The 144,179-nt window shown below is 40.0% G+C and overlaps 1 protein-coding gene across 2 annotated transcripts; it reads right to left on the bottom strand.

Moving 5' to 3' along the window:
- Window positions 1-31,955: 31,955 nt before the first annotated feature.
- ZFAT (zinc finger and AT-hook domain containing) lies at window positions 31,956-119,862 on the bottom strand. Of its 2 annotated transcripts, XM_080339912.1 has the most exons (16): window positions 119,585-119,862; window positions 109,701-109,871; window positions 101,518-101,778; window positions 94,691-94,864; window positions 84,344-84,494; window positions 82,599-84,067; window positions 81,500-81,732; window positions 73,059-73,146; window positions 67,643-67,792; window positions 64,899-65,072; window positions 59,545-59,633; window positions 56,903-57,041; window positions 50,860-50,978; window positions 48,950-49,076; window positions 46,730-46,860; window positions 31,956-33,234 (listed from the first exon to the last, which is right to left on the bottom strand). In XM_080339912.1, exons 1-16 carry the CDS (start codon window positions 119,601-119,603, stop codon window positions 32,995-32,997), a joined length of 3,735 nt encoding a protein of 1,244 aa, XP_080196038.1. In that variant the 5' UTR covers window positions 119,604-119,862; the 3' UTR covers window positions 31,956-32,994. The 2 variants fall into 2 exon arrangements, with proteins under 2 accessions (XP_080196038.1, XP_080196039.1); XM_080339913.1 differs by lacking the exons at window positions 101,518-101,778; window positions 109,701-109,871; window positions 119,585-119,862 and adding an exon at window positions 86,361-86,419 and having other exon boundaries at window positions 94,691-94,747.
- Between the last annotated feature and the right edge of the window lie 24,317 nt (window positions 119,863-144,179).

The following is a 144,179-nucleotide window of genomic DNA, read 5'->3' as shown; positions in this document are numbered from 1 at the left end:
TGCAGGCACCACACAGACTGTGGCAGCGTGTTGTGGTCTTTATCTATCTGCCCAAGTTGTCATGGAGATATCAGCAAACTACTACTGGGAAGGTTCCCTGGCCCCTGATGGCACCTCAAGCTGGACCTGGGATAAACTGCAGAAGGTGGAACTGGTCAGAAAATGTACAAGAAAGTCTTCAAACAAAGTAAGTTGGGGCGGTCACATCCCTCTGCGCTTCCATGCAGTGAGAGACCGAGGAGCTCAGATCCCACCTCTCCATCTGATCTCCCTCACCTGCTCCAATGTAATAACTTTCATGTCCCACATTTTTGTTAAGGAATGTCCAAAAGGCAATGAAACTTTCTGACCTTTACACAGGTTTGGTGGGTTTTTTTTTTTTGGAAATGCTTTCTTTTGAACCATTTTGGTACCAAGCTCTGTTTCTCTACCAGGCATGCAGCACAGAAGGGGACTCCACAGTCTTCACATTCCCTGAATTGGGGCATACACCTATCACAGATGTATTCTAGTATCATTTTTGCTTATGAAATAAACTAAGCTCTTTAGATTTCCTCTAGTAAAATAAACCGCTGGGTTATCATTTTCTCCACCTGTTTCAGTTCATGTTTGTTTTTCTCAGGCACAGGAAACAAGAATTCCCATGTTGTTCCAGATAAAGTCTCATGGCAGCCTTTTATTTCCTTATCTCCATTAAAAGTGCCTTGCCTGGTAATCCTAATCTTGGAAGTACATTTGAATTGATAGTCAGGTATGCCTCCTCTATTTTATATCATGATCTTCCACACTGCAGCTAAAATTCCTGTTCTGAAGGCCTGTATGACTTGCATTTCATTCTGATACATTTTAGGCCACTTCCACTCTTTGGTAATCTAACTCTTCCTAAATTACATCCTTAGCCTGCTTTGAGATGAAAGTGCTGCTTAATTTTTCTAATAAGTAATTTTCGCTGTTTACCCCTGCTTTTCCTGTAGAGGTTGTTAATGCATGCTTTTAAATATTGGTTTCCAAAGCCAGAGGTCTTTTTTTCCCCTGTGATAATTTAACCCTCATCACAACCTATTGAAAATTTTCTTTGAGATTCATCCCTATTCAGTTCACAGTTCTTTACTAATATGCAGTTTATTAATCTTAAGTAATAATTTCTTACATGTCATGAGAAAAATATGTTGTTGACTAATTCAGAGAATATCATATCTTATCAAAAAATACTTCAGATTATTCTGAGGAACATGTTTTTTACAAAATCTTGTAGAATACTAATTCATTTCTCTGTATATCTACATTCTCCTTTAAAAATTCTTCTGAAGTCTTTAGATATAACTGGCATCAAACTAATTGGGTTTTAATTATCCAGTTAGGGTTTTTTTTTCACCCACTTTGATAAATCTAGTGCAGTCACCTGATTTGACAAGATCTCTGATGAGATCAAGGGATATGCAGAGAAACTGTGCAGAAGAAAATTACTTAACACAATACCACAGGTCAGCTATTTTTCTTTAGTCCCCTGAAATCCTTGGGGTTGATTAACACAGGCTTGTGATCTCAGAGTCAGAAATATCCTATCCTGTCCTTAAAGCCACCTTTTTCACAAGATTTGGCACTTCAGGACAGTATGATTTAAAAGGCCATGTATCTCATGTCCCTGCCAGATTACTGATTAGATGTGGTGCTGATTTTGCTGTTGCCAGTAAATGTAAACCACTATCAATCTCTGTTTATATTAAAACATCAAGCTGTAAACTGTGAAGGCTGACAAGTCAGATTCACAATCATCTCTGATTTAGCTGCAAGAGCTGAAGGGTTTATCCTCCAGGCTGGTAACCTCTTCAGCCACTGCAGGTAAATCCAATGTGAATCAGAGTCTGAATTGCCCTTGTTTTCCCAATTATCCAGCTATCAATGCACAAAGAGTCGTAACAGCCATGCTGCAAATCTCTGCCCTCTACTCCAGAGGTGTGAGTCTTATCAAGAAAGACACAATTCAAAATATTGAGGGTATATTTCAGGCATTCCTACTGTCTCATCAAGCAGTGACCATATATTATTATTAATATAAGAATTTTATCAGAATATTGTATTCCAAGGCCTAGGAAAGAAATATGCTGGGAAATAGATCCCCACTGTTCATATCCTAGGGAAAATTCTGACTGTCACTGCAGTTAATGTTTCACTGGCAGCTACATCAACTACAGGCTGAGAGATGCAGGAGCTGTTGCTCTACAATTACACTGCACCTTGCGGAATAAGCCTCAGCAGGAGCAGAGAGCTTTGTGCCGGCTGCTGAGTGATGGGGTTAACTCACATCTGAGCACAGACAAGATCTTGACTTGCAGGAGGCTTTTGAAAATGGTTTGGGCTGAGAGGGAATAAGGGTCTATTGCAGTAGCTGGGATTTGAAACGGCAGGTGCCACAGGGTAGCTGACAGGCATGGAGAAAAAGGACGTGGCAGGACATGCTGGCTGCCCACAGTGACAAATAAATGTTCTTGGGCCTTGAAGTCAAGTGGCACACATTAGCCCATATCTACACTAATAATAAACCATGGTACTCCCCAAAACAATGTGGCTGCACACAAACCACTCTGGGGAATGATCCCAGGACCATTCCAGATGTTGAATTGTATCCAGGGACTGTCCAAGTTGGAACAGGACAAATTCTTGAGAGGGAACAGTCTGGGATTTTACCAGCACGTGGAGTCACATTTCTGTGCCCAGGAGTTTGCTGGAAATTACAGAGGCAGCCTTGGTGCACAAATGGATGCAGAATGAGCACCTCACTGGTAGAGAGAGCTCTGTGGTAGGGCTCGTCAGCACCCAGACCTCATGATCATAGGATCACAGAACAGTTTGAGTTGAAAGGGACCTTCAAAGCTCATCCAGTCCAACCCCTTCAATGAGCAGGGACACCTTCACCCAGATCAGGTTGCTCAGAGCCCCATCCAGCTTGCTCTGGGATGTCTCCAGGGATGAGACATCCACCACCTCTCTGGGTAACCTGGGCCAGGTGAAGTCACTGCTCTGGGAGCCTGAGGTCTGCAAAGTGTGTCCTGTATCAGGTTGTACATTCACACCCACCCACTCTGCATCTCACTCAAAATGTGCTGTTTATCCACTGAGCTTCCTCACCTTTGTATTAGTTTGGTCTGCTTAATAAATTCCTCCTTAGAAAAACAAAATGCAATATTTCATCATTCATGCATCACATGGGACTTTTGAAAACAGCCTTTCAGGCAGAGATTTTTGATTTCACCTGATTAGAGAAGCTTTTAAATAGGCATCAGCAGGACCTCTGCCATACACCGTCCTTGTATACCCAAAAGCAACCTCTGTGGAATGTAATGGAATAAAAGGAGGATCACCTACATGATTCTCCAGCGCAAGGGATTTTTACAAAAGGCAAAAATAGATGCAAAAAACATGCATGCAGATATATAACAAATATTTTTTTGGCTGACAGTAAAAATAAACAATTTCATCTTTCAAGTGACTAATTACTTCTTGTTTGGCAGAGTTGATTACATTTCTTTTTGCAGCTAGAAAAATATGTACTGCAGTCCACTGATACAAAAACAATTAAAATAAATTGGTTTTGCTGATGCAATTCCAGACATGAACTAATTATCCTTTATGAAATCACGTCTGTAAAATGATAATTGATTTGAATGAGTACAATATGTCACAGGTACATGAATGAGTGCAGCACCTATTTTACCTCCATAGGATATACTTATGGTCTTTAAAAACTTGGTTCTTAATAATGCCTGGTTTACTATTTGCTTTTTTCAACTTTATACAGAATCACAGAATCGACTGGGTTGGAAAAGACCTCGGAGATCATCAAGTCCAACCCTTGGTCCAACTCCAGTCCATTGACTAGATCATGGCACTAAATGCCATGTCCAATCTCAGTTTAAAAACCTCCAGGGATGATGAGTCCACCACCTCCCTGGGCAGCCATTCCAATGCCTGACCACTCTCTCCATAAAGAATTTCTTTCGAATATCCAGCCTACATTTCACCTGGCAGAGTTTAAGCCCATGCCCCCTTGTCCTATTGCTAACTTCAATACATATACACATACATATGCATTAATGGATACGTTTTCTTCATGGATATATACTTAGATATAAAAATTTTTTGCTTCAGAAAACTAACAAATTATCTTAGAGCACTGCAGAGCAGTCACAGTTTACTTAAATTCCACAGAGGTTTCTAAACCTTTTGTTAAATTTCGTTGCTTCCGCAGGCTGTCTCAAAGAGTTCACACAACAAGAAGTGACCCTTTTTTTCTTTTATTTTAATTTTTTTTTTCTAATATTAAGTCAAGTAGTAGAAATTTTTCCTATTTCTTTTGCCCAATGGATGCTCCGCTTAGCATAGGATTCTGCACAGTGGCACATTTCCTGCTGGCCTTTGCAAATGCTTTCACATGCAGATGTGCGATCTACATTGACATCCAAAGGTCTGAGGTAAATTGGAATAACGCCAGACAATGGCTATAAGTCACATAGAAGAGTTTCAAGGTGTGACATGGGAAGAACCGCCACAGAAATTTACGGCATGTGGTGTAGAGAACAACCGCCTGACAGAAACAGTGATAAACAATATTTAGAGAATGTGTTAAAATAATGTCAGCAAGAGTGGAAATTTAAGTATGCCATTTGGAAGTGAGCAGTGACATTTAATTGTCAGGTCAATTAGCTAGTGGAATAAATTGTATAGGGCAGTAATAACTTGGAACAGTGAGGAGGAAGGCTGCTTTGTATCTGCCCATCATGAGTGACTGAGGGGCACTGCTGGATCTGTGAGAAAGGCAAAAGTGTTCCTAAGGCATATGAAATGATATTTTTCCAGTATATTCAGTGAAATACAAATGTCACTGTATCTCTCTGCATCTTGGTGTCCCTCACCTGCAGTACTCTGGGCTGATGAGATCCTACATTGAAGAAGCCACAGTGGGCATGGTGAAGAAAAGGACAGTAATGCAGCCGGGCTGCTGTGCAAAAAGAAGCCGGGCACACAGGGCTTGCTCAACCTGTCACAACAAAAGGAAGAAAGACTTTTATTGATACTCACTTCCTTTCCTACATTTTTTCAATTCCAGAGGGAGAGAACTATGCTAATGTAGGACAAATAAATTAGTTGTGAATACATTTAGGGGGAAACCAGGGGCAAGCTTCCAGCTCTCTGAGCACTGAAATCCCAGATCACGTCCAGTCAACATCAATAACAAGAACAAAGTTTTGAGAAAGATCCTGATCAGCAGATTGCAGGGCTAAAGAACTGTGTGCATCTGTAGCAGCAGCAGGCAGAGTCTGATGATCCTTCTGGTCTAGTACTCCAGGTAAAGTAAAATAGTGCAGCCTGATCTTCCAAAAAAAGTGACCCATGACTCGAGGAATTATCCTTTTTTTTTGTGACTGAACTGAAAAATACACATGAATTAAGCATTTATTTAACTGTTGGACTGAATTAACGCTTTAACAAGTACTGCAGACTAAGGCATTTAATTAACAAGAGCTAATTTTCATAAGGCAATATAGCATTGTTAATAGAAAAAAAAAATGTAAAGCAAACTGGAAAAAAAAAAGCATAAACCAAATTATTTTAAAATTAAAATAATAACATAAATGCTGCAGTACTACTTATTTTCTTCATAGCAAAATGCTGTTGGTGGCTTCTCCTTGCTAACAGGGAACGAGATTTTACATCAACCGAATGTGAAACTTAAAAATGGACAGAGTATATCATGTTCTGTGTGTTTATTCTGGTTGAAGGTTGCATTGATTTTGTGTTATTCCCTGCTTTTAAGTGTATACTATTAAGGACGTGTGCCATTTCTATGCTGTCAAAATGCTGTGCTCTTAACACAGAGGAAGGAGGTTTTGACCAGTAACTTAGCATCAGTCTTCTGAAGGTCCATCAATATCTACTTTTGGTGGAACTGGTATCATCTGTTCCTTCTACCATAAATAGTGACAAAAAGAAAGGGAAAAGTTTGGATGTAATTAAAAAGGAAAGTCATTCTTTCCATTCTCAAAGCAAAAATTTCAGTAACCTAAGAAGTTATTAATGGAGCCAGTGTGGTCATGATCAAAAGAGAAGCTTGAAAGAAGTAAAGATTTTCAATACCATGCTGTTCGCATGGCCTCAGGCATACAGCCAACATAGCTATTTCTTACAAGTAAGTGCAAAGCCAGGTTAAAACAATTAATTTTTTATGGAGAATACGCTTTCAATTTTGGAGATATAACAAAAACCAGTTTGCATTTGGCATTACTTAGCAGGTGGGAGCAGAGAACTTGGTTTGGTTTAATTATTGGAACTACTTAGGTATTCTTTTAAAATGAAGTCATTTGAGTCAATTCTAAACAGCTACATGCCGATAAACTTCAACACTTAATTTCCATGCTTTACTTGAAAAATTTGATTTATAAGTGCCCCACAGCACTGTGTTGTCTACTGAGTGTACTGGATTGGAAATGCAAATTATCTTAAAGCTGCCATTTTTCAGCAGAGAAGCCCTAGAAGAGATTAGATAGGGATGGAAAGAATTGCTGGAAACTTTGTATTTAAACAGCAAATTAAGCAAATGAAAGGAGCAAAATGAAGGAGTCAAATTTAAAGTCAGTTGCTGAGGCGAGTGGCTCCAGTGCTGGTACCATTGCCAGCGCAAGGCGCCAGCATGGTGCACAAAGGGGTTTCCTGAACTGGGGACACTTCAGGGGACCATAAAGACCAGGTAGGATCTGGCAGCTCCTGACACAGCAGCTGAGGAGACCTGGGCACTAGTAGGAGTAAGCATGGCCAAGCCCTTACGTATAAAATAATCCCCTGGGGAGCCCTGTGAACAGGCTGCAAGGCAGCAGTTTGCATGGCAGGTTGTATGGAAGGGTGTGCAGAAGGACACCTGTACCGGGTTTGCATGGCAAGGTTTTTGGTGGCTTCTGTGAGAAGACACCAGAAGCTTTCCTCAAGTCCAATGAAGTCAGTTCCCACCAGCTGCGTGGTGGACCTGCCGCTGGCCAAGGCTGAGCCCATCAGCAATGATGATGGTGCCCCCGTGATAACATATTTAAGGAGGAGGCAAAAAAAAACCTGCCGCACAGCAGCAACCAAAAGGAAGATGTAAGAATATGTGAGAGAAACAGCTCTGCAGGCACCCAGGTCAATGAAGAAGGAGGGCAGGAGGTGCTCCAGGTGCCAGAGCAGAGACTCCCCTGCAGCACGTGGTTCAGACCTTGGTGAGGCCGGCTGTCTCCTGCACCCATGGAGGTCCATGGTGGATCAGGGATCCACCTGCAGACCACGGAGGACCCCATGCTGGAGCAGGTGGATGTGCCTGAAGGAGGTTGTGACCCTGTGGTGGTCCTAGCAGGACCTGTGACCCCACGTGGGACACACACTGGAGCAGTTTGTGAAGAGCTGCAGCCCATGGGAAGGACTCATGTTGAAGCAGCTTGTGGAGGAGTGTCTGCTTTGGGAGGGACCCCACACTGGAGCAGGGGAAGAGTGTGAGGAGGAAAGAGTGACAGAGACAATGTGTGTTGAACTGGTGGCAACCCCCATTCCCCGTTGCCCTGTGCCACTTCAGGGGAAGGAGGCAGAGAATTTGGGAGGGAAGTTGAGCCTAGGAATAAGGGAGTTGTGGGAGGAAGGTGTTTTAAGATTTAGCTTTTATTTCTCATTATCCTACTCTGATTTGATTGGTTATAAATTAATTTCCCTGTTTTACCCATGACTGTAACTGGTAAGCAATCCCCCTGTCCTCTAAGCCCATGAGTCTTTCATTATATTTCCTCTTCCCTGTCCATCTGAGGAGTGACAATGATAAAGTGGCTTGATGGGTACCTGACATCCAGCCAAAGTTAACCCAGCACATCCATAAACCTGGACAAATTTTTTGCCGCCAACCCAAGTCCGTGGTCCTGCTGAGGGAAGCAAGATGCAATGTACCAACAGCTGAAGATGACAGCAGACACATCTTTCCTCCTCATGCAGACCTCATAAGACCTCAGCTGGAGACCAGTTTGGATAACATAGGAAATATATAAGTCATATGGAAGATGGACAAAGAATGCTGGACTTTTAATTTCAGCATGACCAGTTCAGGTGAGAATACTGCCTGTAAGAATAGCGAAGCCCATATCGCTTAGAGTTGTCTACAAGCAGGTTAGATCATCATCTGCCAGGATGACTTGGCTAAAGCTGATCTTGTCTTTGGTGAGTCAAAATTCACTAAAATGCTTATAAGATTCCCAGTCACTGACAGATTGCAGCAAAGACAGAAGCCAACTGCCTGCAACAGCTTTCACAGAAAATGATGATACAAAAACAATCATCAAAAGAGCCAGGACAGACTCATCCTGATGGGAAACATTCCTAATTACATCTGGTTTCAGACCTACGTGAGGCAGGCTGCTTCCTTTGCCAAAAGCATTTGAGAGCTGTAGTAAACAAAAGCAGAAACCTCCAAAGTTTAAACCATGCAATATACGAAACCATATTTTATGTACATCAAGCACTTCTCAAAATCAATGACAATCATCTAAAGCAGACAAAAGATCATTCTAAAACTTGCTAACAATTGCAGTGGGTTTATTAGCTCTTCTGAGCACAGTGATATGGAAATAATATTTGACACGGTATAATAAATTCTATCAATTTCATTACTGAAGAAATGCATTATTTAAGGTCTGATTTCTAAATACAAAAGAACACTATGTAGACAAAAGATGTGGGCCAGCAAAAAATATATAGAAGCAAATCTAGCTTTATGTCTAGGACTGGACAGGCCTGTCAGAAAATGCAGTAAATGCTAGGACAGCAGATCTTAATCCCAGTGAAGAACAGTCCTTTCTTTAAAGACTGTTTTACACATTTAAAAAACAGAAATCCACTTCTGTCTCTTCTTAAAGTTTGTATATCAGAAGGAGAAATGTTCAGTGTCAGCCTCAAGTGAAGTTATGGGTGCAGCTCTATTCGTAAAATGGAATTATTGAGGTAGGCATCATGTAGGCTGTTTTTAGCATAGCAAGTTCATGATTTCCATCTTATGATGCAATTACAGACTCATCAGGCATCAAGTTGTGAAAATTACTTTCTAGCTTTTTATTTAAAAATAACAAAAAAGCTTGTAGAGGTTAGACAGATTATTAAGTGTTATTAAGACGTGCCTGTGAAATGGACTGAAGTGTCCTGTCTGATATCAGACGCTGAAAGGGTCTGTACAGCAGGGACCAGGACCCAGTAATCTTCCCACTCCACAAAGGTCTCCTGCTGTTTGCTTTCCCTTGTGGTTCAGCAGCTTTAGTTGGGAACCAAGTGATTTTACAGAATATGCCACATCCAGGTGATGAAGATACAAGTTTGGGTCCTCTCATTCCAGGGAAGGAGTTGAATGGAGATCTCCCAGACCCTGGACGTGTTATGCAAAAAATATTCAACATGAAATGTTGACTGATCTCAAAAGAGATAATACGACATAGGTATCATCTCTACAAGAAGACTAAGTGCTCTTACCAACAAGAGTAACATGCAATGTTGCAACAAGCTCTTGTATTTCTTTTGTTTGCCTCCAGGGTGCTCCCAGTGTGAAGAACACCCCTCATCTTCTACCAGAACATTTTTCATCCCCCACCCTCAAGCCTCCCACTATAGATAGGAAAATAAAAATAGGTAATTAATGAGACTGGATATGGAACAGAGAGTCAAAGGAGAGGTATGCCAGTCCAGGTACAAACACCTCTTGATTTACCCTAAGGAAATATCTGCTTTCAAATTAGGGATGCTACAGCCATGTGACCATAAGTGGTTTTTACCTGATTTGCCCAACGCAACATAGGAAGAGTGTGGCAGAGCAAGGACCAGCACAGCAGAGTAAAGACCCTCCAAAAAAATCTGTGTTAAGCTAGGTCCTTCTTAATTTTGCTCACAGGTTATGTTCACGTTAGTATTCTGCTGCAGCCAGACAAAGCCAGACACAACACAGAGGTTACCGAGCTGCAGGACATAAACCTTTTTAGCAATGCCAGGCAGCAAGTTAGGATAAGTCAAAGTTCCTCCACTGCTCTCACCCTCCCAGCAGAGAGGAACGGTGGAAATACCAAACAAGACACATAAGTGCTAAAAAGTGAGATCTTTAAAGCATCGGTATACTTTTAGTAATCCCAGGTGTTATTAATAGCATCAATATGGACATTTATTTTCCCCACATTGAAACTAGTCTTAATCCCCTGTTGATTGAAGCTGAAGTGCAGGACATGCTGCAGTTTATGTGATTGATTCATGTACCTTGAGGGAATCAAGTCATCTGTAAACCAAATTTTTTCTTCCCTTACAGGTCCCTGTTAGATAAATATCTCTGTAAGCAAAATATCCTTTTTTAAATTAAGGGCAAGAGGTCAAATACACTGCTGGCGAAAGCAGGTGGAACTTCAGTGAAGTCTGAATGGAAAATTTGACCCGATAAACACATTTCCTTAAGTTATGAGAAGGTAACTTGGATTCAAGAAAAATAACTTTTATTAAGACTGAGAAGTTACGTGATTCCCTACAGAAAATACACTTGGCAGAACACAGAAAGTTATATTCACCTACTTTTATGCATTCAGAATGCACTTTCTTTCCAAAATGGCAGGTTATGGCAAGAGCCCAATCTAGTGTCCAATTCAAACAGCTGGGATGTGCTCTGTTTTTCAGAAGGTGCCAAGCATTCCCCCTGCTAAAACTACTAGTCTTCACTCAGCCGTAAAATGAGAAGCTTGAATATCCCAGTCATTTTGTGAAAGGAAGAATGGAAACCTGTTCAGAAACGGCAGATAAATCACCTGAGGAATAAAGCCAGAAGGAGAGGACAGTGCCGGGTGCCCGTGGTGTGTCGGCTTGTGATCGACGTCTCCTTAAGCATTCTCTTTAAAAGCCTCATGTCAGAGTTTCTCCATTTGATTGACAAACAGAGATCTTGCTACATTCAGCCCAGTAGGGGAAAGTCTGATAACTTAGAAGGATGAAATGCAAAAGCGGTTCTGGTTCATTTGAAATAGCAGCAGCCATGACTAGGTAATGGGAAACAAAGTTCTTTCAGATATTGTCATTGCTGTGAAATCTCAATGATGCTGTCTCAGGCGGCAACAATAACATTTAATTTTTCTTCTACATTTGTCATACAGGGACTAAGTGCCTTGGGGAGGGAAATAAACAACACCTCACAGCATTCATACATATACATATTTATTTATATGCTGAATGACAAGGCTAAGGAATTGAGGACATAATACAGGTGAGCTTTCCAATCTACAGCACTCAAAGCCAAGAGCTGAGTAATTCACTAATGTAAAGTTTTGACCTGGTTTGTGTTAAGATCTGATTGATAATTTCTGATTGAAGTGCAAGGGAGCGACTGTTGCCCACCCTGAGAGCAGCCAGCAGCCTGCCCAGTCCCAAGGTTGGACACCACCTCGGGCTGCTGCAGCGTGCTGTCTCTGCAAGCTGCACATGAATGTTGTTGTGAGTAAAGATTTCTTATTATAGGCTTTTCCCCCCAGCCCCTTTCCTTCTTTATATATTGTTGATGGCAGAGGTGAAGAGATTCAAGACTCCCCTGTGCACAGTATCTTCCCAACAGGGCAAGTTGTAGGGAAATTATTATTGTAAGACACCTCTATAAACAAGGCGAATGAATCACTCCTTCATCTTCCCCACAGAGAATGAATTTTACTTATTACACCGTCACAAAGCCCAGTTGTTAAATTTAGCTACAGAGAAGATGGTCTCTCTTTTGAGTCATACCGATGTCCCGGCCACCCGGTAAGCGAGTAGAGGGGGGTGAGGCGGCATTGGGAAAACTCCCCATGTTTCCAAAGCCACGCTGAGCTGTCAGGATGAGCCTCGATATTTAAAGTCCCTTCTTGTCTTTCTAAATAAGTTTTCATTTCCATACATCCCTGTGCAGCCGCATCTCAGCTGGATGTAATAGTGCCAACATTTTGAAAGGAAAATTGCTTTCCATTTCTCACAGTATTATATGCATAAAGAATCCCTTACAAGCTGAAGATGCGACTGCTCAGCCTGTGCACAGCAGAGGTTACTGAGGCTCCAGAAAACGGGTGGGCTGAGCTTTTCTCTGCTTTTCCAGCCTTAAACAGGCCAGATCCATGATCCTTTATGTCATGACCAGGGTCTCAGGACTACACTGACATGCAGCAGGACTGGGAGAAGAAGGATGATAGTTCTGGTCGCCTTCTCCAGGCTGAAGAGGACTCATTTAATTTTAAAAATACATGAGAAAAAAAAAAACGCTATCTGAAAACTGAGTGTAATGAAACTAAACTGAAAAAATGCAAGTGTCAGTTTTTTCCATAGTTGGCTGCAGTGTATGTTCATTTCTGCTTGTTTGTCAGTCAGAATCAAGCAAAGAAAGGTTTATTATCTACTACCAAGAATGGTTTATCATCTCTGTTTAAAAGGCTATGAAAGAGCTTTTGGAGGAGCACAGGGCTCTATTTATGTTACAAGTAGCATCGCAGTAGCAGGAGACATATTTCTATTCACTTCTTGTGGGAGGGGAAGATTTCATTTTTCCTTTTAAAACGTGTTTGTACATAATGCTGTCAGAAGGTTCCAGACAACTCCGTAAGCACAAATCCCTTGTTCATCTGTCCATAAAACATCCCGGGCAGTGCCCCATGCCCAAGAGACCGCTCCTCTTCCACCTCCTGGTGGTGGGACGGCCGAGGGGCATCATCTCCTCCGCACAGAGAGCCCATGCTGCCACTAAACTCCGTGTGTCTTGCTCCCTTCATCTCACCCTGTGAGATAAATAGGGGGTGATTGCTTCAAATGAAGAGAGAGGAGATTCAGGACAGACATGAGGAAGAAATATTTTTAAAGTCAGGGTGGTGAAACACTGTCCCAGGTTGGCCAAAGAGGTGGTAGATGCCCCATCCCTGGAGACATCCCAGGCCAGGCTGGACGGAGCTCTGAGCAACCTGATTTGGGTGAAGATGTCCCTGCTCATGGCAGAGGGTTGGACTGGATGAGATTTGAAGGTCCCTTCCAAACCAAACTATCCAATGATTCTATGATGTTATGACACAGCTGCTGCCAGCTCCTCTTTTGTTAATGCAGATATTTGTAACACCTTTAGCCTTTTTCAGATTTATCACAGCCTTTTCTTAAACCTGTGTGAAGTTTATCCTTCCCACTCCTTCAGGGACAGTATTCAGAGCCCAGTAAAATGACTCCTCAGCATGACTATCAAGTATGAAATTAATAACAAAACATCGCATCCAGGGATTCACTGCGATCTCTGATAGTGCCGCTGATGCCCTTTTCTGGGTTTTGACGTTTTTTTTACACTCTGGATAGGCTCAGCTGCCTTTCTGTGGATGTACAGGACAATAGAATCATAGAATCATCTTCACTCAGATCAGGTTGCTCAGAGCCCTGTTCATCCTGGCCTGGGATGTCTCCAGGGATGGATCTTCTACGTGGGCAACATGTTCCAGTATTTTAATATCCTATTTCCCTGAAAGTAAGACAGGGTCTTATATTAATTTTTGCCCCAAGACTTATTACCTTTTAACATGTATAGCTGCTTGGGCACTATTTAAATTGACTTTTTTAGTGAACTGTAACTGGGGCTTATTTTGGAGTAGGACTTATATTTCAAGCATCCTCAAATATTTTAAGGTCATGCTAAGGCTTATTTTTAGGGTAGGTCTTATTTTCAGAGAAACAAGGTAGTTAAGAGGAGATGGAGTAAGTAAATTATTTTGTAAGCTGAGAATTAGAGAGGGTCAGGAACAAATAAAATGCTTGACAGAAAGCCAGCATGAACTGGAAGACAGACACATAGAGCATTTCTCTCTACCCAGGAGAGCACAAAACTGTTCACATCCCAAAAAAAGTCCCCACAGTGTCCTACAAACCTCACTAATGGAAATGAGGACTCAGAACTCCATTGCTGGCAGCACGGCTACAAATCTTCTCTAGCATTACAGGTTCACCTCAGACACACGGGAGGTGAAAAAAGGGGCTAATTTTAACCCATCATGAATGTTTTCAGGCTGTCAGGCCCAAGCTGGGTGCCTTTGTGAGGGTGTAAGAGAAAGAAGAGACCTAAGAGCACTTGAGAAAAAATTGAAGACTAAGCACATCGCTAATTCAAATAAATCCTACAGCTGGGATTTGGAAGAGCACCGGGCCAAAGTAATAGGTTATAAATCCTCGATTCCTTTAAAAAAAACCTATGCCAATCGTCTCAATTTTGTTATTTATTGCCTGTCTACACAGCTGCCTTTTAGTTTGAGTACTCAAGGAGAAATTTATCGGGACAACAGACGAGCAGTGATTAAACTTGAATTAATACTTTAACCCCACAATCTCCTATACTTTATGAAGAGAAAAAATGGTGTTTCGCTTAAAATTTAACAATGGAGCAGACCTGATCTTGCAAGTTTGCACATGGTGCCCAACTTTAATAAAGAAATAAATAAGAGGGAACTTACGCTGTGGGAAGTGGATGAAGGGGAGAGAACTTTTATCATTTACATTCAAGATTTTACACAGAAGGTTTTGTAAAGAGAGAAAGAGATCCAAAACATTTACTAGGGAAAAACCATGCAGAATATGATCAGAACCCAGGCTGTGTCACTCCAACCTCTCTTGCTTATTAAAAGGAAATAGAATCGGCCAACCCAGAATGCTCCATCTTCTGATTCAAATGAGAGAAGAGGAGGGGAGGGAATTGTTATCACTGTATTTGCAGCATAGCTTGCTGACTTTTTCTTTCTTTTTTTCTTCTTTTTTTTTTTTTGGTAACTCAATTTACAAGTGCTCCATTAATAATTCATGCTGCTTCTAAATGGCAGGGCAGCCGCTGTTTCTTTGTCGCATCTCACAATGGCTGAGTGACAATGCTGGCTCTGACTCCAGGCCACTATCTCTGACTATCTGCCAGGAGAGACGTATTGCCGTCCGTCCTTTGTCATTCAATCTCTGACACGGCTGTGACAAATGCTGGCATGCCCTGTCATTCCCTTCACCCTCCGATAACAGAAATCTGCCAGTTTTCAATGTGCGGTCGTGCCCTGTTGTCCCCCAAAGAAGCAGCTGTGTGCCGATGACGCCTGGTGACGTGCGGGTCCTTCTGCTGGTGGCTTTTCCTCCGGTTATGTATTTGAGTTGACTGTGCTTCAAAAGGCATGGACTTTAAATGCTGCTTTGGGACCAGCACCCAGCTAAAGCTTGTTTGATAATGGTGTCTCCAGGGCCGGAGAGGAAAAATGGCTCTTTTTTTTTCGGACAAAGTGATAGGAAACAATGGCAGTTTTTAGGACAGATAACAGAAAAACACAGATGGAAAGAACTATGTTTCCCATCAGTGCTAAAGAGCTTTTGGGCATGAGCTGGCAGGGTGTGCTGTAACCTTCACCACTGCTGGAGGTTTCCCAAAACCTGTGCAGGACACCCTATTTTTAGCATTTCAGTACTTAAAAGGAGCCTGTAAGAAAAATGGGAAGAGACTTTTTAGCAGGGTCTGTTATGACAGGACAAGGGGTGATGGTTTTAAACTAAAGGAGGGGAGATTCAGTCTGGACATGAGGAAGAAATTTTTTACAATGAGGGTGGTGAAACACTGATCCAGGTTGCCCAGAGAGGTGGTAGATGCCCCATCCCTGGAGACACCCCAGGCCAGGCTGGACGGGGCTCTGAGCAACCTGATCTGGGTGAAGATGTCCCTGGTAATTGCAGGAGGGTTGGATTAGATGAACTTTGAAGGTCCCTTCCAACCCAAACTATTCTATGATGCTACAAGGGCAGAGCGTGCAAGACATGCGACATACCTTCCTTCTGTCCTGAAGCATCACAAACTGCCTTCCAGAGGTTCATAAAGAAAACAGTCCTGCTTCTTTTCTCAGGTGCTTAGAAGTGGTGGGTTTGTTTTTGACAGAAAGCACAGTTTTTTGGAGCTCCGTCTGACTCTGACAGCAACTTGCCACCCCCTTTCCTCCCTGCAACAGGGGAGCACGTGCTTGATGCATTCAGATAAAATTGCTCTAGTCACTTAATGTGCAATATCCATTAAAGGGTAGCTGAACACCTGTTTGAGCTGCTGATTCCAGGAAGGGGTTGGGAGCCTTAATGAGTTTCCTAATTTCCAACATTTTGATCTTCCCAGATAAATGGGTGCAGGCAAGTGCAAAACAAGGATTAAGTCATTGTAGATGCCAATACCAGCCCATTGAATCCACCCTGCCCTTGGAGCAGGCTGCAGTGCCTTAATGGGGCACATCCAGCATTCAACCCTCACGACATGTTGCTACTACAAACACAGGGGACATGATGTTACAAGGACATTATTTTTCCCATGGAGACGCTGAACGCTGCTTCCTTTACCCTCAGCTGCAGCAGCACTGTTACCAATTACGATCCCTAAAGGAGAACAGCTGGCACTTGTTCAGCCAGAGCACTCTCTCCAAAGCCTGCTGAAGCCAATGGAAAAGGGATCTCCCTCCTTTCATTGGAATTTGGATCAGACTCAGAGACCTCGTGGTTTAGAAAACAGGCTTTGGTGTGGTGTTGTGTTTTGCTGTTTTCATTCCTTTGTTACTTCTCCATCTCACGTTTGTGACCAGAAACCATTTTTTCCAATCTATACACCCTGTGTATAGTGACAGGAGGTTGGGACAGCATTACCCCCCCTGTTTTTGTAAAATAAGAAACATTAATTAAAAAGCTGCACAGCAAGGCTGGCACTATTAGAAACTAGAAAGGGAGAAAGAATGAGGCAGAACAGCAAACAGGGGCAGACTTCTGATGTCCTGTGCACATGTTGTTTTTCCCCATTAGAGCGCTTTCACGGCTGTTCCGCACACTTCTCGAAGCTCAATTCGTCTTGCACACAGATCTTACTGAAAGATAATAAGCAACTCCTAGCTAAAGAGTCAATTAACATGTAATCTTTGACATTTTGAATCATCAGCGGCTGCCAGATGGCTTTCTCCTTTAAACAGAATGAAACCTATTGCTTGAGTGTTTGAAAAATTGATTTCATGTTACAGTTTTCCATATTCATCTAGACTGCACTGTCTTCCAGTCTCATGGTGGGAAAGTGAACTGAGTTTTGCTTTTGAAATTATCAACAAACCTCTTTTTTATTTTTAGGGAGTAACAAACTGATCAAACAGTGACTGTGTTGAGAGATCAGAATTTATTTTCCTATTCATCTTGTCCATTTGGGGCCAAGTTTTCACACCATGAGGCTCTGACCAGGCATTGGTGCCTGAATGGCTGCAGCAGCTGCTGGCACGACCCTCCATGAAGGGTTCCCTCTCTTGTGGCTCCTGAAGCAAGTGCTGAATCCACTGCACAATGGTAATACGATCTGAGATGACCCTGTAATATCAAAATGCAAACCAGAAGTTCAGCAGCTGCTTCACAAGGCAAAAACTACAGAGAGACTTTGAAGTAGCTGAGGATTATCATCTCTACATCCTTCCCAAATTGCCAAGACACAAGGTGCTTTATTTCCTGCACAATAAGAGCCTGAGCAGTTTTGGCAGAACACATTACAGATAAGGTGTTTTACTGGACAATGCAAGTACCTGAGAATTCAACTTGCAAACTGGTTGAACTGGGACTGTAATTTCTCAGGTGCATAGGAAGCACCTGCTGTGAAGGACCCCAACTGAGTTTTCAATTGCTGCAGCTACAGAAATATTTAATAATGGTAAGTAAATGGTTATCACTGCTCTGTAATTTTATTATGTATAATAAAATGGTGTATCTTAGTTAATTATAAGCACATATCAAAATACAGCAGTTGCAATAAGCTCCATCTTGCTCACCTTTCTGCGTTACTGCTGGATCCCCACCAGTCTCAATGTGGCTGAGATTCCACATGAGTTCAAACAGTTGTAATTATCTGTCCTTCAAAGATCAACAAGGAAGCAGGATTATATAAGGGGATTAAACATACACAGAAGAATAACATACTGAATAATGTGAGTGCACTAATCTCTGAATCAACTCCGAAGGTGGAAAAGTTGTGAAATTGCCCTGTCTTCGAGAGCTGCATAATTTCTAAGTCTTGTTTAGCTATGTAGACTGGTTGCAATAAACTATCACCTGTATCAGGAAGAAAAGCTACAAGAATGTTGTAATGATAACTGTAGTTATTCTGGGTCACTTGATAGAAACAGTCCCAGCTCTGCAAGTTGTTCAGTTCATCTGAATGTCATAAAAATGTGTATGTATATATATATATATATATATATATATATATATATATATGTTTGACATTAAGTGATGTCTTTTTGCTGTCTTCTTTTAACACTTCTGAAAACCAGGCAAGATAATAGCAACACTCTCATGAAAGAGTGATTACCGTCATTGTGCTAATGATGGTCACAGAAGAAAGGCTCAGGTTCAATGAGCTCTGAATGGGAAATGAATTTTGCGGAAGAGGTGAAGAATAAATGGGAGAATCTAAAACCCTAATCCATGAGGAAGTGATTTACTGCAATTTTCTGTGGACTATATAATCTTAGGGTGGAATGGAATTCAAGCCTTTTAAGAGAGGTCTCTGCCACCATAACATGTTTCCTGCATCACCAGCACAAAGTAGATCTCCCCACCGTCACACGCTGCCCCCTGGTCAGCTGAAATGGCTCACACCTCAGGTTCACTACATGGTCAATTAAATCAAGCTGATAAAGCAGATGAATTCAGCCAAAGGACAAATTAAGCAGCACAGAATGTATCGTTGCCAAGGCAAAAATGTAACGCGTGGAGTCTGCAGATGCAGAGAAGCTGCTGTACTTGCAGAGAGCATCGTGCTGGCCAAAGCACGGTAAAGATACCAGAAATTAATGGCAATGTCATCTATGTTCTGACAAGAAAGCCATGGCATGAAATGCATGACTCAAATGTTGTGATGGATAAAAGTAAAAATGCCTTATTTAAATGGTGATCCAGCAGGGAAGGGTTTACCATCTTTTATGAAGAATAGATCAATGCAAGAAGGTTCCCAATGAGAGAAGGAATTAATTGCAGTCAGTGTTGCGTATATGAGCCGAAAGGTCACCAAGGGTCTGGAGCAGGAGCTGAACAGATTGAAGTTTCTATTACACAGTGTTAGATGGAAATGGAGAATAATTACTTTTGCAAGCTTGCAAAGGATTAAACTGACTTAAATGAGATGAATCTTGATGCATCCCACTGCATCAACTGTGTGAAAATAATTAATATGTAGATTAGGAAAAAAAAATAGTTTACTTTGCATTAAGGCAACAATTTCCTTTCAAAATTTCAGTGACATGTCAGGTCTTAGCATAGAGAGATAGTGTGGAAGAGGTCTTCCAATGCTCTAAGTTCTTAATGAACAAATAAATTAATTTTCAAGGCCTCTTTTTAATGCTAAACAACTTCATTTGGAGTTTAGAACTGAAGTTCTAGCTTTGCACTACAATTTTTAAAAGTATTACGGAAAACAATGTTCAAATTACTTACAAATATACATCATGAAGTTGGGCTAGAAGTACTTCCTTTGGTTTGTATTTGTGCTTTGCAGCAATGTAGAGACCACAGAAAGCATTAAACACCTTAAATGGTCAAGCTAATTATTCCCAAATATTCATATTGCAGCAGCACTCACAAGTACATCACACACTGGGTCTGTCACTCAGACATAAAACTGCATAGGCAGAGCTGGGTGGCTGTAAGAGGGTCCATCAGCAGTCCCAGACAAGGCAAGGTGGTGACCCAGGGCCAGGGTTCACCCAGAAAACACAGTGAAGAACAGCAGGAGACCAGGCAGGATGCACGGCTGCAGGTCAAGCTACAGCATCGGTCTGAGGTCCATCCAGGAGACAGAGGCAGGACTGAAGACAAGTTACCTACAACTGGGTCCAAGGGTCTTTTAGGAGACAAGGCCAGACATGCCTATAAAATATCCACAACATTTTTGGTGTTGATACCAGCTTCCAAAATATGTCTGTTAGAATCACAGAATGTCCTGAGTTGGAAGGGACCTACAAGGATCATCGAGTCCAAATCCTGTCCCTGCATATGACAACCCCACAGTTCACACTGTGTGTCTGAGGATGTTGTTCAGTCTCTTCTTGAACACCATCAGGCTTGGGGCAGGGACACCTCCCTGGGGAGCCTGTTCCAGTGTCCACCACCCTCTGGGTGAAGAACCTTTTCCTAATGTCCAACCTAAACCTCCCCTGGCACATCTTCCTGCCATTCCCTCAGGTTCTGTTGTTGGTCACTAAAGAGAAGAGTTTGGCACCTGCCCCTCTTCCTGCCCTTGTTAGGAAGCTGCAACCACAATGAGGTCTCCTCTTAGTCTCCTCCTCTCCAGGCTGTGACTTTAGTGACTTTAGCCGCTCCTCATACAACTTCCCCGCCAAACCCTTCACCAAATTCATAACCTCTTCTGTATACTCTCCAGTTGGTTTTCTGTTTTTATTTGTTGGTTTTCTGTTTTGCAGATTATTCAGCACACTGTTATGCAAGTCACATTGTAGGCAAGTACTCAATACCTGTATTAAAACTTCCTGATATTCAAAAACATCAGAAGGCACGTAGAGCACTTCTCACCTCTGATGACCAGCTCTGACAGCTAGCTCTCTGATCTTCAAGATCATCATCCTATGAATTTCCTTCTGAAGATTACTAAAAGTTCATCTTCAATCAAAAAAGACATTACATCCTTACTTAAGTTGTAGTGACCTGTCACTAACTAAAGAATGATACAGTTTAAACCGCTACTATTTTTGATCTTACAAATGATGAAGGGTGGCAAGAATGACCCAGAAGGATTATGACACTATTTGCAGTCAGCAGACAACCTTATTACAGACAGCTTTACAAGTTTTGTGCAACTGAATGTAAGAGTGAGTTAGATCTAGAGAGAAATGTTTTATTATTAGTTGTGCATTTCTGCCTACAACAATACAGAAACAAAAATCACTGCAAGGGCACTCAGCTCAAAACACATCACAGCACGCTAGGATCTTTGTGGGCTGTTACCGGTGTGGAGAGCTGCTGCAATGATCTCTTTTATGCAAATAAAACTTGGCCTTTGGATCCCAAGAAACAAGCAGTGCAGCTCCTCAGCAAGTCCTGAGCAACTCTACTGCATCTATTTTTACAGCAGCTTTGTCTCTTATTCTAGATATTGCGAGAGCCCCCTGGCCACTGTGTGTCAGGAGCACAATTACCACCCAGCTCCACCTCAGCCCCGTGCAGCTGGATGCTCGGTGGCGATGAGCTCCCAAACTCATTTGCATTAAAGAATTAGTTCTGTTGTTTGTGTGCTGATACTTTGTCACCTCTATATACACATAGCTAATTTGGTTTTTAACCACGCTAGCTGTTCCTCTCCATCTCAAAAACCTCCTGAGAAGTGGTATGATCCTATCGGTTCCCATTTCCATGATACATGCCTCTAATACATGTAATTACTACATGCAGAATTGCCAGCTCACATAGGCTCAGTTATTGGTTTCTAAATCAGGTATTCAACTAGTCCTTCGAAATCACTGGGAAGCTGATTTAAACACAACTTCTTACAGCCTTGTGGTGTCAGCCTCAGTGAAATGGTTTCAGTTTGCAGTGAAACACACAGTGTCCAAGGTTTGGTGCCCTCTGTTTTACCAGCAGGGTCTATTGCAGGGGTGTCAAACTCATTTTCACCGGGGGGCACATCAGCCTCGTGGTTTCCTTCAAAGGGCCGAATGTAATTTTAGGACTGTATAAATGTAGGAGTAGTTACAGTCCTAAAATTACATTCAGCCCTTTGAAGGCAACTGCCAGGCTGATGTGGCCTCCAGTGAAAATGAGTTGACACCCCTGGTCTATTGTCTTAGAACAAGTGAAACCCTTTAATACACAGAATGCTTTTAAATTTCTGAGTGTGTGGCTAGAGCAAACTGCCTTGAACGAAGGCTGAAAAATGGACCAACTTAAGCATTCGGCATAACTAAAGAGCATTGAGAGGTGTGAAAGCAGAGTAAAAATAGCAAGGCATATTCTTCTGAATACAGAGCACAAGGGAATAAGCATGAACGTTCAATTCACATGGATCTTGGCTCAACTGGGAAATACGCAATTAAATGACAAAGTGGCTTTACGCTGAGCTATGATGTAGGACATTCTGACATCCAGTGTAGAAACCTTGTTGATGCCTCACAGCACTCAGCGCCCTGAAGTCTTTCTGAAGCAACCTGAGCATCAACGCTAACAGCTAGTGAACTAGGCAGTGAAGAGAGAGAAGAAAATAAAACACAAAGTTCTAGCTTAAGACAATGCACTTTCATTGCTTCGAGGGGTGAAAGGGAAAGAAGTCCTGATGGCTTACCTGCAGAAAAGTATAAATACAGAATTTTGCTTCTAAATACATTAGTATTGTTAAACTGAGAGAGACATACTTCTGTTGTGCAACACTACAAATCTGGACGTTTCAAAAATATCCCTTATATGTGTTTGTGCTTGCCTTGGTATTACACTCCTACCTTGCTATCTACTAACATCTACTGCTAGAGACAGGACAGTGGAATGGAATGGAATGGAATGGAATGGAATGGAATGGAGTGGAATGGAGTGGAATGGACTGGACTGGACTGGACTAGAATAGAATAGAATAGAATAGAATAGAATAGAATAGAATAGAATAGAATAGAATAGAATAGAATAGAATAGAATAGAATAGAATAGAATAGAATCATTTAGGTTGTAAGAGACCCTGAAAATCACTGAGTCCAATCGTAACATAGCTCTAGCACTAAACCATGTCTCTAAGAACCTCATGTAAACATCTTTTAAACACCTCCAGAGATGGTGACTCCACCATTTCCAGGTTAGATCCCATGTATGCTTCCTGTTCTATTCCCTAACACTTCCCTCCACCTTCCTGTAGGCTTTTCTGCTACTTCTTTATGTTTTGTATCTCAAGAGGAAACACTACACAAGGTTACCTGGCTTTTCTTGGCTCTGCCACAGATTTACAGCTAACCCCTACATTAATTCTCCATTTACAGACATGGAAAAAGTGTATTTTAAGAACTTATGTCAGTCCTGCCAACTTAAAGAGTACGATGTTTGTGGCAAGGATTTTTGGTGTGATTTTATAGCACCTACCACAAGACCAACCAGTGACTAAATTCTGCTCCAGTACAAGCTAATAGCAAAAGAAATAGGCTTACATTAACTCCAGAATATAAGGCATAGTTAGATATTTCAATTTTATCAATTCTTGCTAGATCTTGTGTTGCAATTTGCATCTTGCTGTGAGTTTTTGAGGCAGTTAAAAATAAAAACAATGACAGAAACCCTAGTAAACTTTGCACATAGTACATCTTGCTTAGTATAGAATATCAGGAACACAATTCACCCTGATGCCTTGTTTTAAATATGACTAAATAAACGTTAGGTTAGGTTTAGTCAAAAGTGACATATTGCATCTTTACACAGAAGTCTAATGCTATTACCTGCTTCCCTTGTTTTCCTCACTCGGATAAGGCTCTGGAGAGGCTCTGTAGTTAAATGCATCACATGGAAAGCTGGAAGCTCTCGTGTAGTGTCAGCAGAAATAAAATAAAAATAGTATTAGACTAATCACTTAAAAAGTATAACATAATCACTGTGGTAGGTCCTCTGTTATTTATTTTCTGCTAAAGTACATACACAATTAAATTTTCTGACAGCTAGTTGTTCGTTTGTTTGTATTTTCCATTCTGACACTGGAAAATTGAAGCACTGAGACTGTCTGAAGTTTACCATCTAAAGCTTTGTCCGTGTGTTTCCCTTCCCTTCCCTTCCCTTCCCTTCCCTTCCCTTCCCTTCCCTTCCCTTCCCTTCCCTTCATTTCTAGTGTAGATGCTATTATGTCAGCAAAGACTTCTATTCAGGTAAGTAGGTAAATAATTGATTCTAAATAAGAAACACATTAAAGCAATACAAAACTAAAACACCTTACTGTGATATTCTCAGCCTTAGCTATGCCAGTTTAAGGAGTTTTATCCAGTCACCATTGTATATTTCCACAGGTAACCACATTGGTTGATATCGGTGAAGTCCCCAAACACTCATGATCAGCCGCCTGCTTGAGGTTGCCCAATAGCTCTGTGAGGAGAGGGCTCAGATGAAACACCCTGACCCACTTCAAGGGAAGTGTATGGGATTAAGTTAATGCTACAGTTTCCTTGGATTAGATCAGAGATCTCCTATGTGACCTTTTCCGCTGGCAAAGCTACCGAGTAACCTCTAACAAATCACAGAATCACAGAATGTCAGGGATTGGAAGAGACCTGGAAAGCTCATCCAGTCCAATCCCCCTGCCAGAGCAGGAACACCCAGATGAGGTTACACAGGAAGGTGTCCAGGCGGGTTTTGAACATCTCCAGAGTAGGAGACTCCACAACCCCCCTGGGCAGCCTGTTCCAGTGTCTGTCACCCTGACTGAGAGAAGTTTCTTCTCAAATTTAAGTGGAACCTCTTGTGTTCCAGTTTGAACCCATTACCCCTTGTCCTGTCATTGGTTGTCACTGAGAAGAGCCTGGCTCCATCCTCCTGACACTCACCCATTCACTCACCCACTCACCCACTCATCTGTAAATATGAATGAGGTCACCCCTCAGTCTCCTCTTCTCCAAGCTCCAGAGCCCCAGCTCCCTCAGCCTTTCCTCACACGGGAGATGCTCCACTCCCTTAATCATCTTCGTTGCCCTGTGCTGGACTCTCTCCAGCAGTTCCCTGTCCTGCTGGAACTGAGGGGCCCAGAACTGGACACAATATTCCAGGTGTGGTCTCACCAGGGCAGAGCAGAGGGGCAGGAGAACCTCTCTTGACCTACTAACCACGCCCCTTCTAATACACCCCAGGTACTATTGGTCTTCCTGGCCACAAGGGCCCAGTGCTGGCTCATGGTCATCCTGCTGTCCACCAGGACCCTCAGGTCCCTTTCCCCTACGTTGCTCTCTAATAGGTCATTCCCCAACTTATACTGGAACCTGGGGTTGTTCCTGCCCTGATACAAGACTCTACACTTGCCCTTGTTATATTTCATTACATTTTTCCCTGCCCAGCTCTCCATCCTGTCCAGGTCTCTGATGGCAGCACAGCCTCTGCTGTGTCAGCCACTCCTCCCAGCTTGGTGTCATCAGCAAACTTGCTGATAGTGCACTCTAGTCCCTCCAGTCCCACTGGTGAGGAATGCTCTCATCAGCAACTTGTTATATATATATAAATTCCATTGCTGACAGCTTGGACTCATTGGTCTTAACACAAAATATCTCCGTACTGGATGTTAGCTTTCAGACCGAATGTGCTTTTCAGCTACTCTAAGGATGACTTAAATTCAAGCTCCCTGTAGCTGCTTGAAGCTTTGTTGTTTCTGTAAAAGCTGACATGCAGCTTCATTCCCAAACACATGGAGATTTTTCAGCTTGCACCTTTTTGATCATATCTTGGATTTAAACTCTTTTAACTCATTCAGTTACCATTAGGTGATGCCAATACTTGATTCCTATCATTTCAATATGGATTTGAACCAGCTACCTAGCACCAAAAAAGTCTGTACTCTATTTTTAATACCCAAAGGCCACTCAGCTTTCAGGTCTCAGAAAGTATTTTCACTCTTAATGGTAGCAGAAAAATAAATGCTATCAAGGCTAATCAAAATGGGGGACCATTTCCAAAACAAACTGTAAAAGCACTGACTAGCTCTGTAATGCACTGTGATATTTCGTCCTTTATTTCATTGCTAGCCCATAAAGAATATTGCAAATGAGGTAGCTCCTATGGTTTCATTCTCATATATCTTGTGTGTTCCTGTAAAAAACACTTACAGTGTATTTCATTTGGTTGCATGACACAAAATGATCCCTTTTTTTCCAGAAGATAACATTCCTTGAACTGAAGAAAAACACGTAACAAAGCTTGTTCTATAAATTCCCATTAATTGTTTGATTTAATTCCAAAACATTGAAGATCTTTTGATCCCTTTTAATTTAACTAGGCTGATAAAGTTATTTCCAGCTTCTCAGAAAAAAAATACACCCTTTAAAAATTCAGGCAGAGCTGTCTGCAATGTATTGCCTGTAATTTCCCTCTCCATCCGCTTTTAGCAAACAAGACTGTAAAAAGTATTTTTATAGAGAATAAAAAGGTCATTTATAGCACTGTCAGAAAAGTTTATTTTGTGTTTTTGTATTTTACTGGCAACCGCTACTCACTTCAAGTCATGGACTGGACTTTTCGTGAAGAGTAAGTGACATAGGAATAAAATAATTCGCTCTTATTTAACACCTCATCAATGCCCATCCCATCAGTTCCTTCAGAGTAAACTCTGACAAGCATTCTTGTCAGCTGTGGCTCTGAATATAAAAAAGATGTTATGTCATTTTGTTCTCGTTTGCTGTTATTAAATGCCCAGAAATCAAAGGTGTAAGAGAAACCTTTGAGGCAGCTGCCCTGTTCTTCCCACCAGGCTCATTCCTAATGTCCAGCTGTATTTTCCTCAGTGCAATAATGCAGCAACTGAAGAAGAGGAGCTGCTGCTACTGCAGGTATTACTTCCCGAGCTAATAGTTCCCTCCAACAGACATTAATTCTGTTATTTAGCCTAATATTTATTTTCCTTGATGACAATCTCATCATTCCCTGTTTCTGTATCACACTAAGCCCTGCCCAGTCTCCTCTGGTGAAACCTGTAAATATTTTTGATCAGGGTACACATGGGCACTTGGTATCAACCACCTTGTCAAGTGATGTAAACTAAAGTCAAGAGAGAGGTGGGAAAGGACAAAGAATGTTTTCAGTAATCCTTAGCTCCAGCTTCTTGGTTTCTGAGGATCTGTAGAATCATAGAAAGTCCAGATTTGGAAGAGACTCACAAGCATCATCAAGTTCAACTCCTGTCCCTGCAGGTGACAACCCCAAAATTGACACCATGTGTCTCAGGGAGTTGAGAGAGCTGGGTCTGTTCAGCCTGGAGAAGAGAAGCTGAGAGGCGATCGTATCAAGGCTTATAAATATCTCAAAGAGGCTGTCAAGAGGATGGGACCAGACTCCTTTCAGCAGCGCCCAGTGACAGGGTGAGGGGCAACGGGCACAGACAGAAGCACATGAGGTTCCATCTGAACGTGAGGAGAAACTTCTTTCCTTTGAGGTGCCAGAGCCTGGAACAGGCTGCCCAGAGAGGCTGTGGAGTCTCCTTCTCTGGAGACATTCAAACCCACCTGGACACCTTCCTGTGTGATCTGCTCTGGTGAACCTGCTTTAGCAGGTGGGTTGGACTGGATGGTCTCCAAGAGGTCCCTTCCAACCCCAACCATTCTGTGGTTCCGTGATTCTGTCCAATTGCTTCTTGAACACTGTCAGGCTTGGGGCTGTGACACCGCCCTGGGGAGCCTGTTCCGGTGTCCAGCACCCTCTGGGGGAAGAACCTTTTCCTAATGTCCAACCTAAACCTCCCCTGGCACATCTTCCTGTCATTCCATTTCACCAGGCTCTACTAAGTATAACCTTCCCCTGATGAGACTGTGGCCATGGAGAGCCCAGGCGGGAGCACACAGACATGTGAGGAGGGAGGAGCGGCCAAGAGGGGCTGGGATGGACTGACCACAACTCCCATCACACCCCTGCGCTCCTCAGGAGAGGAGTCATGAGTGTGGGAGCAACGTGCGTGTGTAAGAGAAAGGTTAAACTTCCTTCAGAGAGCAGAGAGGAAAATAGGTAGCTGCAGTAAAACAAGTGAGCGGGTGTTGAACTCTTCAGCTGAAATCCCGTCCTGCACGTCGTGCCATCAGAGCAGGAACACACAGCCAGGCTGGAGCCATCCAGATGCTGCAGGAGTCCCTTTTCAGCATTCTTACATTGAATCTGAGCTCCACTGCCACTGAGGGCTGAGTCTGAACCCCTTGACATATCTCTGTCACAGCTTTTTATCAATGTGGCAAGCCATACCTATAAGCATCAACATGCTCTGTACTCTAAAATATTTTGCTGGTTATTCTGAGAAAAGGTGATCAGGTTGGTCTTTGGCAACTTGTTCTGAGAAAGAAAAAGTCATTCTGGGCTGGTGAGTTTGCACTGTGTTCTGCTTTGTACAGGATGGAAATGAATTATGTTTACATATAAGCAGAACATTTTTATCCATTTGGATTTACCAAGGAACACATGATGGTTTCCTTTCTGTCTCAGTCATTCCAAAGATTGACGAGGGGGACACGCAGAGCTGAACAGAATATTTTGTTAGGAACATACAACAAGGGCTCTGTAGTTTGCAATGTCCTTTTTGAAATGCGTGGCGCTGCTTTTATTCACATAAAGCCCAACGCAGGCAAGTTTAGAACCATAACACATGAAAGATCACCTAACAAATTACCTGTACCTTGCGGAATTACAGCAGAGATGAACATGATCCTACATATTTATGTCATAACATCAAGTTTGATACTCTCAGGATGTGCCAAAATACATCTCCGTGACTGAGTGAAGATGAAAGTCTTCCAAGATGAAAAGTTGTCATCATTTCAATGAAGAAAAAAAAGGACAAATAGAGTCGTGCAGCTATTGATGGAAATGATGTCCGCTAACAATGGGAAAGCTGAAATGCAAATTGAGAATCTGTCAAGCCACGTGTAGTACAACTCAGTAACTTCAGCATGACCAGAATACAAAAGGGAAAAGAACATGTGTTATGAGCAAAGACTGCATTATTAGCGTTACCTAAAGAAACCACACTTTGCTGATGATACCATCTGCAAATAAGCTCATGTCTTTCCCTGTTTAAATTTTCAGATGCAGCTCAAACATACTTACAAAAAGCAGAAACTGTACTCTGGTGTAACAAACTCTGAAACCATCCACAAAACAAACTACAACGATCGATTTATTTACTATGATTTTGCGTATGCTATCTGCTTCACTCAGCTCTGCTATGTGCACTCTGGTAAGTCATCATTATTTTCAAGTCAAAAGAATTAAAAAATAGAAGTCAATATTCTTTTCAATACTAGCTGAACAGTTCTCCACTGAACCTCGCTATTCTTACAGAAATACAACTCCACATTTAAGCAAGACAAGAATAGCCGGGCTTGCAGTCTTTTAAGGCATAAGACTGGTTGATAACTCCCCAACCTTCATAAAAGATTCGGTGTGACTCTGGAATAAAGTTCTCCCAAAGTAGTCACTCACAGTTATTCAGCACTCCTTCATCCCAAGGGTTTGATACTCAGAAAGGCCTGGTACTTCAAACTTTCTCACTGGGTGAAGTTTCACATCTCCATTGGCTTTACAGAAGCTCCAACAACCTGGAGCAGCTCATAAGAAGCCTCCTCCATATTAGTCACAAAGAGTCCAAGCCAAAAATCAAGTCCTGATCTTGCAGGTGAACAAAGCTCCAAAGGTTCCCTCATATGTCAAACTCTGCCCACCTGGAGCTCCCAAGGTTTATATGAACACTTCAGTGTCTTTCAGTATTATTTCTGCTACTTTCTTCCTTTCTCTGCTGTGTTAACAGTACTTTCTTATTCTTGAGATGAAGCTGTGCCTGGATTTGCTTTTTATTTTGTTTAGTTTTGTTTATGGTTTTGGTTTTTTGGTTGTGGGTTTGTTTTTTTTTTTTAAGTTTGCAAAGCACGTGTCCATGTTGTGAACAAATTCATTGGAATGCGATAGAATTTTTCTTTTCCTTTATCAAGACCGAATGGATTAAGTGCCATATTCTATACTGCAGTGCTAGGATGCTGTGTGGACTTATAACTTTCTAACTTTAAAAGAAATTCACTAAAACATTTTGAAAGTCTCAGACCTCCAGCAATGTCACTTCTATAATCTTGTTTGAGAACATGCCATTAAAAGCATGTATTTCAAGTATATATATTCAAGGCGTGTAATTCCTTACAGTAGGAACAATTGGTTTAACATCTCCCTCACTGTAGTGTTCTTGTCTCTAGATGTGATTTTGTACAACCTAAAATTTGACGTAAACCACTAAAGTAGAATTATGCAGTTCCCCTCTCCTTCCATCCCTTGGACTTTCCAGATAAGTGATAAAGATCCAGTTCAAAACCTCTATTAATGCTGCTTCATAGAAGCAAAAATTCTACAAAAGATGGTTAAAATCACCAGTATCAAGGAATGGTGCTGGGATGGATGGGCAGTCCTGTGCCTTTTGCCCTGTGAGGTCAAAATTTTTCTCTTTGTGTACCAACTCTTACACCGCTCTGTAAGATGAGATCCTTTCAGAACTAGTTATTATTTCTACTTAATTTCTATGAGACCTTTCTGAAGAAGTCATCAGCTTCAAGCACCATAATCTCACCTTGCATTAATAAGTCTCTGCTGCTAGTAAAATTATTCAGAGCTTCCTTTTTCCATGTTTTTAAAAATCTTTGCACGATTCCAAGAGCCATCTCCCCTCTGTGCTCAACACATTCCCAGAAACATTTGATGTGTTCTTAGTGTGCAGATGAGTCAGCCCATCAATTTATGAGCAATATTTGCCAAGTGTTAGCCTAAAACCACGATACTCCTCAGGTGTCAAAGGAGGAAAAAAACCCAGAAGATCATCTAGTGTAGTAAATGTTAATGAAAATTACTAGTGTGTGGGAAGAATGAATAATCTTCAGAAAGAAGAGCTACTTGATTAACTTAAAACTGCAACTGTTTCTCTCCCCTGAACTGAAAAGGTCACCTAACCCTCAGAAATAATAAACTGGATAAAAGGATTTGAATCTACCTTGAAAAGAATCTGCGCTGGTTAGGTGATAACAGAAGATCTTGCCAAGCAAAATATTTAATTCTTACCTTTCTGGTGGTTCCAAATGCAAAGAGAAGACAACTGGAACAGCTGTGGCCTCTCAACAAATGCTTGGTATGCTTGCTCTCTTTGTTGCCTTTATGCTTCTGAAAAAATGCAAATCTTTGGATATCTACTTTGTAAAGTACAACGACTTACATCGAAGAGCAAACACTTATCTCCTCATGCCATTACAGACATCACGTATTTTAGAAAGAAGAAAATGTATTCATTATGGAGGCAAGAAATCAATGTGTAGTACTCGACGCAGCTGAAAGTCTTCCCTGACTTAGACCTCATACGTTTCCAATCATTGCATTTCCAAGGAGAGCTGGGAAAAACCCTGGAACTTAAGAAAAGACCTGAACTGAAAAGTATTTTTAATATATATATATATATTTTTTTTAAAAAAAGGTTGTAGAAAATTCACACAAATGCTTATGCTTTAGTACAGGCAAATTAATAGTGATATAACTTCTATATATTCACATCTTAATTTCTCTGTTATAAAATTAATAACATTAGTAAAATAAACCGGGCTTTCCTCCTCCGAGTCAGCAGGAAGGACAGCACTGCTGCGGTTTAAAATAAAGCAAGTGAAGCCTTAAATTACAGGAGTTATGCATGGACATGAAATACTGGAATTAAAATAAGAAAATAAAACCATAATCCTTCCTCCAAGTACAGACACACTCTCATAGATTCAGTATGTCTATCTGGAAACAATTTACTGAAGAATTTGAGTGATGCGTAGCAAGCTTAAACTAGAGGAACCATAGCTACCACCAAAATCGACTGATTTTCTGCTCTTTTCCATTAAGAAATTTAACTTCCCCATCAGCACAGTTAAGGGAGAAGCCACCACTAAACGTATGCACTCTGATTTTGTAGAGAGTTAATAGAACCCAGCAGATCTAGAAGAGCCAACCAACCAACCAACTCATTACATCAACATCAACTTACATCTAAATCTTTTTTCCAACTTTTCTACCCAGAACGCCCGTAAGTTCAATCATATAGAAAGGTCAGCCCAGACTTCATTATGCTACTTTCTTGATTAGAGACTACTAACTGAAGGAATAATTCGTCAGAGTCAATGCAAAACAGCATTTTTTACTTAACTGTGAATGGGAAGTCAACACTTAAGAAATTAGAGTAGTAGAAGAAAATATGAGAATTTTGTTATTAATTAATAACTTTTATAGCTCAAATTTAAAAATATTGAATCAGAAACAATTCAAGATTCACAAAGAAAAATCTGGAACTATATACATGCATAATTAAGAGGATCTAGATTCTTGTCAATATTTACTTAAGTTTTTTGTACAAGCTCTTTCACACAATCATATTTACAAGCATGTCTGTTTAAAACATATGGACATCCATCTTTTATAGCATTTACAAATTATTTTAATATAACTTTTTTCTTAAAAACAATATAATATTTCATGGATTAGACAGATTTGGTTTCATCATATGGTACCAGACAGGTACCTACCCAGTGGGATGTAAAGAGTTATCATTATTCCGTTATCAAAATAACAGTCATCCTGCTGGTACCCAGAATTATCATATATGGCTTTAAATACCTCCCAAACTCGAAGAATCATCTCACAAGTACAACTACCATCCATCTGTGGTATGTTTCTAACAAGAGTCTTAAGCCTGTGTTTGGGTTAGAACCACAACTCAGCAAACACATTCTAAGTATGAACTCAGAAATAAGAAGCCCTTCTAATTCAAAGAAAAAACAACTCTGCTTCCAGTCAAGTCAAGTACATATGTATAAAAAGGGATGTATGGACTTTTCTAGACATTCTAGCTACCTTTATAGATGTTTTACTATTGTGGGATAACACAGGTTTGAGCAGACAATATTTGTGAGGATTTGAAGGAAACAAGTGAGAGATCTTCTAAGAAGGGGAAGAATACTTTTTCCTTAAAATATGAACATTTTTTTAGAAAAAAAAAGTCTGAGAAGGTTTTGTACATAATATGTCTTAGGTCACTGACACAGTCCAACTAGTCAGATCGCTATCTAGCAACAAGGTCTTGCTTTACAAATTAAGTGAAAATCTGTCAGCTTGCTTGCTTGTTTTTTGGCTAAGAAAAAAACAAACCCCAAACTTTTGGCTTTGGCAAATCCAGTAGCCATCTCCTTTGAACACAGTTCTCTAGAGCTCCTGCACCGACTGTTCCACGGTTTGTTCTTCTACAGGCTGCATGGCTTCCTGAACATAGACGATGAATTCGGAAGCCTCTCCACCCTGCGTATAGACAGTGACCGTCTCGATTCCCTCCACTTCATCGGACGAGACAACCAGGTGATGCTGCTCCGCCAGCTCCACCGACGCCTGCTGCAGTGTCTCCTGGATCATCAAAGTGTGGTTGGCCGACTGTTCCTCTTCTTTCATCTACAGAGAAATTGAAGAGGTTACAGAAATTTCACCTTTCCAATAAGTACCTGGTATTGTGATGATTAATGAAAATACAGCGCAGAAACTGGGAAGTGGATAGTGTTGAAAGAAAATGTCAGTTTTACACAAAATCTGTAGTGAGCCCTTTTGATTAATAAGTGCGTAGCTAAAGAGAATACTGAAAGCAGTAACACAGTGTCTCGGTTATATCCACTGAGAGCTGCAAGTTCCAGGAACGTGGGTTCTTGGAGACAGCTTTAATCTCTCCACAGTCATTCATTCAAAACTGCTCTTATTTGAATAAATCCGAAGTCAAACAATTCATCTAGTAGCACTGAGATGACAATCCATTGAAAACAACACAAAAAAAATCTATTATACCTTTTTTGGTTTTTTTCCATAGTCATCCAACTGCTCAAAGAAGTAAAAAATTAATTGTAAAGCGTAACGGACTTTTATTAGAGAAAATGGCCTCGAGTTGTGCCAGGGGAGGTTCAGATTGGATATTAGGAAAAAATTCTGCATGGAAAGGGTTGTTAGGCATTGGAACAGGCTGCCCAGGGCAGTGGTGGAGTCACCATCCCTGGAAGGGTTTAAAAGATGCATAGATGAGGTTCTCATGGACATGGTTTAGTGCTAGAGTTGGGTTATGGTTGGACTCGATGATACTGAGGGTCTCTTCCAACTCAAATGATTCTATGATTCTAGAAAACAGTGAAAGGTAATGACAACTGAAATAGATCCCTAAGACCTACTGGTTTTGAGGCAGTGATTATTACATTATTGAAAGGATAGAGACAATTGAAAATAACAGAATGCTTCTTGTCAAAAAGAAAAAAATAATAATAAAAAAAAAGAAAATAAAAAGAAAAAAACCCATAATTGATTATTGAATTTCAAAGAGTTCAAACATCTGTCATTTATTAAAATACAGTATTTACTAGAATTCAAGAACAAATCTTAATTCTTTACCAGGTCCATACAAAATTCCTATGCACAGCACTCCAGGCCAGTAGCAACACATCAGAAAACTCTAATTCACATGGAGAAAATGCTTTCTCTCAAGTGTTAGAGATAAAATAATGGACTTTTGAGTAGAGAATGGAATAGCACATTTTTTTATATGCAACAGCATTTGTTAGATGTTTCCAGTGCGGCACCATTCCCTCTGTTCACTGAAGAGAGCTGTTTTATTTGCTGGTTCATAAATGCCAACCAACCTACCAGCAACTGCAACATGCAGTTTATCAAATCCTCTCTTCCTGCTCAGAAAATGGGCTGGTTTTGTTAAGACTTATTTCTCTTTCATTTAGGCTTAGCAAATGTTTTATGAAGTAAGCTTCCAGAGATAAATCATGTTTATTTCTCACTGTAAAGAAGTAGCTGATTGAATTTGTAGGAGGTCGCATTCTCTGCAACAAACACTTTTTCCGTATCACCAAGTGCATCGATAAATTGTCCACTTACGCAAACAACGGGGAACGAAGACAGAATTGCTGTCTCACCTACATCTCATGATGGAAAGCAAAACTCCACAGTATTTCCAACAGCAATACAAAGTGTAATAAGCAGAGAACAACAGATTGATAGGTATCCGTTTCCTGGATCTCAGTGCACCCTTATATCTCAGAGCAGTACATGGTGTCCCCTTGGCAGCATGGAACTTGTCACCAATTTTAAAAATAATAGGTCAAACGCTGTAGGTTCCACCAAGCGTGGAATCTAAATTACGCAAATTAGAAAGGGGCTTTATTTTTATTAGAAGCTGATTCAAGAGTTCTTCGCCAATTCTCATTTATATGACATTGTTTTGGAAACGGCAATATTAGAACCATCAAGTTCAAGAAAATATAATTAAGATCAGTGTTGTTGCTTGAGGGGAGCAGGAACAGAAGGGAAGAACTAGAGCAACGTTTCCAAGCATTTATTTGAGTCCTTAGAGATCAGCCAGGAGAAAAAGCAGCTCTATATGTTTGTTTTTCTGGTGCTCTTTTCTAATCTATTTTTTTCCCCCTAAATAACCACTCCCATTGTTGTACACTGACTTTTAACTTTTTTAGTCCATGTTTAAAATATCTGTCGAATCAAGAGTATTTCAGAGATGCACAAACCCCTTAGGACTTCATGTAACTTCGAACTTTCACTCAATTCATCAGGCTATACAAAGCTTTTTCTTGGAACAACCATGTTCAGGTGTTAAATTATTCAGAGGTCCAAAGGGTCTGTATGCCTGTGATATATTGATGAAACATATGTGGACTTTATCTGGTGAAATATTTAACATCTAAAAAGAATTTTGCCATTGTCATCAAGCTTAATGCAACAGCTCAATTGTACCTACTGATGCTGACATTGGCTTTGTCACACAGAATTCAGATTATAGGGACAAAACTACAGGAATGGGCTGAAGTTCTCTCCATGTTCTGTTTCTTTTACCAAGCATCTCAGAACATTTTAATTGAAAGATACTTTAAACAGCTCCTGTTGTAGTTCAAGCTCAACATTCTACAAAATATATTGAAGTGGTGGAGCGGGTCCAGAGAAGAGCAACAAGACGAGTGAAGGGACTTGAACACAAGCCCTATGGGGAGAGGCTGAGGGAGCTGGGCTTGTTTAGTCTAGAGAAGAGGAGGCTTAAAGGTGAGCTCAGCACTCTCTAGAACTACTTGAAGGGCAGTTCTAGCCAGATGGGGATTGGTCTCTTCTCCCAGGCAGTCAGCAATAGGACAAGGGGCCATGGGCTTCAACTCTGCCAGGGGAAATTTAGGCTGGATATTAGAAAGAAATTCTTTCCAGAGAGAGTGGTCAGGCATTGGAATGGCTGCCCAGGGAGGTGGTGGACTCACCGGCCCTGGAGGTTTTTAAACTGAGATGGGACATGGCACTTAGTGCCATGATCTAGTCAATGGACTGGAGTTGGACCAAGGGTTGGACTTGATGATCTCTGAGGTCTTTTCCAACCCAGTCGATTCTGTGATTCTGTGAAAAGTGGGAGATATTGGATGCTTGTCTTGACACAATAAAATCTGTGGCCACCCTCAGAAATACTCATTTATGTTGGCACAAAATACGGCTGTCAGCAAAGTACCATCTTCTAATAGACAATTGAGCTTCTCTTTACAGAGCAAGGAGCTAAATAATGAAAAGAAATGTAGCCCTGTTAACTTTCTTCTCTGTTCCTCCCCACACACTCTTTAAAACAAAAATAAAGAAACTCAAAGTACTAGGGAAAGCAAAAGGAATTTAGTGAATTCATACACGGAGCTCCCTTTCCATTCATGTCCTCTATTTCTGAGGTTACCTGCTCCAGCGGCAGCTCGTCTGAAAGGAAAGGACATGCACGAGATCTGCTAATGAAGATCGTAACAGGCTGACAAAAGCCTCATCACTAGTGAATTCAGACAGGAAGCTGCAATTAAAAATGCTAGATAATTAAAATCTCATGGCTTGTTATGAATCAATTCATAATTACAGCCCTTAATGTAGAGATCCTCCAACAAATACACAAATAGAGATGTCTAAAATTTGGTCCTTTAATTATGGAATATACAGCACTTTTCCTGCGCTAGGGCACTATACATAGTCCTCTGATTACATGCTTCAGGCCAGAAAAATTACATTACATTTGCAAAGAGCTGCAAGAATGCACAACACAGTCTGCGAAGGGTCCTGCTCCATCTCCCTTCAGTCACTGTAAATCAAAACCCCAAAATAATTTTAAATATAGTTTTGTGAGTGTACATTAATAATGAAGAAAGGAAAACAAATAAAGCACAGCTGACAGGAAAATGAAATGAAACCAGAATCTCATTCAATTCAATAGCAGCAATCTAATACGTCTTCAGTTTTATATGCTTTTGAAATGAAAATGGCCAATAAAGAAAGTTAATTTAAGCTCCCTACCTGACTTTATCAATGCGGTTTTATTATCCTTGTCATGCAAGGTAAAGAAGACTAATGCCCTTATTTCTGGTGTTTCCAGCTTCCAGTATCTTTTTTGGACAGCTATCCATAATCCTTTTAGTTTGACAAATCACCACATTATTTTGGATATTTACATTTCAAATCGGTTCAATGTTTACATGCTTCTGCTTGGTTCCTATTAGATTGTTCCACAGGGAATAATCTCAAAACATTAATTTACATCCCTCAAATTATATGAAACAGTGGGACAGCTGCCACCAGAATGAATGAAGTCACTACACTCGATTCTTTTTATTGGCATCTGAAAGCTTTTGAAGAGTAGCATCCAAGACCTCTTTTCTGTTTGAGAGACAGCTGAAAAGCATCTGGCTGCTAATCCTTCGCTAAAGAATGACAGCAAGGAGCTGCAACCACACACAGCTGGTATATTAAATCAATTCAGTACCTGCAGAAATATTCTTTACTAGATAAATGTGTCTCTCAAGAAAGCAAATGAGACTTTTGGCCCTATGTCTTCATAAGGAGCTCAACATTCCTAAATTATAGAAGTTGTTAATTTAAATATCCAAGGACCATCCAAATACATGTGACAGAAAAGAGGGGCATCGCTTAGAGGAATCTCCTCCTCCCAAACCAAGCAAATCCTTTTTAATTTGAGATAAATTAGTTCAAGCTATTAAAGAAAATAGACTTCCTCCCTTCCTGGAAAAGGAGAAAAAAGAAAATAGTCTGTAGTAAGATGCTAAAGCCGCTTTCTTGTTCTAGAGCTCATCCTGAGAAATGAAGAATATCTTCAAGTTTCTTTGAAGTCAGCAGGAGCTGCAGATCCATAGTGTTTAAAACAGTCTTGCTGGGCTTGACTCAAAATCCTCTACAGAATATCTGCTTTGATTTCAGACTAAATGCTGCCTTTTAGTTTACCACAAAGAAGAAAAGTTAATAGCAGAGATCTTGTAGGATTTCAAAACCTTACACTAGGTTACAGTTACTCCTAAAAAGGATAAATGTATCTTAAGATGCCACAGTAATAAAATACACAAAACATCTACAGAAAGGATGAAAATGAAAAGTGAATTTGGAGATCACGGAGAGCACCTGGATATGTGATGTGCCAACTTACGGTAGCGTCTGCAGGACTGTCTCTACCATTTTGTTCAGTGCCATTTGAACAATTTGAACTCTCAGTTCTAGTTTACATAGAGATATAACATGTGAAAAACACTAATTTGGTCATACAGAGCTCTATAATGAGCTACAAAGACAATTCGGTGCACTACGGTTTCAGAAAATAAGATACTTGAATATGCAAGACTTGCTTTGCATAAAATAAAAAATGCAAGGCGGCAAACAAATTTTCATACTGGAGATGTATATTTTTTAAAAGTTTTAGAAACTGGCTGGTCAAGTACATCCTGACAGAGAGACTGTGACTGGCAACTTCACTCAGCCAAAATGCCATATCACCAGATTTCCTTGAGAGGAAGCAGAGCAACGTTGCCAGCATTTCAGGAGCCCTAACAGGACAGTAATCTTGATATGACATTTTATCTGTATGTTACACAGATGACAAGAACTCCACAGAGGCTGAGAAAACAGGGCCATCTGCCCCAGTTAGAACCTTTTTGCTGCTACCATCATATTCAGCACCAAATTGCTCCATGTCATGAAACAACCACACACTTGACAATCAGCCTATATATAACTCCACGTACTGGCAAATTTTCTAGATGAACACCAGCACCCAGCATGACGTAGGTACAAATCAGAGCCAGACTGAAATATACAGTGTGTTGCTGAAGTACGATGTGCAGTTGCCTTTGACATGACAGCCATGCTAATTTTATTAGATATTTACTTTTGAAGATGTGTTACACTATGAAATTCTGCTCTGTGATCAGCCTCAAGCTGACGTGTAATCTTTGCCGTGCCTCGCTACCGCTGTCCCTTTGAAGAAAATGATTGTTACTCTGGTAGGATTTTACTGGAGCCTGAAGAGATCACAGAATAAAAGGATGAAAGGAACTAAAATAAAGGGTGAAACGCATGGAAATCCAGTGTTTTCTTGAGCTTGATAAAGATCTGCTCAGTTAGTGAGAACAATTGATATACTTACTCCTCAGAGCAAAGTATGTAGAAGTCTAGGATGAAAATAGGTTACTATGTTTTTCAGGAATAGAGTTAACCCTACACTCCAATGTTGTTAATATTAATGTAATACTTTAGACCAGGACCTGGATTGCATGAGGTTTTCTACAAGCAAAAAGTATTTCATGCCCCAAAGGCCTTATAATTTCAACATAAAACAAGAGGCAGTAAGCAGACAAGGGAAAATGGGAGGTGAGTACAACATAAATGAGACAGCAGTAGTTTTATGTATCAATATACCAATAGTCTAGCCACAGATAATTAGTTATCATATTTTTGAAAAGTAATTGAGAGAAGACAATGACATACAAATTTCTCTTCATTAAAAATCAACATAACTAAGCACAATATGGAAGAAAGCATTAAGAAACTTGTTGGAAAAAAAGTAATGAGCAATTAAATCTTCATGGACTGCGTAAAGGCAGGCATCAAAACCTTTACAGCTAATGAGAAATGGGACACTCAGTCAGAAAGGAGTAACAAGCCTTGGAAGTGAAAACAAGGTTTTGGTTGATGTGGCGAAAAAGGAACATCAAGTGAAGAGAGTGGAAGAAAGGGTGATGTCAAGAGGGGCTGAGAAAAGTAAACGTTGAATTTTTCTGAAAGAATATAAAAGGGGCAAAACATAAGCTGTGAATGTCAGAAAAAAGACTATCAGTTAACTGTAGCTTAAAATAATGATGGTTTGGACAACCATTTTAGCGAAGTTGTAGAAGTAAGCGACAATATAAAAGTCGTCAGGCAGAACGAGTCAGCACAGTTTAGCTAATCACCCGAAGAGGACATCAGCTTTCTGGCTTTAAAAACAGGTAAGACTTACATTCCATAGGGTTGAAAAAGAAAGCGGACTACTGATAAACAGTCGCGCAGGAAAACTGATATAATAATCTGAGTGATTAATAACAATGATTAGTGATTAACACAATCTTAGCCATCTTCAGAGTGAGCTTAAAGTGATGGCTCTAGAGCAACGTGAAAACTTTAGAGGACAGATGCAGTATTTATTTGGGACAGAAGAAGAGCAGCCATGTACTTTGCAAACAAAGATAATGCCAGTCAAACGTCTGTGTGAGACTCTGGATTTTTAACTAAAGCTTTTACATGTTGATGTGCTACAAGTAAGGTGGTATAAAAATGTCTCTTTGCATTGCTCACCCAGATATACTGTTCAGAAGATTTAGAAATTAAAGACAAGAACAGGGAGTTGATGTGGTAAACAAGACCAGGGGCACAGGTTAGTTGTTTTTTGGGGGTGTTGGGTTTGTTTTGTTAGAACAAAGACTAGTGCTCTGCTCTTGAGCAGTTCTCTGTATATGGGACAGCCAGGACTTGCTCTGAATGAAGAGGGATCTCAGTGGTTTATTCAGATGGGAAAAATAATATTGAAGATTTAAAGCTTTACGCAATCATCCGCTGATGAGTTCCTCACATTAGGATAAAAATTTCTGGTCTGGTATGATACATATTACACATACTTACATTACACATATTACAGGCCCAAACAAGGTAAATTAGTAGCACATTTGTTTAGCAATATTTAAACGAAAAGAAGTCCAAAAAGCCTGTTACATGCAACTGAATTTAATTGGTTACTATAGTATATTGATTTAAAACTTTGATTGACACTAGGAATCAAAAAATCCACTGTTCTGGTTCAGTAATGTGAAGCAAAACTCAACATTCTAACTTGGACAAAGAACCATGCACAGCTTCTACTTTTTAAGAGTTTTGGTACAAGTAATACACTGCATTTACAAAAGAGAAATGAATTAAACCAGAAAGTATCTTGCTACCATTACACATTGCTGCCAACGAGCACTGGAAATGGAACAGCAACAACTGCAGCTCCAAGAAGGGGCAAATCTGAGGGATTCAGGAAATACATGTTCAGGGATGTTCACATTGTGAAACCAAGAAAAATGCACTTTGAATCTTGTCTTGCTGGAGAATAACTTACAGACACTACACAGTGAAAGAGTTCCCTCTGCGAAAATATACCAAGAGTGCTCATTTCTGAGGGAAATGTTTCTTCACAAGAAACTCAGGATTTAAATCAAACAAATGTTTAACTTGGAAAAAAAATCTTCTTCAGGATCAATTAATATCTGTATTTGATGTGTGTGCTAACCGAAATAACTAACTACATCAATGTGGGTTGTAGTTAAACACGCTCTCTTCTCTGTCCTAGTCTATATACAGATATAGTTTGACAAACAAGTCTTTGAACACAGACCTGCAGACCCTGTAAATCAAGGGTGACTGTGGTGTTGGCATGACTGCTTGTCCTCCAATCCCACCTTTATAGTCATCACGTGAGCTAGGAAAATAGTCCACATATATAAATAATGGACTGAACACCCTCTGCTACCAAAATAAACAAAAAAACAAATGAATCGATCTCCACCCCAGGGCAAAAGGGCAAGAGTGTATCTGTAACAGGACAGAGTCAAATGCACAGAAATGAAGTGACTTGATTTACATTTCCAGTCCCTCCACCTTGCGATGAGCTGTTTCCCCAAAACTGATTTCTCCTCAATTTCTTCTCTGTTTACCATCCACTATGAACAATATTTCCTGTCTTTTCTAAGCATTTCTTAGCCTCTTTCCAAGTTATTCTTCAAACCTGGCACTCTCTGCTCTCACCTCTTCCCCACCTCGTTACATTTTTTGATCTTTAAGCAGTGCAGAACAACTCAAATATCATGCCATAAAGATATGTCTTCATTATTCTGTCAGAAAGATACCCAGACTGCATCACTAGTAACTGAAAAGGACTCAGACTGACAAGGATACACTCCTGCAATGCTGTGATCAAAGCTTCAGTGTGGATTTTTGCCAATCTCAGATCATACTGGTAAAACTTGACATTATTAACTTTTTTGGTGTGTATTATATTCCTTAGCAGCTGCTAAGTCACAGCTGTCATACAATAAGATTTCTCCCAAATTAGATTAACTTCAATAAGAGGTCAATAAACTGACTGTCAGGCAAGAATGAGCTGAAGTCATTTTGAGCTCTAGACACAACCTTTGAAAGGCCTCATACACATGACACTATCAAATACAACGATTCCTATCTCCCAATTATATTCCAAGCTAAATAGGGCCAACCTTGCATTTTTTGGATTTAAAATGATAAGCTGAATCCAGTTTCAGGCTGGGATTGATTATTGCTAAGTTATCAAAGTGTCTTCTTTGATAAAATCATTCCTATAAACAAATATAAAGTTTCCAAAGTCTGAATTGATTTTTGTTTTTCTTCTCAACACTAAGCTGGGAGCTTTAGGCAAAACAATCCTGATTTGAATTTTATGATGATGTCTACTCCTGATTTAAGATACAAGCAATAAGGCTACATACAATAGAAGAAAACCGCAAGCACGGCATCCTTTCTGTCTCATGACTTAGTAGAAAAGAATTTCAAAAGCATACTGGTCACATCTGATAATACACTGGACATCTTGCAATATGCTGAAAAGGACTTAGGGATGAGGACAAAGTTTGTTTCTGTAGGCACAAGTGTCACATTAACCTGGAACAGGCACTGGCCATGTGGGGTACCCATGAAGACGGCAGCGTTACTGCTCGATACATCTGGATTCACACCGAATCTTAAGAATCCAGTGTAAATGGTACTTTTCTGGATAAGAAGTAAGGAAGAAGTGTGAGAAAGTTCCAGGGAGGAAATGGGAGATGCAGATAGCAACAATCTAGCGTTAACATTTACCACAAAAACTGCTTTTAAAAAGTTCTGATAATTTAGGATTTAGAAGAAGTTTCTTGGTGCAACTACAGGAATACGAGGGTGACTTGCAAGGGCCAGTTAAAAATGAGATATGAAGGTAAGAATTGAAAAAAAAAACCAAACAGATAATGTTTGTCTCCTCAGAGAAAAAGAAAAAAACCCCAACATAACAGCACAGAAATCAGAACAACTACAATAAATGTTGTTAAGGAAAAAAATGGAAGCAAGCTGCTAAGCACGGACTTGGTGAGGCTATTAAAGAACAGGAGTGGAAATTCAGTGACAGATGATGCTGATAAATTGCTGACACCCTGAATGAATTCTTTGTCTCACAATCCACAGGAGAAGCTGAAGGTCACAGAAGAAAGCGTGGAATCAATTTTCCAGTAGGAGAGTGAAATATGAACATGTCTTAAGATCACTTCAAGGTTAACAATTAGGAATTCAGCATAATTAAAACCTGACAAAGCCATTGGTAGAAATGAGTGATATCCCACAGAAAGCAACTCAGTATTGAAGAAAAAAGAAAAGTGGACGGTTCTGAATAGGAGAGGATTACAGTCACCTTAATAACATTTAAAGACTTCTTTTCCCTCAGATTAAAAATGGGTATGGCTATAATCCTGAAGCAAAGCTCTGGTGGGAAGCTACAAACTGGAAACTAAAACTGTAAAACAGATTAAACATACTTTGATGAAACAGTGATTTATGCAGGAAAACAAAAGACAAAAAATGAAAGGAGAAAAATATAGAAGTGAAATAATAATAATGGTAATAATAATCTACAGACCTCCCTGGTCCTTGCTCTGCTTCCATAAAGGCCACAAGAGGTGAATCAGCAGTCAGTCACCTGCCCCCTGCCCTGGGAAATCACACATCTGCACACATGGAGTGGAAAGTCACTGTGGCCACCAGAGAAAGAAATGAGTAGGAGTTCCAGTACACACAGAGAGCGTGTTAATAGAGAAATGGTGCTTCCAGCATTGAAGTAAAATCCAGCGTAAGCAGAAGTAGCACAAGATCATTCAGCTTGAGATGTACTTAAATTCTTCGCTGATTTTGCTGCTGTGCAACTTCAAGTTACAGGAAAAAAGGCATTTTATATTAACAAGAACATAAAGGCTGCGGCGGGGTGGGGGGGAAGGAAAAGCAGGAAAGAGATTCAGTGCTCTGAGAATTCAATATTTGATTTGACATAGGACAGGAGCTTTTAACAGTTTGACATCAGACCAGTCAGAGTCATTGATGTATACAAGGCAAGGGAAAAAGAAGTGACCAACGCTTAGCAGCTTGTAAACTCAAAGGGTAGAAATGTGGATTAAAAAGCGAGGGAGTAAACTAATTCAGAATATAAACTGAACATTTACTTACAAAAGGCTATCAGCGAATTCAGATGGTCTAACAAGGAAGATGATAGATTCTAAGATGAACCAGATATTGATCAGATTTAATACTTGGAGGAGGAAGAATGACTGACTTTTTTAATTATGTATTTTTAAAGTTTAACATTCAAATATCAAAACAAAGTTTCTCCTTGGCAGCTGCTACTTCAATAGTCACTTTCCCCTATGCTTTCATATGCCTCAAAAGATGCATTTTTAAGGGAAGAACAGGTTTCAGTAATATTGACAGGCTGCACAGACAAACACCAATGGCTAATACTGCATTCAACCCTTAAATAGGTCATATGTATAGAACAATGTATATGTTGGCAGTGACTCTACTGTTAAAGCTGTTTTGAAACTTGCACATAAGTCTATAAGGTCGATTCTCTTAAGGACTGGATTTAGTTTCCAAATTTGGATCTCTTTTTCTTCAAAAAAAATCCAACCCCCTTTCTATTATTTCTAATCAAAATACCTGTTAAGCATTGCAAAGGAATATCTCAAAATGCTTTGTCTTGAAATTCTGCCTTTTTTCCTTGACATTTGGGCAGCAAGTTTAGGAATTATTCCAATGCTGCCCTCACAGACTATGGACTTCTGACTTCTATGGAGCTCTCATCTACTCACTGTTCACAACACTACGAAAAAATACTGAACTCAAAAGTTAGTTCAGCTACTCAAAATAATGAGAGTTTTGTTCATTTTTAAAAAAGGAGTTACTTAAACTCTTCAGGAATTTAACACTTCGCACGCACTTTCCCTCCCCCATCAACCACTTTTGAGTGCAGAGACTCCAATGAATCAGTGAACAGAACTGGAAAAGGGATAAGCAGAGATACGATGAAACAGGAAGAACAAGTGGAGCTTGGAGAACAGTGAGGAGAAACATAAAATGTGAACAACAAAGTCAGCAGACACGTGTGAGGAGGAAATACTGAGCAAAAGTCTTGATGTTTGCACTCAATATCCACCTCAAATAGAAAACTGCTTCCTTTTACTTGCTGATTTTGTATATCTCATTCTTAATTTCTAAAGTGCTTTAGTAATACTGTACATTGCAAATATTTTCAGCAAAAACTGTGCAGTATCAAACTTCAAGAAAAATATACATACATTAAAGTAACTTCTACCAGTATCTTCTAAGTTTTGTCTCATTTTAAGGGGAAATATATTGCCTACCACTAATTATGTGATTTAATTATCGGTTGAACCTACCATTTTTCTTGGAAGAGAATTTGTGCAAAGCCTGAAATTAACAATCAATCTTATATATGCTTTTTTTTTTTTGATGCTGATCTACATCTTCTGGTCTTGCACAATTTCCCTGGTAACAACAAAATTAACTAAAGAGTTTTTCAACCAACTGGAACGCAACTGATTTTTTCTTTATTTATCTCAAATGTGAGTGGTCACGCTGACTTTAGTCTCACATAAGCAACTGCTGTAAGGAATACCTGCAATATTCTTCTTGGAGCAGCTACACACCTGCGGATCAATTCTATTGCAACACTCTTTAGCAAGACAGTGAGAATGCAGACTGAAGAGAAGTCTTGCTTGTCTCCAGGGGACAAACTCAAACTCCCATGACAGGACAGCACTGCAAAGACTAATGAGGCTGGTGAAACACTGGCCCAGGTTGCCCAGAGAGGTGGTGGATGCCCCATCCCTGGAGACATCCCAGACCAGGCTGGATGGGGCTCTGAGTAATCTGATCTGGGTGAAGATGTCCCTGCTTATGGCAGGGGTAGGACTGGATGAGCTTTGAAGGTCCCTTCCAACCCAAACTATGTTCTACGACAACGGTTCATCTCTGGGTATGGTCCTGCAGCACCACGGTTCCAGAAAGCGCACAGTTCTGCACAAGCAATGCTGTTTCGTGCTCTTCTGTATGTGGATGAGTCCTGTGTCAACGACCTCCTGATACTTTCAGATGACAATGGGTCTAAGTGCATGCCCACAATGCAGGTATGTTATTTTAAAAAGCCTCAAAACACCTGCTAGAAAAAGAAAGCTTTATTTTCTCACACACACACACACTTATACATATTTAAGTGTGTACTGAGTCACTCATATTTAATATACATGAAAAAATGCATGCTTTTCTATGTATAAACATGTATTTGTATGTGCATGTAAACATACATACACCCAGCACGCAGTCAAAAATTAGCTTAGGGAAAATCTCCATACATCTCACACACTCATTCAAAATTCAGCCCTAGCTAAATATTTATTTCACAGTATATACATAAAAAATGAAATACAGCTTTTTTAGCAAGTAAAAAAGCTCTTACCTGCTTTACCACTGTCACAGTGCCAGGTGCCATAGTAACTACAGAAGCAACTGCAGTAGCATCATGGGTTTCCGAACCCAACTCGATGATTTGCTGCAGGATGTTCACAGCTGCTGGATCAAGTCTTTCACCTTATCAGAAAGACAGTAACCATAAGATCATTACAGTAGAACAGCTCTAAGGGTATGTGAATCTAAGTGCTACAGGCACTCTTCCCCCTCCTGCCTTAACCCCGACTCACAGCGCTGTTTATAAATTTCAAATAGCTCAATAACATGACACTTGGATAACAATCCATGGCAGGGAAGTATTCACAAAACAAACTTGCCTGAGGAATGCATGAATCAGCAAGTGAAGCCACACTGATCATTTTTATGCTTATTTGAAAGAGATCTAAAAGAATATATTGAATAAACAAACAATAGGAACAACTCATAGCAGTACCTGTAAATTAGGAAGCTGCAAGACTTTACAAGTCTAAATGTGTATTTGCCAAACATTCAGTTTAAACAGAACCTGAAATCTTTACCTATAACCACAACTGCTATTTGGTGTATTACAAACCTGTGTTTACCATCTTTCCAGCCACCTGCAATACCTCTCAACCTAGAAGAAGAATAATTATCACTAACGTGCTGAAGGGAAAACTTAATTGCTTGAGAGAGCTCATGCCTATCATTTTATAAGCATGGGATCAGAACGTGTTTACTCTTTTCCAAAAATCTTCTTGACGTGTGTAGCCCTGCCAAAGGACGGGCAAGTTTACAAAGAAACCCCATCCACACTTGTACTCTCACTTCTCATGAGGTATGAAAAGCAAAGATTTGGCAACTGGAAAGTGTTTTTTGTTATGCAGGAATGAGGATTCCCCTCCTGTGGCCCAACATTCCCATAGGGCCAGTGTCAGCATGAGAGAAATGTCAGAAAGGGAAAGAAAATCTCAGGATCACATTAAAGCTGCCTTAGATTTGACATAATCACTGGTGGAGCTACGAAAGAGACAGGAAAGAGACAGTAAATAGAATAAAGTCCATCTCTTAACCCCACAACCTTGAAAACAGGTTGATACTGTGATCGGGATCCAGGTCAGGTAATTTCATTTCAAACAGAAAGTAGTTATATTTTGTTATCTACAAGAGAAACTGGCTTGAGTATTGAAAAATGTTTGCTTGCTTTAGTTTTTTTTCTATATAAGTGCCTTTAGACAAGATATTACTGCTTTTCATATCTAGAGGGAAGAGTATCCAAAGTTGGACACACTAAAGCAAATCGTTCTGCTTCGAAAATTACAGCCTCATGCTTAAAATCAAAAATGTTATGTACAGCATATGCGACAATCATGTTTATTTTAATGTAAATGGATAAAAGCTTAAGAAAAGTTCTCAAGTAGTTTTTACTCATTCAGAATTTTCAGTCATTAAAAGAAGATAAAATAATATACAGAAATGGTCAGTAACATAGTTTAATTGCAACATGCTTGGAAATTGCATTAAAATGGGAGCTTTTGATACATAACTGTATTACAAACTATAAAGACCACAATGGTAGACAACTACAAAATGTTATCTCCTGACAACCAATGCATTTATTTACATAAATAGAAACAAGATACATGAACATTTGCTCTTGTCTCTGATGTTTTAACACTCTCAGAAATCTGAAGGTTTTTCTTCCAGCTTTCGTTATTTCCCATTTAGCAATCACTACCTAATCCCACTCTTGTTCTTCCTCAATTTGATACAGAATAGCTTACTATCTTTTGTGTATCAGCAGAACTAAGTTTGTTAATATTTTCCTGGGAATATGGTAAATGAGCTATTCCACCGTGTCACTTCCGCAGGCTGACTGACTTAAGCAGGGAGAAAAATAATAGCTAGAGAATTGCCATTAGATACACACCATCTACTCTGCCAAGACAGCTGATTTGACAATATATTTAATAATACAGGCAGGAAATTCCATACACCTAATAATAAAGTGGAGAACAGAGTGTGGTAAGTATTAATAACTTAAGGATATAGAAATTCATAAAGATTGGTCATTTCTCATTATTCATCCTCAAAGAATAACCCAACCCCCCCAGAAGTAAGTTCTGGATGACAAATTTCATTATTTTTAATAGTTTCACAGGGGACTATACATTGCCCAGTATACTCAAAATAATTAGATATTTATGAAAAAAGATACAGTTTGTGTTCCTATCGAAAAAAGGTAACTTACCGTTCTCGGAAGTGTATCTAAGGTTCTGTAAGGCAGCTACAGCAGCCTGAGTGCCTTGAACATCTTCTGCAGCCTCCGTGATATGGACATACTGAGTGGACGCTTCTTCAGAAACTTCAGCAGTTAACTTGAAAACAAAAGCAAGCCAAGGCATGAATAATCTCACTCTCGTTGTAGCAATTTAGAGAACAATGACAGTTCTGAGTTCAAAGGAATGAGTTTTGGGCAACAAATACTATAAGAAGAGTTATAGAAATACTGGGTGAAACAGAATTCAAGAAGAATTTTACATGGGAATCAGGATATTATCCCATCATTTTCTTCTAGATTCTACTTCAAAAGTTGTTTTAAGCAAACTAAATTATCTTGACATCATTTTTGTCGCACAGTTTTTTTAGAACTAACAACAAGCTTCTATTGTTTAAGGGGCTAGTAATGACTTTTTTGGGTAAAATTAGTTTATAATGTACACCCTTGCAGATCTGGTAAAATGCTTCTGAAGTTTGAAAATGCATTTTATCCTTTCCATAACTATGCTTTTTCAAGACAAGCTGTCAACATGTGTTCCTGCTGTGATGGGACTTCTTTATTTATAGATATTTGAACAACAAACATAATTGCATCTTGGATGTTCTCTTATTTTTTCAGGTTTGGGCATCTACTGGGAGAGCGTACAGAGAATCATTTGTGAAATGCATGTGGATATAAGACTTTAAAGGATTACATTTTAAAATTATTGACGTGGCTTCTTTGGATAACAGTCCACATAGAACCTACTCTGAGAGTGAATTTTGAGGTTGTGCTGTACAGGGACAGGAGTTGGACTTGATGATCCTTGTGTGTCCCTTCCAACTCCGGACATTCTATGATTCTATGATATTTTTCAAGGACTTAGCATTCTGTCTGTGGATACACAAAACTGTTGAACAAGAACTGTAGGACGTCTCTTTCAAATCAGGCATTAAGTTTACAATAAGAGCTAGACTGCCTGAAATTTGCAGAACAGGTCTTAAACCATGGAGCTTAAACAGCTACAGTTGACTTGTGGATTCTTCCTCTCACAGAACACCAACAATAGCCTACTCAGGCACTGGAAAAGACTCAGCTTGGTAATTTTTAAACAAAAGTGTTGAGATTTGTGTTTTTCCCATAGCTTCTGCATCTACAGTAAGCTCTGCTCTGTAAGAGTAACAGTTTTCACTTCAAAACAAATAGGTACACATACGGCAGCAGAGGAAAGCTTGAAAGCGTAAGACCTCTCAAGGTAGCTGCCCTACCTCACCCCAAACTGAGAAAATTCAGGTTGTTGGTTTCTTTTTTTCTAACCCACCTTCTTAGGCCTAACTTAACATTTTTAAGGTCTGACCTTAGTGATATTGTGATTTCTGTATACCTTGGAATGAAGCTGGAAACAGAACAAATTATAGAAGACTTTCTCTATATTACAGTACACTTTTTTTAGCTGATCAATTTACAGATTCAGTTTTCTACACTCTTAACCTTTTCTGAACCAAGACATAAGCTTCTATCATTAAATCAATATAAGCTTGTAGCTTTGCGCTTCATACAGTTAACACCAGTGACTATTTGGCATATACCAAAATGCAGTAAGTTTTTCAATTTCAGATTTTTTTTTGCACAACTTCCACCCTTTCTGCTGGAAATAGAAGACTGGAGCCCTAAAATGCAGAAATAAGCACTTACAATGTTGTTAATCCTAACAGATATTAAAGCAGTCAAGCTTAACAGTCACAGCAATGTATGCATTCAAATGGAGATGAGATCACACGAACTCCTGATCTTGTAAAAAGTCAAGAAAAAGTTTTTTAATACTTCTTATTCTTATCCTTACTTTTCTCCCTAGAATAGTTTAAAATCTCAGGGCCAAAGCCATGGTAACTTTGCTTTACCTCCCACTTGGTCTCCCCATCGTGTTCCACAAGCTTCATTCCATGCTTGTTTTTAAGGTGTCTGTTGAACTCCCACTTTGTACCGTACACAAAGCTGCAAACAGGACACTTAATGCCACCTATAAGGAAACACAAATAAATTCCTTGAGTTATTTTAATATAAATTGACCCTCTGCTCCACTCTCCTCTGCTGGGTCCCCAACATCAGAAGGATGTGGACCTGTTGGAGCAAGTCCAGAGAAGGGTCACAAGGACAATCAAAGGGCTGGAGCAGCTCTCCTATGAGGACAGGCTGAGAGAGTTGGGGTTGTTCAGCCTGGTAGAACAGAAGGCTCTGGGGAGACCTTATAGCAGTCTTCTAGTATCTAAAAAGGACCTACAGGAAAGCTGGAGAGGGACATTTTACAAAGGCATGTAGTGATAGGACAAGGGGCGATGCCTTTAAACTGAAAGAGGGGAGATTTAGATTAGATATAAGGAAGAAATTCTTCACCATGAGGGGGTGAGGCAAAGGAACAGGTTGTCCAGAGAAGCTGTGGATGGCCCATCACTGGAAGTGTTCAAGGCCAGGTTGGATGTGGCTCTGAGCAACCTGGTCTAGTGGAAGGTGTCCCTGCACATGGCAGGGGGTTGGAACTAGATTATATTTAAGGTGCCTTCCAACCCAAATTATTCTGTGATTCTATGACCAACCTCACCCTGTTTTTCCCTGTGAATCCAGGAGATGCGTCAGCCTGTGCAGAATCATTCCCATAGTCATGATTCTGGTTGAAATGCAAATTTAGAAGCACCAATGGAGACTAGTCCTAGTTTCCAAGTAAAATTTATTGCAAGTCAGAGGGTGTCTGAGACTTAGGGTTTGCTTTAGGTCTACTATAAAAAAAGCCTGGCACATGTTTTGAATAATTCCAAACTAACGCTTTTGCCCCGTAAATACTCCTTTATTTCAAATCATAGAGTTTGTTAGAGATTATTTTAACACCTCGTCTGTTACATATAATTGCAGCTTCAAATATAAATGCTATATATAGCCCAAAAATCTATAAGGCAAGTCCTTGACAAGCTTCAGCTTTAAATATCAGGTCCCTGTTGACTTACAAAGCCCTGTGCTGGCCCCCAGGACACAAGGCAAAACCACAGTGCATTGGACCCTTCCAGTAACTGCTGGGATTTTTTTTTAAGTGCTTGTAAACAGCACTGAGATCTTAATATATAACATACACAGTAGTAGCGTATTTCAATAATGTTTTTAAAATGTACATTCACTAAGACAGTTGTTCTAGTTTTTTAAGGTTTCAAACAAACACTTAGTTTTCTGACACATGATCAAAGCAAGCCAGGGAGATTTAAAGATGTTAATACACTTCAACAATACACTTCATCCCACTATCTTTCCTTTTGAGAGTTTCTACTGTTTATGTTAATATGCAAAAACCATAAGTTTTCTATCTACAAAATGATGCATAGCATGAATTTAGCACAATGTTTACTGTCTAAATAAGCGGCATTACAAGTAAAAAAACTGAGCATGACGAAATCATAAACATCCCATATTCTACACTAGATTAAACAGCTTTTACTTCCCTTTGTTATGAAAGTCATTTGGTCAAATGTCAGATCTCAGTTGTTTGTAATTATGCAAATGTCTCCTTTTTTCCCCTATTGACTAAAGCAGAACAGAAATAATCTGCATGTGATAAATTGTTGTATTAGGTGACCAGAACTCACTCTAACAAATCTAATGGCCAGAGAAGGACATAATGCTGCTTTAGGAACTGTGCCACCAGATGGCTTTCTCCATGTTATCATGGAAAATTATGACTCCCACCCATCAGGTTCAAATGCTTCAAATATACTCTCATAAACCGGTTATAAGCCAAGTTCTTGTTGCACGTGGACTTTTATGAATAAGGTGATTAGAAAAAACATTGTTTTACAGCAATGGAAATCTACCATATGGTATTCTACCAGATGAAAAGAAATACACTTTTTATTTTCATAAAATAGCATGTAACTACACTCAGTTGCTCGGGTATTTCACTGACACTTATTCCTATACAACTTCTCCTCTTTGCTCTCGATCCATTACAAGTCTTCCCCAAAACTGACTGTTATGATAAATGCTCAATACTCCGTCTCTAGACAAAACTGGAAATTTCCCTACTAAGGGAAACTCAAAAGTTCACAAAAGCAAAATACCTTCATTCACATTAGGACAAAGATATTATCAGTTACAGAAAACGAAATTAAATATTAATTTCACACTAATCTGTGGTACTAGGAAAAACCTGCTATCGTGAAAGAGAGGACATTTTCCTGCATTACTTTGATATTAAAACTATTATAACACTGCACCAGGTAAATTTAAGATGCAACTTTTGTCATTAGGATTTAATTAAAGAAAAACAAGCTGAAGTATAGAATTAAACAGGTACCATATAATTCCACATCAGTGACTTGATATGAAAGCTCAGGAAAATTAATTTCTACACGATTCTTGAAAGCAATGGGCAACGCACAGAGAAAGTCAATGAATGACACACCTCATCTACTTTCGATATCAACACTAACATCTGCAGCAAAATAATGTACACACATATTATACAGCTCCACCACTTTTTTCCACCATGGCATTGACAGGTGCTCTCCAAACTATTTATTTACTTGCCTAACATCTCCTATAAGACAACTATTACATTACGCTAAAGGAAAGTGACGATAGAGGTGTGTCAGAACAGAGGTCATAATTGGATTGTCACTAATGTATTGCACAAGTTTCTGCACAAACACAAATAGAAAATCCGTCTCTCAGAGAGTGAAGAAACACATAAACAAAATAATAGATGGTATGGAGTATCAGTGAAAGGAAAAACAATTCTGGAAAAATTATACGTGACTTGCCCAGCACAAAGCAAATGGAAATGAAAAAGGAAGCTCTTAAATAGGCAAGTAGGCAGGGTTTAAAAAAACACCAACACAAACTAGTGGGTAACATGTCTATAAATGTTCTTGTCCTCTGTGCAGATTACATTGAATCCTTATAGCACTTATTTTCCTTTATCACTTTAAGATACTAAAATAAATGTCAGATCACAGACTGCTACTAAAAACCAACCAACCAAAAACCTCAAGCATTTTTCTGATCCTGGCTGATCCAAATTTCTAATATAAGCCCAGATATTAAATATTGCACCCAATATCTGGCAATACAGTTGCTTGAATGAGCACATTTCTTCTTCTATTCTATGAATCATTCATTTATTTATAAACTCATTCTAGAAATCTGGAGTGAAGTCCAGCAGTCTATATTCATATAAATATTTCCAATTAAGATTTTCTGCAATGCAGTCAAAAACAAATTGGGAGTGGAGAAGATGAGCAAGTATGAGGCCGTTCACTCAGTGGGTAACTTAGAACAAGCAGGATACAATATGAATAGATACAGACAGCTTTTATTAGACATTTATCTTTGTTAGTTTCCCTTCTCAATTTTTTTCCAAACTCTTCTGCTTACTGGTTCTCCTGCCTTTTCCTTTTCATTCATACTCCTTGAATTTAAAGGGCTTTAATATCAGGTCTGAAGGGTCTTCTTCCCTTATATGAATACATGAATAATTTTCCAAAATTGCTTTTCAGATCTATGAATATGGTAAATCAAAACTTGATAGAGTCTAGTCAGACAGCAAGTTGCAAATGCTGCCCCAAGAAACACATAACCTTGTCATACTGCATAATACGTCCACAATGATCCATCTCTGCTGGGTGACACAGATACAAAAGATCTTCTGATTCCAAAATCAGGAAAGTGTTTATTAACTTCAAATGCAAATTTTAATTAACTGAAGTCTCACACAAGTGAGACTCTTGTCTCTCTCCCCAGTGAGATACCAAAACATTCTACAGTAGGATAAGAAATCTTTGAGCCCACATGTAGGATCCACGTGATGTGTTATAGAGCAGGAAATGGAGCTGCCAAAGGTAGCTGCAGGTGGGAAAAGTGGAACGATTAACAAGGCTTCCTCTTGGCACAGTCCTGATCAGAGGCACTGATTTCACAGCTACTATGTGGATTTGAAGTCCCTTTACTGCTCTGAACCTCCATAGAGCAGGTGAACACATGAGAAGCAGGCACAGCAGTAGCGGTACCCCAGGAAATAAAGAGCTGTGTAAGGAAGGGAAGAGAAAGAAGGATGCAAGGGCAGAGATGGAAAGAACAGAATAGAATGTTTCAGTTGGAAAGGACCTACAATGATCATCTAGATCATCTGCTTGGCCACTTCAGGGCTGACCAAAATGCAAAGCATGTTATTAGCGGCATTGTCCAAATGCCTCTGAAATGCTGAAAGGCTTGGGGCATTGACCACCTCTCTAGGAAGCCTGTTCTAGTGTGTGACCACCCACTGGTAAAGAAATGCTTCCTGATGTCCAGTCTGAACCTCCCCTGGTGCAGCTTCTTGTCACTGGATCCCATGGAGAAGAGCTGAGGACCCCCTTCTCCACATCCCCTCCTCAGGAGCCTGCAGAGAGCAATGAGGTTGCCCCTCAGCATCCTCTTCCCCAAACCAGAAAAGTCTAAACTCCTCAGCCGCTCCTCATAGGACATTCCTTTCAGCCCTTTGTGATCCCCCCCAAAATCCTTGTTGCCTTTACTTAGTTAACCTGTGACAGCAATTTCTCTAATTGACCAGGTGTCTATATCTATTTTTTTTTTTGTCTTTGTGTGGTACGACTCTAGTTTTACACAGATAGCAGTAATAAGCAATTGTTCTAGGCAGAATGGGATTTTTAAGACTCTGACAGGGAGATGTAATGTAGAGAACTGCAGGCCCGGTGTGACAGCCTTTAACAGCACAGACATGGGACGCAGCACAGAGAAGTGCGGACTTGGAGCAGTAAGAAGTGGGACACAAGTTGGGCACTGAAGAACCCACAGCTATAAACAACTCTGAAACGATCAGTTAAAAACATGCAAATCTGTAGCTAGATAAAATCAGGTTTAGGGACAACAAAAGCTGTATTTAACATAGATGAAGGGCAGTGTATACAGTGAATTTGGATTTAATCTGGAGCTATAGACCAATGAAAAAGAAAAGCATAGATGTGTGTAAGCAATTAAGTAACGATGGCCCCGAGTGGGAGAGGATGAAACCATCAACATGAACATCATGCACCTCCCAGGAAAGAACTCCAGATGCTGTCAACTTACTGAAACCCCCATCCCAGTGTGAACACCAGAGAAAAACCACCCAGCTTAGGACTTAGACAAACAGTGGAAAGGTGACCACAGCACCAGGTAAGAACAAAAATTAACAAGTGTGTGTTACCATTTTAATGGTATTAATAATACTATTGAGACTTCTCCTGGACATAAGTACTCTATATTTTATTGTTTTTTGGGGGTTTTGTTTTGTTTTGTTTTTTTAATAATAATTAGACCTAGCTTAATGGTGATTCTTGAATTAGACTGTTAAGATTTCCATTATACTAACAATAATTTCTTGGCTTTAGACAGAGAAAGTGTGCTTCCTTTGTGTGCCCATAAACAAGATGCTGAGCATAACAATTTGTAAACAGTTTTACCTCTACTCTCTTTTTCCCCCCATTTTTCTAGTGGTGGAATATTTTGCTGTCGTTTACTCTTCAGTCTTTTTCCTTACATTTGCTCAACCTTACCTTGAGTTCAACCTTGCAAAATTCTCATAGAAATTTGTCAGCAGAATGATAGAAATTTATCATTCATTTCAACAGACAGCGATATTTCACTTACAAAAGGAGACAAACAAATGAAAATGATAAATGTATGCAACAATGAATAGTACAAGCAAGGTCAAGCGAAAGTCTGGTTCACACACCTTTAGAAACCAAGAACAAAGACGATGAACAAAGGGTGAAAGGTGGACATTTCAGAATCACTGAAAAGTAGTAATGATTTATCACCTAACACTCAACAGACTGAGGAATGCATATCGCACAAAAGTTTATGTTTACACCAAGTTTGCTTTATCAAAAAAACCAAACCAAGTCTCATATGGTGGATGTGTACCTTGTTGGATAAGGGCTTCTGCTGCAGGCTCCCCAGAACCTACATTTACATACTCTTCATTGGGATGCTTTCTGTTGTAATGCCTCTTCAGAGAACCAGATATGTTGCAGGAATAGTGGCAATGTGCACAGCGGAAAGGCTGGGAGAAAAAAGAAGATGTTAGAACATATTTCCCGACCTCCCAGGTGCAATGTTTTGATCCTCAGAAACCATGTTATTTTCTGGTTTAGGCATCTTCCAAGGAGATCATTCAAAATTCAATAGAAATGGAAGTTGTAACCAAATGTTACCCTAAAATTTGGTACTTTTTATTATGTGCAAGACACCAATTATTCTCAATATTATAAGATTATTACCTACTTTTCGTAATTCAGTAAACTGATGATCACAGGTCTGACCACATGGAGACTTTCTACTACAAGGAAATGGCTCAGCTGCCTTGAGCTTTGGTCTGAAAAGGGGGAGTAAGAGAGCTAAAATAACTCAAGGTACACTATGATTGTACAGTCAACCTAATTTAACAGATAACCATACCTGACAGGGTTGATCTCTTCCCTTCCCTTCTCTCTCCAACACGCTCCCAACTGCTTCCCTTTCACTGGCATTCACTTGCATTCAGCTGACCATTTGGTGAGCCAAGATTTGGCAACTAAATTAGTTTTTAAAAACATACCTCTCCCCTCAGCTGACAGGGAGAGAAATTTCTAAAGAAAAAAATGTTAGGAAAACAAGTGTTTGTGCCTAAATTTAGCCTTTGCGAATAACATTCTGACTGAGATGTGTCACAGCTATAGGAAGCTTGACACGGCCGTTAGGGTCCTGGAAAAGAATGCAGACATTGAGCCATGTCCCTGGGGAAAAGTCGAGTACTTGAGAATGGGGTGCAAAATGTTCCATGCACAGCAACCAAGCCCACCTAAAGCTAGTTGGCAGAAAGTGGTGGGTGTGGAAATGTTTATTGAGAGTTTCAAGCAGGGAAATGTCTGCAGTCAGGGCCCACTGACCAGAACATTCCCCTAAGCTTGTTGCTCATAACCTTCCTTCAGTCTCCAAATGGCAAAAATAAGGAATAAAAGTGGTGTTTAGATTCCCTTAACTTTACAATACAGAGGGTATTGTAACAGTCAGCTATTCAGTGTTTCAGAGAAGGGTATTCTCCTTTTCTATTGCTGAAACTGTCTTTTTCTCAAGAAAATAATCCCAACAGCATGGTGTGTTCATGTAGCACTCTAAGTACTGCCATGTCCTGTGTGTTATCTGCTGTCGAACAGCAGGATTGCAAACTCATGGAGATCGGAAATATGCTGAATTATAATTAGGTCGCATAACTACTGACATCTCTGTGAGTTTGATACGCGTGCACGCAACCATCGCAGAAGGAGGCAACGTGTTACTGACAGTTTTTGAACTCCTTTTGACAAACACTCCTGATTGACCCACTGCAGTGTTTTGCAGTTCTCTTGACAATGCATTGAACTGCCACACTTATATGTAGGGGGACGGAAGAATGGAAAGATGTGCTGAGTCAACAGCTCTAAAGCTGATCCCAAGGTCAGAACCAGCTGTATTTAAGAACAGTATTATGAGTACATTAATCCCATTAGCCATTATAGAAGGAAAATTACACATTTTCATTTCAAAAAATCATTTTAAAAAGTCAAGTCCACAGCAACACTTACCTACTTAAGAAAGAAAAATTTATTTGGTGAAAGTATATCATCTCTTTAGATAACTTGCTACACGTTCTTATATGTCTTGTATTCCAAATTTGATACCATGTGTCAAAAGACTGTCTCCCTTTCTGCATTGTGGGGGTCTGTAGCACTGGTACTCACTAAAAATGGCTGAAATGTACTCTTTATAGAAGTAAAATGATTTGTTAGATAAAGAAAGATGTTGCATATGCAAATAGCATTATGTTTTCAATGAGAAATAAGTTCACTGCCAAGATAAAGTGTTACATTAAAATGAACATTTTCATACATACAAAATACTGGATTTTTCTGGAAAAGACATTACTGTAAGTTCTATTTCCTGAATATAGCATTTCACAATTCATTACATCAAGACCTATCATGCTGAGAATCAATGTGAAATTTAGGAATAAAACCATACTACAGTTTATTAAAATAACTGTATTTCTAATCTAAACACTTGACAGAAACATTAGCAACCTTCAAAACTCTTTCCAAGACATGTTTCAGATAAATGGGGTATTTTAAAATTAATTCTCTTCAATTTTCTTTAAGTATATGAACTCATCTATAGTACATTAGGCTGGAAAACTTTCAGAGAAAATTAAGGTGGGCAATGAACAGTGATGTATGGGATTTGCTTTCCTACTTGCCTAGGACATTTTAAAGTACTTACCAGATTAGTTCTCTCAAGGATTGACAGTCAAAGAACCCAATAATGTTTGTTCTATATTGCAACATACATATATTTTTGGCAAATACAGACATTATTTATAAACTGTCCCTGAACAAAATAACCCTAACTCAAAAGCTGGAACATAAAGTCAAAATTCCCAAAACATTAAAATGTTAAGATGCCATAATTGTCAACAAACAGGAAAATGTGCCAGTTTTACAACAGTTGTCTGAAGTTCCATGTATTTCTACATGATTGATATGTTTTCTTACCTTGAACGAGACGTGTTGTTCCATATGACGGAGGAGCTGTGGCTTTTGGGCAGCTGTATAGTCACACACTGTACATTTAAACTGCTTTCCTGAAACGGGAATAGAAAATGGAATAATATTTTTCTGTTTAAGTTCAGAAAATTACTTATTGTATTTCCTCATAAGGAATGAACAATATGAGATATCTGGCATTTGCTCTGCAAAAATGTGGTTAAGTAGATCTAAGAGCAGAGTAAGGAAGAAAAAAGGCTTGAGTGTCACCTTTAAATTATAAGCATTAAATGGTCTAAATCATCTTGGGATAGTCACTTGGGAAAGAAGAAAAAGATCTTTATAATGCAGCCTAAATGGAAGAAGCAAATCAATTACTTACCAGTGCAGGCACAGTTATTTTGCTATTTGTAAAGCAGATTTGGAAAACCCTAAAACACAGATGTTTGGTCATGTTCACATGTTCTTACCTACTTCTGTCCCAAGTGTTTAATTGTTATGATCCAAATAATTTCAAATTTTCTTGGGTTTTTCACTGTAAGTTTTCTTGACATACTTCTGGTAGGGTATGACACGACCTATTATTTTTACCACAAGATTCGGTTATGTGTTTAGCACTACTCTTCCAATCATTACTGAAACTATCATAAAAGGGTTTTCTACACTGGCCTAACCCTGGATACTGAGTGAAGAGAAAAATAAGATCAGAATCACAACTAATACAGAGGTTTTATGCTTCAATGTTTCACTTCTGCTTACACAGTTTTAAAACAATGAACAAAGTTGCTCCATCAATACCAGACTGGATGATGCCTCCTTGCCGTGTTCACCATGACATTGTGTCATTTCTTACCTAAATCTCTGCAGTAATCCTAAGTCTCACACAGTCTTGTTCTTGGAGAATGCCGATTCATATTTCTTTATGTTAACTGGGCACAAATTTTCTCAGAATGTATGGAGTTTAAGTAACTGTTGGATTTCTACTTTTCTTCATCATTTGTTTCAAAAAACATCAAGTGATCAAAAAAGAGGTAAAGACAATAGGTATATATTTGCATAACCTTTGCTCCTTCAGATACTGACCTAAAAAGTCACTGAAAGATTTGAGACAGTCTCTGTCTCGGGAGTTCTTGTAGATGGAATATCTGCATTGCAAGCAGGTCTTCTACACAGCATAATGCAATTAAATAGCCAATGCAATTTATATATATGGCTTTGCGAGGAAAAAAAAAACTTCAGAAGTATCATCCAAAGAAATGTGCTACTTTAAGCTCCACAGACAAGACATTATACATGAAATTTCTCTACATGCCTGTGAGCTTTCTAGTCAGGCATCAATAGGGGAAGGTACAAACTCTCCAACCTGAAATAGCAACAATAAAATTGAAGGACATGAACTGGAATTTCAACTAATGAAAGCTGACGCTCAGAACATTCAGTCTAAAATAAAGTCAATGTTTTTAACAGAGGGCATGAATAATGACTATGACAATTTACTTAGAAATCAGATGGATGCCCTGTCATATGAAGTTGTTAAGTCAGCTTAGCCCTTCCAAAAAAAGATACACTGCAATCCAGCAGAACTGTGATGCAAAATAATTAGATTAAGTTATGGTCTGTGCCCTGCAAGAGATGAGACTTTGTGATCAGAAGAGTCTTCTTTTGGCCCTGAAATCATTAGTCTGAGCCCTTCTTAAGGCAAGATGGTCAGATTTTGTTGTGATTTATTTTTAGGATTCTCTAACAGGAAAGAATTCTCTCCGACACTTTTGAGAAACATCTGTTGTTGTTTGTGGCTTTGCAAAGAGTGAAACTCCCAAATGTATTATATTACCATTCTGTAGGTTTCTCTTACTTTCCCTTCAAAGCATTCTCTCCCAAATCTTTGTTTTCCTTATGATTTAAAATAACACAATTTCCTTCTTTTTATTCTCTGTGTTTGTCTTGGAGATTCTAGCAGTCCAGCCACCTCCAGACAAATTACAAGGTTGATTAAATACAGAAAGACTTAATTCCTGCATTAAATGCCCATGGTTGGCAAAGTCTATTTGACTGTGGAGTGGCTGACACATCAGAAGGCTGTGTTGCGATCCAGCGGGATCTGGACAGGCTGGGGAGTTGGGTGGGGAATAACCTGAAGAAATTTAACAAGGGAAAGTGTAGAGTCCTGTATCTGGGCAGGAACAACTCCAGGTTCCAGTATAAGTTGGGGAAAGACCTATTAGAAAGCAGTGTAGGGGAAAGGGACCTGGGGGTCCTGGTGGACAGCAGGATGACCATGAGCCAGCACTGTGCCCTTGTGGCCAGGAAGGCCAATGGCATCCTGGGGTATATTGGAAGTGGGGTGGTCAGTAGATCAAGAGAGGTCCTCCTTCCCCTCTACTCCGCCCTGGTGAGACCCCATCTGGAGTATTGTGTCCAGTTCTGGGCCCCTCAGTTCAAGAAGGACAAGGAACTGCTGGAGAGAGTCCAGCATAGGGCAACAAAGATGATTAAGGGAGTGGAGCATCTCCCTTATGAAGAAAGGCTGAGGGAGCTGGAGCTCTTTAGTTTGGAGAAGAGGAGACTAAGGGGGGACCTTATTAATGTCTATAAGTATATAAAAGGAGAGTGCCATGAGGATGGAGCCAGGCTCTTCTCAGTCGCAAACAATGATAGGAGAAGGGGTAATGGGATCACGCTGGAACACAAGAGGTTCCACTTAAATTTGAGATGAAACTTCTTCTCAGTGAGGGTGACAGACACTGGAACAGGCTGCCCAGGGGGGTTGTGGAGTCGCCTTCCCTGGAGACATTCAAAACCCACCTGGACATGTTCCTGTGTGACCTCACCTAGGCGTGCCTGGTCCAGCAGGGGGATTGGACTAGATGATCTTCTGAGGTCCCTTCCAATCCCTAACATACTGTGATACTGTGACATGGAATAAGTTTGTGCCAAAAACTACTCCACAAGCAAAAGAACCAAAAGGAAGGACAGAGAAGTACAATACAGAATATTCTGTACTAACCTGAACAGACCAGGTTTACTTAGATTCTGGATTTTGCTCAAAAAAGTTACTATAATTTTACACTGAGTGTGAAAGTTTCTACAAAACACAGCTAAGAAAAACCTTAAGACAATTTCTGATATTTAATTAAAATAATGAAAATCAGGTTTTATTTCTCATCACAAACAGTTTACTACTGGTTGTTGTTTATTACTGCCTGGACTACAGAATTGAGGAGTCTGTCTTCTGGAGTAGAATAAAGCAGACAGAAAACTACTTTATATTCCACTGGTTAAATTGACCTTGCAGGGCTGATATTTGAACAAAAATTGCCTGGATTCTTAAGTCAGGAGGAAAGACTCATAAACAGCGAAACATCTTTCAAATTCATTTATTTGTGAAATAACTGAAGGACACTAGATGAGCGCTGGGAAGAAGTTTTGAAGTGCTGTCTCTATAGGAAGAGACACCGGGCAAAGAGAAACTGTCAGTGTTCAAGGGGCTGAAAGTCCCCTGACAAATCATACACTGCATTTCTGGTGACAAATGTTATCTTATTTTTCTCAAGTGTTTGAAACGTATTAAGAGTTTACTGAGGTGGACTTAGTGAGGAAAATTACTTAAGACTCCACAGACAGTGAGATTTTGCTCCCACTGGAGTCAATGGCAAAACGCATTTTCCAAAGGCATGACAACTTTCCTGGAACACTTTTGGAAGTGTAAAAGGGAAGGCAAAGGAGCATAAATCTTCGATTTATTTGTATCAGTCAAAAAGGGAGATGCATCAAAAAGGAACATGCAGTCACTTCATTTATTGCAGAAGATGATGACAGTCTGAAGTCAGATTAAAAAGGCTCCTGGTAATAACATTGCCTTTAAAGTCAAGGTTTCAGCCTGACCTAGCAGTAAGTGATAAAAGATACCGTTCCTTGCATGTAATTAAATGTTTAAACCTAACTTCACACCTTTAAACCAAATCCAGACATGGTCAGCTCCTGCACGACTACACTGCTGTTCTTAACAGAGGCAAATTTCAAAGCAGCCTCAGTGGAATTGCAGTAATTACTTACACATATATGTATTTTGTTCAAGAAGTAGAACTAACTCATGTGTAAAAACAAATACAACTTTCATTGCTGAATTTAATTATTTGAAAACCAGGTGGTGAAAACAAAACAGAAAGGTTTTGAAATGAAACCCCATACAGCAATTTTTTTACAGTACCATAGAAAGGGACCTTTTTCTTCTTTATAGTCTCCAATTTTCCTTTTTAATCCAAATACAACCTGTCTCCTTCTCCCAGCCAGGAATCAGCTAAGGATTCCATTTAACAAGTAAAATCTGGATTATTGCATATGAAGTTTAGATATATGTGCAAAACCTGCTTGTTATCGACCAAGTTATTTCAAAATATTGGAAAGCACTTTTTCAATGACAAGTGATTTACTAACTCATGGTGATACTACAGTAACTTTGGTAACACTACTGTAACTGTATGCTTCCTATAATATGTATCGTATCAATGTAAAAGGGATCATCTCTTTCACTTATACACACAGATATAAGGATACATAAATATCTCCGACACAAAAACTTCACATACACTGTAAAGATGTAACACAGCACTGTGCGCTTCCTGAGAAAGGACAATGCTAATAAATATGCAACTTTCTTAAAAAAATAATATAAATTAAATGGTCAATAAAGAGTGGAACGAGGTTTCACAAGGTTGCATGAGTGACAAAGATCAAGCTACTAAGTCGTAATAAAGGTGTGTACAACTTACCCTGCTAAACCGTTTACTTCAATTTGATAATCACAGAAGAATAAAGTATTGTTGTGTCCCAAATTTCAATATAAAATATTTATTTATTTATTTGTATCTCACTTCTTTCTGTTATCATCACAGAAATATTAATATCATAGAGCAAACACATGTAGTGCATGTGTGCCTATAGAAAATATACATGCTCAGGCTGAATGGACCTGCGGACACTGAGCTGCAGCAGCTTCACCTCTACTGGGCTACTGGATTTGGCAACTCCTCACAATATTCTCACAGGAGAAAGCAGTGAGAGACTTAACCATGGAATTATTTGTATTTTCAAATTCCTGTTGAGGTAACAATTCTCCGTTAGAATATAAAGGGATATAAGGCCAACGTAAAATTGCAGAAAGATCACGCATTCCAGAGAGAGCTGTTAAAATTAATTTCTGCAAAGTTTTGAACTTTATTTCATAGTATCTCCCAGGAATAAAGAAAATTTGTAAGCAGCACTTAAGTGTTCAACTGAAAAATGCTTGATAATAAGATCTTATAGCACAGCCAGTATTTATTGCCCTAAAATAAACATGGATTTAACAAACATACACTTACCATCAGCAGTATGGAGGAGTTTATGGCTCTTCAAAGTGCCTTTGGATTTGAACTTTTTCCCGCACATATCGCAAAGGTGCGTTTTCTCAGTGCTGTGACGATTCATATGGGCTTTCAAGTTACTCTTGCTGCGAGTGGCATAGTCACAAAGAGAACATTTAAAGGGTTTGACACCTAAAAATAAAAAATACACTATGAAGCAAACAATCTGCTCCTTTTGATGAGAGGGTGGAAACTGGCTTGCAAGACATTTCAGATCATGTGAGCAACACAGACAACAAAGTCAATATTTTAAAATTTGGATATCTACATCTAAGAAATTTCATTTATAGCTTCTGTGCAAATGATACCAAGGTCTTCACAGCACCATTTCTCTGACTAAGAGAAAGGAGGGATTCTTTTGAATTTAAATACTTCCCTATTGAAGCCAGATACTGAGTCTAAACAAGCAAATACTAATATTTCAGTCTTGGTGTGTCCATCCCTCATTTTAAAGCAGAATCCAGACTGCCTAAATTGATGCCTAGCAGGTGTACATACCTACTCTCCCTCAAAAAGTCTTCAGATGACTATCATTCTCTATTTACTAGAATAAAGAATGAAGCAACATGTTCTAAGGAGGACTAGTTTATTAGGTGCTCAAGAGGTAAGCAGAAGTTAAATGTGCAAAGCTGTGTTTATTGTTAATTAGTAGCAGATTTGCTAATGGGACATGCACTAGTACTTTTTTCCCCACTCTCTAGGTAAGATTCAGGCATTGAGTCTTCCATCTGGGTAGGAACAACCCCAGGTTCCAGTATAAGTTGGAGAATTACCTATTAGAGAGCAGTGTAGGGGAAAGGGACCTGGGGGTCCTGGTGGACAGCAGGATGACCATGAGCCAGCACTGAGCCCTTGTGGCCAAGAAGGCCAATGGCATCCTGGGGTGTATTAGAAGGGGGGTGGTTAGTAGGCAGAGAGAGGTTCTCCTGCCCCTCTACTCTGCCCTGGTGAGACCACATCTGGAATATTGCGTCCAGTTCTGGGCCCCTCAGTTCCAGCAGGACAGGGAACTGGTGGAGAGGGTCCAGTACAGGGCAACAAAGATGCTGAAGGGAGTGGAGCATCTCCCTTAAGAGGAGACTGAGGGGCAACCTCATTAATGTTTACGAATATATAAAGGGTGAGTGTCAGGAGAATGGAGCCAGGCTCTTTTCGGTGACAACCAATGATAGGACAAGGGGCAACGGGTGTAAACTAGAACACAAAAGGTTCCACTTAAATTTGAGAAGAAACTTCTTCTCAGTGAGGGTGACAGAGCCTGAAACAGGCTGCCCAGGGGGGTTGTGGAGTCTCACACTCTGGAGACATTCAAAACCCATCTGGACACCTTCCTGTGTGTGGACACCTTCATCTGGGTGTTCCTGCTCTGGCAGAGGGATTGGTCTAGATGATCTTTTGAGGTCCCTTGCAATCCCTGACATTCTGTGATTCTGTGATATGTGATTTACAACAGCAATTCCCTCAAACAGTCCAAAATATGTAATGAAGAGATGCACGGTAGGTCACCTAACAGAAGGACTACAAGAACCAAGTAAATCCTTCAAAGAAAAGTTGAATAAATCCAAACTGGCAGAGTAGTTCAACAGTTTCATGAGGCTCTGGCAGTTTTAGATTGATATGCATGACCTTAAAACTAGATTTACAAGCACGAGGAATTATAGCCTACTTAAAGCAGACTTGATTGCATACTTTGATTTGGGAATAAACTTCTATTCACCTCTTCTGCTAGTTAAATGAGATGCATTCCAAGATTTTTTTGGCAGAATAAACTAATTGTATTTATGGAATACACAAGTAATTGCTCTAAGCCTATAGTACACAGACAGTACATAGTTGAAGCATTCGCATAAATATGGTATAAATGTCTGAACCATCTGCATGGGAAGAAACACTTTGTAAAGAAAATATCAGTTAGAGAGCACCGAATCCCATCATCCCCTTTATGCAGAGGGATGGCTAAAGAATCCAAAGTAATGCACAAACACCATGGTCAATCAGTTCCATAGATTAACTGACTAAAGAGCATACAAGTTGTTTTCCACCTCTTAGGAAAACAGACAAACTGCATAGACCCAAGATTTTACTGGGCACAGATTTTAAGTTCAAGGGATTTTTAACCTGTGTGTTGCCATTTTACTGGAACTTTTCCCTAAAAAGTCATAGATATGATCAGCATTTTCTTACTGGTTTTTCATCACTGTTTATGCTCATGTCAGCTAGTTGTCATTCTCAGCATGTTTTAATTAAAATACACACAGAATTTCTATGTATACATCAAAGCCATTTCATTTCAATTGTTTTATTAGTAGATTTCCAGACCAAGTATTTTTGGAAAAACGTGGAAGGAGCAGCAGTTATTAATGAGAAGATCCAGAAAGTTACTTGCTTTGGGAGTCTGAGCATGTATTTAATTCACTCCTCTCTACTCACATGTATTATAGAATACTTTATAGTTGTTTATGAATGAGTTTTGGAAAAAAATTAATCAGAAACTTATTAATTTTATTAAACAGTTAAGCTGTCTATTCACACTATAAGCATGCAGTTCCATATGTGATCCAGAATCTATTAAAATAATTATTTAACCTTAAAGTTTTTGATTCAGGCATAGCAATAAATTTGAATTCCTTTTTATGTCAGCAAAGCTTTTGTGGAATATGAGACTGATTATATGCAAGAAAAGCTTAAAACCAGAGTTTTACCTTCATGAGCCCAAATATGACGTTGAAGGTCTGATCCATTCTTCATAAAATAAAAATCACAGTAGGGACACTTCACAGCTCGTTTTCCAATAAGTCCTTTCAGCTGAACTCTTCTGCCAAGAATCTCAGAAATTGTAGTCATTGAAACCTCTGAGAGAAACGTAAAAGGTAATAAAAACCAGAAGGACATGAGGGAATTTGTTCTGTAAGTAATAATGAAGAGCTAGATCCTGATTCACTCCAACTTTTTAAAAGCTCCACTTCCCCTCCGGACACTCAGATAAGACCTGAGCAAAGAACGTAAGGACCTTTTGTCCTTTAGGGATTTTAGGATGTTCTGTCCTTTCTCTCCTGATTTGTGTACTCAGTGAACCCACATTAAAAAATCTTGGTTGTGCCACTGGCTTAGAAATCATTTACCAACTATTAACTTTTCCAATAAGCTAATTTAGCTTTTCTTTTTCTTTAAAATTTTCAAAAGACATTATTCAAGATTTCATCCCAGATTTCCAGATGTCAAGGATCTGAAGAAAACTCATTCCAGCCACAGCTATAACGATCATAATGCCTGATAATTAGAAACTTTAAAGAAAAAGAAAAGACAGAATAAATGTGATAGGAAGCAACCCCTAAGGTCACCTGCTCCAAGCAGGGTCAACTTTGGAGTTCCAACTTCAAAGTTACATCAAGTTGCTTGAGGTCATATCCAGTCCTGTTCTGAACGCACCCAAGGATGGAGATTCTCTTCGCCCATTCCAGTGTTTGACCACCTTTACAGTCCAAATTGCTTTTACAATTTCTAATCAGAATTTTCCTGCTTCAACTCATGTCTCTTTGTTGTACAGGTCCAAGAAGATATTGGCTATGTCTTCTTTTTAATTTCCTATTAGATATCTGGAGATAGCAACTAAGATTCTTCTCCTAGCCTTCCCTTATTCAAGCTAAATACACTCAACTCTCTAGGATTTTCCTTCATACAATGTAATGTTTTGGTTGTCACAGTGAAAAGCTGAAAGTAATGAAGTTCAAAGTAAAATGTCACAAAAATACATAATGAAAACCTTGCCAAATGCTTTTAAAAAATAAATCAAATCGCTCAATGCATTTCAGATGAATAAAATTCTAAATATCACACTTCAATGAGAGTACAGTACTCAGGCAATCTAAACATTCAGACATGAAGGTTGATGACTTATTATGCCCAAAATCTTACAAAATTTTAAAGCTGTAGTCTAGACTTAGATTTTTACCAAACATGAACTGTCACACTTAGTGTCCTGATGGTTGGTCCCAGAGTAGAATAAAAAATCCTGCCTGAACTCATGTGCACCAGGAAAACAATCTCAAAATGGAAATATAAAAGCCTACAAACTGAGCAGAGAGATGTTCTAAAGTACCCAAAAGAGAAAAATACAGACTCAAGTGCGAACCCTCATCTGCCTTCCATGGCTTAGATCCTTCATTCATGACTGCAGGCTACTGTGCCAGCTCAGCAGGGATCTGTGAGAGCTGATGCCTCTCATGTCTCAGGACTATTATCAAATATCATATTAAATCGGAGGGTGGATGAAAAGGTAAATAATTCTGAGAGCTGGGACCAGAATCAAAGACTTCTCCTTCACTGCCGAGGACTCAAATCATTTGGCAATAAAGCCAAGCTCTCTTATCTCTTTGGTCTGAAATACTGCTCTACCGAAGTCCACAGAGATCTTTGTCCCAGTGCCTTCAAGGGACCAGAATTCAACTCCTGTTCTCTGCAACGTGGAAAAGGAAGGAATACTGTTTATTTAACACTTTCTACTTGATGAAATAGAAGAGTTAAGAGAGGGGTCCTGCTGAATGATATTAAGAAAGGAGGAGAGGGGAGCTCCAGAAACAGCATTTTAATGATAAATATAAAAGGGCTTCAGTTTAAATTAATTTTTGATATGTTGTTTTATAATTCAGTTCCTTTTAACAGTATTCCCTTCATCTTTATTCTTTTCCATTCACATTTTTAAAAACAACTGCACTCATTCCACTGCAGTACTTGATAGTTTATACCATCAGATCCCTCACATTTATTTGGCTTTTAATTAAGTATGTTGTACGAGTAAAGGATTTCCTCCTTATTACAAGGACAGTATGCACAGGAAAAAAGATTTGTGCATTAATTCTCCTACATATATTAAAACAGCGTTGTTGCGTAACTACAGCATAGGCATATCTTAGATGTAGTATTTCTTTAGCATCATGGAAATATATCCAATAAATCTGGTATTTTGCTTCTAAGTTCTATTTGCCTGTGACGTGCAAATTAAAAATGAGGACATAAAATAATAAGCTGTGCAGATTTTCTTTTTTAACATTACCTCTACTATCAGCCAGACTTGAAAATAATTCACTTTCCTGGATCAAAAAAATTACCCCATACTTCTAGAGGGATTCAGATACCAAATGAACTGTTCAAAAGTATTGAAATGCATGAGTTTAGCACATCAGGGCTACAGAATTAACTGGTATTTCTGGACCCCAGACACAGCAAACACTAATAATTCAGCAGTCAACGGACCAGTGCAGACCAGCAGAAACTTGTAAGGGCACAGTGCTTGACTTACTGCTAGTTCACAGATCATTTTATTTAGGGAGGGCTCCTAAACTCCCTGGCTGAGGCGGCACAAAGGCTTCATAGGCACAGCTCTTGATGTTAATTTCTATGCTTCCTGGTTGACATACCTCCTGACTACTGTATAGCTCAGAAGCCTTTCCTCATCTCAATTTGCTGCATCAGACACGTCCCCTGATGTGCGACAAGCCTTCCAACCACACTGCTGTACAGTGGTCTGCAAATAAAGAGGTTTGGTAACTAAAGAGCTAAAGCGGGATTAGTCTGAAAGGAGAGTGAAGGAAATTGTTTAAAACACGGGTCTAGCACTATCTAGTGGCAGTAAGAAGATACAAAACTACTGCTTTACCTATTATGTTGAATTTCTGACAGAGACAAGAAAAGTTACATCATTTTAATTGGATTTTTCCTTCCCCAAAATCAATTTGAGCATGGCTGGTATTTTCTTTCTTAATATCCAAATATGTCAGGTGATAAGTCACACTGTAGATGAGTTAATTAAAATATGTTGGCCAATGCAGCCAACTCTTCTTCATCCACAGCTGCAGATCATCTTTTATCCAACAAAATACAGATACTGAGGAGGAAAGTACAGACACACAATGCAGCTGTGCCCCTTTTACATCAGATTTAAATCAGTCCCTGCACCAGTCACTTTGGCACTGCGTTCCCAAGATTTGAGAAAGGATTGTTTACTCAGGCACAGCACACTGACTTAATACATTCATTTTGTGTTGTGCTTGCACTGATAAATCAGGGCGCTAGAATGTAATGCAACCCAGAGCCCTGAGGGAATTGGCTGATGTAGTTACCAAGGCACTCTCTGTGATATTTGAGAACTCATGGCAGTCAGCTGAAGTTCCTGGTGACTGGTAAAAGGGCAATATTGCACCCATTTTTCAAAAGGGTAGAAAAGAGGACCCCAGGAACTACCGACCTGTCAGCTTCACCTCTGTGCCTGGGAAGATCATGGAACAGATCCTTCTAGAAGCTCTGCTAAGGCACATGGAGGATGGGGAGGTGATTCGAGACACCAGCACGGCTTCACCAAGGACAAGTCCTGCCTGACCAACCTAGTGGACTTCTATGATGGAGAAACTACATCAACAGACAAAGAAAGGGTGTCATCTAGCTGGACCTCTGTAGAGCCTGTGACATGGTCCCTCACAACACCTTCTCTCTAAATTGAAGAGGTATGGATTTGATGGGCGGACTGTTCAGTGGTTGAGCAACTGGCTGGATGGTCTTATCCAGAAAGTAGTAGTCAGTGGCTCAATGTCTGGATGGACAGTGGTAACAAGTGATGTCCCTCAGAGGTCTGTACTGGGACCAGTACTGTGTAACATCTTCATCATTGACACAGACAGTGGAATTACACCCTCAGCAAGTTTGCAGATGACACCAAGCTGAGTGGTGCAGTTGACATGCCTGAGGTTCCACAAGGCCAAGTGCAAGGTCCTGCCCCTGGGTCAGGGCAAACCCCGGTATCAGTACAGACTGGGGGATGAAGGGATTGAGAGCAGCCCTGCTGAGAAGGACTTGGGGGTACTAGTGGATGAAAGATTTTACATGAGCTGACAATGTGCACCTGTAGCCCAGAAAGCCAATCATATCTTAGGCTGCATCAAAAGGAGCGTGGCCAGCAGGTCGAGGGAGGTGACTCTGCCCCTCTGCATCCAGCTCTGGCGAGACCCCACCTGGAATCCTGCTCCCAGCTCTGGAGCCCTCAGTGCAGGAAACACATGGACCTGGAGAGGGGCCACAGGAGGCCACAAAAATGATCAGAAGGCTGGAACAGCTCTACTGTGAGGACAGGCTGAGAGAGTTGGGGTGTTCAGGCTGGGGAAGAGGAGGCTCCAGGGAGACCTTATTGCAGCCTTTCACTACCTAAGGGGGACTGTAAGAAGGATGGCAAAAACTTTTTAGAACAGCGTGTTACAACAGGACAACGGGTGATGGTTTTAAACTAAAGGAGGGGAGATTCAGGCTGGATATGAGGAAGAAATACTTTACAATGAGGGTGGTGAAACACTGGCCCAGGTTGCCCAGAGAGGTGGTGGATGTCCCATCCCTGGAGACATCCCAGGCCAGGTTGGACAGTGCTCTGAGCAACCTGAGCTGGTGAAGATGTCCCTGCTCATGGCAGGGAGTTGGACTGGATGACCTTTGAAGGTCCCTTCCAACTCAAACTGTTCTATGATTCTATAAGGCGCAAACAGAGTTTGAATGGAGTGTAGTGGTGAGCTTGGACCCAGCCAGGTTTAACAGCTGCAGCTTAACACCAGCCATACAACATCACAGCTGGTTCCAGACCTGCTGCAGACTTGAGCTGGCCCTGGAGGTAAAGCCCAGCCACACACTAAGTGAGCACGCACAGACTCGGCTCAGGGACCTCTGCAGTGACATGAATTACCTACAGACAAAATAATGGGCGACAAACACATTTCTATCAGTTTATGTATGGCTGATGGGAATTTTATGTCTCATGAGTTGTTACAGGATGTCTATATGTCTAATTCCAAACTTCTCAGTGCTTAATTTGAATTCACCTAGGTCCCCTTTTAGAAATGAGTTCTTTGCCAGATGAAGACAAATTTCTTAGCACAATTACCTGATATACTCCGCAACACACAAACTGGAACAATAATGTTTTCACTGTAAATTCTAACATCTGCAAAACCAATCAAATTTTTCTCTAAACTAGTTAAATTATACAGAGATTCTTCTCTTTCTTTAGAATGTAATTACATCACAACTGCTCACTCCAAACCTCTATCTATTTATTGCAATAGACTGAGAACTTTTTCTTACCAGGGTGATTTGTCTTGATGTGCGATTTTATAAGTCGATCTTCAGAAAACGACTTCTCACACACAGGACAGGAATAAGTCTTTTTATCCTTTGAGAAAGAAAGAAAGAGACTGCATTATCAGTCCACTGGTGTAATCACTAGAGTCATTATTCAGTACTACATGGTTCTCAACAAAGTTATAATTGGAGGTTCAGTTTTTAAGAAAAAAAATGAAGATATTTATAGTGACATAAGTGAAGGAGAAATAATAAAGTATTCTAAGCACATCATTAATCCTCATGAATGAAGGGTTCCAAGTTACAGCACATGAGAAAACGCACAATAAATGTAAGTATTATCTTCTGACTGATTCTTTAAAGAATCAAGAGTGGAAAGATCAAGTCACAGAACAGAAGAAAATGTATTTGATATAAGCAGTAATATACAGATTTTTTTCAATTTTTTCACAAGTCCATCCTTCTGAAACCTAAGGATCAGGTCTCATTATTCTGAAGACATCCACCAGTATGTGTATTTGTACTACTATTTAATGGCCTGATATTGAACAGAAGAGTTAGCAATGACAGATGCCGCTACTTACTCAGTGTCTACATTTCTAACTATTTTATAAATATTCAGCATTTTATGTATTAGCAATTAAGTATTATTTTACTATTTCAATTTAAAAACCTACAGGTTACTCTGTTTTTTATGCTGTAAAAGGTTTAACACCATCAAACAAACTGAACTGGAGAGTTCTGATGCAACTTCTTCCTATATGCAATTTTAATGTAATTGTAATTTTAATGGTTTTACAAACACATCTAACTCCACATAAAAAATGTAGGACTTTTCTCCTTTAATTGGTAAATTACCATATTTAAAATAATTTTTGCCAATTACTATATGAATCGAAGAGGTTGTGCTTTCCAGAAGCATCTGCTGACACAACAGACTGGATGCTCCATCCAATGAGTGGGTCACTTACTCACCCCTACACTAACCAGATTAATGTATTGAAAGGATGGACAGATGATCAGAACAACAGATGGAGTGAAGTCTAGTTAGTCCTGACAACTAGACAGATAACCAGATAACATGTTACCTGATGGGAGATGTGTACCTGCCAAACTACCAAGAGACCACTCTAAAAGGTGAGCTGAAGGTATTTCACTAGTTACTTCAGGAGGACAGAAAACGTTTTGAAGAGCATGGGAGGAAAATTACTGTATCAAAAAGATATAGTGCTATGAAAGAGAAATTTGGAGGTAACAAGAGAACAAAGCTCCTGGACTCCACCAGTTTCTGTCATTCCTCAAATTTGCCACATAACTGGTTTTAAAACACACAATAAATGAAAAAAAAAAAAATAGTATACTATTAATGTACACTTGGGTGTTGCTCGTCTTTAATATTCATTGATTCATTGTATAAGTATTTCTCAGTGTGCTCAGAACACTAAGATAAATACATCTTGCTGTTTCATGAAGTTGAATAAGAAAAAAAAAAAACCTGAAAAAAAAATCCACACAATAACAACAACACTTTACACACATTATTTTAAACAAAATCCTATATTTCTGACAGCTTTACATTCTTGCTAATACTCGTCAGGAAGGAAACGCTATAAACTCAGGTCTAAGAGAAAAAACTAAATCATCAGTAAATGCATCAAGAGCTGTAGAGCAACAGGAGAGCCTGGGCATCAAGAACACGTTTCCACATGGAGATGGTAACAAAACTTCTTGCTATCAAACTAATCCAAACAGCTTTCTTCAAGCAGTTAGAAAGTTACCGATACCAAGTCCTGCAGTAAATGATCTTCCAACAGGGGATCTATTGTAGTGTCAAGCTCCAGTCTCTCACAGAAAGCACCCAGCTGAAGCCAAACCTTTCACTGTTGTTTATCCAAGTCAGTGCAACAGGCTTTTGGATCTTACGTTATTAGTTTTGAATGTTTAAGTGTACTTCAGTCGCTGCCCTGACAGCTTGACAGCGCTAGTCCTTCAGTGTAATCCCAGCAGTCCCAACACCAGTCATTAAGAAATGCTCTGTTGCAAATCAAGTATTGCAGACCATGCAGGTCATAGAACAGAATCATAGAATAATTTCAGTTGGAAGACACCCTTAAGATAATCAAGTCCAACCATAACCTAACCCTGGCACTAAACCGTGTCCCTAAGAGCCTCGTCTATAGATCTCATAGAGTCATAGAATCGCAGAATGTCCTGAGTTGGAAGGGACCCACAAGGATCATCGAGTCCAACTCCTGTCCCTGCATATAACAACACCACAGTTCACACCGTGTGTCTGAGGACGTTGTCCAGTCTCTTCTTGAACACTGTCAGGCCTGGGGCCATGACACCTCCCTGGGGAGCCTGTTCCAGTGTCCAGCACCCTCTGGGTGAAGAACCTAATGTCCAACATAACCCCCCATGTCACATCTTCCTGCCATTCCCTTGGGTCTGTTGTTGGTCACTAAGAAGTTTCGTACCTGCCCCTCCTCCTCCCCTTGTAAGGAAGCCGTAACCGCCATGAGGTCTCCTCTTTTAAACACCTCTAGGGCTGGTGACTCCACCACTTCCCTGGGGAGCCTGTTCCAATGCTTCACAACCCCTTCTGGGAAATGTTTTTCCTAATATCCAATCTGAACCTCCCCTGGCACAACTTGAGGCCATTTACTCTTGTCCTATCACTTGTTACTTGGGAGAAGAGACCAATCCCCTCCATGCTACAACCTCCTTTCAGGCAGTTGCAGACTGTGATAAGGTCTCCCCTCAGCCTCCTTATCTCCAGGCTGAACAGCCCCAGGTCCCTCAGCCGCTCCTCATAAGGTCACAACATGGAGCCCCAAGGAGGTTTCCCCTCAACAGCTCCACTCTTCTTGTCACAGGCGATGACAGGGGCACTTTGAAGGACTTAGGCTGAGGCTGCAGTAATTCCTTCATCACATTCTCAGCATGCAAGTTTTCCTCTGGTAAGAACAGAAGTTATTCATCCTATGCCTGCCTTTTTAATGCCCATGAGTTCTTTTTCTGAAGGATGCAAACAGAAGCAAAGTATCAAGAGAGCAGGATCTACCTTTGTTACAGACCAGCTGCACGGTTCAATCAGCTATTTAAATTTCAAAGTCACTTCCACACTTCTTGAGATTTGCTTAATCCCCCTATGAGCCAATTTGAGAAAACATAACAAAATAATTCCAAAATAAAGTTAGTTTTCTGATTGAAAGTACATATTCCACAAATCAGGAATTAATTAGGTCCGTAAATTTTCTTAAACCTAGTGAAAAAATTAGTCTAATGCTATCACAGAATTTCATTATAAAATAAGGCCACTTACATAGGAACCACAATGCCCTTCTCTTCATATAAATGAATTAAAATTGTGCTAAGAAAGCATCAGCTGTTTGCATTATCAGCTTATAGGTCTCTGAAGAGAATTTTGTTTCTTTAAGGCATGTGTTTCAAGATAATTCAAGGGGTAGGTGTACTAGTATACAGTCATGAAAGGAAAAATGAAAAGCTTCTGTATATGTAGCACTTAAACCAACAGACCGCTATGAAGTTTATTCAATGAATCAAACAGTACTAAATATGACCCACAGTGCAAAACATCAGAAACATTAGCAGCAATTCTATTGCACTCATCCATAGAGACATTCTGATGGCACAAATATCTTCTCTTATGAACACATATAGAATGCATATGATCATTTATTTTATCTATATGGTAATTTTGCCACTAATTTCAAAAGAGAATTTGTGAAAACCTGACTGCTTTGTTATAAATTTCATTAATGGTGCAAAATTAAGACCATGGCCACAATAAAAAGTGTTTAGGCTGAAATTAGACCAATATGTGATAGAAATCAACAATCCATTCCCCTCCTTTTAGTAGTAGTGACATGATTTTTTTAGCAGGAAATAAAACAAAGCTCTATTAAATATTGGTACTTCAAAAGCATTTCCAGTGCATTTAATTGTATAATTTCACAGAGGAATAGAGAGCCAAAGCCTGTTCCTATATCTACTCTGATCAACAAAAAATTAATTTCTGTCACCTGTGGGACACAATTAGTTACATTTCCAAGAAGTAAGATGTTCAGAAATCTTCCCTATAGTTATCATGATTTTCGAATCAAAATTTTCACGAAAGATTCCTGAATTAAGCTGATGTCCTATCAAAATGCAACTTAGCTAAAAGGATCCAATGTACCCCGGAGGGGGCTACACACACAACAAGGAGGCTACAGAAAAAAACTGCAAATGGTTTGAGAGACTTTTATGAAGTCTGGCAGCAGAAATCACAGCTCACAAAATGATGAGCACCTGGATACAGTACCAGTTAAGTGCTTTTTTGTGAAATAACTACTACAAAAAGGTATGGCTAGCTGACATTCATTATGGAAGCAAGGATCAAGAACAAAAACCATTTTCCAACTGAGTGCCATTAGATCATTAGATCACTGATTTTTTGGGCTAATTCCTTCCTTTTCTAGTACCTTGCACTCTTGACTACACAGTGGTGCTGCTCCAGAGCCAAAGGTATCACAGCCAGGCCAGTGATGGTCTGAAAACCCTCCTCAGGAAGGGGAAATAAGCAATCAGAGCTCGAGTATCTCACTTCCACCAAAAGGTCTAACTACGCCATTACACAAAAGGTCAGTGGCATAATGAAATTTCAAAGCATCCTTCCAAAGACAAGAATAATTTACATCCCAAAATGTACGTGAAAGCAGTTGTAGGCATCTAAGAGCAAGCAGTGGTTCTGGGTTTGAACTCCAGTTTTATAGAGGTGTTTGTCTAGCAGTATGGATTACATATATAGATTCAAAATAATTTCAGAGACAAACCTCTCCATGGCATTTATCTGCTCAGCATAATGGATATTGTAAAATCTACTAGAGGTTGTAAACAAACTCTGGTACCTATATCAGCATTGTTTAGTTCCACAGCTGGTCCCTAATGTTACCACTAGGCTCAATCATAACTGTAAATTACTCCAAAGTAATTACTCTGCCCATCCCTTTCCTGGGTACTATAACATTGAAGTGATTTACACCTGTCATGGTTTGAAGTTCTAAAGAGCTCAAAGAACTGTCAAAAAACACTACACAGGTTTTAGAGGTAAAAGACTGGTACTGAAAATCAGATCATATATATGCAAAATTTTGGTCATGAATCAAGTCGAGCCTCAATTCCCAGACTTCAAAAGTAAAAATCTTCTGTGTAACAACACATAGTAAATACAGAAGCAACTCATACACGCTCTACATCATCAGCCCCCAGGGAATAAACCCCAAATTCAGTGCAAGACTTGGATGGTGCATTAAGACAGGTGGCTATTCACTGACTGACAAGAGGCTGCTTTTTAATAACCATCATTTATCCTGTTCACCAGATAACACAGAGATCCAGTTGAAAAGCAGCCAGCAACAAGATAACCAAAGACAGACGTTCATACAAGGAACTGAACTGAGATTTTGATATATTCTATCTCCAGGGAAGCTTTAATTCTATTAAGAATTATTTTACAAACTAAACTGAACACTAACGTAGGTTTCCACATTCAACTGTGCAGTTTGTTTATGTACAATATTTTAGAACGAGCGAGTTTTGCATTAAGTAAATATTCCAAGCAGTGGCCACAAAGGTCAATATGAGAACTGCCACATTTAGTTACTAAGTAAATTCTAATACACAAGTTTTTAAATCCATTTGAACACTCAAATATATTTGACAGTAAGTAGCAGTGAGCGTACTTCTGGAAGATCTCACTGTCACACTGGTTTTAATTATGAAATGTATTTTCTCGGTTCTATTTATTAGCATGAAAATGATCCTCCTGGTGGGAGCTGTCGAACATTCATCACACTTGAAAAATAGGTATTTATGCAAGGATATATGATTATCTAATTTGAGGCTCTTTTCTTAAGTTGTCTCAGACATCATTTACACAGATTTTTGCCATCAGATGGACATCAGAAACACAATAACTCAAAAAGAGATTGAAAGAATGTCTATTATATGAGCTTTCTGCACATCTCATAACAAATTCAGATTCGACTTAAAATTACTAGAGAATTGGGGGGACAAAATGAGGGAAAAATGTTCTCTTTTGTGTCACCTGTTTTGTTTTGGTCTTTAAAGCTGTCCTGCAGTTAGAAAAGATTAGTACTTAACAAAAGTAGGAGGTGAAGTGCTTTGTTCTGTTAAAAACACCTTTAAAGTAACTTCAGCTGTCGGAAATATTGGCCAAGAGACAACATGCTGACTGCAGAAGACAACCTGGAACTACCAGGCACTGTAGCTTAAGAGCTTTTTTAAGTAGCTACACAGAAATTGTCCACATTTGGGGAAAAATTAATATGAATCCTTCATTTAAGCACCACATTTCACTAGTAAGAGCAAGTGTAACTCCAATATTTATCACAGTACTTTGAGTTGTCATGTTGCTTTCTCATGTGATTAGGATGAATCTCTGATACGTGTTGCTTTCTGTCTAGGGTGAGTAAGATTATTTATAGGACAATGCCAGTGAAAATCATAATGTTATATGAAGAACTGCCTATCTATGTGCATATTTCAGTGTTCCTAAAGAACAGAAGAACGAGTATAGCTATTAAAGAACTGGTATTTTCGTCTCTGCTGGAATAAGAATAAAATTCAATTCAGAAGAATGGTAAATAGCCTTTTGGAAATATTTTACTGGATAAATTGTTAAAAACCCAAATTGCAAAGATGTAGTTCATGCCAATTTTCCAGCATTATCAGTCCAGAAAATTTAATTACAAATAGCATGCTTTTCAAAATGAAATCCTAAGCTGTACTTTATTCAATACCAATATCTTAGTATAAAATCATATGAGGTAATTATGTTCCACCTAAGCACTCCAGATGGCATTCAAGAAAGACTCCAGTCAAAAGTGGACTAAATTCAATATGCTGTAAGAGCAGGCACTTGCCAAACAGCCTTTTCTAGAAGTCAATTTGGAACAGGAAGGAACTTACCTGTGTATATACACTGTGTGAGTATATGCACATTATAGCCTCTCTGGGTACACACAAGTCTAGAATGTCCCAGATCGAGGAAAGGGTCCTGACACATGGTAGGAAAAGAAGTCCATGGTACATGGACCTTTTCTGACAATAACTTAACCTATTTGGGCCACTCATGCGAAACAATAAAACAACAATAAGGAAAGCTAGACAACACTGATGTAAAGAAAAGAATTGTTTCTTCTTAATCTTCCAATACCATAATGTAAATAATATCACTTCAAAAAAAAACACCTTAACAACAAAGAAGGAATTTCAGTCCATTGAAATCTCTCTCAAAACCCAAAGAATCTGACAATACTGGGAAAACCAAAGGGAGAAAATGAATACAGACATAGAATCATAGAATCGTTTCAGATGGAAGACACCCTCAGGATCATCAAGTCCAACCATAACCTAACTCTGGCACTAGCTCATGTCCCTAAGAACCTCATCTAAACGCCTTTTAAGTACATTCAGGGATGGTGACTCCAACCACTTCGCTGGGCAGCCTGTTCCAATGCCTGACAACCCTTTACACGAAGAATTTTTTCCTAGTATCCAATTTAAATCTCCCCTGGCACAACGTGAGATCATTTCCTCTTGTCCTGTCAGTTGTTACTTGAGAGAAGAGAGCAAGTCCCCACACACTACAACCTCCTTTCAGGTAGTTGCAGACAGCAATAAGGTCTCCCCTCAGCCTCCTTTTCTCCAGGCTGAACAGCCCCAGCTCGCTCAGTCACTCCTCCTCACACTTGTGCTCCAGGTCCCTCACCAGCTTCGTCTCCTCTGCACTCTCTCTAGTACTTCAATGTCCTTCTAATGATGAGGGTCCCAAAACTGAACACAGGATTCGAGGTGTGGCCTCAATAGCACTGAGTACAGTGAAATAATCTCTTCTCTAGTCCTGCTGGCCACACTATTCCTGATACAAGCCAGGATGCTGTTGGCCTTTCTGGCCATCTGGGCACACACTGGCTCATGTTCAGCTGCTGTCAATCAACACCCCAGATCCTTTTCCTCCAGGCACTTTCCAGCCACTCTTCCTCGAGACTGTAGCGCTGCCTGGGGTTGTTGTGACTCAAGTGCAGGACCCGGCACTTGGCCTTGTTGAACCTCATACAACTGGCCTTAGCCCAACAATCCAGTCCATCCAGATCCCTCTGTATGGCCTTCCGGCCCTCCAGATCAACACTCCCACATAGCCTGGTGTCATCTGCAAACTTACTCTACTGGAAACTAGTATGAGAAGGACCAAATATCTAGTTGCTGTAACTCATGTATTCCCCCACCTCATGTATGTAGAGAGCATTCGGGTAAGAACTCTTACCTATGTCTTCAAATATTGACACACCATTTCAAACATGATGATGATGATGACACTAGATGTAGACAAAAAAAGCATTTTATTTGTGACTTACCAGTTCAGTGTGAACTTTAAGATGTGCCTGGAGCTTGTATTTATCTGGAGTAGAGTAGTCGCAATGTTCTGTGGGACACTTCAGCAAAATATTACTGTGTTTCTGAATGACATGACGCTTAAGGCAATTTTTGGTGATGGAGGAATAGTTGCACTGGGAGCAGTAATATAGATGTTCTCGAGTATGCGTACGAACGTGCATGTCGTAATGCACTTGGTACCAAAACAACTTGCCTGAAAATAAAATTAGACATGAAAAAAGCAATTTCTAAATTAGTGAAAATTCCAATACATCCTCAATTTTCTTTCAGGGCAAAACACAGTTTGAACCCTTTCCTTTTCATCTTTAATGAAAACTTTTCCTGATGTCCATTCACTACTGGAAATATGTTGACAAAAACACTTTTCCCCCCCCAAAATTTTGTCATATGTCCTGAATTGTTTCCTCTTCAGTTATGTGAACACAAACATTTTCAGCTAGAATAAATGGGAATGGTATATTATTCCCACTTTCATAAATTCAAAAAAACAATCACAATCAGAACAGTCTTGATCTGATACTATGTAATGAACATTTTCATCTCAAAAAGCTGGTTCAAAAAATATGCCAGTATATTCCTATTATTATACAGAATGTATATCATACATCCTCCTATACTATATGAAAAAGACTCAGAATTTTATACTAAGCTCATCACAAAGCTTAAGCATTAAAGCGTGGACTGACCAAATCTGATCACCTGCCTAAATCTACTGTGCTTGGCCCCAGTGAAAGTTCTGGGGGGGGGAGAGGCACATAGATAGAAATCATCTAATTCTATCAATTTTCACATCAACAGAAAAATTGAGCCTAGCAAAGCATTGCTTTGCTACATTCCACTAGCTTTTGGGTTTTTTTTAGAATATTTGAGTCATTTCAAACTTTATACAGCAAAAAGTAAATCTCACTGGACCTCAGAATCCATACTGAACTAGAAAATTAATACGGCTACAAAGATACACAAATATACCTAATACTATAAACCAGAGGAGCAGGAAAAAGATGCTCTGCTATAGAACATTTAAAAAACCCAAACAAACATAATTCTACTGCTCCTTACCACAGTATTCACATTCTAAGTCTCCATAAACCTTCCTTATCCTCTCACACAACTCTGTGTTCATTTGTCTCTTCTGCAAGCTATCCAAGATTTGCATAAAGGCAACAGCTCCGTTCCCAGCGTCTGGTGTAACTGCGTTGGAAGCGGCTGCCTGTGGAGCAATGGCTGCATCAGCGTCTGGTGCTGGCAAAGGGTTTGTGGTTTCTGTGGAATTTTGAATTGGCAAATTGCTTGTTTCTGGTTCACTAGAAGGAACAGATTGATTTCTCTCTTCAGAGACCGAAAGCTTCTCAGTCATTCCATTGTTCTGACTTGGATTTAAACTTTTGTCTTCAGACAGCAGAAGCTGAATTTCTTCACCCTGCTCATCTACAGATCCACAGTGATTAACCTCCTCTTCATTTGCAGGAGGAACTTTTAACACATCAGGACCAGAAGTACCATTTTTCAGCAGAAAGCAATCTGATGCTACACAGGATTGAACGTTTGGGACCGCTACGTCTGTTGTCTGACACAGCGTCTCCGTTACGTTCTCCACCAGAGGACAGTCAAATTCTAACAAAGGGACAGTATCAATTTTTAAGTCACCATTATGTTGACCATTGTGGTTTACATCTGTAGCTGTTGATTCACCTTTACAAGCAGATGGTTGTGGTACATTAATAGTATCGGTACTCGTGATATTCGTTGCATCTGCACTTGGTGGTGGCTGTTCCCCAAGGGCTTCTGGCTGGATATCACCTCCTGGCTCCAGCAGGCAGAAACTCTGATTGATAGAACTGTTAAAAACAGAAGCCTCTTGCAAATCCGCGTGCACATCTTTGATGTGAGCACGGAGCCTTACAGAACTGACAAATTTCTTCAGGCACACAGAACACACATATACAAACGGGTGCTTCCGAACGTGAAGCTCAAGGGCTTGGTATTTAGTGGCTCCATGACCACAGAGCTCACAAGCAAACGGCCTCTCATCGCCATGAACAAGCATGTGACGGTCTCGATCGAGTTCATTTTTGAATTTTCGTTCACAAATATGGCAGTCATAAAGAAGTTGCCTTTTGCCCTCCCGTGTCATCAAGCGAAGTTCATCAAAAACATCTTTCACCTTTTTATCTTGAAGGTCATGTGTTTCCTTGATGTGCTTGATCAAATTTTTAACATCGGAGTATTTCTTTTTGCAGAAGCGACAATGCTGCTTAATTTTCTTATGAACTCTTTCAATATGGACTTTGAGATGGCCTTTGCTGAGACAGGTGAATGTACAGTAATCGCAGCTGAACTTCTCCCCTGTATGTTTCCGCATGTGAACGTTAAGGTTGGCTTTGATTGCACTGGCGTAACTGCAGTACGAACACTTGTAAGGTTTTTCATTTGTATGAATCCTCAAGTGTGCTTGGAGGGAGTGTTTGAATTTGAACACCTTGTTACAGTATTCACATGTAAAAATCTTCAGCTGAGTTGGACCCAACCTATAAAGAAAGCAAATCAGTTATATTTACAATACTGAAACCTGGTGGCATAATATGTCAGAATTTCCCTAGCTATTCATAATGGACAGAAATGTTTGATTTATTTTAAAAAGGTATTCTCCACAGGACGTTTAAATTCTACAACTTATGCATAGATCATTTTCAGCTGTTCTGTTTTTTTAAAAGGCTTAGAAAGTATTTTAATGTCATGAAATGGATAGGGAAGCTTTTTATTCATATTTTGCACAAAGAAAAATGTAAGTACTTCAAAATTACCTGCTTGATTTCATTGCCTGTTCATATGGGGTTTGCTGAATGGCATATTCTTGATATCCTCTTCGTTGTGATGGGTCTTGAACTGTTGACTCTGGAGTTGTGGGTTCACTTTCCTGGGGAGCAGCCTCAACAGGAACTATTTTTGTAGCTCCTAAAAGTAAGAACAAAAAATACTCATTAAAAACGACATATTAAAACGTGCATTGTTTATAATATACAAGTGTAAACAAAACAACAAACTCTGTAATAATTAGTTCAACTATTTTAGTTTCTGTTGCTAAATTCATGTGCATAAAATCATGGATACACTTCCAGAAGACATCAGTACTTACACCACAGATCTGCTTAAATAACATGCCAGGACTGCTGGTTCTGAGGGTTATTCATGGCGCTTGATACCTACTATTATGAGATCCAATATTCAAATACTTCCACCTTTACAAAACTTCAACTTGTCAAAAAGAAATGCTATTTTTTCTGTTTCTGCCTCATACTACAACCTTGGAAAACTTCAGCCAAGCTGTTTAATCAGTTCCACAACTAAGGCTGGGGTAAAGACATTGTTCAGTCTGTATTTAAAACTCTGCACATCTCTTCCTTAAACAGATCTTCCAGTGTTTTTATTTTGGGGCATACTGCCATCCCCTCAGAACAAACATGTTCCATGTGCACTTCTCAGTCTCCATTAGGAGGAGTAAAAGGGCTCTACAAACACAATAATATCAGATTCTATCCGTCAGAGCTTTACAGTTAGTTGAGGCAAAAATAACAATATTTATCTAGCTGACTGTTCTTTATTTTCTGAACAGCGGTAGGAAAAACTTAGTGCTGGGCACCCATATTTAGCATTGATGGTAATGAAAATCCATGTAAGTATTAATTTACATTAGGCTGAGGAAAGCAGTGCTGTAGACAAGACATAGGAGAAAGATGGAGATCCTGCAGATCCTTCAGAGTGATTTATACTGGGCAATGGAGATAATTAGAAAAGAGGCCACTTGGGAGTATGTAAGGCTATTGAAGCTTTTGGCATCAGATGGGACATCTGCCAACTCTGTAAACAAACAGACTGTAACAGCTCTGTCGCTCACTGAACTGGCTGGATATAAAAATGTCTTTTTTTGACTCCTGTTTTTAAATAATGCATTCAGTTCTGTACTAAAGATACTGTCAGTTGATCAGAATGATCTTCCAAGTTTTCAACCTAAATGTTACCACAAAAGTATGACTTACAGGCTGAGAGAGTTGGGGTTGTTCAGCCTGGAGACGAGAAGGCTGCCAGGAGACCTTATTGTGGCTTTTCAGTATTTAAAAGGGGCTTATAAAAGAGGTGGGGACAGACTTTCTAGGAGGGCATGTTATGACAGGACAAGGGGTAATGGTTTTAAACTAGAAGAGGGAAGATTCAGGCTGGATATGAGGAAGAAATATTTTACAAGGAGGGTGATGAAACACTGTCCCAGGTTGCCCAGAGAGGTGGTGGATGTCCCATCCCTGGAGACATCCCAGGCCAGGCTGGATGGGGCTCTGAGCAACCTGATCTGGGTGAAGATGTCCCTGCTCATGGCAGGGGTTGGACTGAATGACATTTGAAGGTCCCTTCCACCCAAACTATTCTATGAACTTCTATTTGCCATGTCACTCACTCTCCCACAAATGCTGGGTTGATAAAACAGACATCAGACACCAGACCACTGTTCCCATACCCCAATATTCTTAAAATAGAAGCAAATTCTTCTATATTTAGAATGACTCAGTTAAAAGAAAATAGATGTTGAACTGTACTATATGCATGGCTGCCTCTTTCAGTCCTCCCAGTTCCTGCACATGAGACAAAGATCCTCCTTAAATGCTGTGCACTATACCTTCTCCATGCCCTTCTGCCTTTCAGGATGTTTCAGCATTTACTGAAAAGACTGTTGAACTGTTTAATAGACTTCTGTGTTATCAGTATAAAATTTTAATCACCCAAATTAGGTGGACTAGGTAAGTACCAACTCACCAGTATTTTGCATACCTGAAGTCGACAGAATGTTCCAGGTCATCCTAGCACTAGCACGTACATTCCCCAGGCAGCTGAGAAAGAGGGAAATGCCTCTAAGAACCTAAAGAGGGAGATCCAATTCTTCCAACATACTGATAAAGAGTACTTGCTTACAGGAGGCAATCACATCTCACGTAAGCAAGCACTCTACCCTTAGAAAGTAAGGAAGCATTAAGAAACATTAGATGTCTCCATCCACTTGGGATGCTGCCTAAGTATGGGCTACTAATGGACCAGTAGCCACAAATATCACTGCTAAAGAATCAACTAATGACTAAAGCATATGCTCAGAAAGTGAGAAACTTGATTTCTAGGCTCTACCCAACCTACCAGGGTGGTGAACCCATGTGTCCCACATCCCTAGAGACTGACCTCAATACTTGTGTCTCTAAAAGCAGTAACAAGCTAGGGAAAAAGTGTAAGAACAAGGCAAAGAGATCCTATATCTGGTTTTCCATTAAAAATATCATACACAATAAGGAAGATAAAAGTTTTCCTAATTGTTTCCCTGGAAACCATATGTAGAAGTCAGACTATAAAAACAGCAGGATGAAAAAGAAGTTAACTGTACTGATCTGGTTGGAGGCCTGTAGTTAGTTGGGTTCTCCGGGGGTCAGTGTTAGGTCCAGTGCAGCTCAACCCATCCATCAACAACCTGAATGAAGGGACAGTGTGTACCACAGCAAGTTTGCTGACAGCACCAAACTGGGAGGGAGGGTTGACACAGCAGAAGGCTGTGCTGCCATTCAGTGAGACCTGGAGAGCCTAGACAACTGGGCAGAGAAGAACCTGATGAAGTTCAACAAGGGCAAGTGTGGGGTCCTGCACCTGTGGAGGAATAACCCCAGCCACCAGCATAGAGTAGGAGTTCACCTGCTGGAAAGCAGCATTGTGGGGAGAGACCTGGTCAAAAACAGGATGATCATGAATAAACAATGTTCCCTTGTGGCTAAGAAGGCCATCGGTATCTTGGGGTGCATTAGGAAGAGCGTGACCAGCAGGTCGAGGGAGGTTGTTCCTCCCCCTCTACTCTGCCCTGGTGAGGCTGCATCTGGAGTCCTGTGCCCAGTTCTGGGCTCCTCAGTTTAAGAAAGACAAGGAACTACTAGAGGGAGTCCAGTGGAGGGGCACAAAGATGATGGGGGGTCTGGAGCATCTTTCTAATGAGGACATACTGAGAGAGCTGGATCTGTTCAGTCTGGAGAAAAGAAGGCTGAGAGGGGATCTCATCAATGTTTATAAATATCTCAAGGATGGGTGTTAAGAGGATGGACCAGATTCCTTTCAGCAGTGCCCAATGATAGAAGGGGGCAACGGGCACAGACTGAAGCACAGGAGGTTCCATCTGAATATGAGGAGAAACTTCTTTCCTTTGAGGTGCCAGAGCCTGGAACAGGCTGCCCAGAGAGGTGGTGGAGTCTCCTTCTCTGGAGACATTCAAACCCACCTGGACACGTTCCTGTGTGATCTGCTCTAATGAACCTGCTTTAGCAGGTGAGTTGGACTGGATGATCTCCAGAGGTCCCTTCCAACCTCAACCATTCTGTGATTCTGTGATATCAGAACGACTTCTAAAATTACCGTGAAAAAAGTGTGAATAATCGTTCTCTATCTCATAAATCATGAACAAAGAGCAGTTTGAAGAAATAAGCAGTCAGCAGGCTCAAAACAAAAGAATGTACACTTTCACCCTGTGTGTAATTAAATTATGGAACAATCACCGCATGATGTTACAGAGACTGAAGATACAAATATATTCAAGAAGAGATTTAGACAAGTTAATAGTTGATGAATAGTATGATGAACCAGATGTAACCACCAGCTCAATGGCTGTCAGAATTTAGGAGGCTTTACATAGTAAGTTTCTTATTTGCTTTCTATGGAGATGCTGAAAGCTGCCTTTACAGACAACTGATTTGACTAGATGAACTTTTGAAAAAAAGCACTGTAGCTTAAGTCCAAAAAAACCCTTCATAATGTAGGTACCCTCATCTGCACAGGTAAAGTAACTTGCTAAGGATATAAAGTGAATATGTGTTTCTTACAATCTCTTTTTGAAGGAATGTGTTTTTTTCAGCTTCTTCAATATGCTACGGAATGTGCTCCAAATGCATGAGCCCCCTGGTAAGATAATTCTGAAAGTCAAACGAATAGAAACTAACCCTACCCATAATGCACACAAACCTGCTCCTCACCCCAAAATAAAGCTTTAAAAAAAGGAAAAAAAGGAACCACTTTTTAATAATTTTATAGGTTAGACCACCATGAGGAAAAACATATTTTAACTCAGACAAAGAAATATAAATAAAGACAGGTGCATGGTGGGATGAAGGTTACTATCCCTTCCAACAAAGCTGGACATCAGGTTGACTGAGCTAGATCATAGAATCAAAGAATGTCCCGAGTTGGAAGGACTGATCCCAAAAGGATCATCGAGTCCAACTCCTGTCCCTGCATATGACAACCCCATAGTTCACACTGCATGTCTGAGGACGTCGTCCAGTCTCTTCCTGATGACTGTCAGGCTTGGGGCTGTGACACCTCCCTGGGGAGCCTGTTCCAGTGCTGTTCTGGATCAGTCTGTAACCCCACGAGAACACAGATACCTGCTGACATTCAGAGAGGAAATCTTTAATTTTCCTAATGTGCTTAATTCCGTATTTGTGTTAACACAGGATTAGTTTCTTATGTCTAGCCCTCGACTCAGCTACATGTTTGCGATGCCTTAAAAGTGCCAGCACAGAAGATGAAGAGGATCAGAGGGTGTATCTGATTAAAATCTACACCATGTATCTTCTTATGAAAATATATAATTAATATTCTAGCATGTTTTACTACACAACTGCATGAACATGTGCAATGTTTTGAAGGACAGGAATTTGTGGCAGGGGTTTGAGGATGGGTGGATGGACAACACAGCACTGCCCCTGGGACAGCAGTCTATACATACTGGGCTAAATGACTTCAGTCACTCTACTACTTCAAAAAGGGGTAGTCTCAATTCTTCTCATTTCCCATAAAAGACTCATTTTGTCACCACCTCCCAACATTCCAAACTGGTGCAGCCTCAATGTGAGACAGTTCAGTAAGCAAAACTGGTCAAAAAATAACTTCTCTGACAGAGAAAATGAGTGTGTGCATGTGCACACATGTGTATTTATTTTGCCACTTTTTGGAATGAGTTTACTGCAGGCTGACACAATCGCTAGTGCTGATAGAAGGCAAGGAAGTGAATTTGGAAATAAGAGACACACAGAAAGCTCCCTTGGCAACAGGCTGATATTAAATCCATTTAGATATGTCATAAACCCACAACCGTCATTCCATGAGCTACAAACAAGAAGCCACCTTCAACAGAAAAGACTGTATCAGTTTAATGGAAAAGACTGTCATTGGCTAAACTAAGTCAGTCCCAAAATACTAACTAAAACAATATTCTTCCAATTCTTCCTACTTCCCCAAATCTCAAGCGATTTGCTGGCTTGTATCAGCACTAGTGTGGCCAGCAGGACCAGGACAGTGACCATCCCCCTGTACTGGGCACTGGTGAGGCCAAATCTCAAATCCTGAGTTCAGTTTTGGGCCTCTCAGTACAGAAAAGACATTGAGGTGCTGGAGAGAGTTCAGAGAAGGGCAATGAAGCTGGTGAAGGGTCTGGAGCACAAGTGTGATGAGGAGCAGCTGAGGGAACTGGGACTGTTCAGCCTGGAGAAAAGGAAGCTGAGGGGAGACCTTATCACTGTCTACAACTACCTGAAAGGAGGTTGGAGCATGGAGGGGGGTGGTCTCTTCTCCCAAGTAACAAAGGGTTGTCAGGCTTTGAAATAGGCTGCCCTGGGAAGTGGCTGAGTCACCATCCCTCGAGATGTTTCAAAGATGTGTAGATGTGGTGCTTAGCGACATGGTTTAGAGTCCAACAGTTGGACTCAATGATCTTAAAGGTCTTTTCCAATCAAAATGATCCTATGATCATTACAGAAACTTAAAATAACTCTCCTAGTAACAAGCTGAGTCTTTAAAATATTACAGGACTCACATAAAACAATAATTTAAATGTTCAAAGTAGAATCTTTCCTGAATCAAACTAATTGAGCATAAATAACAAATTGGTTTTAGAAGCCTCGATAACATTACAGAATTTAAACACAGGAAATAAAATACATTAAAAGAAACCAGAAGACTGAATATTTGGCAGCGTTTACTCACTGATTCTCAAAAATAGAATATGCACAAAAGTATCTGCCATTCAAAACCAAGTATTTTTAGATGTGCATATAATTGTAGTTATTCATTCTCATTCTTAATTGTGGTGCTTACAAAAACCTGTACTCCATTGAATCTGATACAAGGTGCACACATTCATGAACACAGCTCTTCCTCTCTTCAAGGCTCTTTCAATTATAGCATCACAGAGTGGTTTGGGTTGGAAGGGACCTTAAAGGCACCTTGAAGATTCAACTCCATGCTATGGGCAGAGACACCTTCCACTAGACCAGGTTGCTCAAAGCCACATTCAGCCTGGCCTTAAACATTTCCAGGGATGGGGGGATGGGTGTGTGGCAGTTGCAGACACCCCAATGAGATCTGGAGCTTTCAATAGGGCAGTTGATGGGTCTTCCATACCTTCTGTGCCCCACTGTGCCTGTCCTCACATACACACCTCGGCTGGTGCCAACACTCATGTCTCCCCACCAGCCCAGGGCATGGTGACTCCTCACGTTCACCTTCCCCAGACAGGGGAGCAGGAGGAGTAAGATCCTCAGCCAGTGAGGCATCCTAGGCCCAGAGAAGCTTATGGACCTTGCTTAGAATGACCACAGCCAGACCCAATCATGCTATAAAATGGGGCCCCTGACAACAACCCCCTTTGAGTGGTCTTCTCAGAGCAGTGGAACTGTGAAACGACACGTCCCTTTAGATCAGGGACACCATCTAAGACAGCCCACACCTCCTCCTTGGTAAGTGATTATTTCTCCTAGATATATTCTCAAGTGAGTCCTTGCCTCCCACCCCCAGGGAATTATTTCTCCTGGGTACCCTAGAGAGAGAGAGAGAGAGAGCGAGCGAGCGCAAGAGAGGTTTCTCTTGGAGTGAGTGCTGCATGCCGTGGATCATCATTATTGTATGCTTGTACAATAATAACATCCCCAACTTGTAAATTGAACCTGCAGTTGATTAAACGTTGTCAGAGTGATGACTGATTTTGGATTACCGCCCCACACTTCGCATTGGTTTCTCCTACTTGGTCTTGGTCTGGCAATTTGGTTTCAGTTTTGGTTCCAAGTTGAAGTTGGCTTAAACTTATTATCTGCTTAGAGTCATTTTATGGTGTCTCTGTGACAAGAGGGTATCCACAACTTCCATGGACAAACTGATAAACATTTCTTCCTTATATGTAATCTAAATCTACCCTCTTTCAGTTCAAAGGCATCACTCCTTGTTCTATCATTACATGCCCTTGTAGAAAGTCCCTCTCCAGCTTTCTTATAGGTCCCCTTCAGGTACTGGAAGGCTGCCATAAGGCCTCCCGAGTCTTCTCTTCTCCAGGATGAACAACCCCAGCTCTCTTAGCCTGTCCTCACAGAAGAGCTGCTTCAGCCCTCTGATCATAGTGACCGTCCTCTGGACTTGCTTCAACAGGCCCATCTCCTTCTCATGTTGAGGATCTCAGAGCTGACCGCAGTACCCCAGGTGGCATCTCACCAGAGCAGAACAGAGCAGCAGAATCACCTCCCTCAACCGGCTGGGCATGTCTCTCTTGATGCTGCCCAAGACACAGTTGGCTTTCTGGGCCACAAAAGCACATTGCTGGGTCACGCTGAGCTTCTCATCAACTAACACCCACAAGTCCTTCTCCTCAGGACTGCTCTCAATCCATTCTCCATCCAGCCTGTATTTGTCCTTGGGATTGCCCTGACCCATGTGCAGGACCTTGCACTTGGTCTTGTTGAACTTCATGAGGTGCCCACCTCTCAAGCCTGTCAAGGTCCCTGTGGATGGCATCCCTTTCCTCCAGTGTGTCAACGACACCACACAGCTTGGTGTCATCAGCAAACTGGCTGACAGTACACTCAGTTCCACTGTCCATGTCCATGTTAAACAGCGCTGATCCTAGTACTGACCTCTGCAGAACAGTACTCATCACTGGTTTCCACTTGGACAATGAGCTGTTGATCACAACTCTTGAGTGTGATCATCCAGTCAGCTCCTTATCCACCAGGCAGTTTGTCCATCTAATCCTTGTCTCTCCAATTTAGAGACAAGGATGTCGTGCAGGACAGTGTCAAATGCTTTGCACAAGTCCAGGTAGATGATATCAGTGGCTCTTCCCTTTTATACCAACACTGTAACACCATCGTAAAAGGTCAACAAATTTGTCAGGCACAATTTGCCCTTAATGAAGCCATGCTATCTGTCACAAATCATCTCCCTATTTGACATTGGCCTTAGCACAGTTTCTCTTTAGTGACCCATGACAGAATCCAAAGGAATGGCAGGATGATGTGTCAGGGGAGGTTTATGTTGGACATTAGAAAAAGGTTCTTCACCCAGAGGGTGCTGGACACTGGAATAGGCTCCCCAGGGAGGTGTCACGGCCCCAAGCCTGACAGTGTTCAACAAGAGACTGGACAATGCCCTCAGACATACTGTGTGAACTATGGGGTTGTCATATGCAGGGACAGGAGCTGGACTCGATAATCCTTGTGGGCCTCTTCCAACTCAGGACCTTATATGATTCTGCGATTCTCTTACAATGGGTGGTTCTTCATTCTCCCTGTCCCTTCCTTTGCCTTCTGCAACTTGAGCAGTGTGACTAGAGCACTTGCCAGCAAAGACTGAGGCAAAAAGCTCATTGAGTATCTCAGCCTTCTCCATATCCCAAGTAACCAGGTTCCCCACTTCCTTCTGGAGAGGACCCACATCTTCCCTAGTCTTCCTTTTGTCACTGACATACCTGTAGAAACTTTTCTTGTTGCCCTTGGTGTCCCTGGACAGATTTAATTCTCTTGAGGCTTCAGCTTTCCTAACCTGACCCCTGGCTGCTTGGACAATTTCTCTGTACTCCTCCGAGGCCACCTGTCCTCACTTCTACCCTCTGTAGGCTTCCTTTGTGTGTCTGAGTTTGTCCAGGAGCCTCTTGTTCATCCATAGAGGCCTCCTGGTGTTTCTACCTGAATTCCTCTTTGTTGGGATGCATCACTCCTGTGCTTGGAAGACATGATCCTTGAATATTAATTTACAATATTGCAAGACTAAATTTTAAACAGCTCAGTGTAATCCCAAAACCCTCTGTGATGTTTCTCAAACAATGCAGGTGAAGGGTGTTTATTAATTCCCTTCTAAGCACACAGGATATTCCTAAGTGAGCTCATCCAGCCTCCTCTACCACAGCAATTACAAACACATTTTAGCAAAAGAAGCCCCAGCATACCACAGATCTCAATATCAAAAGACATTAAAGCACAACACAGCAAGTCCAGCTAGCTTCCAACCCACAACAATAAAATGAATAAATACATTCTAGTTGTTCTGAGAACTATAAGCAAAACAAATATTCAGAAATGTTAGCAACAATGAAAAGGAGAACAATAAAGCTATAAAAAGCTGAAAATAATACACAAAACTATTCAAAAGGGATTCTGTCAGTCAGGTGAGTGACAGGTTTATAGAAACAGGCAAATGGAAGTCTAGTTTTAAAATAAATAATTCAAAATTATTCAAAAGTCCTTTGACGAAAAGGCACTGTAGAAATTTACGGATGAAGAATCCTTTAATCATTACATAGGAATTCTGATTTTCAAATTTGTATACATATTTTCTGTCAAACTGTTTGTATGCATAAATATTAAGTTTTATATATATATATATATATATATACACACACACTCACATATATACTAACCTGTTTATGTTTTCATAATCAAATTTACATTTATCATAAATATACAAACAAATCAAGAGACAAAGTGAAGATATTGTGGGGAAAAAATAACCTCCTTTTTCCTTGGTCACCAATTTTTTCAGTTTCTTCTTTAAAACCATTCACAGACTAAACATAACTGATGTTAATGTAGATAATTACACCCAGGTCCAGCATTTGTCATACGTATGATATGTGACAGTGGTTCTAAAATGATGTAGCTGCCAGATGCAGAGATTCTGTATCGAGATAACAAAATACTACCAAATATTCTTCAGATAATAAATATCCTAAGCAGTTCAGTTTTAGACCAATGACTATTTTATCCAGTGTCAATATGGACAGAAATGAATTCTGTTACCTAATCAGTGATTCTCATTACCTGGAATGGCTTCATGGGCTGTCAAAACCACACTTATAATAGGATTTTTAGCTCCTGAAACCTGTTCAGTCTCCTTAGTTGATGCAGTTTTCTCTGTTTTCTGAACTCGTGGCTTCTTTGGAGTTTTTTCTCGCTCATCTTCCTTCCTGTCAAGGTCAACGTCAGAATCATTACCTAAAGAGCAAACATCAAAAAGAATGTAACTATGTACAAAAGAAATGCAGGTAACACAGTGTCTAACACTACTAGAAAGAATTAGGAGAAAATTAATGCTACTTTAGAAAGAAATAGATCTTATCAAAACAATACATGCTGCATGAGTCCCTAGAGAGGAATTGGTTTTCCTTTGTTTAATAAAAACAGCGTGATACTTACACAAATGGAGAAAATAGGTAACAAAGAAAGAAAAAAAAAACAAACAACACAACAAAATTTAAAAAAAATGAAACTTCAGAAACATTTGTGTTTCTAAATTATCTGGACATTATTGTGGATTTTTGTGGAAATTCCACAAATGTTTTAGAATTTCTGATGATTTCACCATTAATGAAAAATATATTTTTCTCTTTCCCATGACTTTAGGATTGTTTCTCCTAGTACTAAATTCATAATCCATTCTATTTACTGGAAAGTCCTCCAATAGTCTCTCTGGATTAGGCTTTCTTCCCCCACTGTTACTCAGAATCTATGGTCAGAAACATACTTTTCGTTTTCAACAGAGATTCAAGAAAAATTAAGGTTCAAAACAGTTCCTTGGTTCAGCTTAACTCCTCACAGAAACACAGAATGTCAGTGATTGGAAGGGACCTCAAAAGAACATCCAGTCTAATGCCCCTGATGGAGCAGGAACACCCAGATGAGGTTACACAGGAAGGCTTGAATGTCTCCAGAGTAGGAGACTCCACAACCTCCCTTGGGCAGCCTGTTCCAGTGTCTGTCATCCTCACTGAGAAGAAGTTTCTTCTCAAATATAAGTGGAGCCTCTTGTGTTCCAGTTTGTACCCATTACCCCTTGTCCTAACATTGGTTGTCACTGAGAAGAGCCTGGCTCCATCCTCCTGACACTCACCCTTTATATATCTGTAACCAAGAATGAGGCCACCCCTCAGTCTCCTCTTCTCCAAGCTCCAGAGCCCCAGCTCCCTCAGCCTTTCCTCACATAGGAGATACTCCACTCCCTTCAGCATCTTTGTTGCCCTGCGCTGGACTCTCTCCAGCAGTTCCCTGTCCTGCTGGCACTGAGGGGCCACAACTGGACACAATATTCCAGATGTGGTCTCACCAGGGCAGAGCAGAGGGAAAGGATCTACTCTCGATCTACTAACCACCTCCCTTCTAATCCACCCCAGGACGCCACTGTCCTTCCTGGCCACAAGGGCCCAGTGCTGGCTCATGGTCATCCTGCTGTTCACCAGGACCCCCAGGTCCCTTTCCCCTACGCTGCTCTCTAATAGGTCATTCCCCAACTTATACTGGAACCTGGGGTTGTTCCTACCCAGATGTAAGACTCTACACTTTCCCTTGTTATATTTCATTAAAGTTTTCCCTACCCAAATATGGCATGTAACTGACATGTAACTCTTCATTTTGAAGACCTGCACTTCTAAATTATCCCCTATCTGTTGCTGTTCATAATGTCTTCAGCCTCTTAAATCAAATAACTTTTGGACTCGTTAACTAGAAAGAAACACAAGAGTTGTATTCAAAGCACTCATCTGAAATAAGAATGAATAAGCAGTAATCAGCTAAGTTGTTCCTTGAAGCTATTTCTTACTTAGAGCAAATGAGGAATTCTTTACTGAAATTCTAAAAAAATAAAAATAAAATGCTTACATATAAAGAATTAGCATAGAGTAAAAACAGAGTGTTGCAAGTTTATAGCAACAAATTTTCTTTATATTAGATGAAGAGGTTGAAAATGCAGCCAGAGAAAATATTCTTGGCAAATTAAGGCACTATGCAAACATTCCGGAGGTAATGAGTAAGGGAAGCAAAAACTGATTGAAGAAAGAAAATTACAAATGAACCCTGTGCATTTTAGATTTTTTTATTTCTGAATATAAAGCAGCTGACACAATATTCAGAATAAGCCGTTCAATGCATATTCATAACGTGCTGTAGCTGCTCTACTGAGATAGGGAAACGGTATATAAATAAAAACCAGTAACAACAGAGCTGTACGGTGTCTAGAGTTGTTTATGACACCCAAATAGGAAAAGCAGTGCAAAGATACCGTACATGGAAACGTCTGTGTTTTAATTTCAGTGATGTTCTGTTAATACGCAGCTGAGATTCAAATAAATCTGTGTCCCATGCTCTTCCCTTAATGGAACAAGGGGTTAAAAAGTGCTGGTCAGCCCTTAAAAACATAAGGGGCACAAGCACAAACTAAAGTAGCAGAGTTAGGATTGACCATGTAACTAACCTGATTCCCCAAAAATAAGCCCTAGCATGATTTTTCAGGATTTTTGAGGACACTCCAAATAGAAGCCCTACTCCAAAAATAAGCCCTAGTTACAGTTCATTAAAAAAGTCAATTTAAATATTGTCCAGGCAGCTATATACGTAAAAAGGTAATAAGTTTTAGAGCAAAAATTAGTATAAGACCCTGTCTTATTTTCAGGGAAACAGGGTAGCACATGGATAAACTGCAAGCTCTCTATTAAATACAAAATCAGAAGAAAAAAAGGTATGTAGGAATTAGTTTCAATTTCTCAGGCATACTGAGGCAGAAATGCATCTACCAACACCTGTTAATGACTTGACACTAATCTGCAAAACTGAAATTCATATTTACAACATTTAGGATGAGGAATAACTACCTAACAAATTGAATTCAAACACTTAGCAAGCCGTCTTTCTATGGAGTCCCATTAGAAATGTTTTGCTTGAGCTTCTAGTTTCTAGATTATAGGAAATCATGCTCTGCCTTGAGAGATCCCAGCTTTTCAGTGCCTGCTGATGATTTCTTCAATTTTATTAGATAATTTCCTTAATACATGCCTTTTCTCAGCTACCTTTTTCTCTGTAGGTTTCTAGGGTTTTGGAAAATATTGCTGCTTTATAGGTATAAAAGGTCTCATTATGTCCCCATTTAACTCTTTAATAGAGTTGTAAATTATTGATTGATATTGAAATCAAGTAATTCTAACACCGACATTTCATAGCCATACTTTAAAAGGGATATTTAAATGTAAAGAAATATCCCATTTGACCAGAAATTGCCTGCGCAGTGTGTTCTTCTGGTGGGATGAACAGGGCAGGAGGAAACAAACATGTTTTTCCAATTTTCCTTTATGAAACAGCCTCCATTAGTCGTGAATCATCACAAATTTCACAGTAGGACTGTGAAAGAAATAGAAGAAGAAATAGAAGAAATAGAAGAAAGTCTTCTCATAAAGAATCAGAATACCCAAAGAATGTAAACTGCTTATTAAACTGTGTCTTCCTGAGGCTGTTTCACATACTGTTAAACAAATGCAGAAATTAATTGGGTTAATTACCCTACTTTTGTTCAGTAGATTGTATCCGTTAGTGATAGGTCGGGGGGCAAAGCTTTGTTATACCTTTGGACAAAACTCCAAGTCATTTTTGGTGTATTTTAACCGACAAAATTCCATAACCATAGTTTAAAGGGAAAGCTGTGATCAGGACAGAAGAATTTCTCATTTTCCTTGGTAACATGTAACAAATTCTGATAGGGATATGGACAGAATCCAAGCACCACACTCCTGAATCCATTTTCCAACCATTAAAAGTATGAGTTAGTCAGTTTAATTCTATGCAAATTTCATTAACATAAAAAAGCCCACACACAGAGAACATTCAATTGATTTATGGATCATGTATTTTCAATTAGTTCTGAATATCTGTATGAATATTCCCAACACTCACATGAAATGAAATAAAAAAAGTCTCCTCTCTACAGAGTGGTCATGTTCTGATACTTAAATGTAAAAATGTATTTACTAATCTGATGCACGTTGATAGCAATACCCCCATTCTTCTACTTTCCAAGAGAAACAAGCATCTTCTAGAAGCAATTTTTTTGGTGAGGAGCTGGGGCTGCACACATTCTCAGTATTTTTTGTTACAAACACTAATTATTCCATAGTCTGTGTGTAACCTGAATGGAACTTCCAAACAAAACCAAACCAACATACTCCATCAAAACACCAAAACAAAAAAAATCTTAACTCTCAATGACAGCCGTTTTCTTCATGAACTCTCTACACCAAAATAACCTGAATGAGAAGTCATGCTTTATGAAAGCATAAAGAGGGAGACAAAAGCATGTTTTAATGAAAAATAAGAGCTTCAACTTTGATGGCGGGGCTCAAACTGCCTTTCCATAATATGGGACCATCTGACCAGTAGTTTAGTTGACTTCCTGGAAAAATAATCAGTTAACTGTTACCAATGTGGATTAGAGAGTCAAAATAAGTGTCTTGTTTCTCACAGCTAAGACAGTTCACATGTTACCATTCTTGTTGTAATATAAAGGAAAAGCCATGATTTTAAGGAGATTTAGGAGCAAATGGAATATACGCAACTTTAGACAAAGTGCCTCACTTTGCCTCTCCCTCACGAAGCAGCCAGCGCTTTATCAGCTGGCACTTCAGTCCAAGAGAGGACAAACTGACCTCCCATACACAGCGATGGGCGTTTTCAATGCTCACTTGTTTGTGCCAGAAATACAACGTCATGCCAGCACCTCCTAACACATTTAAGCAATGGTTGTGTCTGTGTTGATGAGTAAAGCTGCTGTCAGCTCAGAATGAATCACTGCTTACAGAGTCCTGGCGAACTCAATCGTTCGCCTGTCCCATGATTATATTTGAGTCATTAATTGCAGGTACTGCTCTCTGCATTTGTAATTGGATGTATGACATTTTGCAGGTACAGTTACACATCCCTAATTGGCATGTTTTTAAACTACTCTTCATTCAGATTATTGGGGTTTTTTTATCCCTCAAAAGATGCTGGTATTTCATAGTAGGAAGAGAGTAGCTTGGGGGAAAAAACCAAAAATTAAATTGGCCATTCAAAATGAACATATAAAATTGCTTCTCCTGTAGAGATTGAAATACTATTCACAGAAAGAATTCATTTAAATTATAATCCAGCTGATGGCAAAACCATTTTAAACTGAGGCCAAAAGTGCCATCTTTAAGAAATATGCAAGCTTCTAATTCACTAGGAACAAATGGTTCACCCCAAAGAAGAGAATCTGGGCTGTTCACTGCTGTAACAACCCAAATCCCATTCCCAACCTTTAAATGTCCTCAAATCTGCCAGATTCAGATATGCTGCAGAGTGGGATAGGGATTGTGGTTAGAATAATCACCTCTTTCTCTGTCTCTCAAAACAAGGGAATTTAGAGGCAGCTGCTGGGGAACTGATCCAATCCAGAAACAGCCAGAATCCCTCAACTCATCCCATCCCAGCAGCAGGGGCTGCAGCAGCTCTGGTTTCTGGCTGGGAGCAGATACAGAGAACACACACAGAAGAATCTCAACTTGTCTAGCTTTGATTTGAAAAGAATGGATGGCAGTACCTCCAGCCAGCCAGATCCACATCATTAGCCAAAACCTTCATAGAATCACAGAATGTCAGGGATTGGAAGGGACCTCGAAAGAACATCCAGTCCAATGACCCTGACGGAGCAGGAACACCCAGATAAGGTTAAACACGAAGGTGTCCAGATAGGTTTGAATGTCTCCAGAGAAGGAGACTCCACAACCCCCGTGGGCAGCCTGTTCCAGTGTCTGTCACCCTCACTGTGAAGTTTCTTCTCAAATTTAAGTGGAACCTCTTGTGTTCCAGTTTGAACCCATTACCCCTTGTCTTACCATTGGTTGTCACTAAGAAGAGCCTGGCTCCATCCTCCTGACACTCACCCTTTATATATTGATAAACATTAATTAGGTCACCCCTCAGTCTCCTCTTCTCCAAACTCAAGAGCCCCAGCTCCCTCAGCCTTTCCTCACACAGGAGATGCTCCACTCCCTTCATCATCTTTGTTGCCCTGTGCTGGACTCCCTCCAGCAGTTCCCTGTCCTGCTGGAACTGAGGGGCCCAGAACTGGACACAATATTCCAGGTGTGGTCTCACCAGGGCAGAGTAGAGGGGCAGGAGAACCTCTCTCTGCCTACTAACCACCTCCCTTCTAATCCACTCCAGGTACCATTGGCCTTTCTGGCCACAAGAGCCCAGTGCTGGCTCATGGTCATCCTGCTGTCCACCAGAACCCCCAGGTCCTTTTCTCCTATGCTGCTCTCTAATAGGTCATTCCCCAATTCCATTTGGTTTAACCAAATAAAAACAAAAATAGGAATATACACAGCTCTGCTTAAATCACAGCAACTTTTTTTTGGCAAATCAGCCCACTATTAAAATAAAAACAAAAATTAAGCACATTTATGAGGGATTTGTAAGCACAATGGACTTTTTTGAATTCTATAAAAAAAAACCACACTTTTTCTTGCTGTTTTAGTGAACAGGCCCACAAGGGAAGGCAATCCTGTGCACCAAAGGATTCAATGAGATGCACGAAGGACAGTTGATTATGCAAAGGAAACATTTCAGGGAGTTTCAGACAATTAGTGCAATCAACAATCTGACCTTTTCAAAGAAAATTTAAAATACCTTGTCTAACTTTATTCTCAGTTTCACTTCAACATGCTTTTTATGTTAAAATAAAAACACATAATTCAATTCCATTTAAAATTAACACCGGGGATTACAAGTTGGTACCATCAGGTTAAATCATGAAAACACACTGTTTCACAACATTCTTCATATATTCTTGTGGGATATTTTCTTACCTCCATCTCCTTCTTCCTCTCCCTCATTTAAAACAATAATGCAGATGTGCTTCCTCAGCTGGCGCGTGTTGGAGAACTTCCGATTGCATTTCCTACATTCCAAGCTGCCTGGTGAGACTTCAGCCGGTTCCGGACCTTCTTCTGTCCCAGGAGGAGTTTCTTCACTTGGAATCGAGTTATTTTCTGCCACATCTTCATCCACAGAAAACTTCTTGGTAGAGCCTTTTGGTCTGCCCCTTTTCCTCTTCACTACAAGAAGCTCTAGAAAAGAAAGTTCAAGTTAAAAAGAAGCCATATTAAATTCCACAGCTAACTAGCTAATATCCATCTGATCTTTGAAAAAACAGGAATATTCGATGAAGTTTGAGTCTCTCTACCCCTAAAGTTTATAAAAAGGTTATGTTCACACAAACTTATTTTTAAGCAATGTTATTTGTTGACATCTCTGCTTGCTGTAACACAATAACATTTGTGTTACTGAGATGGGCAGATGTCAAAGTGCCACAGTTTTACAGAAATTACACTGTAAGCGATCTTTTAAATTGTTGTATCTGCATATATATTCTACAAAGTTGCTCTGCTGTGTTCTGACAGTCTACAAAAAACCACAACTTTTAATTTAAGTCACTCTCAAACACACTGTTTAAACACTGAGATATATTCAGATAAAAACAATTTATCTTTCAAACCCAAAAGCTCATTCTCCTTTTAATAAATTGAACAATTACTCTCTAATAATTCCCATGGTTCTTTATCATTTGCACTTTCAAGCCAAAAGTTGGTATAAAAGACTTTTGGCAACAACAAAAAAAAAATCCAGAGGCCATGCAAATAATGTCTCCTTAACGAGTATTTCAAGTAATTAAAATCAGAAGTCATCCACAAATCTTAATAACTACAACGTAACTTTACATTTCCATATTTGTGTAGAGAAAACAGTGATAAAAATGAGATGTAATGAACACAGAAATGTGTAACAAGAGAAAAAATCGTGTGGTCACTGCTGTAGTTACTTCCAAAGCCAACTCCCCACCATCACAGATGTAACCGTTGAAGATTCACCAAACCAATGAGATCCCAAGAAAACGTTTAGTAAAAAGCAGATACTCAGAGGAAAGGGTAAATTTTCCAGATAGCGACCAGGTTCTTCTAGGAGATTTCATCACAGCTATAAATTACTTCCATCTGATACATTAATAAAATGAAAAGTATCAGTCACCATCCTTCTTGCTAATCTCGGGCATTGTCTGCTTGGAGTCTATTGTGCTTCTTGAGGAGTTACCCCATTGTTATTATACACACATTTTAGCTATTAACTTTAAACGTGCTCTTCTGCAAGGAACTGTCATTTCACAGACAGCAAAGCCTTTAAATGATCTTTTTAAGTCTGAGCAGACATCTAGTGGAGTATCAAACGTACTATGTTTATCTGCAGAAGAATATGTAGCTCGTGAAAGAAAACTCAGTGTGCATCAAAACGAGTGTGCCTGATGGTGTATGGAGAGAGTCAGGCATCTTCCAGCCTTTTAGGATTCATTTTATCTAACGTTAGATACTTGAGCTCTCAGATTAGTTAATATTTGTCTTCTATATTGAAGGAACAGAGAAACTACTCTCCAGAGTGCAGTTCAGATCTCATAAAGCCTGAATTACCTCTGGATCCCAAGGTGATCAAGATCTCTCAACTTAGGGATTTTCAGTTACATGCAGTGAATTCCAGCTTTGAGAATTAGAAGGCAAGAGAGCTTGATACAATCATTGTAATTGCAAAAAAAACCCTGGAGCATAATGTGCATTAAAATGTGCTAGTGAAACAGAGCAGGTATGAAGCACCTGTCAGCCATCAGCTTCGTAATATCAAAGACTAAGGACTGGCACACACAAAAAAAGTTGCCAAGAACTCTGGTTTTAAGGTCCAGAAAAAAACCAAGCAAACTTAATTGTCGTGCATGTTTCAGCTTATGATGGTCACAGCAAACAAGTCCCTTAAAGTTGTTTTTTTTTCCCACCAAATATTTCCAAATCTTGAGACTTGTGCAAAAATACAAAATAAAATTATTTTCCTTAGAAATTTGTAAGTTTAATACTGGTTTGGGTTTTTTGTTTCAGTTTTGTTTGGGGTTTTTTTGCATGGCCTAGGTGGGAGAAGTATAAAATGTCTTGGTTGTTACAGGAGAGCAATGCCCATTAATTAAGTGACTATTGCAGTTCCAAAGGCTTGAAAGTATCTTGAGATTATTCAAGCTAAAACACTCGCAGTACTACTCATAAATTGTGCCTCTTATGAGAAATGTACAATTCTTCTGCTTTTATTCCAGAAACTTTCACGAAAACCAGTGTGTATGTAGGATAAAGATCAAAAGCTGCCTAAAGCTTTTCATTTTTATTCATCAAGTCAATAGCCTACCTGGTAAAGTGAGACTGACAATGTAAAAGTCTGAAAAATCATGAAAGAATAGACTATTAAAAACAAACAAACAAAACAAAACACACGCAAAATAATTAACCCACACACACAAAATACCATGAATAATTTCCAAGTACGCATGCCAAAAGACCTTACTAAATTGGTTGACTTAGAGCACATGGAAAAATAAATGACCTCGAGGAATCTGAAGGGAAGATGATGCAAGAGAACTGGAGGTGGTAGTAGCATCTTATTAAAAACCTGTTCAACATTTCCCTTAATATACCAGGCAAACAAAAAACACATACAGAAACCACAGCTTTGAGTTAGCCATGTAATTAATATGAAGTGAAAAAGAAAGCATTAAATCTTGTTATAGGAGTGATTGAGCACCTGTCTGCTTAAGTATAACATAATAAGAACAGTAAAAGCCTCATAAATAGGAAAAAATAAACACTTTCACATAACTTCTTGCTATCTTCCTTCAGCAGCGCTCTGAATTTTTGTGCTACAGTGATAGTAGTTCTGTTAATTATCAGCCAATTTCAGTGCTCTCAAAATATTTCTTTGCTACAAATCATGTTATTCTGATATCCACCATCGCAGCAATCAGTATCTGGTGCCTTGAGTTAAATAAATTAAGGTGCAATTAAAAACAAACAACATTTATCTTCATGTCAACCTGTAAAATGTCACAATTTGCCACCATATCAAACATAATTTGAGGAATACAGATGTGGATACCACTCAGGTTACTATAAAATAATTATATCCCAGGATTTGAAGAGTGAATGCAAGCACCATATTCTCTATGTATGATATTCTTTCCATCCTCTTAAAATGCAACAATAAGATCATGCAACAACAATAAATCAAGCGTAATCAGGCAAAAGTGGTATGCTACTTATGGACTGTTTTAATGAAAATTTAATGAAAAAAAGCTCCGGCACTTTCACATTTAGACACAAATTGCAACAAAACCTTGTATGCAAGTGGAAATACGAAAACTGCTCTTTAGAAGGGTGGTGGTAGATCCTCTTCTAGAGCCCACAAAATGGTAGTTCTTATCACTGTGACTACTAATGGTGTGGCAAGCGATATACAGAATGTGTAAACTTACACCTGTTTGCAAATGGGCTCACCAGCAGGAGAATTTACAGCAGTTCTCAAACCTTTTAAAGGTTTGGTGGCAAGCACTGGGTAGCAACATGCACAGGAACAGCAGGACTCATATGGACAACTGATCCATCCGCAGAACTTCTGAGGCTTATGACAGTCATGTCATTTCCTTGCTCCTTGTTCTCCTCTTTCCTGGACCGAACATACCACAAGCTACTTTGAATTAGCAACGCCAGAATTAAGTTTATAACAATGCAGATGACCAAAAAAATTCCAGCTGTCTCTACGCAGTTTGCCATTCATGCTGCATTGTACTAATCACTGTTCAAAACAAAACCTAAATTAACAAACCACAGTAATTGAATAGTACATTGTCATTGCTCTATTAGCACTTAACCAAGTTGGTCAGAATTATCATTAACAAGAAAAAAGAATATGCTGTTAAAAAAACAAAAGTAGTGTATATATAAGTAGCATATATACTATATATAAATAAACTTCATTTATTTCAAGGATGCTTAGTCAGAAACAGAAGTTTTAAACTGCTCATTAAAAATATTTTAAAAGATCCTGTTCCCTCAAGAACATCTTGTTTCTGGGGACTTTTACACTCATCATAGACTCACTGTATCAAATCCGTACATTGACAGGTATTGGATGTGCAATGGCAATATTCAAAGAACACATCTTGTGCTATGCTATATAATTCTATACGCAAAGACATAAAAAAGCACTTCAAAAGGAGAATAATGAGGTAAACTATGTAAGTCTATTTTTGTACTGTTCCTTTATATGAATTATACACATAAGCTTCTCCAAATCAGTCCATTTAATAATCAATTGTCTTAGAAATGTTCAGAACATGACTAGCACAGAAAATTTCAATTTATGAGGTCTTCATGCAGAAGAATTATATTTAATTAATCCCTTTATGTTTAGCTATGCCAAACATACATAGATATATATATAAAAATCAAATTCTACTGCAGTCTGCAATAGCTCTCACAAATTACTTGCCTGAGATCATGCTACATAACACCAGAGGTCCACAATCAGACCTCCAGAGCACCAGGGCCTAGACATTTTTAATGTTTTGTTTTAAATAAAGTTAAACAAAAGTAAGCATAAAACTAAAATAGCAATGACTTCACTGTTGAGTATTTTTAAACTCTTCATAGTCTGTAGATCACATAGATCATTAGTCTGTAGATCACGTAGATCCTGGCACAGCAGCACTGTGGATTCTGCCAGGCTTGATGGCCCTCAATATAGTGTTTGCCCAGAAAACAAGCTTTGCCAAAATTGGTTCACTAAAGGACAACTCTTAAAGGGTAGAATTTTCTGAAGTTACTTTATTACGTACAGGAAAATGCAAGAAACTGTTAAGACTATACACTGTAAAAATATAATGGATTTTTCTCTTCTGGTTTTCTACCCCTCAGCCTTAAATCAATCCCATGTATAACTCAATTTACACATGTACAAAACATCTTCAATACACCATTTTAATGTTGTAATGGGGCAAATATTTATGACTCTGAAAGAGGAGAAGATAAGTGATCCCTATCAAATGACCCTTGAATCCAAACCTGTGTAAGTAGCTCAACACAGTGAGCTGTAGCATGAGTCAAACAAGAAGTTTGTCAGAAGACATCAAGCACTTGTGCAAGTGTTCACCTAAACATCCTGAGCAAGTTTTAACAGCTAAATACATTATGCAACATGAAATCTTCCTCAAATGTCAGTATTAAAAGTTTACATATTATTTAAGCAATTACAACTGTATTTGTTTGTATTCAGAATCTTACGCACAAAGTGAGATACAGATATATGCAAATAAATCTTATCCACAGCCTTATATTGTTACTGTGATGTACATATACTATGGCATGTAGGAACACGTCTTACTCCCCAAAGCCTGAATTTATGCTCTAGTTGCATCCTTTGTGTCTAAGTGAGGATAAGGCTGATTCAAGTGCCACATTTTTAAGTGATCTTAATGAGTTAAACTCCTTGGAGAAAATTATGATACCCAGACACTAACTTTATTCCAGGTTTAATGATCAATAGATCAGGCCTGGAGACCGTGCTGCAGAAAGTGTGTATCTCATAATGTAGACATAGCCTAAAACAAAAAACAATCCATTACAGAATAGTATAATGAATAGATGACGTTAGAGCTACCCATGCTGTCCCTCAAACCATTGCCAATCTGACTAAGTAAAAAAAAGAGAGCTTTGACAAGCACTTTGAAGGAGATAAGGGTCATTATAAAAAGTTATGAATGGAAACCCTATGCAAAAATGGAGTTATGTGTGACTTCAGTTAATCAGTAAATATCTGTCATTTCCCAAACACAGATGCCACATTCCAGTGCTGGACAAAATGTGACCTATGCATAATTTGTATAACAGCAACATCTGCCCGGTACCTGTGGTTCCATTTGTTAAAAAAAAATCTAACATCATCCCACCAAAATGGTTCAAATCAACTCTAAAAATATCATGACCTAACTATGGGGAAGGGGTGTGACTAAATAAAATTCAGCAGAGAGCACCGCCAATAAAATAACATTAGAGTAACAAACACATATTACTTGCCTTACATTTTACTTTTCGTAGTACTTACAAAATAATTAATGTATTACTCAGGCAGAACAGAGAGCTGCATTAACAACTCAGGATTCACTCACTCACACCAGTTCTGGGGCAGCTACAGAGCTTACCAATAGCTGGAAGAAAAACTGTGCTTTCAAAGGACAAAAAGATGTTCATCTATCAGCCAACGAGAACTAAAAGGAAGTTGTAATTTTTATTACTGTCATTCATCAATCACTTCTTTCAGTGACAATACTCAATTACTACAAAGAAGGGTCCACTGAGAAAAAATTGTATATTATAAGCTTTTTAAAGTTTCATCTGCTGCAGATTCCATAGCAGGAGGGAAAAAATTGATGCCTTGAAATAAGAACTCCTCAAATTCCTATATTCAACTATGAAATACCTTTTATTTTTTAAACAGAACACAGGAAATAACTGAATAGGACTTCAGATCAGCCTCTTCTCCAATCAATGTGTGTGATGGCAAAAAAAATATTAAAGTATGTCTATAACACAAGCTGAAATCTATGTCAAAGTAATTTACCTTAACATCCTTACTAGCAACAGATGGCAAAGAGTTTGGCAACATAATCTGAAAAAGGTGGCACCATATGACCATAGCAGACAATGAAAAGTATTCACCAAGAATAATGAAAAGGTAACCTATGAATATGTAACTTATGAATGTTATATTTTGCATAATTAGATTTGCAAAGTTATTTTCCTAAAGACTGCATATGTCTAATTTCTACTGCTTCAGATCACAACAGTAATTACATACTATTCTCATAAATGTATAATGCACACTTAACAACATGCAACACAGAAAGGACAGACAGTCCCTGACACAAATGCAAGAAGGAGTTCATAAAAGAGCCTTTTTACTAAAAGGAATAAGAACCTTAGATAGTACCAGTCTCACTGTGCCCAGAAATACAGTTTAGTGAAGGGCTAACAAGAATAAAAGATTTAAGAAAGAAGCTTTCTTTATGTCTGCACAATTAAAATAAAATTAGAATGGCATTTTGGAACTTGATGTGGATCTGATATTTGTTTATCATCTTCTGATGCACTGTTTATTTTAGGCATTGTGTGAAATAATAATATGGTGCAATTTTTCCTCACCAGTCGTCTGAGGAGACAGCAGCTACAGTTGAATACTATATAACTTTAATTAGAATTATCTTCTTATGGTGAAGAAGTTAATATAGCTACTGAATTACTGCTGGTAAATAAATGAATAAATACCATATCCATATGTTACAATTATTTTTAAAAAAATCTAAGTATGATACTTGAGTGTTTTTCATTCATAAGCACATGCTTTTTAATATCTAGAAATCATAATGATTATGAAATCCTAGTAGTTTTGTTAAATAAGAGGTTTAGCAACAACATAAATCCATTGCTCAGTAAGGGTCTAAAAGAAGATATAATTATCAAGACTGAATTATTTTGAACCCATTGCTAACATTACAAAGAACTGCAATCATAATCCATTAAAAATGGAATGAATGTAACTTCTTCCACTGCAGAGTAAAATCGTTCTGTAGAACTAATTCAAAGTTTGACCAGCAGATTTCTTTTTTTCCCTAGTATCACAGCACAGTTACAAATTATTAATCATGCCACTTCCTTTTTGGAATAGAATATTAAAATTGTCCAAAATACAACAAACAACAAGTTAGATAACTCAAAGCACAGCACTATTCTTGAGCACCAAGAGTCCCATCCACAGTGTCCTGGTTGCTTTCCGCTGCTGTCACACAGTCTTCCCACAGCTCGAATCAAAGCTGTAGGAAGCAGACGTTGCTATACTTGACATTTAAAACTAATGGACCGATGTCATCATCCCCTATCACATGCTGAGTTTATCCACATCTGTCCTCCGATCTATTTTGCACTGAATTAAATTCAGGTTGGCAGTTGTACAGTAACCACTATTAAAACAAGCTATGTAAATCATTCTATATGCAATGCAGAATCATCGCACCACAGGTTTTACTAAAAAACTAAATGACTTCGAGAATTACATTCCTCTCAATTTATAAAAGTACCTTCTCCCTCTTTGCTTATGTTTGTGGGCGCTGTTAGAGGCTGGAGCGGAATAATGATGTCATCCACATTGGTCCCTTCTTCCACATGCTTCTCAGAGACGTGAGACAGCAGTTCGGATTGATTTGGTGAAAATAAGTTACAAAGCTTACACATGAAGATGGAATTGATCCCTGAAAAACAAGTTAAAAAGAGGAGTTAATATTTCCAAATTTATTTACAGTACCACTAGTTATTGAGATTTCAGTTCAGCTAATATAGTAACTATCAGTAACATTAATACACTTAACAGACAGTAATGAGCTGAAATAAAGATGGCTACACCACGAAATGAAGATATTCATAGTAAATCCCAAAATTAATTAATTCAAGAAATGGGTAAACTTCTACCCAGATATCCGCCCATGGAAAAAAAAACCACATCTGGCTCAAATCTTAGAAATTTTCTAAGAAGACCCAAAATGAAGCAGAATAGATTAAGACCTTTTTCTTTTTTCCTTTCCAGCATCAGACAATGTTACAATTTCATATTTTTTCAAACACACGATAAAAATTATGTAAGACATTAAGTCATCGCCCAGGTTTGATGAGTATCACACTGGTAGAAATGCAAAACATTTTATCTTTCTCAAAGTAGCTCTGAAATACAGAGAAGCTGGGCCCAAAATCTTAATTCATCTTCATGGATCTCGCTGTTCCTTGCTACATGTACTTCACCTTTCCACTTACTTCACCTAAGTAAGTCTAAATCTCTAATTACCTGTGTAAGTGATGGAAACAAAAGAAGGTTAGGAAGAATTAAATGCCATAAAAGATAAAAGGAAACTTTTCCTTCACTACACTATTATAAAATAAATATATTTTATTATAAACATGCCTTTGATGTGTCACTTTTGGCTTAGCACGCTACTGTGAGCATGCACTGTGAGTTAAAAATGTGGAGTGCTTGGTTTCAGGGGTCATTATCCCTAGATGTGGCTCTACCACTAATTGAAAAGTGGGGTGGAAGGTGAAAACATCTGCAACACTGTAGACCACAAAATGTCACATCATATGACATTCATAGCTATGCAATCACATCATCTTCCTTTCTCCTTTTGGTCATTCACATCAGAGCTGTACAAACAGAAAGGCTTTTTGTCCTTTATCCCAGTATTTGAAAAAATTTCAGGCCACATCTTGACCCATCTACATGGAGAACAACAGGCAGAAATAGGAGGAAAGTTTAAGGAGGGGGCTTAAATTTTGCTCTCAAACCAAAACACATCATATCGGCCTCAGAGGCAATACTAACATTTGACATGAATAAAAACATCTAGTAATTCACGTGCTTTGACATACAGGTTCTATGAAAAATTCCCATTCATTGAAAAAAAACACCTAACCCACTAAAAACCTTTGAAGCAGCAGCAAATGAAGAATTTCATTAAAACTTTTTCTGGTCAATGCTTTAAACAGTTTTACAGAGCTTTTTGGACAAAACTTCATGGGGTTGGTTTGTTTGGGTGTTTCGTTTTGTTTTTGATTTGCTGGTACTAGAGCTGTGATATGAAAGCAAAGCCTCAAGACAGTAACTAACTATAAAGAAGGGTGCAAGTTAATAATTCAGAAAAATCCACCTACACGAAATCCACCCACTGTTGGCAGAGTTAATTCAGAGGACTTTGTTTGCTTTCTAAAACCACTGTCATTTGTTTTAATGGTTTGATTTTCAACAGTTCGTGATTCCCTCAGTGAAAACAACAACCAGGAACCAATTTTCACAACACGCTTGTTCTTCAGCTACGTACATAAAAACTCCAGACCCAGAGATTGGTTTATATTGTTCCTCTCCCCTCTGCCTCCCTAAGGAAAATGAGGAACATAACATCACTGAAATCAAACTGGAACAGCCGATGCTATTTGAGGTACAAATCAAACCACAGATTAGCTGGATAAATACAGCAATAAAGTGATATTTTGTGAACTCTGGGATGAGTCAGGGGTGAAGAGAACAGGGAAGCTACACTTTGGGACCTGTTTTCAAAGCAATCCCAAGCAAAGATCACTACCCCTATTTAATACTATTCCCTGTCACAACACACTAGTTATGTAGTTCACCCCACTCAAGAAAAATCCATCTTTAAGGTGTTCTCAATGTTAAAATCTGGCTCTCTTTTACACTTATTTGCACCTGAAGCTGTAACAAAAGCATCCTCATCTTCAGAAATAATACAACTATCTCAAAACAAAAAGGCAGAATATGCCTTCGTTTCTTTTAAAACACCTCTGCAGAACAACCCAAATACTGTTTCTGTTGTTTGAAGTATACTGTATGTAACACAAGCACAGTTACGTGAGATGTGTAATACACTCAAGGTGTTCTTAGGAACTCGGTAGGGTTCCTGCTCAGGCATTCTGCCGTCTTGAGCACACACGCATTTCTGTTGTGATTGCAGCTCGCTTATAATGGAAATGTTCCTCTGAATCAGTTCCTTTGAACTAGTTCTGCTCTAGTTAGTATTATTATTTTTTTTAAGTGAATGAAGCCCATTATTGACTAAGTAGATGACAACTGTTCTCTCAACATGTAAACACACATTTAAGATTCACACTACAACACTTATGAGCATTGACCCAAAGGTTTAACTAACACTAAATATTTAAATTCCATTATTTAGACAACACTCCTATTTTGAGGTTTTATTTGCCATTGTTTTTGCTTCCTGACCTGCTAGTTGTTTTCCATAAAAGTTCAGGCTCACTGCTTTGTGTGTCGTGTCTCATCCTCCACCAGTTCTGACTCACACACTTTATCCTTCATACCTCCCAGTGAGAACTTGCAGAGGGGTGGAAGAGCAAGAAGAATCCCCAAAAGTCTGTTTGCTTGTTTAAAGCACCTGATTATACAAATCCTTGTTTAAGTCTTCCCAAGAAGAATTCAGGATTCATGAGAAGTACTAAAACCACAAGAAACCATCACACAGAAGTAACGCTGGAACAAAACCATGTGGCAGAGAACAGAGTTAATGAAGGTGCACAAAGCAGCAGAACACGCATGTGATTTGCTCGGAGGTGAGATGGAAACAAAACCGAGTAAAGAAATGATTTTCGAAAGAACAACTGAAAAAGGAGGTCATAAAGCAGAGGATGAACTGTGCTGATCGCAGGCCTAAACAACTAGATCAGGAGTAAGCAAATGATAATTGATTAACCAGTTGCTAATTAGGTGGTGTAGTAATAGAACAATGAATTATAGTCAATTAAGTGTAAAAATCAAATAAGCAATAAGTTAACTAACTATGCAGGGAATCAATGATTAATTAGTGAATAATTAATTATGTAGGAAACCAACAGAGCAGTTAATTAGACAGCAATTAAATATGCAGAGAAAGAAAGGAACAGTAATCAAGCATACAGGTAAACAAACAACAGAAGTTTCAGCCAAAACCCATTTGGAACATTCTATTCACTGAACACGCTTTGTATTAATTCATTATCTTCAGTTTGCCCATATAAACTGTGCTAGGTGTGCACTGAAATAACAGTTATTTTCTTCTTAAATGGAAAAGTAGCACATTAAGCAAAACATAAGTGAAAACATATAATTTTTTTCATAATTCTTCCAAAGATCTCAAGGTATTTCTTAATTATTTTTGTTTTTTTCTTTATACTAACCAAAAGAGATTAACAGATGCTACTAACAAACAGCAAATTTCAGACTAGGAAGCAGCCTCCCTTATTCCCAATCCTCTTCACAAAGCATAAAACAGAACCCATCCCGTTTTGCTCCAAAGTTGGAGGGGGAAGGGGAGAAAGGGGAAGAAAGAAACACTCATATTGAAGAAATCACCAAAATTGACAGTGTTTAAGGGAATCAGGTAATGTATTATTGACATATATACTTTTGACCATTGTATGACAAAACCTAGTCTAGAGTCAATTTTAATTAATGAAAAACTTTCATTTTATATAAAAGTAGGCTAGGGGTTGGGTTTGGTTTTATTTTTAAATAAATTATTTTCATAAGTCACACACAACAAGGGAAAAAAAGGAGATAATCTATCTGTATTTTTATACCATAAATCATTCTAATATACCTAAAGCTTTTCAGCTTTTTCTCTTTCAATGCAGACAATATTTAAAAACTTATGTAACAGCCTCTAAAGCTTTGCAACAGTTAAAAGTAACTAGAACTCCACAGTTAGATGCAATAATAAAAATTCACTGGACACCTATTGGTGCATGGAACAAAGAAGTTATTATCCAAAAGCATCATCCTCAGTAAGCGTTAAAAAGAAAGTATAGAAAAGCCGCTGCTATTTACAACCATTAGAACAGCAGCAGTACAAGTATCCCATGTTCAAAACTGACAAATTATCTCTACAAAAACCAGCAGACCAGAGAGAACAGAAAGCTATTTTAGGGCTTCCTTCATCTGAACCTGAACTATTCTGGATAGAAAGCAATTGTTTTTTGGGGTGTGTGTTTGTTTGTTTGTTTTTAATTCACCATCATAGGATGACTATGGAGATAAAACCTGCAATACAGAATATATTCAATCAAGGAACAGGAGCACCTGAGCATGTCCATTCTGACTTTCAGCTGCTAACTGTAATCAGGAAAATTTAATTATCATTAGTTAAATGCCACAAGCATTTTTTTATTTTGACATTACAAAAGGAAGTTATGGCAATGCTGATAAGAGGATGCATTCCTGCAAAAGCTAAAAGATTATACTAAAATCAATACCACTTAATATGGTTTTATGGAAACCCTAACCATATACATTCTGCATTTTTTCTAACAAGGCCACAAGTTTAGTTTATGAAGTAATCTACATCTATAGAGGCTCTTGGACATTACAGGGAGGTACACAGTATATAAGATTAAATTACACTGAATTTTGTGAATGCTTCTGATTAGGAAATAAACTGCATTTTAAAAGCTACACAATACAAATATACTAGGACAGAGAAAACAAAAGCACTCGTTCAGGTGCTCAGGACATGAATGCAGGACCGTGCTGTTGTGAGCAGAACTAAGCAGATAGTTTCGTATAATCCTAAGGGAACGTTACATGTTGAGAAAAAAAAACAGAGGAGCAGCGGGCTTCATCCAACCCCAAAATTAAGAGATTATGAAACTGTTTTAAAATTAAAGATGGAAGGGTAGGTGACAAGTGCGAAAGACCATAAAGATCCAAGTGGCTCATCTTGTAGTAGTAAAATCACAAAGACTGCTTTCAAATGAAGGGTAACACAGAAGTTAGTAAAATTTTAACAGGAAACAAAGAACAGTTGAAACAAGCTGTTGGGTTTGTTTTCCATTTATTTGTAGTTGCTTTTAAAAAGATAAATCTACATAATACTCCAGTAATGCAAGAAACTGAGTAAGGTGACAAAATCAGAATGCCTAGTCTAGATTAAGATTATTGACAGACTTGCATTCAAACAAGCTTCTGAAAAATACTGTTGCAATGCCAGTGGGACGCTATCACTTCTAAATATGGAGGGCAGAAAGCGGGATGTATTGGTGGTGAAGCAATGTCATCTGTTAGAAACAGCTCAGGGTCTAATCTGATTAACAGGCTTTTTTAACAAGCAACAGAATCCCCAAGGACTGAAATAGTTACGTTGAACAGAACAGCACAGTGTTGGGACTACATGAGCAACAGTGGTAAGAATCACTGTGGCACACTGAGGGGAATAAAAGAGGTTACAGAGGCAGAAACAACAATATATTGCAGGTTTCAGTTACCCTTATGGGGATTGGTTAAATACCAGGTAAGGACAGGGTACCAGGATTAAATGTTTAGACACCATTAAGCAAGAGGTCAGGGAAACCACAGGAGAAGAAACAGGTCTCGACTTTATCCAAAGTAGATCACACCTGATAAAAAAGCACTCAAAAACCTTATAAGAGAGTGATAAAGGGCCAAAAAGCATTTTTAACAAAACAAAAACAAACCACAAAAAAAAAAATAAAATAAAATAAAAAGGTTTAAAGAAGAGTTAAATCATTGAAAGCAGCATGAAGACTCACTGAAAAGCATCACATTTGATACTGATCATCAAAGGAGATTTTACAACAGGGAAGAAAAAAATCCAGCACAGCTCAATAGCAGTGAAAGGAAGCTTTTGTAGAAGAAAACATCTATAAAAGTTAGAGGTTTTGTCAAACGAGGAAAACAAAAAAAGACTGGAAATTGTGACAAATTAAATGTGAAAAAACAGCAAGACAAGTCGATAAGGATAATATTACCAACTTGAAAAACAAAAAGCAGAAAGCAGCATTTGTTCACAAAGACCTCAGGCCTGCCTGAGAGCCTGTGTACTAAAAAGTAATCTGTGCCTGAAAAGACCCTTCAAAGAAGGTGAGCCCATAGCAAAACAAGCTTTTCAATTTGCTATCGCTCTATAAGGGTTTGGAGAGGTTTTCTATTAAAGATCTCCCAGTTCCAGTAAATACTTTAAAGACAGCCTGAAAACAAAGCTAAGAGCTGTACTACTCAAAACCAAAAACATCCAGTTCACAGTGCCATGGAACAGATGGTGCTGTAACACACAGGCATATAAAAATGAGAAAATATTACTGCTGCAAAAGTCCACACTTCCATCTTTGGATATTGTTTCTCTAACTTGAAAAACAGAAAAACTAATATAATAGTAATAATAATTTTAAAAATAATTCTTAAAAGGTACAAAGATAAGGACAATCAACAACATCGCACAGCTATATATGAGAAACTGTTAAATAAATCAGAATTTTTCTGCCTGGGAAGGATGGAGCTGAGAGGAAGAGAAAAGGCAAAAATTCAATGTAGAACTATGAAATAATGTGTGTTGTAGAGGAGGTGAGCAGCAAATGATCCCTCTAAAACTACTGTCTGGTCTTTTCAGTTGATCTCTCCCTGCCCTGGGAGAAGCAGAGAACAAGAGAGGGATCAGTTCTTCACGTAACTGTAAGATTGGAACACATCCACTTCGAGTTCAAATTCTTGGAGGTGAAGTCTCTCCAGAACTAGGATGTGGAAAGATGCTATTTGAGGCTCAGCAAGCCCATAAGAAGGGCTAAGAGTACTCTGGACGTGCTTACCCTGTTCTTATACTTCTCTATTCGGACATTGATCACGAGTCACTGTTAGCGACACGATGCATCAGGCACGCCACAAAATTCAGATCCACAATATTTATGCTTTCTTAGATTCCTTCTAAGTCATAATAGCACTATGTAGACTTCCAAACAGGTCAGTTACTGTAACATTCAAATATTACAGTATTTTACCATATAAGAGTACCTCTGAAGATCTCCAAATATTTGACATAAAGACATCATAAACTCCAACACAAAGGCAGAGAAACAGATTAGTAAGGGGCAAGAGTTCTGCTGTTTACAGATCAATTTCAGATGGTTATACTGAATTACTGGGAGACCAAGTATCCATGTTATACTGACCTGCTTCAGAGTTATTTCGGGTATTACCAGAAACCAGAGCTTGCTTTGTGCCACATGATGAAACAGCCACCCCAAGAGGAAAAGGGCACAAGGGTCTTATCTCTCTTGTCTGAAGTGTGTTCTCACACTCTCACCATAGAATCATAGAACAGTTTGGGTTGTAAGGGACCTTCAAAGGCTATCTAGTCCAACCCTCCTGCCATGAGCAGGGACATCTTCACCTAGATCAGGTTGCTCAGAGCCTCGTCCAGCCTGGCCTGGGATGTCTCCAGGGATGGGGCATCCACCACCTCTGGGCAACCTGGGCCAGTGCTTCACCACCCTCAGTGTAAAGAATTTCCTCCTCATGTCCAGCCTGAATCTCCCCTCCTTTAGTTTAAAACCATTACCCCTTGTCCTGTCCTAACAGGCCCTGCATAACCAAGCATATTGTATTTAAACAGTTTGTTACTAGACCTGTCAAAAGAAACTTGAGTTTTAAGCTACTGAAATTTAGGTAATGAAAGCAAATAAAAGCATACATTTGTTTGTTTGGTTTTTTCCCTTTACACACATCAGCTTTACAAAAGTTCCTGAAAAAAGTTACTCCAAAACAAGATACTGCCTGAACACACTTATCTTGGCTAGAATATACAAAATGCAGAAGTGGATTAAAAACTAGGAAATTAATTTACCTCAGCAGTTTAGAATAATCAGTTTATCAACCCTATAAATAAAGTGTCTTTCCATCATTAAAAAAAGCACCTTAATATAGACTTACAGTAAGACACTGGGATTTTTTTTTTAAATGTTCTAAGATTGCCCTCATGTGGCTAAAAGCAACAACTGCAGAAGTTACCACTGAAACACAGCCGCACTACCAGAAACACCAAAAACCCTCTCGAAGAACAAACACGAACTATGTGATCAGCCATTGGCACCACGATGCCTTGGCTGAAATGCTTTGAACCTGATTTTTAGACGCACAAATATGGGAAATGCATCTGAAGTCAGACGCAGTTCAGCAGCTGCAATATCAAACATATCAGACACTCATGAAACTTATGGGTTCAACTACACTCAGAACAATTTTATTAATACAAACATACTTGATTAAATATGGATTAGTAGCAGTAGTAATTGTAGTAAGATAATGAATTTCTTATCTAAAGTTGGAACAGGCAATATAAAGCAGTCCTAAAACGTTTCTATACTAGCACATAAGTAACACAACACCTGTTGGATATTCTGCTGTTTAGATACAAGTTATTGCCCTGATAGTGCTGCTCTCTTTGGCACAAAATCCTCTTCGAGTTGTAAACTAATTGTCTGTAAATAATCCACAGACCAGATAAAATGACATTTAAATTGATACTTAGAAGACAAGGTTATCTCAGGGAGTGACAACCAGAAGCCAAAGTTGAGTACACAGGGTAATTAATTAAATTATTGCATCATTTCACAAACTTGTACTGCAAGGAACACACGGGTATTGTGAAATGCAAAAAAGCACACACACAATATTACTGGGGCTACCATGACTGCGTAATTTTACCTATACTTGGAATCCCCATAGAAGTCAGGCCAATGTAAGGTACACAGAATCATAGAATGGTTGGGGTTGGAAGGGACCTCTGGGGATCATCCAGTCCAACCCACCTGCTAAAGCAGGTTCACCAGAGCAGATCACACAGGAAGGTGTCCAGGCAGGTTCAAATGTCTCCAAAGAAGGAGACTCCATAACCTCTCTGGGCAGCCTGTTCCAGGCTCTGACACCTCAAAGGAAAGAAGTTTCTCCTCATATTCAGAGGGGACCTCCTGTGCTTCAGTCTGTGCCCGTTGCCCCTCATCCTGTCATTGGGCACCACTCAGGGCAATGGAAGCATCTGACTTTAACCTATCTCCCTTCTGCAGCTGAACCCTAAGGTTCTTGAGCTAAACCTGTTTACACGAGCTGTCAAAGAAAATCACCAATGTTTTAAATCCAGATGCACATCAGTTCAACACAAACAGCAGGCTGCCGGCAGCTGCTCTTTTCCAGGTGCTTCCCGACTCTCTCCTGAACCGCAGCGGCGGGTCAGCCAGCCGGGGGACCCCGGGGACCGCGCTGGGGCTGCCGGCGCCCCCGGAGCCCCTAACCGCGGAGTGACCCGCGCGGTGCCGCGACACTGCGCTGGGGTGGCCCCTGCACCCCCACACGCCCCTGGCGGCCGCGCCCTCCCTCGCCTCCCCGGCCCCACAGGTGAGGGGCTCCACAACCCCCCAGGATGGCCGGCAGCCGCTGCCGCCACCCGCTTCAGCCGCCACTCAGGGGAGGGGAGCAACAGCCCGCCTGCCAGGGAACTACTTCTCGTGCGGATGGAGCGTCATAACACGCGCCGCCGGAACTGCTTTCTGCCCCCCAAGCCAGCGCCGGCGCAGCGGTCAGAGGATCCGTGCGCGCTCCCCCGCCCTGCCCGGCCCCGCTCACCTGCAGCCGCAGCCTCCATAACCGCGGCGGGGACGGGGACGGGGACGGGACCGGGCCGGACGGGGCGGGGGAACTGCCGAGCCGGGCGGCGCGGCCTGGCTAATAAAGGGGGGAGTATGGAGGGGGGGGGAAAAACAAAAATCACTTTCGCGCCAGCGGGCCGTGCCGAGGCCCCGCGGGGCTCCCCCTTTGGTAAAGAAAATATTATTTTAACCGGTGTGGGCGGCGCGGGGGGGAGAGACCGGCCGGGCGGCGGGTTATGGCGAATCTGCCGCCTCCGACACGGCGGCTTCTTCCTCAAGCGCCGTCGCACAGAGAGCGCGAGAGCGGGGAGGGGCGGGGCGCGAGGGCAGGGTGCGGGGCGCACGCGCCGCCCGGCGGCTGAGCGGCGGCGGTTGAGTGCGCATGCGCGGGGGCGGCGGCGACGGGGCGCTCACGCCGGGGTGCGATTCCCGGTCCCCGCAGCCGGTATGTTGGGGGTTCGAATCCCGGCGGGACGCGGCTCAGGCACATGGAGACTAGGGGGTTACACCTCCTGTCGCCGCCCAAGCCGCGGGTGACGCAGGGCTCTGCCTGCTGGGGTAGAGTTTTCGTGCCTCTCTGCGCTGCCGGGTCCATAGCCGCCGCGACCCTGTCCCAGGACCCTGAGAGGCTGGGACTTTGAACAGAATCACAGTGTCAGGGATTGAAAGGGACCTCAAAATATCATCCAGTCCAATACCCCTGATGGAGCAAGAACACCCAGATGAGGTTACACAGGAAGGTGTCCAGGCGGGTTTGAATGTCTGCAGAGAAGGAGACTCCACAACCCCCCTGGCAGCCTGTTCCAGTGTCTGTCACCCTCACTGAGAAGAAGTTTCTTCTCAAATTTAAGTGGAACCTTTTGTGTTCCAGTTTGTATCCATTACGCCTTGTCCTATCGTTGGTTGTCACCAAGAAGAGCCTGGCTCCATCCTCCTGACACTCACCCTTTACATATTTATCAGTGTTACTGAGGTCACCCCTCAGTCTCCTCTTCTCCAAACTCAAGAGCCCCAGCTCCCTCAGCCTTTCCTCACACGGGAGATGCTCCACTCCCTTCAGCATCTTTGTTGCCCTGCGCTGGACTCTCTCCAGCAGTTCCCTGTCCTCCTGGAACTGAGGGGCCACAACTGGACACAATATTCCAGGTGTGGTCTCACCAGGGCAGAGTAGAGGGGCAGGAGAACCTCTCTCGACCTACCAACCACCCCCCTTCTAATACACCCCAGGTACCATTGGCCTTCCTGGCCACAAGGGCCCAGTGCTGGCTCATGGTCATCCTGCTGTCCACCAGGACTCCCAGGTCCCTTTCCCCTACGCTGCTCTCTAATAGGTCATTCCCCAACTTACACTGGAACCTGGGGTTGTTCCTTACCAGGTGCAGCACAGCTCGTGCTGACACTGCCCATCGATAGCCAAGACTTTTTAATTCATGACCAAAGAATACAAACATGTATCTTAATGAACCTGATACATCTGCGTATTTAATAGCAGATAAGTAGGCCAGTTTGGAGGGAGTCCAGCAGCGAGCTATCAAGATGATGAGGGATCTGGAGTATCTTGTGAGAAAAGACAGAGAGCTGGGTCTGTTCAGCCTGGAGAAGAGGAGAGGGCATCTTATCAGTGCTTACAAATATCTCAAGGGTGGGTGTGAAGAGGATGGACCAGATTCCTTTCAGTGGTGCCCAATGACAGGATAACGGGCAGTGGGCACAGACCGAAGCACAGGAGGTTCCATCTGAATATGTGGATAAACCTCTTTACTTTGAGGTGCCAGAGCCATGGAACAGGCTGCCCAGAGAGGCTGTGGAGTCTCCTTCTCTGAAGACATTCAAACCCACCTGGACACGTTCCTGTGTGATCTGCTCTGGTGAACCTGCTTTAGCAGGTGGGTTGGACTGGGTGATCTCCAGAGGTCCCTTCCAACCCCAACCATTCTGTGATTTTGTGAAAATGCAATATCCACCGTATTAGTGATTACATAAACAAACATTGATGACTTCTAGTTCAGGTGGGTATTTAGCTTTATACCTACCCTGTTTCCCCCAAAAATAAGACCTACCCCAAAAGTAAGCCCTAGCATGATTTTTCAGGATTTTTGAGGATGCTCAAAATATAAGCCCTACTCCAAAAATAAGCCCTACATACAGTTAATTTAAAAAAAAAAAAAAAGTTAAATAGTGTCCAGGCAGCTATACATGTGAAAAAAAGTAATAGGTTTTGGAGAAAAAAATAATATAAGACCCTGTCTTATTTTCAGGAAAACAGGATAAGACCATAACTGTTTTATTTATAAGTTTATTTTTCAGGAGTTTTGCATTTGCCTTGGAGAGCAATGTACCAACATGTATCAACAGTGTTGAAGCACACTGTTTTTTTTACTCAGCTCCTAAATTGTGTATTTAGATATTATTTCCTTAGTGTTTTGGGGTTTGTTGGTTTGGGGTTTTTTTTGATAGCTTGACAACAGGTAATTCCATGATGCAGCACAACTAGTGCCACTGGAATACTCAAATGCTCACTTCTGCTTCATGGTTCTCTTATGTTGCTTTTCTGCTTTGTTTCTAACGACTGAATACCCATTTTATCACTTTCACTCTTAAATCATCATAAATGCTGTATGTATTCAATATTAATGAATTTAGTGTTGAATTCCATAACGGCTGTTACTGTAGTTAATTTAAGTACAAATGACTGTAGCAATTTCATTATCCTTCCTAAACATTAACAGTATTTTTTTGTCGTACTGCAGATGTACTCAATTGAGTGTAAAGAATAAAAATTGTGAAAACAAGAATTAATTTCAGTATTAATTACAGTAATAAACCTAAATAATTTCCTGTTGTAAGAGAAATAATGCACACATATTAACTGAGAAACAGCTTATACAAACAGTTTTTAAACACCACTGCTTATATCTCATTGTGACAATTAAAATTCAGCCACAGCTATAAGGCCACAAACCCTATATATTTCTTAATCCAACAAAACAGTTTTTAATCTGGAAAACATCCATGTGATGACTCACACCATAAATAGTGACTTTAGTATCTCAAACCTGATTCACTGCAGTTCAGGGACTGAGCTGTCTCTGCCATTGCTTGAGCATTTTCTGAGCATTCTGTATTCCACTGTGATGGTTATCAGCCTGGTCTTGGTGATCTTTCTGCCATGGCAGGAGACCTCTACCACCACTCCAGTTCAAAAAGTGGTGCGGGATAATGTCTGCAATTTTCATCTATTTATTTTCTAGCCTTCTCTGCCAGGTGCTGAAATAATTAGGATTTTTGTCCTAACAACCAGCCTCCCCAGGCTTTATTTTTGGAAGAGTCTCTTGGCCTGGTCAGAAAAATCCATCACGTATAAGGGCTCTTTGAAGCAAATGCTCTTAGATCAGCTATAAGAGGAGACAGAATCATAAAATCATTAGGTAGGAAAAAACTCTCAGGATCATCAAGTCCAACCATTAACAAACTGTTAACGACCTGCAGCCCTGTAGTCAAAAGGATGGCGGGTCCCTGTTATTTCGCCTACAACTACCTGAAAGGAGGTTGTAATGTGGAGAGTGTTGGTCTCTTCTCCCAAGTAATAAGTGATAGGACAAGAGGAAATTACCTCAAGTTGTACCAGGGGAGGTTTAGATTGGATATTAGTGAAAAATTATTCGCAGAAAGGGTTGTCAGGCATTGGAACAGGCTGCCCAGGGAAGTGGTTGAGTCACCAGCCCTGGAGATGTTTAAAAGGCGTTTAGACGAGGTTCTTAGGGACATGGTTTAGTGCTAGAGTCAGGCCATGGTTGGACTCGATGATCCCGAGGGTCTCTTCCAACTGAAATGATTCTACTGTATAACTCACCAGGACGCATAGGAAGCAGCGGTCAAGGCTCTAGCAGGGGTGGGAGTGTGGAGATGTGTAACAGAAACCTTGAGTACAAGCAGCTGAAGAAGGGCGTGTGCTCAACAGGCCATTGATACCACAGCGTGTCTACGTGTAGCTCCTCAAGACACCCTCGTCAGAAGGCTGAGGGCAGAGACAGCACCCAGAGAGGACATGAGACAGGAGATCAGCAACGTTGCCAATGCTTCGGGGTGGGGCGAGATGAATGTGCAAAAGATGAAAATTACTGTCAGCTCCTAAACAGCACAAAAGACCAGACTCGCCAATCAAGGAACTGGCAGGTACTGATATGGCTAATGGCCAAAACATTGTGGCAAAACCTGTTCATCCAGCCACAGGAGGGGATACATTCAGTGTAGCGTGAACTGCGATTTCCATATCAAAGACACACTGACGAGACACAGCCCAGGCCAGCTGGCCGATACAGGAGGTGGGGGACGTGTCCGAGGGCACAGAGCTCCACCTTCTGATACACCCAACACCGCACGAAGGGAAAAGCTGAGACCCTTCAACATGTCCCGGGACTTGTCTATCTTTCTCAATCACCCCTTCCCCCCAGACTTTTCTCTCCTTCACAATAACACCTCCGCAAAAGAACAAAAGTTACGCAAGCCAGAGTGCTATAAAGGCTCACCTTATGCAAGCACTGCCAGCACCCACCCACCATCCTGGGGACCATTCCATCCACCATTCTCACCACATGAACTGAAGAAGACACCAGAGGACACCACACATTGCTGGACCCGAGTCTCTGAACTCCATCACACATAAAGCGGAACCATAAGGGTAGTGAAATCTTTCTTTTCTTTCTTCCCCATACTTATACCTTTTTTTGCTTTCCCTTTTATAAGTAACATAGTAACCTAAGATTTACAACCCTGCATATGCTGCAAACTTTTTATGTTTACCAATCGAAGCTACAATAATGTAAATCCTTCTGTCACTGAATCATATACCATTTGTGCCAAACTGCAAAATAAAAGCATTTTGTTTGCAGACCTTAAATACTCTGTGTATTTTCCAACCAAAGGGGAACCGTGACCCTGAGTCACTTCTCCCCCCACTCATACCTGAGGGCAGGACGTGACAGGAACAACCAGGAGACTTGATGGGGACTCGGTGACCTGTGTCCCTTGTCCTTCCTGTCACCACAGGTAATTCTGGATGGACTACCTGAACAACATCCTTGGTGCTTCTGTGTGTGAAAGTGCAAATGCGAGGAAGTGAGTTCATTTGTGTGTAAAACAAAGTCAGCTCTCCTAGCTGGTGTCAAATTCTGCTCTGGTACACAGATCCTGCCAAGAAGGGCTTGGCCAGAGCCTGACTGAGTCCTTGGGCCCCAGCAGAAAGACTTGAACTGAGCAGCTGTACTCTGCCAGAGTTCATCCCACCAATATTCCACTTGCTCAGAATGACTTGCATGAGATCGCTTATACAGAGACATGTTGTTTAGAATTTACGTCAGGGACCCAAACACATGGCAGAAGGGAAGGAAAACCAGACCTTTCCAGAGGCTGTGGTCACACTGCTGAATTACTTCATTTGTCTCCACTGACCTGGACGACAGAGCTACATTACAGCAGAGTCACACATGGATGTTCTGACCTGATGAGAAGCAACATTTAGGAGTTTGCCTTTGTCTTTAGCTTGCTGCCTTGACTCACCCTCTTCACCTTCTGGACTCCTACTTCTAGGACCCCTTTTTGCCCCTCTTCCCATCCCTGTTCACTACTACACCTACCAGCTTCTGGAGAACGTTTTCTACTAGGAGCAATAAAGATGAAAGCACATGCATGCTCAGACACTCACCACCCACGAAAGGCAGGGATTGTGCTCTTTTTAGGACATGACTAATATTCATCCTTACCTCAGCTTTGAAAGAACACTTTCTTTTCCTTGAGTCACCAAGCACGGTGGATTCTTCTGCCAAGGAAAGTGCTTGTCCCAAATCTTTCACATGGTCAGAAACACTGGTAGAGCATCAATATGAGACGTTGTTTGTTACTTTTTACATGCAGTTATTTAATAAGTTCTGATTTGCACAATCACAAGCTTGTGTGGCCAAATTAATAAAGGCTTGTTCTTTACAAAAGATGAAAAATCAGAGCTGTAATCTCTGAGCTTTGGTGTCTGGACTAGTCAAGAAGTTCTGGGAGCTCTGTCAGAAGAGAAGAGCTGGGGTGGCCAGCCAGGTCACAGAGCCAGATTAAAGCAAAGTGTTTGCAACTCTGAATCACAATTTCCACACCTTAAACAAAATACCCAGTTCTTCCAGAAGTTCCACTGTGTGTCATCATATTAAAACCCGCACGACTCATCACCAGCATGAGTTCAGATGCACCGCACACAACAGCTGATCCAGCTGACAGGGTGACCAGCATCAGCTGTAAGTGTCCTCTCAAACTAGACAACAATAGAAGATGCCAAAATACAAAGGAGTTCTGGTGGTATCTTCTGAAAGCAGGAGTAACTGTTTACGAATCTTGAGTCAGTGTGATCTCTAACTCATTCCTTTCCCCACCTCAAGAGAGAACCTGATCCACATCTGTTTACCCATCTCATTTTGACCTAGTTTCCTTATTAACTAAATTCAAGGTCCACTCTCTACCCATGCATTCCCTGTCTACATATCTCCTTGTGTGACCTCTTCTGCTGCCTTGCAGCTCCCAGTCTCAGTTTTCAATGGCAGAAATATCTTTCCTATTTTCCTCGAAGGCTCTTTCCAGGTACTTTCTGCAGTTACTTTCACCCCAGTTTCCCTCCAGCCCCTTGCAGATGAGCTCCTGCAAGCACAAGTGCTCATCAAATACAGCTACTGGTTGCCTTTCTTCAGCCCACTGAGTAGTTCCTTGTTCTAGCTTCCTTGTTTAGCCAATGTTAGTTGTTTTCTCCTTAACCAATTCTCTCATAATAATAATGAAAAACCCTACAGAGTGCTAGAGAATGCAAAGTCCACATATAGAGCAAGTTAAATATTGCATAGGGCTTCAGCCTGCTGCTGGAGCTGGAGTCCCTGAAGAGATTGTAGATGCCCTCAAGGAGGGCACAGCAGATACTGGCTTCTCCCTTTCCCAGTTACATGGTTTGGTTTTATTCACAAGCAGGAAAAGCACTTTACTGAAAATGTGCATTCACAAGTTGCTTAACTGTTCAATAAGTGTGGTCCCACAGGATTAAAGTTGTAAAATCAATAACAAATTAGCACTGCCTTGCACAGCTCATTTCCATTTGGTTTTGCACAGGTTATTTCTGGGAATCTTTTAACATCACAGTCACACACTGGATTTGTGCGGGATCTCTGACTCATTCAGCATTGGTCATGGACCCAACCTAGATATGAATTAGGGCTACATAGCAAGGGGATTGTCTGTATTTATTACAGAAGCTGGAAAACACCAAGAAGTTAAAAAGGGAAATTAAGACTAGATTTTTTAGGAGGATACTGCTTTTCCCAAAGAGCTCCATTATGATAAAGAAACAGTGTTCATTAATTACATCTTCCTCCTTTTCTGGTTACTTACCATGGCATCTTGCAATGTGCTTTGAAAAATATCAAGTATTTCTATAGCTGAAATTTTAGGCATCTATGCTTAGATGTAATAACTGCTTTTAAAAACCCTCATCCTAGATGTCTTAAATTGAACATGGAAAGTTAGGGAGACTTTTTAACCTTAACTTCAGTGCATCACTTTCCCTTCTTTGCCAACAAGCATTTTGTGAAAAACTGTTTCTGTTGAAGAAGCAAATCAATAAAAGTGCCCTATAAGCACCCACAAGAAAATTAATTAAGCCACAGGGAGAACACAAACTAAGTGCTATTTAATTGCCTAAATGAAGCGGTAGTCCTGTGAGAGAAAACAGTAAATTATGTGATCACAGACCTAAGGCTCCGTGACAACAAATATCAGCAAGAGGATAAAAAGAGAAGTATGCTGGCAGTCTTGACTTGGGCACTGAAATAACTTCCAGTGCTTGACTTTCCAGCCTTACTGATTTTTATCATAATACCAATATCTTCAATAGAAAAATCCTTTAGCATTTCATGAAGTAGAATGCATAAAACATACTAACAGAAATGTCCATTGCAGTTCTTTACTAATCCAAAGAATCCTACAGTCCATAGGCACTTCACTCCTGTGAGTTTACTGCACTTGCTTGCGAACAATTTTTTTGAGAAGTGCAAAATTCTCACAGAACTCGTAGTGTTGTTCTCCAATTTAATATTTTTTTGAGGAGTAGTTTGACCAAAAAGCAGTTCAGAAAGCCATAGTAGGTATATACTGGGGCCAATATTATTCAATATATTCATTAACGATTTGGATGAGGGAATTGAGTGTACTATCAGCAAGTTTGCTGATGACACTAAGCTGGGAGGAGTGGCTGACACACTAGAGGCTGTGCTGCCATCAGAGACCTGGACAGGCTGGAGAGTTGGGCAGGGAATAACCTAATGAAATTTAACAAGGGAAAGTGTAGAGTCCTGCATCTGGGCAGGAACAACCCCAGGTTCCAGTATAGGTTGGGAAATTACATATTAGAGAGCAGTGTAGGGGAAAGGGACTTGGGGGTCCTGGTGGACAACAGGATGACCATGAGCCAGCACTGTGCCCTTGCGGCCAGGAAGGCCAATGGCATCCTGGGGTGGATTAGAAGGGGGGTGGTTAGTAGATCGAGAGAGGTTCTCCTGCCCCTCTACTCTGCCCTGGTGAGACCACACCTGGAATATTGTGTCCAGTTGTGGCCCCTCAGTTCCAGCAGGACAGGGAACTGCTGGAGAGAGTCCAGCACAGGGCAACAAAGATGCTGAAGGGAGTGGAGCATCTCCCGTGTGAGGAAAGGCTGAGGGAGCTGGGGCTCTTTAGTTTGGAGAAGAGGAGACTAAGGAGGGACCTTATTAATGTTTATAAATATATAAAGGGTGACTGCCACGAGGATGGAGCCAGGCTCTTCTCGGTGGCAAACAATGATAGTATAAGGGGTAATGGGATCAAGCTGGAACACAAGAGGTTCCACTTAAATTTGAGAAAAAACTTCTTCTCAGTGAGGGTGACAGACACTGGAACAGGCTGCCCAGGGAGCTTGTGGAGTCTCCTTCCCTGGAGACATTCAAAACCCGCCTGGACATGTTCCTGTGCAACCTCACCTAGGCGTTCCTGCTCCATGGGGGGATTGGACTAGATGATCTTTTGAGGTCCCTTCCAAGCCCAAACATACTGTGATACTGTGATATTCCTACTAGAGATGAGTTCTTTTCCCTCCTTTTGATTAGCACATCAGGAACTAGGATTTTGTTTTCCCTAATATTAAGAAGCACTTTATTGAATGTAATTAAAAGAATAAAACATGGATACACAAAATTCTTATCCTTTCATGTAGTTAAACGTATTGTAATTTAACATAACCGGTCTTTGATAGAATTGCTCTTTCAAGCTGATGTGTTAATACTTATCAGAGTATTTGCTGCTTGAAGCCCCTCTTCCACAACACTGAATGCTTGCAAACAAAAATACAAATATTTCCAAAAATATAAATATTTACAAGAATATTTCCCAGTGTTTGCTAGTACTACCATAACATACATTTTAGTGTTTTGAAGTCCCTGCATGCCACTTCAATTTCTATTTCTTGTCACTTCTATTTCGGTTTCTAGAGATTGTCCCATTCTGCTCTGCGCTGGTGCGGCCTCACCTGCAGCATTCACTGTGTGCAGGGCTGGGGACACAGGATAGAAAGGATATAAAGCTACTGGAGAGTGTCCAGAAAAAGGCTATGAAGTTGGTGAAGGGTTTGGAGAAGAAACTGTATGAGGAGCGGCTAAAGTCACTTGGTTTGTTCAGCCTGGAGAAGAGGAGACTGAGGGGAGAGCTCATGGCAGCTACAGCTTCATCACAAGGGGAGGAGGAGGAGCAGGGACTGAACTCTTCTCTTTAGCAACCAACAACAGAACCCGAGGGAATGGCAGGAAGATGTGCCAGGGGAGGTTTATGTTGGACATTAGGAAAAGGTTCTTCATCCAGAGGATGCTGGACACTGGCACAGGCTCCCCAGGGAGATGTCACTGCCCCAAGCCTGACAGTGTTCAACAAGAGACTGGACAACGTTCTCAGACACACAGTGTGAACTGTGGGGTTGTCATATGCAGGGACAGGAGTTGGACTCAATGGTCCTTGTGGGTCCCTTCCAACTCAGGACATTCTGTGATTCTATGACTTCCATTGGGTTATTTTGAGGACATAAACCCATTACAGACTGCAAAGATTCAGGCAAAGCTTGGTCTGTTTCGGTAGCTTCGCAGTGAAAGTGGGCGGCAAACCCCGTTATCCTACAAAGATCCCCTGAAACACATTTCCAAACCCCACACTCCAGACATTCTCTCAAGTAATTCCCGCTTTACAGTCCTGCCATCAGACATGCCAGTTCCTCAGTCATAAGTCCAGCCATGTAAAATATGAACACTTAATTCCAGGTTTAATTTCTTCAGCACAAGGTGTTATAGTCTCCTGGTGTCAAAACTATTCAAATGCTCTTCCCATTCTTTTTTCACCCTGAGCTGTTCAGACCTCCTTGCCATCCAACTGGAACTGTTAAACTCTGCCCTGCTTAGTGCTCTATATTCAATTTGCAAAACAATCTAGATACCAAACTTGTTTAAAAAGAGTTGTTTGTGACCTGGGTTAGTTTTCTCAACCACCCCATGGACAACCGCACTGAAACAACTGAGTAGACAGGAGAGAGAACAGTTGTGCCACTGTGCATTGATCCATAACGTCTTTCATTTTAGTCAATTAAGCAGGTTTTAAACCAATCAGTGCAACTATCAGCTTTCATTTTACCCTATAGACACAACCTGAGTTCATCAACTTTACCTCCAACTCAGAGACCTGAGCAAACTTGTATTTCCATGTAGGGAACGTGTTTTGTTATTATTTTAAATAAAAGCACCATTGTTTAATGAGAGCAAAGACTAAAGTGTGTTAAGTAATTAAGTAGTTCTTCCTGGGTTTTGTAAACTGTTTTTCCACTAAGGGAAAACTAGCCATATTCAACAGTAGATAAGTAGTAAAGTAGTTAAGGTAGATTCTGGGAGAGGACACGAAGGAGCGAATTCTCAAAGTATTTTAAATATATTATTTAGGATATATAATTAAGCTAAAAACACCCAAAACAACAACCAAAAAAAACCCCAAAACTGAATAAAAATATGGGATTCTTCCAAAGAGAAGCTCAAAGCACTATATTTATCAAAAATATTAGGTGTTTAAAGAGAATTTACCTTCACCTTCTTGTGAGTAATGCTGCCTCTTATCCCTGTTCAGTTTGATCATCTGTGTGGCAAAGTCAGTCCACACTAGACAAGCCTAAGAGGAACTTTCAAAGCTATTCAGCACATATTTTTTAACTCACTCTTATTTTCACATTGATTTCAAAGGGAATATAAGCTGCTGCTGTGTCCTTTTGGAAGTCCTACTTGAAAATGCAAAGGAGATGAATACTCAGAAATTACAGGTGATTGTTTTCGACTAGTTTTATGCTTGAGATAGGAAAGTTGTTATTGCTTTAACGTAAATGCTTCATTTTTTTTTTGCACAGTATCTGTCTGGAGTAACTGTATCTGCTTGTAATTTTTATCTGCTATGTTTAATGTGGAGTTCTGCATTTAGGTCTGCATAATTGCTGTTTTCTTGTTACAGAACATTAACTTTATGCTTCCAGTAACAACTTTATAATGAAAATGCTAATAAAAAATGGGGCAGTGCAAACTACACATTTACAAATCTCTCCAGAGCTTAGTATGAGGCTTATCATAATTCTTGTCATCTCAGGATTGTATAGTCTGCTGATACTGATTACTCCACACAGTTAATTTAAAAATTATCTCCTGCAGGCCTAAGAAAAAGGCAACAATTATAAATAACTTCAGTAAAAAATACATACATACTGGAAATGCTTCTAATAAACAGATTCTATGTCTGTTAGTGCAGCAATATAATCACAGCAGGCCTTAGAAATGCCCTGTATTAATCACATTTCTGCATGCAGGTTTATACAGTTTAATCCTATTACAACTGTACAGAATGTTTTTCCTTTGCTAGGTGATGTCAGACTATCTGGAGACAGCAGACACTGCAGATTTAAATGGTGTTTTTCCATGTTCTTTTAAGGACTTTTCGATTGGGGGTTGCTTTCTTACACAGGCTCCTATGAGACAAGAAATTATATTTAAAATATGAAATGTTATTATATACTATTTCTTCAGTCTAATAGTAAATGAACATCGTGCAGCTGGACTGAGATAGAAATGCATGTGAGAAAGCAAACTTTTCCAGAAGCTTTTCAAAATGTAGCGCTATCAAAATAGAAGGTTATTTGTATTAATGCCGACGTATTAAAAAAGCACAGAGCAACATCCAAAGAACACTTTGATTTCATTCTCTGCACGATCACCGTAATTCAGGGAAAGGGGAATATGTATGTACCAAATAGAAGAAGTAAATTCATAGCAAAAATAGCATATTCTCAATACCTCTAAGAGACAGTGGATCTGACAAAGGCACAAAGGCAGGTGCAGGAGACAGACGTCTTTGTTATCGTGTTCCTGCTGGGAAAGTTGCCAAAGCTCTCACTGAACCGTGAGCTATTTATAGGGTAGTACAGTGAAGAGGAAAAACCAGCACCAGTCGCGCTCGTTTTGATTTATTGACTCCACAGTAAGAATTTGACAACCACGATATACTCAAACTGCAAACTACACAAATCTGACAGTTCCTGCGTGATTTGTAGGATTTTGATTTGATTAGACATTGCATCATATGTTTGGCTCCAGCAGACTGCTGTTCTATTCTTAATCTTCATCCATTTTCTGCAAGATTATCATGTCATTAAATACTTCATACCTTAAGTTCCCGCCTAGGAAAGGGAGAACCAACACCACCACCTACTTAAATAATTTTAGTTTTCCAATTAAATAATAATACATACATATATATATATAAATTTTACAAGCATGCCCAATTACCCACATTCCCTTTTCCACATACACATTATTTGTGCTACTAAAATGCGTTTCTCAGACTTTACCATTGGTGTTTTTTTCCTCAGTCAGCTTAAATAGAATATGATACATCTCCATCTATCCATCAAGCTCAATGGGAAAGGCAACCGTAAGTTCGTTCAGTAATCATTGCTTCATTACTAAAAATGCTTTAAAGAAATGATCCACATACATTACTGTATCCCTAGGACTTTCATCCAGAGAGGGAGAAAGGAAAAGTAATAGGGATTTCCTTATAAGCAAATAAAAGACATTTTGTTTATTGGAAAATACCTATTAGTTATAAAAATGCAGTAAAGAATAACCACTGTTAATTATACTCCAACAGTTGTCATTCAAATACATGCAACGGAATGTTTTTAAATCATGATCACTGCTCCTTCTCATACAAAATTCAGGTAGTCTGCAAGTGTAGCATTCACTATCCCTATTCTTTTAATTATATTTTTAATATAGGATGATAATTAAGTAATTATTTGAGAAAAGGAGGCTGAGGGGAGACCTTATTGCTGTCTACAACTACGTGAAAGGAGGATGTAGCATGGAGGGGAGTTGATCTCTTATCCCAAGTGATAGGACAAGAGGAAATGGCCTCAAGTTGTGCCAGGGGAGGTTTAAATTGAGTATTAGGAAAAAATTATTCATGGAAAGGGTTGTCAGGCATTGGAACAGGCTGCCCAGGGAAGTGCTGGAATCACCATCCCTGGAGGTGTTCAAAAGGCATTTAGACAAGGTTCTCAGGGACATGGTTTAGTGCTGGAGTTAGGTTAGATTATGCTTGGACTTGATGATCCTGAGGGTCTCTTCCAGCTGAAATGATTCAATGAAATCATTTCCCATTCTTGGAGACTGGAGATGGAACCTTTCAGTGTCCTCAGCTCGTAGTTAACACTCACATTTGAAGTCAAGATGCTGGGTTTTGAGCAGGAGTGCCTTAGGCATGGGCGCACTTTCCACTCCTGGATCTGTATGGATAAGTGTACTAATGTATGGAAAAAAATCTGCAGCTAAAGTCTCCAGAGCCTGCCTGCCTGCAGCTTCTCCAGGTCTTCAGAAGCACCCAGACCTCCCCACTGACTGCAGAGGAGAGCGATGGGACTACGGTGACCATCTAAAACCATCTTGAAAGGAGCACATGCCCACTAATGAAACAAGGTAAAAAAAAATGAAGGTATCTATCCAACTTGTGCAGTGTTGGTGTTGTTAATTTGCTCATTAATCTTTGCATATTACATTGTAACTTCCACAATTATCGCAGCCTGATAATTCACTCTTTGACATAATAAATACTGATGATAGGAAAATAAAATCTTTAAAAATCCTTAAAAAGGGAAAAAAATGTACAGAAGTCCTTTTTCGGAGTAATATTGTTTGACTGGCAAAAAGTCCTATCACCACTATTCATTGTTTGCTCCTTGCAAGGAGGAAAACACACGCACTGCACAGTGTTTGTGAGTGTTTTAACCAGAACCCCTCCATCTCTCTTACAGATGAATTTTGAAGGTAGCGCAGAAATCACACCACAAAGTGTTTTAAGGAAAATGGACGGTTTCACAATTTTCCTAAATTCACAAATATTGCTCATCTTTTGATTACTCCAGCTACTAAAATGTAATGGTAACACCACTGAATTGGACAGGCTACACGAAGTCCACATTACCATAAGATGACTTCATTTCTCTAAGCTCCGTCTCCTAGGGCTGGCAGAGGCTGCCGTTAAACTCCTCAACTGGTATAAGCTGTTCTAATTTCCTTTGTTATTACTCCTTCAGTTTAAGTGAATATCTTCAGGTTTCATATCTCAAAACCAAGCAACTCAGTGTTCTGTCTAGGATTGTTCTTTTGACCACGATACCAGGAGTTTCCTGGTCCAAGATTGTATTGTATTGTATTGTATTGATTGTATTGTATGATTGTATTTTTTCTCCTTGTCCTGATATAAGTTAAACACACTCAACCAGTTTTTAACTCCACTGCTCTAATGAGATAATTGCTCAAATGGAAGGGTTAAAGAAAGTAGGTTTTGCAACTTGCAGACTTTAATATTCCCCCTATTTTTGAAGTGTTTTCCTGGCGTTTTCTGTTTTAACAATGAGTGAAAAATGAAGATTTAAAGTTGTATCTATATTTCTTTCTGCCTCACTTATCTTTCTCTGAAAGAACAGCACAGTTGCATAATACGTGAAGTGCAGTCCCTAAAACCCATCTGCTCAGTCTACTTTCATTAGTGCACCACGTCAAGGGTTTTGGTTTTTGGGGTTTTGTTTTTGGAACACAGACAAAAATGAAATGTAAAGCTTAACCATTACTTAAACATCTAACAAAAATACACAAGTTAATTTTACATGTTTGTTCAGGGACGCTATGCTCATAAATTAGTCATCCCTTTCATGTCTCAGCTGTCAATTTTACAAAACTTTTTTATGATTAAACCCGCTTATGTATTGTGTACACTTCTCGTGCTTTTTATGACTGTTTACTTTTGCTTATATTTAGTATCTACAGATATATTCTGAACCATAACTGAAGCCTGATTACAGTCACAATCATATTAATGAAAGTCAGAGGAAAATGAATCAGTGAAATCACCAAGATGTAATGGAATTTAATGGAGTCAGAATCTGGCCTTCCATCACGACAACTGCAGATCGATTCTGCAGCAAAAGCAACTATCAGATCTAACTAACAGATGTGAGCTATCACTGAGAATAAGGCATTGGAAGCCATTAATTTAGTGTGTCCTCACTTACCTGTTTTTCTAGTGGAAATGCTGCAGCTCAAACATAAATTCAAGGAAGTTCAGAAGTATAGGATTTCCCAGTATCCCATCTAGACGTACTGGGGGAAACCCATCTGAAGACCCAGCAAAACCTTCCCGTACCTTCCAGTTCCCACGCACTCATCTCTGCAAGAGCTTCAGCACTGAAGCCGTCACACCGTCTGCAAGCCCGTACGCATCCTTGGACAAGCTCTCTGTCACCTTTCACAAAATATATGCAATGCCCTGGCGATTCTGCTGTTCATCTGCTCCTGGAGGGAAGCAGCACCACCAGTAGTCCAGGAGATGGCTGTAACAGGGCTGTGGAGGCTGCAGAAGGTATGGTCCTCATTCACCAATGTGTGTCAGAGAGAAACAACAAGTAGCTGAGTGTCTTCCCCCTTCCCTCCACATTAAGGTAAGATGATGACTACAACCATAGTATGGTTGTACTGTCACGGCCCCAAGCCTGGCAGTGTTCAAGAACACATGGTGTTCTTGGTGTTCTCAGACACATGGTGTGAACTGTGGGGTGTCATATGAAGGGACAGGAGTTGGACTCAATGATCCTTGTGGGTCCCCTCTGACTTAGGACATTCTATGATTCACAGAATCACAGAATCGCAGAATCACAGAACGTCAGGGATTGGAAGTGACCTTGAAAGATCATCCAGTCCAATCCCCCTGCTGGAGCAGGAACACCCAGATGAAGGTGTCCACACACAGGAAGGTGTCCAGGCAGGTTTGAATGTCTCCAGAGGAGGAGACTCCACAAACCCCCTGGGCAGCCTGTTCCAGTGCTCTGATACCCTTATTGAAAAGAAGTTTCTTCTCAAATTTAAGTGGAACCTCTTAAAAAATGTAATGAAATATAACAAGGGCAAGTGTAGAGTCTTGTATCTGGGCAGGAACAACCCCAGGTTCCAGTATAAGTTGGTGAATGACCTATTAGAGAGCAGCGTAGGGGAAAGGGACCTGGGGGTCCTGGTGGACAACAGGATGACCGTGAGCCAGCACTGGGCCCTTGTGGCCAGGAAGGCCAGTGGCATCCTGGGGTGTATTAGAAGGGGGGTGGTCAGTAGGTCAGAGAGGTTCTCCTGCCCCTCTACTCTGCCCTGGTGAGACCACACCTGGAATATTGTGTCCAGTTCCAGGCCCCTCAGTTCCAGCAGGACAGGGAACTGCTGGAGAGAGTCCAGCGCAGGGCAACAAAGATGCTGAAGGGAGTGGAGCATCTCCCGTGTGAGGAAAGGCTGAGGGAGCTGGGGCTCTGGAGCTTGGAGAAGAGGAGACTGAGGGGTGACCTCATTAATGTTTATAAATGTATAAAGGGTGAGTGTCAGGAGGATGGAGCCAGGCTCTTCTTGGTGACAACCAATGATAGGACAAGGGGTAATGGGTACAAACTGGAACACAGGAGGTTCCACTTAAATTTGAGAAGAAACAACTTCTCAGTGAGGGTGACAGACACTGGAACAGGCTGCCCAGGGGAGTTGTGGAGTCTCCTTCTCTGCAGACATTCAAAACCCCCTGGACACCTTTCTGTGTAACCTCATCTGGGCGTTCCTGCTCTGGTGTGGGGATTGGACTGGATGAGCTTTGAGGTTCCTTCTAGTCCCTGACATTCTGTGATTCTGTGCTGCAGCCCACCGTGTTTAAAATATGGCATGTACAAATATGAGAGTCAAATGTTCTGACGCTCGTTGTGACCGGCAGCTGTCTCAGAACAACTGAACCCTGATGAAAAACCCAGCTTAGCAGATCTGGCACAAGGAGAGAGTTTCAGTGAAGCTTTCCAAGGTATTTTTAGCAGATGTTCAGAAGTAGCGACTCCAAACAGCAGCTGTGCTCGGGGTAGTGGCAGCAAACAGATGACATGATACAGATGGGCTGCTTCTGTATGTTGTCACGCCACAATTTACTAGAAAATAAATAGAGAGTTTCAGTTTGGGCATTAAGCTCTTTTTTTTTGAGGGGAGGGTGGAGCAGGCATTTTTGCCAATTTTTAGCACCGTAGTTTAAAATAAATTGGTAGAGGCTACCACTGATACATCTTTATTTTTTTTTTAGGTTTACTTATATTTAATATATTTCAGTAAAATTACATCCCATTTTTCATTCAGAAAAATCAGTCAAATATTGTTTCTTAGATATCTTGAAGAAACGAAGCTTCTTTATTCCATTATACAGTAAAGAGACACATTTGCTGTACTCTGTTTCAGTATTGCCAGCCAACCAAAGCTGAAGTAGCAAAAGATTTTCCCAGGATGAAAGTTACCAAAGGTGTAATTTAAACCGATCCCACAAAGCACCTAAAATCCTTATAAAATGTTAAAGTGTTCTTGTAACACTGAGAGTAAATTAAAAGCAACTTTTCCTGCATTCCCATATTTACCAGTCAGTTGAGCAGGTCTGTGTCATAGTGTACGTCTAACGCTCTTAAAACCAAGAGTGATAGAACAGTACTTTGAATATTTCCTTTTACTTAATATTTTGCCACATTTTTGTGATAGCAGCCGTAAGAACACCACACACCAGCAAAGTTTCAAATACCATAAGATAAAATTTTCATGTAGCACGCTGACTTTGGGAAATATTCTTTTCAGGGTTACTTAAGCACTTAATTACTTTATAATCCTTGAGAATTAGAAAATCATCTGTAAGTGGGATATTCTACAGAACCATAGAATGTCAGGGACTGGAAGGGACCTCAAAGCTCATCCAGTCCAATCCTCCCATGGAGCAGGAACACCCAGGTGAGGTTACACAGGAAGGTGTCCAGGTGGGTTTTGAATGTCTCCAGAGTAGGAGACTCCACAACCTCCCTGGGCAGCCTGTTCCAGTGTCTGTTACCCTCATTGAGAAGAAGTTTCTTCTCAAATTTAAGTGGAACCCTCTGTGTTCCAGTTTGTACCCATTACCCCTTGTCCTACCATTGGCTGTCACAGAGAAGAGCCTGGCTCCATCCTCGTGACACTCACCCTTTATATATCTGTAAACATTAATGAGGTCACCCCTCAGTCTCCTCTTCTCCCCGTCAAAGAGCCCCAGCTCTCTCAACCTTTCCTCATAAGGGAGATGCTCTACTCCCTTCATCAATTTCATGTTCTTCATCCTTCCATTTGAATACAAATAAATCTGAGGGTTTTTTAACATTTAAATTTAGGAGCCATGCTTCATTTAACATCACATCCCTCACTAGTAGGAATGGCACTCCAATAAATAAGACTATTTAAGAAGAGTTACACAAAACATGGAAGACACTTGACTCCTTCCTTGTTCTCCTATCTGGATTTTTTCCTATTGAAATGAGATGCTTCTCATTTTGTTGTATATTAAGGACAACAGAATAGTTGAATCATACTAGTCTTACTGCTTCAATGATCCGTTGGCTTGGGTTTTTGTTTGTTTTGGAATTTCTGTTTATGATTTTTTATTTATTTTCAGCATTGCCCACTATATCTATTCCGTCCTTGACAATGAACATGTAGACAAGTAATAAATCACTGCTGCAACCGAGAATTGAACATCCAATACAAGATCTTAGATTATTTGTCTATCAGGGTATCCAAGGTGAACATTGGAAGTTCCTTTTCAATATAGATACATTATCACAGTTTATTTGCAAATAGAAAAAAATACAGATTTCATCAAAGACTGCTTCACAATAACATGTGTGCCTTTATACAATCAATATAAATAATAATTTAAATACCAAGACATTTATAGAAGCATATGCTACTTCCACAGAAATTAGAGCACTTAAAATGCAATGTTTATTTGAATACTACTGAAAAATTGGATTTTATTCTTGCCCATGTGTCCCTTGCTCACTGAGGAAAGCTGGTTTTCCATGTCAGTTGAAGGAAACATCCACTTGTTACAGCTGAGTGTAGGACGTTTACAGGAACTAAAAATCAGCTTAACAATATTAATATAGCATTGGCTTTCAAGATATATGAAAATGAATCTGCACAGACATACTTAAATATAGCGTGCGAGCTACAATTTGTGCAACTCATAGGGCACACACCGCGCTTGTGAAGCCTTACTGACATTTTGAAGTTGGAATACCTCTTTTTAACACTTCATCTTCTACATACCAGAACACAGTGACATACATGCATAGTCCTTGATGCTGTAGAGGTACAAGGTGGAAAACAGGAGAAAAGCTCCTCACAGCCCCTGGAGATGAGCATTCTCTCGCACTTAACTTGCCAAAGTCCTTGATGCTCAGAGTAGACACCTAGAAATTGCCAATTAAAATAACTTTCAAAAATGAAACTCAACACCAAAATACATACATTTGAGATTAATGCAGTGGTACAAACTGGTTAACACTCCTCAAAGATGCCCATCTCAAACTGTTTATTCAAAAATAAACCTTTGTGCCGTTGAATGTTTCAACAGTTTTCTTAGTGTGCTAAACTTTGCAGTTTTTGTGGCCGCATTTGTGCACCTTCCTATTTGTGTTGTGAGGAAGTCTCACTCCTCCTCCACATATTTTTCAAGGCACTCCTGTTATTCTGATCATTTTAATTCTTATATTTCTGAGTAACTAAACTCATGTGGAGGAAAACAGCAAAGAAACAACAAGAGAGCAAAGCACTTGCTTTAGCTTCAACATTTAAGATTTTACAGCTTTGTTTAATTCAATGTCTAGTCTCAAACAAACAAGACCTCGGCAGTGCAGGAAAACAACACTTCAATAAAGCCTCAGCATTCTCCAGGCTCTTGTCTGACAGGTGGTTTACAGATTCACAGGGGAGGAGGAACCACAGATGCAAATTATTTCATACACAGAAAAGCGGGGGGAAGCTCTCCAAGTGTTTAACAGTTGTTACTTCTACGAAGAAAAACACAAGCTCACGTATTTCTGCTGAACACGGCTTTGAGTTCACAGCAAGGGAAGGCAGCGCTGCCCAGAGACCCGTCTTGAGTCACTAAGGACTTTGATGTGTTGCTTTTGAGCAGTCACAAAAACCACCCACAGCAAAACCCCAGGCAGCTCATCCAGACCCCAAAACCTGGTTTTCACAGGCACGTCCCTGCTCACAGAATCACAGAATGTCAGGGATTGGAAGGGACCTCGAAAGATCATCCAGTCCAATCCCCCTGCCAGAGTAGGAACACCCAGATGAGGTTACACAGGAAGGTGTCCAGGCGGGTTTTGAATGTCTGCAGAGTAGGAGACTCCACAACCCCCCTGGGCAGCCTGTTCCAGTGTCTGTCACCCTCACTGAGAAGAAGTATCTTCTCAAATTTAAGTGGAACCTTTTGTGTTTCAGTTTGTACCCATTACCCCTTGTCCTATCATTGGTTGTCACCAAGAAGAGCCTGGCTCCATCCTCCTGACACTCACCCTTTATACATTCATGAACATTAATAAGGTCACCCCTCAGCCTCCTCTTCTCCAAGCTCCAGAGCCCCAGCTCCCTCAGCCTTTCCTCACACGGGAGATGCTCCACTCCTTTCATCATCTTTGTTGCCCTGCGCTGGACTCTCTCCCGCAGTTCCGTGTCCTTCTGGAACTGAGGGGCCCAGAACCGGACACAATATTCCAGGTGTGGTCTCACCAGGGCAGAGTAGAGGGGCAGGAGAACCTCTCTGACTTACTGACCACCCCCCTTGTAATACACCCCAGGATGCCATTGCCCTTCCCGGCCACAAGGGCACAGCACTGGCTCATGGTCATCCTGCTGTCCACCAGGACCCCCAGGTCCCTTTCCCCTACACTGCTCAGCCAGCAAAGACCTTTGTGTTCCTCCCCAGCTGCCACCCCAAAAGGTAATTGTATATTGTACCTGCGTATACAATGTGTGACTCACCCACAATTGGTACCTGTGTGTCCCCTGCTGGCCTCTGGACCACCAACCTGGCTTTCATTCCCATAGTTTCCTCTGCTTCAAAAATCAGTGCACTGGTAAACATCAGAATCTGCCCCACGACTCCTTACGATATAATGAACAGAGGCCTCACGTTACCAATCACCAGGCTGATGTGTCAAATCTGCCTCTTCCATGCCCAAAATTCACTGTATTTGTGGCCCTGTGCTGCCCAATTCTGCCACAGTTGCTTCAATGACTCCTCCCACCCTCAGAACTGCACAGCCCATCAAATTCACATCAGCCCTTCCCAGCAATCCCAGTAGCACCAGCTGACCTGGAATCGCGGCAAAAATGCGCACATGGACACTTGAACAGCCCTCACCTTCCCCAGCTGCAAACAACAGCCACACGTGAGGCACGTTAAGATGTTCAGTACTTTGTGTTGTGTACATAGAAAACAGAGTCCTTGTATTTCAAACACCTGGCAAAAAAAAGCTCAAAACAAAAATGCAGTGTGTTTTTCTTTAATTTATTGATTTCCTGCAGTTACAAACCACTTCGATTTGTTTTCATGTGAAGACACATGGCAGCTGTGTTTAAGTACATGTATTAAATGTTAGGACAATATAAACATATGCATAAGTAAAACTCTACAAGACTGGACTGGCAAACTGCACATGAACTAAACATATATATATATATATATGTATATAAAAGGCTAGGGCAGCATTAATTACTCTAGTAGACATTTTGGTTATGATATATTTATATAACATATGATATATATTTTATATATATGTATATAATGTTTACTTTGATGAGAGAAGTTTATTAACACAGTGCACTTACTTTCTTCCAAGTCCAAATACTACACAGAACCAGGAAATGCTAAATAAAAAAGAAAACTTGGAAAACAACTAACAGCATTTTTAAGACATCAAGATCTGTAGATTCTGCTTAAAAATCCTTTTTATAAATGCACCTACATGAATTATCAAGCCAAACAGATTTTTAAAAATGTGATTTAAACTGAGATTGTATGAGTGTGCAAGTTGCTCTAAAAATTTTTGCAGAGGTGCGAGCTATGAATTGGATAATTAAGTTCAGTACCTTCTGTCATCACAGGTGTTCATATGTCATGAGAAAGAACGTCCAGGTAACACAAAATAGTTCCAGTTATGGGACCATGGCAGAAGAACGGCTGCCCTTGGTTCATGTGTGGTCATCCACTGCCTGCTTGGAAACCATGACCTTGTTAGCCCAGCTTTCCCAGGCCTAAGATATTCTAATAGTTTTAATGCTGATAAATTAAAGAGAAAATATTTCACTTTAAGTATTTGTGTCTTTGGACATAGTCTACTTTTACAGAATAACTATAGCAAAGTTGAACGAATAATATCTAGATTTACTGTACTGTCAAACTGAACAGTCTTTTAAGTGTTAGGGAATAAAAAATTAATGTTTAGGAGGGGGACCAGACAGCTGAAGTAGTACAAGAATATTTCTGTCTTAGCAGCAGCAGTTGCATAGGCCATTCCGTTAAAAAAGGGAATGTTAGAGAAAAACAAAGGAGAAACGAAATCTCAGATATGAGGAAACAGTGTGTGCAGATCCTGCCCCAAGAAAAGCGGGAAGCGTTGAAGCTGTTTTGCAGACATGTGGACATGACTGCTCCAAGTCGCTCTGGAACTGGATCAGTGAAGAAGTTCTTTCAAAAGCTGTTCTTTACATGAAAAATAAAACCTTTTATTGCCATAGTTGGGTTAGAATAAACCAAGATGACTTTACCACAAACGAGTGTGTACGCTATGCACTGCTAGTGCAAAAATATAGCCTGTTGTTTTGGGGTTTTTTTAGCCTTTATTTTGGCCTTGGGTTATATTCAGTTTACAAGCAATAAGAGCACTACCCACTCATAGAGACTCAGGATGGGGAATTCCAGAAAAACAATCAAAACAATCAAACAAAACAAAAAAAGCAAGGCACATCAGATCAAATGCCTGCTAAGTACTTGACAGCGCTTATAATTATTTTTCCTAAGAGTCATTAAGGAACAGGAGCTGTTAAAACAGACAATTCACAAAGCCAGTCTGCTTTAGGGATCTCATATGTGGCATTAACTGCCACTTAGGCCCCGTGAAGCGTAATTCTGTAGCTCATACCACAAAGCAGCAAAGATAAGCAACAGTTTTGTACCTCCATTCCAGACTGGATATGAAGAAATCACACCTACGCTATTAATAAGCCACCGAATTAACTCATTTGAAGACAATCCATATGTATTTACGGCAGTTTTTCCTCCTGCAGTTGTCCGAGCGCAGCCAGGTGCAGCAAACATCTGACTGAAAGCTGGACGGGAACAGCTTCCAGTCGGGGATGTTTACAGCACCGGACCACGGCACGTCAGTGCGAGCGCCGCGGGGCAGGGATGCGCTCACCTGCCGGGGAGGACATGAAAGAGATGTCAGGTGTGTTTCCATAATATTCCAACACGTTACTGCTCAGATATTTCTGAAGAAAATCTTATTTTCAGTCTGTAACAAAAATACAGCTCTGGATTCTCAACTTACTAGGATATTAAAATACAAATTAGATACAAATTAAAAAATTGAATACAAATATATTCAAATACAAATTTTAAATTAGAATACAGATATTAGAATACGAATTCATATTAGAATAGAAATTCTCTATTCTTAAAATACATTTTAAGACCTCTTTAGGCCCAAATGTATTTCTTTTTATGTTATTTATATATTTGTATATTTATTTATACATATACTTTAAATATACATTTAAAAGATACAAGAGGTAGATATATTTATATATACTATAGCTATAACAGATATAGTAACAGTAATATAATAGTATAGTAATATCTATTAATCTAGTAAATATATAGTACTAACAGTACTATAGATAAATAATAATAAATAACAGGAATATAGAGAATATAGAGAATATAGAGAATATAGAGAATATAGAGAATATAGAGAATATAGAGAATATAGAGAATATAGAGAATATAGAGAATATAGA

The sequence above is a fragment of the Nesoenas mayeri genome, assembly GCF_963082525.1.
Source record: "Nesoenas mayeri genome assembly, chromosome: 2".
Lineage (NCBI taxonomy): Eukaryota > Metazoa > Chordata > Aves > Columbiformes > Columbidae > Nesoenas > Nesoenas mayeri.
This window is presented reverse-complemented; position numbering and strand designations above follow the sequence as displayed.

Excerpts from the sequence above, each read along its gene's own strand:
- ZFAT (XM_080339912.1), bottom strand. Across the intron at positions 65,073-67,642 it reads TCATATTTGGGCTCATGAAG|GTGTCAAACCCTTTAAATGT; the intron begins GTAAAACTCTGG and ends TTTTATTTTTAG. Across the intron at positions 57,042-59,544 it reads AACAACACGTCTCGTTCAAG|CCTTTCCGCTGTGCACATTG; the intron begins GTAAGAAAACAT and ends TTTTTCTCCCAG.